At 52.5% G+C, this 122,492-nt stretch overlaps 3 protein-coding genes across 5 annotated transcripts; 1 reads left to right on the plus strand and 2 right to left on the minus strand.

Annotated features, from left to right (window-relative positions):
- Positions 1 to 4,509: 4,509 nt before the first annotated feature.
- Positions 4,510 to 10,915, minus strand: LOC144722065 (palmitoyltransferase ZDHHC4-like). The gene is made up of 6 exons (XM_078600165.1): positions 10,260 to 10,915; positions 8,712 to 8,782; positions 7,612 to 7,790; positions 6,564 to 6,689; positions 5,645 to 5,892; positions 4,510 to 5,207 (listed from the first exon to the last, which is right to left on the minus strand). The coding sequence occupies exons 1-6, from the start codon at positions 10,353 to 10,355 to the stop codon at positions 4,725 to 4,727; spliced, it is 1,203 nt and encodes a 400-aa protein (XP_078456291.1). The 5' UTR covers positions 10,356 to 10,915; the 3' UTR covers positions 4,510 to 4,724.
- Positions 10,916 to 10,974: 59 nt separating this feature from the next.
- Positions 10,975 to 33,083, plus strand: SLC5A11 (solute carrier family 5 member 11). Its single transcript, XM_078600081.1, has 16 exons — positions 10,975 to 11,040; positions 16,952 to 17,361; positions 19,226 to 19,297; positions 20,675 to 20,779; positions 21,566 to 21,625; positions 22,250 to 22,354; positions 22,535 to 22,640; positions 22,782 to 22,862; positions 23,073 to 23,278; positions 24,604 to 24,739; positions 25,256 to 25,363; positions 25,507 to 25,657; positions 26,506 to 26,674; positions 28,147 to 28,362; positions 29,710 to 29,890; positions 30,343 to 33,083. The coding sequence occupies exons 2-16, from the start codon at positions 17,206 to 17,208 to the stop codon at positions 30,585 to 30,587; spliced, it is 2,097 nt and encodes a 698-aa protein (XP_078456207.1). The 5' UTR covers positions 10,975 to 11,040; positions 16,952 to 17,205; the 3' UTR covers positions 30,588 to 33,083.
- A 1,914-nt stretch (positions 33,084 to 34,997) lies between these two features.
- Positions 34,998 to 121,220, minus strand: LOC144722007 (rho GTPase-activating protein 44-like). 3 transcript variants are annotated; one of them, XM_078600058.1, is made up of 23 exons: positions 120,693 to 121,220; positions 74,582 to 74,621; positions 71,553 to 71,657; positions 70,189 to 70,265; positions 66,995 to 67,106; positions 59,722 to 59,798; positions 58,579 to 58,696; positions 56,772 to 56,840; positions 55,326 to 55,407; positions 53,463 to 53,590; positions 52,456 to 52,567; positions 51,845 to 51,926; positions 50,717 to 50,797; positions 49,239 to 49,352; positions 47,867 to 47,958; positions 47,208 to 47,490; positions 43,558 to 43,959; positions 42,148 to 42,777; positions 41,250 to 41,389; positions 39,967 to 40,130; positions 38,764 to 38,986; positions 36,995 to 37,036; positions 36,004 to 36,113 (listed from the first exon to the last, which is right to left on the minus strand). In XM_078600058.1, exons 1-22 carry the CDS (start codon positions 120,743 to 120,745, stop codon positions 37,029 to 37,031), a joined length of 3,192 nt encoding a protein of 1,063 aa, XP_078456184.1. In that variant the 5' UTR covers positions 120,746 to 121,220; the 3' UTR covers positions 36,004 to 36,113; positions 36,995 to 37,028. The 3 variants fall into 3 exon arrangements, with proteins under 3 accessions (XP_078456175.1, XP_078456193.1, XP_078456184.1); XM_078600049.1 differs by lacking the exon at positions 36,995 to 37,036 and having other exon boundaries at positions 34,998 to 36,113; XM_078600067.1 differs by lacking the exons at positions 36,995 to 37,036; positions 42,148 to 42,777 and having other exon boundaries at positions 34,998 to 36,113; positions 120,693 to 121,217.
- Between the last annotated feature and the right edge of the window lie 1,272 nt (positions 121,221 to 122,492).

Below are 122,492 nucleotides of genomic sequence, written 5' to 3' on the forward strand. Positions count from 1 at the left end.
CAATTAGGAAATAACACTTACTACCCAGGAACATTTTTTTTGTTACACAGTGTTATCAGCGATAATTTGTCATCACCATCATCATCATCAGCAGCGGCAGCACCCATCATCATCATCAGCAGCACCCATCATCACCATTATCAGTGACAATTTGTCATCATCATTAGCAGCGGTAGCAGTGGCATCATCAGTGACGATCAGTCTCGTTCATCATCTTCACCATCACCAGCGGCAACATGATTTAACTCATCATCGTCATGCTCAAGAGGAGCACCAGCAGCGGAATGATCAGCAATAACAATCACTGTCAATGTTCATCGTTACTATCAAATACATCACGTGCAGCACTGTAAGTACGTGTGTTGAACTTCTTTCGCACCGTACGTAGCCAACCGGGATAATCGGAGATGCGGGGGAAGGACAACAGACTAAACACAAAAAGCAGTTCTTAAAAAATGAGTTTTAAATCTAGATGATTTAAAAGTGCATAGCTCCAGTGGCTTCCTAATATCGCAAGGAAGAGCGTTCCAGACGGCCGCAGAAGCGCATCTGAAAGTTCGCGATGCGGTGACCACCGCCTTTGTTCGATGGTCAGCCAAAAGCCGCTGCGGCTGCGATGATGACCCGAGTTACGTGATGGTTCATCCTCCTTGACGAGATCAGCAAGGTAATGTGGCGACATCATGAGCATGATCACTGTCACGTTGTCATCAGTCACTGTTATCAACAGCAGCAGCTTACACTATGGGAACCTCATTTGCCAGTAAAAATATGATAATTGGTTCTTTACCCTTCTATCTGGCAACAAAACTGACACCTTTTTACAACGAGTCATGTTTGCATAGACCGCAATACCTGCAGTCATAATACAAACAAAAGAACATAACTCTGATAATCAACTTTAAAGACAGTGCACATTATCAGAGTTATGTTCTTTTGTTTGTATTATGACTGCAGGTATTGCGGTCTATGCAAACATGACTCCTTGTAAAAAGGTGTCAGTTTTGTTGCCAGATAGAAGGGTAAAGAACCAATTAGCAGCAGCTTAATCTATATTATCGTGAGAATCATCATCATCATCATCAAAGTCAACTGCGGATGCAGTTACATCCTCCCTCTAGCCCCGCGACAATTCGCGCACGTGAATCGGCGCTCTGTGTGAGTAGTAGTTTGGTGAACACGGAGAGCGCGCGACACGAGAACAAATAACAACAGCTGAACGCATTTTCCAAGAAGACCGCCTTTAGGGTAAACTAATATATAACAGGCGACGTTTCGGGCAATTGCCCTTCTTAATTTTCGGATCATAATCTACGAAAAACGGACCATGTGCATTTGCACATGTGCGCCATTGCCACCGCAGTATCGCAGAACAAATGTTTAACATTTTTCAGGACCTAGAAGATTTGCAAGCGTCGACAATTTGCAGCACGACAAGAAGTTTGGTAAAGACGACGAGGATCTCTCACGGGCGCCGCGGGGTCTCTCCGCATCTCTGGCCGCGCGTCCAACATCGCTCCTGGGATGAATCCTGGCCGCTCAGCGCTCTTCATCCTCCCATGCCCCGCGGGGGGGCGGGAGGGGGGGGGCTGGGTGGGGGACAATCGCTGCCCTCCGCTGCTGCTGCTGCCCTCCTGCTGCCCACGGAGCGTCCCGCAGTCTCGGATCGGCACGGAATGAGCTCGGGTCGTGAGCGCAGCGACCCCTGCGTCACGTGGTGTCACCGCGTCTCGTGCGCAGTCCCAGCTCTGGGCACGGGACTGCGGGAATCATTGCGCACACGTGGACACGACCCCCCCCCCCCCCCCCAGCAGCAGCAGCAGCGCCTTCTACCGTCCGAGGGGCGATCGCTGTTCCATCTCCCCGTGGGAGGTCCCCCCCCCCCTCTAACCCCCCACCATGTCCGTGCCCCCCCCCACCACGCCATCGCCTCCGCACTCCTGCTGACTGCCTAGAGCCAGGCACATTGAGAGGTGTAGCTGGCGCTGAGCCCAGGGTGATCACACACAAGGGGGAGTAGGGGAGGGGGGGCAGACGTGGCTATTGTCTCCAACAACAAATTGCAAATCGGGGTGCGGTGGGGGGCTTACTATACTCTCTCTCGCCCCTCTCCCTCTGCCCACCAGGAATTTCATCTCGACAAGTCGGAGCCACTTTCCTTCACTTGAACTAAACAAAAAAGCTGTGGACTGTAGTCATCATGATCACCCACGATCGAGCCACTGCTGAACGAGGTCTCCTCGGCCCAGTGCCATCTCTTCTCGTGATCGCAAGATGAAACCATCCATCTAGCACCTGAAGACGAGATGATTGCTCGGTCTCACAGACGATATCATTGCTCGGTCTCACTCGCGTGTTCTCCTCCTTTGCCCGCTATTCTGTCACAACCAGCGACCATCATCGCATCCAGCCGCCGTGTCCTGCCCCGACTTAGTTCTCTGATCAATGTGTGCGCCACTGTCTCTCGCTGCTGTTCCAAGCATGCAACTCGGCACGGATGAGGGCCATCCCGTGCCAATCAGGTAGTCAGGGTTATTTTAACCATATTTCACCACGCTGCCTGGTGCGGGTTGAAGACAGGGAGCATAGAGACCTCGAAGCATCGCGCATCGCAACGGGTGCTGCTGCTGCTGCTGCTGCATTGCCCTCTGCTGGGAACACAGCCTGCACCAGCCTACAACACCTTCTGTGCACGGTGGCCAGACCATGCTAAGCACCAAACCAGGCTCAACATGCCGCTTTTAACTTCTCAGCTCTGACAAAAAAATCGGACGCGTTCCATGGCGATTCGTCCGAAGGGAACGACGCAGCGCCGTGGCGGCCGCAGCGGCTGCGCGTGCCGTTTACGGCTTAGGTGACATCCATTTCAACAACGGGTGTTGTCCACGGCTCATCCCAGGAACCATTACCCCCCCCCACCCCTCTCTCGGCAGCACCGGCAGTCTGCAATTACCGTCTGTCAGCGCCGTGGCCCCTGCGTACCCGCTCACGACACAGGGCCCCCCATTGTGCGAGACGGGCGCAGGGCGACCGGCGGAGTCCTCTCCGCCCGTCACAATGACACTCATTTGTGCATTATTTTTTTTTGTTGGCGAGCCATGTGATTTCATGCCTCTCCCCGCCCCCCCCCCCGCTTGCCGCTAAAAGGGCGCTCCCCGGGTTTGAATTCCACCGCGGCAATGGGAGGCCGTTCACCCGAGTCCGGTTTCCGACCGAGAAGAAATGCGGGCACTGTAGCCGCTCCGCTTGCAGCGTGCAGGTTCGCTCGCTCGCGTGACCCAAGTGCTCGTTCCAGCGGTCCATGGATCGAGTAAACCCAACACGCAATCCTTGTCGTTCAAGAACTCCATTGCACACATTGTACGTGGAACTCGCCCGACGCTCAGTCTGGGACTCGTCACATCACCATCAGACAGTTCTGCAGTACTCGAGGCGTTCTGTAAAGATCACAAAGGCACAAGCACAGCGGCCATACAATAGCCTATGCGTTGCAAGAAGTACGCGAACATCAACTTATTATGATGAAGAGGCCTCAGTTATTATGATGACTAACGTGTGCCCTTCTTGCGTAACCGGGTGGCAACCGCTAAATCAGCGGTGTAGAGAGAGAGGGGAGGGGCCCCCCCGAGACCATCGGCGAGTCGGCTCGGGGCTTGTCGCTGGACACATCCACCGAGAGGGCTGTGGCCACGTTGGCTCCAGGTGCGGTGGTTGGCTGCACACGGACCCTGGACGGAAGGGAACCTGCTGGGCAGGGACCGTGACCTACATGGCAGGTCAAATCCAGGAAGACAAACGGTGGGGTTGGTGATGAGTGATGGTTCGTATGATGCAAAGATTTATCGACGAAGCTATCGATTCTTAAGCTCACAGTAACCGTTCCGATCTTCACGGCTGCTCATCTTCACCACGTAATTTTTGTTGTAATATAAAAATCGTGACGTCTGCGACATTTAGTCGCAATGGTGAGGGCGCCAGGATTTTAAGAGAAATCTTACGATAAGCAGCACATCGTCAAGACGGCAACGCAGACCGCGTTTAGGGCATGGGGTGGCCAACCTGTCACAGACCAAAGGTCAAAAAGTACCCACGAGTTGTGAAAAGAGCCAAGCGCATATGTAAGTGTGTGTATATTGATAGTTTTCAGCACAGCATGGAAGAAATTCATTAATCTTTGCTACTGTGAAAGTACGTTCTTACGTTATGCCCCTTTGATAGAGCAGCATGTGGTGGATTAAAGAGCCGCATGCAGCTTGGGAAACGCCGGTTGGCCACCGCTGGTTCAGGGTGTAACGATGAATCAATTGATTCTCAAGCTCACGATACATGAATCGAATTGTGCAAGAATTAACGTTTCAAATAATATACGTGATGTGCAATGGGGTCACATGAATCCTGTAGGCGCTAGAGGCGCTACCGCGTACCACACTAAATAGTAGCAGCAGCACAACTATCCCAGACACCAAGCAGCATGGTACTATGTTCGTGCAAAAGCCACGTGACAAATGACACTGTAAAATTCGTTTTTATTTTCGAGGTTCATTTTTTGCAAAGCGGTAATGTTTTCATATGCGATGTTTTTAAATGACCTTGTGCTCATCAACATTGCCGTTCTGCCGGATGACGCACAACTGTTCGTGAGCTAAATAGGAACCACTGTTGGACGTAACAACTGTTCAAAACACTCGCTGTGCAACAGGGGGAGGCATCACGCTATTAGCAGCTCATACATGGGACCACAGCGCCTCTGAAATATTGCGCATCCACCCCTTGGAGTAGAAGTTCGTTCGATCGTCCAGGAGCAGATCCTCATAACCTCCTGCGGGAACTCCTGCAGGACCTGCCAGCTGAGCCCTGCGCTGCCGTCGAACGATCCGTCGTTTAGCTTTGGAGTCACGCCCTGGTTCAGAGTCCGACCGTGAACGTTCCGCCCGTGAACGATCCGCCAGCTCGTCCGCATTTCGAGTCGGTGCTCCGCCAGGCTGGGATTTTGTGCTCGCAGCTCCGCCACCGCGGACGTCTCCAGCAGCGGCGGAGGGGGGCGGCCGTGCTGCAGAGGGGCAGCCTCGCGCCAGGTGCCACTCGTTGGCGGTGCGGTTGATGAGCAGCAGGTAAAGGTGAAACGCCGTGAAGCCCCCAAGCAGCACGGAGATGATGATCAGGAAGCCGAGGGTGAAGACCAGCCTTGGAAAGCTGAGGAACAGCAACTGTACAGAAACAGGGTTCCCAAATAATACATCTGGATTGCCATGTGACAAGAGTTCTTTGCAGAGCATATAAACCACGTGTCCATAGTGTGAGTAAAGAGGCCCACTGAATATTGGCTCAGGGTGCTGAGCTGGTACCATTAAAATGCTGGGTTCGAGTCCAAAGAGCCTCACAGCTGCCCAAGCATACTATCAGTAGCAGGGCAGGTGGGAAAGTGCTGCCCTCAACTGTGTGGTCCACAAAGGTTATCAAAGGTAGTTCTCTAGAATACGCATATGTGGTGCCATTTTTTTTAGAACAGAGGTGGCACTGCTTCTCAACAGATTCTAATGGATTCTTCATCCCATGACATGACACCGATGGCACAATGGGGATTACATTGGGCACAAGGACAAACAACGTAAAATGAGGAACTATGGGGATGCTGCGAGCGCACCTGAACGATGTCGGTGATCGGCAGCGACGGCATCTCGCCGTGTAGGCCCCCGACGGAGCCTTCCTGGACGAGGCCAGAGAGCACGGCGGCCCGGTGCAGCGCGGCCACCATCACCGCCGCCATGCAGGAGGCCGCCGCCGTCAGCGACAGGAGGTAGCCGAGGAAGAGGGGCAGGTTCCCCGCGCCCACGCAGCCATTCACCCACACGCAGTGGTGGTCAAAGCGGTGCACGCAGCGGTCACAGACACCTGCGGGTGGGAGGGGAAGGACAGCGGAGATATCTGGGAGGGCAGCGGAGGGTCTTGCGTTGGTGTGGCTTTGTGTCCCAAAGATGCGATTAAAGTTCAGCGTTTACACATGCACCAGCCCTTTGGTCGATCTTACCGCTGGATGAGTGCCTCTACATGCCGCACGGGTTGTGGGGGTTATCTGACCACACTTCGCTAATGTGGTCAGTGAGTGTTGGTGAAGGGGAGAGAGCGAATGACACGGTTTAGATGTTACTTACCACTGATGTTAAAAGTGGACGAGAATTGAACTCAAGGAGTTGATTGCAGAGTGTGCCATCCACTACAGAGCAGTACAAAAATGAGGAACATTTTCAAATTTTAAATAGTTACAAAAAAGAAATGGTCTAAGTTGCAAAAACTAATTTACGTGTTCACTAATTAGCACTGCAGTGGAAGTGGTGGTGCAGTGGTGAGATCACTGGCCTATAAACCTACAAATCTGACATCAATTCCCAGTCACCACTAACATCTGTGGTGAGTGATAACTGAGCCGGTCAAGAGCCCCCGCTTCTTCACTGACCCACGCTGAACCGCCTGGCGATGTTATGGTCTCACAACCCCCGCGGGAAGGTCTTCACCCAGCAGCAGTAGATTGACAGGAGGCTGGTGAGATGCGGTCGCCTACTCACGGCAGTGCTTGGATCGCGCCGGCTTTTCAAAATGACAAGTGCGGCAGACGCGGCCGTGAAGAAAGAGCCTTCCATCGTACGGGTAAACGGCTCTCAGCTTGGCGTGGTTGTGTTGAGTGATTGTGCCTGGAGAAGCAATGACGCCAATTACACACACAAAGCAACAAACTGTGAACCGGCATGCACATCTAATCGTTACATGCCACACTGGAGTACACAGTGACTGATGCATCAGGGCAGGGTTCCTCAACCACATTTTCCAAGTAGGCTGCATAATAAAACCGGTGTGCGCTGGCGGATCATTTTATATCATATGCCACTGGTACAGACGCTATGACGTCACACGGTGTCGTGACGTCATGACATCCGTACACGTGAACACTAATGTGTACCTTGTCTCCAGGTTTCTCACCTCCCGTTTAAGCTCACCTTCATCTCACTAATCTGTATTTCTTGTCCACAGCTCTCTCTCATCTCAAACCTCACAGGAGGGCATTGCAGCAAAAGCGTGGCGAATTACAGTCAAAATACCCTCATCACCTGCATGGCCTGGGGAGGCCCTCATCCAGCAGTGGACAAAAGGGGTGAACATGTGCATATATTAGGAAGCCGCTAGAGCTATGCACTTTTAAATTTAGATTTACATTGTTTTCTTTAAAACTGTTTTTTGTGTTTAGTTTGTCATTCCCCCACACCTCCGATAAGCATGGTTGGCTACGTTTGGTGCGAAATAAGTTTAACATACACACATACACCACCACTTGTTTATGTTTCTTCCCACTAATCTGTATCCCTCAGTGGGCCACTCCAAGAGCCTTTCATTGGCCAGATGTGGCCTGTGGGACACCCAGATGAACAGCCTTGCTCTGTGTATAACTGTCCAGTTTCCCATGAGATTGTCAATAACCGAGTGATACGATCAATGCTACCGTGCTTGATACGAGAGGGCCAGGACCGTCGAAGCTCAGTATTGTTAAAGGTTATCGCAAGCAATTAAAGAACCCCCGCGTTGGCGAAACGGACGTGGCACACGGATGCGTACACGGACCCGGGTCGCGAGTGCAGCACAGGTAGAAGAAGCAGGCGTGGAGGCCGAGAAGTGCGTAGGGGGCAGCGATGGCACCGGAGGGCAGCGCCAGCTGGTGGCACAGCCCTGCCACCTCCAGCCAGTACTCGAGACCCACGGCCGCCTCCAAGGCCGCGTGCAACCACACGAAGAACCGCGACCTGCGCTCGCCTCCATCCACATGGGCAGCAGATCAAGCACACGGCCAGTTCCACCACGGCTTCACAAGCATGCAGCGTTTCACGTACCTCGTACAGCCCTTATGTCAATTCACTGCTGGATAAGGGCCTCCCCACGCTACCGTACGGCTCGTAGGGGCTGCATGGTAACAGTCCAACACGCTGGCCCGTGTCGGTTTGTGAAGCTTTGCGAAAAATTCCATGTACCGTACAGAACATTGGCTTTTGCTGCACTGCCCTCTCCTGCCCAACACGTGTACCCACTGTCCAGTGACACCACTTGCACTTGATGGTCACCCGTCCAAGCACTCACCAGCCAGGCACAACTCTGCTAGCTTCTGAGATATACGAGATCGGCAGCATCCCGGGTTATTTGATCACGGGGACTGTCTAAATAAAGGCCGTACACTTTTATTCTTGTCAATGCCTCATATTGCCAAATGACACGGGAGGAAAAGTCAAATGGTTACCTGCGTAAGGACTGCGCCAGTGTTGGTGGTAACGATAACGGTGGATGATTTGTGGGGAGCGGCAGCGTTTAGCGCTACGACACTTGTGACACGGGTTTGATTCCCGCTTACAGTCAACACCAGTGACGATTATCTGAACCGGTCCTGGACCTCCCCTAGGTCGATCCAGCCTCAAATGAGTACCTGGTGCGGTGTGTAAACATTATCGCCAGGGAAATAAAGGCGGCCGGGCGTGGTGTTGGCCACCCCCCCCCCCCCCTCGTGCGCCTTCCCGGCCTTTATAGGTGCTCGCTAACAGCAGCACTTGCCCCAAAAATCTGCTAAGGCTCCACGGAGGGATCTGTGTCTTAGGTGGGTGATTGACTCTCCACATCTCCACACACCACAACTGCCTTCTCCTTTCACCGACCCCTGCGATGGCCATCGCGGTTACCTGCGGTTGAAGAGGTGGTCGATGACCTTTGTCACCGCGGAGTGCAGAGGCGCGGGGACGCATCGAGACGCCTGCAAAACAGAACGCGGGAAGATCTCACCCAGACATGCCATTTTATGTTAATTTTTTCATGTCATTTATTTGGTTTAGCCCTGTGAGCCATTTGGCTCTTGAATCGGGTGCAACCGCAACAAACAAAAAACAAAAACATAAACGAGAAAACATCTTAAAGTGACTGTGTGCAAACAGAAAATCCAGGAAAAGACAGCAAAATATTCTAGATAAAGCACCGTACACCAACGCTGTGTGCAAAAATCCCAGTGGGATGCAAGTCAAACAACAACAGCAACCACAAGACAACTTAGATTAAGGCCATCAGTCTAACTCCGTACCGTACCAAACAAACATGGCCAAACCAAAAAACTTTTCGAAATTACCAAAATAAAGCCATAAAAGCAATGTAACAGTGATTATAGGAACTTACTCTTAGGTTTTTTCGGAAAAGTCACTGATTTCACTCACTCACCTTTTAATTCACCCGGCACACTTGTTCATTCCCCTAGTCGTTTATAATCTCAGTCTAAATCATTCACCAACTCACCTGAGTCATTAATTCACTCGCCACTCATTCGCCCATCCAACAATGATCTCGATTGGCCTACGTGACTTTACCGAAAAAAAACCTAAGAGTATGAATCCTTGCAGTCACGAAAGCTTCAAATCTAGAATCATAGGAACTGTGACCGAAATTTCACAATAAACGTCATAATCCGATAGAGCACATTGCCAGGCGCGAGAATGGAACTGTAAATCGGCAAGGTGGCTCAGCACGGCTTCTCATCACTCGCTGCCCACCACCCCGCGCGCTTCTGTGGCCGTCTGGAACGCTCTTCCTTCCGATACGAGAAAAAGCCACCGGAGCTGTTATGCACTTTTAAGTCGTCTAGATTGAAACCTCGGCTTCGTTCGAACTGCTCTTTGTGCTCAGGTTGATGTCCTTCCCCCGCGCCTCCGATTAGCGTGGCAAGGCTACGTACGGCGCGAAAGAAGTTATACATGCGGCACGCACAGACGATGGACATTTAACGCGTGGGCGGTCGGATCGTGAGGTGGTGTGGGGATGTCAAGTAGAGATTGTTGGAGACTCAACACGGGGGCCAATGTCAAGCAACTGCGAGTAACCCGCAGGCTTTGAAACTACTGAATTAGTATCGGAGGTCGCGGTTGGGGTGGTGTGATAGTGGTGTCTAGCGGTGGTGGGTTGTATCGATCTGGTCGCGGTTGTTATTGTTGACAGCCATTGACGTGATCAATGGCTTTTCGTCGCTGTGCTGCGATTGAATGGGAACGACTTTGAAATCCGAGGGGGTGCATCGTGGCGGTCACCCCACATATCGCGTTTGGTGGACAGCCACAGAGCTCGTCGACCTTTCCAAATAGCTGCTTGTAGAGTCGAGGCAGCTATGGCCAACCCCAAAGCATCTGCCGGGACATTGAAGAGGGGGTGGGGGGACGTGGGTGGCGATGCCTCCTGTGGTCCCCACTCACCGCGTCCAGCCAGCCCCGGCCTCGTCCGCTCAGCACGAGCAGAACGAGCAGGAAGCAGCCCCCCGAGTAGACCCCCAGCAGGGTCAGCGCGTCCATGGACTTGACCCCGGGTCGAGCCGAGGGGGTCGAACCGAGGGGGTCAACTCCGGCCGGCAGGGAGAGGTCCCGCCTCGCTGCCTCCCTCTCTCACCGCCAGGCCGGTCTGTCTGGGGTCCGTGTGGGGTCCGTGTACCTCCTGGAATCTCGCTCTTTTCCTCACCTCCTCCTCACCTCGTTGACCATCCCCTTAAGTGATCCTGTGATGCCCCCCCCCCCTTCTTCGTCTAACCCCTCTCGTCTCTCTTCTTGGAAGCCGTCCACCCACCCCACCCCGCTCGCGTTTCCCGATCAGCCGTTCCCCTCCTCTCAATTCAGAATATTTCTCGTGGAGGAATCCGATGAGCTATGAAGCTCTTCTCCCCCCCCCCCCCACAAATGTTCAGTCAACGTCCAATTCCTCCCCTCTCCTCCTTCTCCTCGTCACCGCAGCCGTCTTGTTAATATTAATAACTAGCGGTAAGTACCTAATACATAACGCTGTGGATGTTGTTGTTTGTTGTTGTTGTTGTGTAACCTCGCCTCCGTGTTGTGATTCCGCCGTCACGTGTTGCGCGTATCCCCCCCACGCCCCCCCCCCCTCTGAACGGAAGTGCTGACCCCTGACCCCTCCCCCCCCCCCGCGGGCGCGCGCAAGAAACCGGATGCCCCCTGCAAGGCAAAGCCACGTGTCGCGACGCGGACCGTGCGTGCCCCCCCCTTTCCTCACTCACTCACCCACTCACCCATTCATTTAGTCACCCACTCATTCACTCAACCATTCATTCTGTCTTCTGTCATCCATTCATTCACTCACCCAGTCATTCACTCACCCATTTATTATGTCATCCATTCAATCAGTCACCCAGTCATTCAGTCACCCAGTCATTCAGTCACCCACTCATTCACTCACCCATTCATTCACTCACCCAGTTATTCACTCACCCATTCATTCAGTCACCCACTCATTCACTCACCCAGTCATTCAGTCACCCAGTCATCACTCACCCATTCATTCAGTCACCCACTCATTCACTCACCCACTCATTCACTCACCCAGTCATTCACTCACCCATTCATTTAGTCACTCATTCAGTGACCCATTAATTCACTCACCCAGTCATTCACTCACCGATGTATTCTCTAATTCAGTAATTCACTCACCAACTCATTCAGTCACCCAGTCATTCACTCACCCAATTTATTCAGTCACCCACTCATTAACTCACCCATGTATGCATTCACCAACTCATTCAGTCACCCACTCATTCACTCACCCATTCATTCACTCACCCAATCATTCAGCCACGCATTAATTCACCCACGCATTCTCCCACCCATTAATTCATTCACCCACTCATTTACTCACCCATTCGCTCACCCACTCATTCCGCCGTGCATTCGTTCACCTTACCTACACGCTCATTCACGCACAGTCATTTGGGTCACGGAATGTATGTCCTTCCCATTGACTTCACCCACTCACTGCATGCAACTCTCTCTCGTTCTGCGCGGTGGTAACGCGGTCCAGCCGTAGCGCGTTTGCCGCTTGTTACAGAGTTTCACGTTTCGAATGCGACAGGCCGCCCTGATTAATACTGCGGGTGTATTGACCATACATGATACCTGTCAATCTATACGGTTTACCCGTATTCTTGAACAGGGAAATTGAGTTTTCAGGTTCATACGGTGTACCATAGGTGGGACAAAGTCATTGTTATGCAAGTCCAAGTCGAGTCGCAAGTCATCAAATTCATGACTCGAGTCTGACTCGAGTCCAAGTCACATGACTCGAGTCCACATCTCATAGGTGGGACAAAGTCATTGTTATGCAAGTCCAAGTCGAGTCGCAAGTCATCAAATTCATGACTCGAGTCTGACTCGAGTCCAAGTCACATGACTCGAGTCCACACCTCTGCGGTGTACTGCCGTTGAAATAGGGGCAAAATGTTTTTGTCTATTTGTGTTTCTCCCTTGTGATGGGACTGTGTATGATGAACGTTGAGATTTATAAGGTATGATATACATCTGCTTAACAGTGGACGTTCGAAATGGAGACGGCTGTCATCGTCTTCAATGAGACTTCCCTGGCTAAACAAGTGTCTAAACAAGTGTAATAGAATCACAAGTCACCCGAAGGCTCACTCGCCCACTCAATTCCACGCATCGCCCATAGTGACAATTTCACTTATTCACACACTAAGTCACTCGTTCATGTATCCACTCGCCAAGCAATTAATTAATACATCTATTCGATCAGCCCCACCCTGGCCGATTTCATTCACTCACCTTTGAATTCACCCGGCACATGTGTTCATTCCCCCAGTCGTTTTTAATCTCAGTCTAAATCATTCACCAACTCACCTTAAGTCATTAATTCACTCGCCACTCATTCGCCCATCCAACAATGATCTCGATTGGCCTACTCATTATCCCACACGTGTTGTCACTGATTGCCCCCATCCACCATTCATTGACAAATTCAATAACTCATTAAGTCCGATCCACGCAGCAATTGCTGTGGAGGCGTTTCACTGCCCTGCCACTGGATAATTCTAAAAGCATCGGGCACACTCATCAGCTTTGTTTAGTTTTCTTTTGTCGGTGTGTTACGTTTCTGAATCCTATGCCATAGCAGGTTTTATACACGGATTACAGAATTCGTTTTTGTTTAGGTGCATATGTTCCTCATTAAATTCAGTTTGGGAGGGCTGTCATCTGAGAATGATGAAGGGCACTCACTGTCCATGACGGGTGGGTATCATCACCAACTCTTATTGACCAGCGTGGTGAAGTATGGTTACATTCTCCCCCCCGCCCCCAAAATTATATTGTAGCCTCAAACACGGTCTTTAGAGTATCTTGCAATTCGCGACTTTATCAAACATGTACGGCCTTCTTCTAAATCCACGCCACTGGGATCATGCACTTTTAAATCTAGATTTAAAACTTTTTCTTACATTTTTGTGTTAAGTTTGTTGTCCTTATCCCGCACGCTTGGCCACGTACGGTGCAAAAGAAGTTCAACGTACATGTGCGAAGTGGAGATTAATTGACCATACCTCACCCCGCTGGTCAGTGCAGGTTGGTGGAAGATAGGTGGAGCATAGGCAATGCAGTGCAGTATAGTAATGGATTTAGCTGCAAAATCGTCTGCTGAAAACGACGTGGTTACGTGCGATCCGGCAGTTAATGACATTATTCGAATCGGCAAAGGCCTCTTGCGAACATTCGTGTGATTACGGGCAGCATCAAAGTGTTCACGTCAAAAGGCAGTGGCCAGAAACACATTTTCAGTCATGGAATGGGGGGCCATCATCATCCAGCAGTGAATTCACAAAGCGGTGTCATTTATTTTAATAGTGGATCATAAAGCTTTCAGATTTTGCCACTCAAGCAACTTTTGCCTGTCTTCGCCAGGCAAAAGTTTTCAATAAATATAATAATTGACCTGATATGATTCTTTATTATTTTTATCTACGATAAAAAAACACGCATTGTTGACGACTTGATTCAACTTATATTTAAAGAATTCCTAATCGGAAACCGCTATTTTTAAAGGTTTCGTTTTTATTTATTAGGAAGAACAAAAATTTATGAACTAAATACCATATGAAGGGAAGCTCCTATCTTTTACCGTTTTCGAATTATTCTAATTTGAACGTAAAATGCGACTTTATTTTAAAACCGCTAGAATCCGACATATCTCTAACACAATAAAAGATAGAACCAATGGTTCTCGCTTTTATTTTATTTGCTGTTTAACGCTCTATCAAACGAAAACAAACGCAATCTTATATTTTGTTGGATTTCTGAATGACATACCCAAACATGTTCATGGGGCACTTAAAATCGGGATTTGGGGGCCTTAAAATGAAAAATATCGGATTTCCAGATGTTTCCTGTTGTTTGCGTCCTAAAAGCGATCTGTGTACCAAATTGCAGATTTCCAACTTGTCGGGAAGTACCCTAGAGATTTTTGAGACGTACAGATTAAGCTCTTTATTTATATAGATTATTCAATCGCACGCCAAGCCTGTTTAAAACTATTAGGCAGTGGTAGAAATTCCACATTTCTATGGCGGGAGCCAGTGGCTGCATAGGGGAACGTCTGGTGACAGCATACAAGCTGCACGTCACTACACGGGCCCACAACCGCCCTGTGTTGTTTCAAATGGTGTTTCATTGTATTGATTTGTGTTGAAGGAGTGGTGGCGCCATGGCTAGCGTGCTGCACTATGAACCCCTGACGACTTTAGCTCGATTGCCTGCCACGGCTAACATCAGTGATGACATCTCAACCGGTCCTGACCCCCCCCCACCCAACCCACCTCCCCGCTTCATAAATCTGTACCGACCAGCGTGGTGAAGTATGGTCAAACAACCCGACCCATGACTGATAGGGCATGGGGAGGAGGACTTCATCCGGAGTGGATATGACAAAGTAATGTACACGGTGGTCCAGATGTCTTCTGACTCTCATTCAATTCTCTAAAACTTAATATTTTTGTATACCAATGGGTGTGATAGCAGAAACGAATACGCAAAGGGAAAAACAATTTTAGGGGTCAATTATTTGAGGGGTCACAAGACATCTGGACCACCTTGTACAGTCGGTGCTAATAACAGTCATTTATACTGCTTAGGTCGTGTTCTTAACCTGGTGGCCCTCGATAACACTGGTCAACAAAAACAAACAAATTTCTGGCCTGGAATTTTGCAGCTGTTTTAGACTAATTTCAGGGTGCTGATTCCAAATCTGATCTCAGATTTGCTCTATCACATCTCATTTGTATGCTATCGGCATACCCCATTTTCATTGATTTTACCCGAAATTAACTCTGTCACTTATGATTGCAAGTTGTTGCGAGTCAGTGACTGCTTTAGTGTTAAAATATGGTGCTGTATTTTTAGGATAGTGTGTTTATAATATCATTTTATGTAGATATCCACATTTATTTAATATTTTTCTTCTGCAGTTTTTATTGAAAATGCAATATTTGATATCTCAATAACCTGATGTGATAGACAAAAAACTGATGCCAGATTTGGAATCAGCACCCCAAAATTACCTTCATACCGTTGGAATACCTTATGCCAGAATAAGTGTGTTGATCAGTGTAATGAGACTGTCAATGGACCAGGTCTCTTGAAAAGTTCAATGAGCTCTCACCTGCCTTTAACTGAAGGTCCGTGTACTGCTTTGCTACTTCTTCAGTACCAGAGGCCGTCTGGCTCAGATTTATCATCCGATACTGGTCATGGTAATTAGACCTCCAGGCATGAATGAGCTGAACTGGGTTTGGGGTCTGCGTCAAGGGTTGCAAACTCTTACATGTTCAGTAAAAACATTCCATAACGTTCTTTTTCTAAAAATACACACTAATCATTGGCGATGTTTTTTTTTAGTTTTCACTCCTTTTATTTAATCGTCGCATTTATTTGTTAATTTCTTCGTTTTATTGTTCATTGTAAGCCCCCCCCCCCCCCCAGAGAACATTGTGATCAAGAGAGATGATGTCTGCGACCACTGGGGCCAGAGCCATCTTGGGTCGTCGGGCTGTGTGGCTGCCTGGGTCGGACTTTGTGCTTCGGTGAAGACCGAGAGATAACATGCAGATGAGATTAGAGGAGCAGATAAGGGGACGGAGATGTACGTTGAACTTCCTTCGCGCCGTACGTAGCCAACCGCGCTCGTCAGAGGTGCGGGGAAAGGATAACAAACTTAACACAAAAATCCGTTTTAAATGAAAACTTTTAAATGACCCCAGTAGCGTGGATTTACAAGAAGGCCATACATGTTTGATAAAGTCGCGAATTGCAAGAGGCTCAAAGGACCGTGTTTGAGGCTACAATATCATTTTTGGGGGGGGGGCAGGATGTGACCATACTTCACCACGCTGGTCAATACGAGTTGGTGATGATACCCACCCGTCATGGACAGTGAGTGCCGTTCATCATACTCAGATGACAGCCCTCCCAAACTGAATCTAATAATGAATGAGGAACATATGCGCCTTAACAAGCAAAAATTATCTGTAATCCGTGTATACAACCTGCTATGGCATAGGATTCAAAAAGCAGCTAAATTATTATTTTTCAATTTAAAAGTGCATAGCTCCGACATTTGGAAGCTAGTGGCTTCCTAATGTCGGAAGGAAGAGCGTTCCAGATGGCTGCAGAAGTGCATCTGTGAAAGCGGGATGCGGTGACCGTGATGAGAGATGAAAGAACATAATATATGATAGACATATAGAGACGAGAGAAGATGAGCGGAGAAGATGAGAGTTGAGCCGATTGACCTTTGACACCTCGCACCCCCCCCCCCCTCCCCACAGTCAGGACCATTGCCCTGGGGTCGAGGTTTATTCTCTTGCCTCCCTTATTCCGTGACCAGCTTCATCAAAACCCAAATCACAAACATTCCAGTGCGACCAAAGGTTGCCGCCGTTTTGAATGTCGTACACGAGTGCGTGCTGCAGGCATAAACTAGGATCCAATAAAGAATGCTGTGGTATAATTTCACATCATACATATGCATGAGAGAGGTGGGGGTGGGGGGATGGAGGCCAGGATAAATGATTTATTTACACTTTACTCTTTAACCCTGGTTCCAGCGCGAGCGGGTGGCCGGGCACTGCACCACCGCCTCTCGATGTCGTGCGACCAGAGTGGTGACCGCACTCTCTGCTGGCTCCCAGCAACTGCAGCTGCTCCAGCTCCTTCAGTAGCTCCGGCGCAGCACAAGCGAACTCCGATGTGAACGAGGCGACGAGGCACCTTGAGCCCCCAGGAGCTCAATCCCACTCCCTCCACCGCTGCCTCCGCTGCGGCCACCGCCGCCGCCGAGATTCAAGGGGTGCAGGTCGCCATGGAGGTGCCGGGCCGAGCGGCCACGTCTCCCCGGCCGGGCCCCACCGTCGGCGTGCTGGCCACCGTGGGGGTCCTCGGGTCCCGGGGCCTCACGGGCGTGGACATAGCGGTGCTGGTGCTGTACTTCGTGTTCGTGCTGGCCGTGGGGCTGTGGGTGAGTGACGGCCACCGCGTCGAGCACGGCACCCTTGCGTCGTTTTCATCACATTTCATTTTCTCGTAAAACGGAGTTGAGTCGCGTGTTCTTGTGTTGAGGGTTAGGAGGCATTCGTAGCGGGTGCAGTTTCCATAAATGGATTGTTCCCCATGTCCACCAGCACGTCAGATTAGCATGGTTGGCTACGTACGGTGCGAAAGAAGTTAAAAATATGTACATACCAGCGCTCACGGGGCCTTGATTTATGTTGAGTGTTTACTGGTCACGCAATTCTTGATAAAGTTGTGCCGTAAAAAAATGTAATTGTTCACACGCGGCTTATCAGCACAAGTTAGGAAAAAGCGTGGACGCGCATTTATTATTAAGTAACCTTTTTCAACACGTGGTAGTTCTCAGATGTATTTAATTGGCGGATGCGGAAGCTGATGGGTAAACAATATTTTAACAAAATATATTTTACAATTAGTTCTCGTTACTCTTGTGTGCGTTTCCAAGTTTCGGCACGGTGAGTTTTAAATCCCTGCTGTGGTCACCTCACTTGAATGTACGGGGGATTATAGATAGGGCCTGTGAATCTCCAGACGGTAAGTTAAAGTTCTCCAAAGTTAAACGCCGCCGGGTGACTAATTATTCACATCCCTGTCGTGAGCTCAGCACTTTGTCGGCGGGGTTTAATTTCCGCCGGATAACATTCACTCAGCCACGGAAACTTACCGAATGAGCAATTATTACTTAATGAGTGAGCGGAGCAAAACTGAGTGATTGTTAACTTCTTTTATTTAATCGCCAAACTCTCCGTCCACTCTGTATGCACGCGGCATGGCAAGATGAGAGGACCATTTTGACTTAAAACTTTTGTGACTGCAGGAATTCATATTCTTGGTTCTTTCGGTAAAGTCACGTAGAAAAACATATAAGAATAAAATAAAATCAATTTTTATACAATTTTTTTTGAAAATAATAAAAGCAAAAAAAAAAACTATGAAAAAAGTAAAAGAAAGTAAAAAATAAATTTTGTGTTTTTTTGCTTTTATTATTTACAATGTAGAATGTTTTGTTTATCGAGTGACATAGAGATTCAGTGAGTTGCATAGAGGTACATAGAGATCCATAGAGTTGCATAGAGACTCATAGGCATACACTTTATTGTTCTTATCATTTCAGCTGCGACGGCCCCATTGATCTCAGCAGCTCTGTTACAAGGACGAACCGCAGCCTAAGATGGTCGGCAGTGGTGGCACTTACAGCGCATCGGAGGGTGGGAAAGTGCAAAATGTCAAGAGCAACAACAACAACAAATTACTAGAAACCCGCAAACAGTATAAACAGCAGTAAATAATGCTCGCATACGAATAAAACACAGCGCCCAAAACTCTTTAGCGGATGCTTGTAAATAGACCGCATATACAGCCTCGGACAGAACGGAGCGTGGTTATAGCATTCGTAGCAAGAGCGGCAGAGGTGATGGGGCAGCATGGCCCTAAAGCTCAAGAAGGCGGCGATACAAATGTTCGCGAGCGATGCAGTGGAATGTAAGCGCTCGCTGTTCTCCTGTGATGTATGCCGTTTGTCCGTGCGCGTGTGTTCATGTGCGTGCGTGTTTATGTGCGTGTGTTCGTGTGTGTTCGTGTGTGCACGTGCGCAAATTTACATGGGCATGTGTGTACTCTATGTTCGTTAGTGTTCATGTGCGTGTGTGTTTATGTGCGCATGTGTTCGTGTGTGCGCGTGTGCATGTGCGCAAGCGTACGCGTGTGTGTGTACTATATGTGCGTGTCTGTTCACGTGCGTGTGTTTTCATGTGCGTGCGTGTGTGTGTTCATGTGCGTGTGTGCGGCCGATTCCTCATCTCCACGCACAGTCCATGTGGAGGACCAAGCGGGGAACGGTGACCGGATACTTCTTGGCCGGGAAGAAGATGGTTTGGTGGACGGTGAGTTCCTACCGAACAAGTGACGTGGGTTGCCTCCTGCCCTGGGTTTGTCTGGGGTCATCCTCTTCTTTGAGGAGGTCGCTACCGTTCTGGGAAATCTCTCAGTCTTTCTCAGGATATTAAAAGTGCTTGTCATTTGCATTATACTACTACGGATTATTATAATAGACCACTTAAAACGATGCCTTTACATCCAGTTCTGCCCTCCTCTGATATTGTGAGATGTTCTCTTTCCCGTGACATGTACTGGTTGTTTGTTGTTGTTACACCTCATAGGTGGCAACCATAGACACGTTAGGGCATGCGAACGAACGTGCGACATCTGTTGTCGGGCTCAGAGCTTAATTCCAGTCGGGTTGTATCCGTGTCGGTGACCCAGAAAAATATCTCCTTCACTGCATCGAGTATCCCCTCGCCACGCGGCTGCAGCTACTGCCGGTCACTTGCGGCGCACACTCCGGTTTTACCAGCGACACGGAAAATGTCGAGGGGGAAACTAATCGACCGGGTCGTGCCAGATTTTCGACGGTTGAGCGAGTGACGCCGTGCCGGACGATTCTAGGCCACGCGCTGCCTCGTTCATCGCAGTCGAGTCGTCGATGATCGTTAACTTGACCCGCGACTGCGATCATGACGGTGGAGACGGCATGGAAGAAGTAGGGAGGGTGGCCGGTGTGCAATTAGAAGCCTGGCGAGATTAGCAATGTTATGGTATAAATGTAAATAATTCACAGCCCGAGTCAATCCCCTGCTGGGTGAAGGCCTCCCCCGCTGTGCCAGACAACCGAGTTGTTTACAGACAGCCAAGTTGTTTACGCTTCTTCACCACGGCTTGCATCGGTGCGAGTGATACCTGACACAGCCTTGAGTGCCCCCTTCACCGATCTGCGTCGAGCAGCACGGTGAAGTACGGTCAATCAGCTCCGACGACGACCGACGCTGCGTTGGGGAGGCCTTCAGCTAGCAGTGGATTCATGGGATAATGGCCGATGGATGAGGCTGGTGACAGAATGGCAGTCAAGGGACGGAACAGCTCCAGGAGGACGGCCGCCGTGGAGACGGAGCGACGAGACGGACGCCCGCGCAGCAGTGAGATGGACGGTAGCAGCACGGGGACCTTGAGTGATGGCGACAGCGTGGGGGTGGGGGGGGGGTGCGGCCTTCATCCAGCAGTGGATAGACAATGGCTGATGATAGCTTATCTTACATCCAGTTCGCCAAACGTGCATGTGACGAGAGCGGTGGGATTTTCTCTGTGGCTGGAGATGAGCGTTGGAAACGGCGGCGGGCGGGGGGGGGGGGAGATGCGACCGATGCCGCGTGAGAGTCCCCCGAGCTGCCGGTGGGTGGTGGTGTTCCCGTGCGTGCCGCGTGCAGGTCGGGGCCTCTCTCTTCGCCAGCAACGTGGGCAGCGGCCACTTCATGGGGCTCGCGGGCAGCGCCGCCGCCTCCGGCATCGCCGTGGCCGCCTACGAATTCAACGTCCGTTCCTCTCGGCGCGTCGCCCCCACGCACGCGGCACCCCCCCCGCGCTGATCCCGTTTCGCCAGCAGCGCCCGACGCGGTAGTGCAGCGTTGTTGGGGTGAAGTGACGCTGCCCCGACAGTTTTTGCCACCGGCGCTCTGAACAGATGTTTACGTTTGCCCGTTCCTAAAGCCGGCACCGCCAGGGCCCCCAGCCAACCACCAGCATTGGCCTCCGCCTACCCCCCCCCCCTCCCTCTTCGTAGCCCAACGCCTGGTGCCCTCTGGCCCACGGTCTCCGGTGCAGTTGCACTCCCTGTACACTCGAATGCTACACCATTGAGATTGGCCTGATGCAACACGGGCTGTTCGTGTGCACCTAATGTGTACTGTATTACAAAGACAAATACATCCCCCCCCCCCATATATAGCCCATAACAGACTGTTGGGGCGAGTGCCATGTACACACAAAGTACACATACACCCAAACGCAATTAGCACACATCATTATTAGTGTTGTGAACGCAACACACGCCCGCACGCATTGCGTCCACATTTGTCTCACGTGACTATTGTGAGTGGTACTTGACTGGTACGTATGATGCGGAAAACTCACAGCTGGGGTGGTGGCTCATGCAAGGTGCTGGGCAGAGCGCCGTGCATGACACTGCAGGGTGTCATGCAGGGAGCCGTGCAGGGTTCTGTGCAGGGTGTTGTGCAAGGTGTTGTGTGCAGGGTGTTGTGTGCAGGGTGTTGTGTGCAGGGTGCCGTCCAGGGCCTCACTCTCCACGTGTCTCCCTACAGGGCATGTTCGTGGTGCTTCTGCTCGCCTGGGTCTTCCTGCCTATTTACATCGCATCCGGGGTGAGGCTCGTCACACTTGTAACCGACGGTTTTTGTTTGTGTTATTATTATTGTTGCACACTCATCTTGCTGGGCCAGGGGACAGCCGCTTCATCAGCAGCGGCGTAGTGGGAAGGAGGGCCCCGAGTCCACCGACGAGTGCCGGTCAGACGCCACTCGTCGACAATGCGCGATGGCACGGCGCGCCGCTGAGCACCTCCACCGAGTGGGCTGTGGTCGCGTTGGCTCCAGGTGTGGACGGGGGGGGGAGGGCCGTCACGGAGCCTCTTGAGCGGCAGGCCTCCGTGACGGCCGTCGTGGCAGCCCGAAGCCGGGAAGACGAAACGGTGGTGGGATGGCGGTGAGGAAGTGGTTCTCTGTGTCTTGGGTCGTCCTGTTCCTCACGCCATCACCGGGCGAGTCCCAGTGTGGGACGTTGGTCCACACGGTGTGTCTCGACGACGAGCGGGCCTGTGGGATTAATAGACGCGCAGAGCTGTGCAAGGAATCCGTAGCTTCACGCCGTGCATTATATCGATTTGCAGACCGCAGCCTGAGCGGTGACGGCATCTGCGGTGGGCATAGCCGAGCGGAGACAGAGTCACTGCTGCCATCTTTCTAATCGTGTCATCCCCCGCTGGGCAGGTGACCACGATGCCCGAATACCTGCAGAGGAGGTTTGGGAGCAAACGCATCCGCATTTACATCGCCGTCCTCTACCTCTTCATCTACATCTTCACCAAGATATCGGTAACAGCTCGTGGGCTCAACTGTGCACGCCATCCCTCCCGGCGCGCACCGACCTCCGGTCTCCTCGTCCCCATGGCGACACGGATGAGCGGCGAGCCGCCATCGAGAAGCGCTTCATAGCTCATCGGATTCTTTCGGCATGAATAAATATTCTGATTCTGCTTTCCCCCACTTCGCCAGGTGGACATGTACGCCGGCGCCGTATTCATCCAGCAGGCGCTAAACTGGAACCTCTACGTAGCGGTGGCGCTGCTCCTGGCCATCACGGCGCTCTACACCATCGGAGGTTCGTCGCGCGTTTCCACGACCCCCCCCCCCACCCTCCTCCCCCAGCCCCAGCATAGACGTTGGCACTGTGTTGTGCTGGGGGGGCCCTGCGTTGTTCTGTCGGTTCACCGACCGTGACCTCCGTGCGATCCCCTCCCAGGTGGCCTGGCCGCCGTCATCTACACCGACACGCTGCAGACGCTGATCATGTTCATCGGAGCGCTCATTCTCATGGGATACAGTGAGTGGCAGTTTGTTTCCAAAGTCAAAGATAACCTGAACTCCTGACGCGGTGAACAACGTAGCGCATCCCCGCAGATGCCCCCCGTCAAGCCAGCTTGCATAGACGTCAGCCTGTCAAACACTCTCCAGGCTCAGCCTTTAACTAGGCCTCCGAGACATGTTGCCAGCGAGCCGGCCGTGACGGGCGTTGCCCAATCCTTCCCGTCAGGTTTCTGGAACATCGGCGGCTATGAGAACCTGTACGAGCGCTACTTCCTGGCGATCCCCACGCGGCGGGACCCCAACTCGACGTGCGGGATCCCGCGCGAGGATGCCTTCCACATGTTCCGCGACCCCGTGACCTCCGACCTGCCGTGGCCCGCCGTCATCGTCGGCATGAGCATCCCGTCCATCTGGTACTGGTGCACCGACCAGGTACGGTGGCGGCGGCCTCCAGATGGGCGGTGGCGTCGGGTGACTTCAGAACGTAGTTTCGTTCAGCTCGGGCGCTGGTGACGCACGTGAGCTGCCTGTGGTCCGACACTGCGGAGGTGGCAGCGGTGGGTCGGTGGATCACCGCACGAATGTTGTGAAACTCCCTTCCCGTGGGAGTTGAGGAGGAAGCCGTACCCTGGCTCGCCAGAAGAAGGCGGTACGGCAAATGTGGAGTCCACTTGTTTCATCTGCATGGGATACAGAGTGCTTCGCCCACGGGCGTGTGGGTTTTCTCCGGATGCTCCAGTTTCCTCCAACATCAATTGGCTGATATACATCTTAATATATAGAGGACCGCAGAGCTTGGGAAATTGTTGGTGCCGGCTCACCGTGTGGCTGCCTTCTCGCTCGTCTGTGGTTCCCCCCCTCACGGCTCTGAGTCGTTCTCTCTTCGATGACCGTGCGCGTGAAAAATGTAAATGATTACCAAATCGGTAGTTCATGAGGTAACGGTTTGTAAAATATTTATGTTTATAAACAGGCTGAATAATACGTTTGTTAAAGGGCAGTTCACACAACGTTGCAATCATCACTCATGAGTCGGCAAATTTATTTCACATCCAAATTTATTTGAAAATAACCTTTCCCGTTCGCCACCTGACAGTGTCGTTTGAATTCCTCTGACACTCTCCCATAGTCGGAAAGCTTGACGTAGAGTAGCGGAATAGTGTTTTCAACTGTTTCCAGGAACTAAAAAAAAGTAGCTTTTAAAAGCTTCTGGTGGCCGTGAGCTTGAGAGAGTGATTATACTCTCCTTCATTATTTTGATGTTGCCGTGCATCAGTGACTTAAAAGAAATGCCATCCATTTGAAAATGCGTCTCGAGCATTGCCCTGAGACATGGACGGCACGGAAGGAGATTGCGGCGCTCACGAACTGGTGGCGCGAGGTGTAAAGCAAACCGAGAAAAAGCTCAGGACTCCAAGTGGCTCAAAGGGCCACGGATTCATGAAATGCATAGGGGTGTACCAAATACTCAAATCAGCTCAAACTCATATCCTTAATAAACATCTCGTACATCTAATTACATGAATTGTAATTTGTTTATTAACTGAAAAACGTTGCAGGTAACTGCGACTTCTGGTACACAGTATAACGTTGGTCGGCACGTGATGCCCCCATCCCCCCACCGATTGGCTCGCGCCGCCACCGGTGGTGCTGCTCGGCGCGGAACAATTTCCGTTGTCACGTGGTGAGCCTCCACGTGCGGCGAGTGTCCACGTGCGGCACGGACACAGCGAGCCTTGCCCTCCACTCTCCGGCAGGTCATAGTTCAAAGGTCGCTGTCCGCCAAGAACCTCTCGCACGCCAAGGGCGCCTCCCTCTTTGCCTCCTCAATGAAGGTGCTGCCCCTCTTCATGATGGTCTTCCCGGGAATGATCAGCCGTGTGCTCTTCACCGGTGAGTTGCGCCACGGGCAGTGACTGTGAGCGATGTGGGGGGCTGCTTTACAGTCTGTGCTGGAAATAAAACTAAAAAACTATTTTTATTTTTCCAGGTAAGGCCTACTGAGCTATGTAGCTCTTTTCTCAGAAGCGACTTGGCCACAAATTATAGCTCAACGAAGTGGCATATGGCGTGGAAATTTATAGCAGCCAAATACTCTTAAACGTATGTTTCTAAATGTGGAGAGAGTGGTCAGCGCACTGCCCTATGAACCTGGAGTCCTTATTTCGATCCCTGCTTACGGCCAACATGAGTGACGATTATCTGAATAAGTTCTGGGCCTCCTCTAGGTCGAATGAGTCCCTGGTACGGTGTGTAATAAACAAGACGACTCGGGAGACAAAGGCGGCCAGGCGTGGTGCTGGCCACCCACACCCTCGCACGCCGTGCGGGCCTTCATTGGTGCTCGCTAACAGCACTTGCCCCAACAGTCTGTTAAGGCTACACGGGGGATCTTTGTCTCTTGTCCAGAGGAGGTGGCGTGCGTGGACCCCGAGGTGTGCGAGGCCGTGTGCCAGAACCGCGTGAGCTGCACCGACATTGCCTACCCCAAGCTCGTCATGGAGCTGCTGCCGGAGGGTGAGCGCTGCCCAGCGATTCAAGCGCTTTAATTTACGGTCATACACTACGTGTATTGCAGTACATTGTACAACTTCGTGAGTTCCTGTGGTACACGACCTCGCAGCGTCCCCGTGTCCCCCTCACCGTGTGCCCCACTTCAGGGCTCCGCGGGCTGATGATGTCGGTGATGATCGCCGCGCTCATGTCCTCGCTCACCTCCATCTTCAACTCCTCCAGCACCATCTTCACCATGGACCTGTGGCGTTACATCCGCCCGCGCGCCTCCGAGCGCGAGCTCATGATCGTCGGCAGGTCTCCACGCTTGGCGCGCACCCACACCTCGCGCCGTCGTGTGCCTCTCTTCCTGGGTTTTCTGGACGAGCGCCACCCTGGCCCCCGCCCCACCGATCATTTACTTGTCCGTTAATTTTTTTTTAAACAACGGGGCCCTTGCCAGCTTGTTTCCTGCAAGGTCACGCGAGTGGAAAGTACTTTTCGTTGCCCAGAAGAAACAAAACATCTCCGTAAGTGCTGCCGATATCGTCGGATATCGAAAGCTAAGCAGATTTGAGGTCGGTTAATGTTTGGATTGGTGACCAAAAGGGCTTGCCCAGGTGTTGTCGTCACGTGGCTTTGAAAGTCTTGCCAAAAGATGACAATGTTAAGTGCCCCCCCCCCAAAACACTCTAATCGCTGCATCGTGCGCTTCCAGATGTGCTTCTGCAGCCATCTGGAACACTCTTCCTTCCGATATTAGGAAGCCACTGGACCTATGCACTTAAATCTATTCGAAAACTAATTTTTTTCGAAATGCTTTTTGTGTTTAGTTTGTTGTCCTTCCCCCGCACCTCCGATTAGCACGATTGGCTACGTACGGTGCGTAAGAAGTTCAACGTACATACAGCACAACAATCTCAGGCTCTCCTGAATTAGCCTCTACTGGGTAAATAATTAGCATTTCATTACGCATTCGCATTTCATTACACATTCGTTTAAACTAATTTACATTTAAATCAGCGGCTTTTTCCGCGTGTGAGTCTGCTAAGCTTCCAAACATCCCGGTTTGGTCTGGACAGTCCCAGTTTCAGAAAGACTGTCCCGGTGTCCAAAGCACAGCGTGCCTATGCATTTGCCGCAGGGTGTTTGTGCGTGTGCTGCAGGGTGTTTGTGCTGGTGCTCGTCGTGGTGTCCATCGTCTGGATCCCCGTGGTCCAGGCCAGCCAGGGCGGGCAGCTCTTCTTCTACATCCAGGCCATCAGCTCCTACCTGCAGCCGCCCGTCGCCATCGCGTTCATGCTGGCCTGCGCCTGGAGGCGGGCCAACGAGACCGTACGCACAACGCACGTACACACACACAAAGACAAAGATCCCCCCCAAACCCCGTATAGCCTTAACAGACTGTTGGGGCAAGTGCTATTTGCGAGCACCTATGAAGGCCGGCGCGGCACACGAGGGGGTTGGTGGCCAGGATCACGCCTGACCGCCTTTCTCTTCCGAATGACAATATTTTACACACTGCATCAGGTACTCATTTGAGGCTGAGTCAACCTAAAAGAGGCCCGCGACCGGTTTGAATATTTGTCACTGAGGTTTGCTTTGAGCAGGAATCGAACTCAGATTGCCGGGTTTATCGCACGGTGTGGTAACCACTGCACCACCGCTCTCAACGGTAGACAGACCCACACTCGGACACACACCCACCAAGATCCGCCGTATAGCCTCTAACATACACAACAACAACAACCGCCATTCGCTAAGTGCCAGTGACGTCACCCCGGCGCCTGTGCCAGGCGAAGTGTCGAAGTGGATTTTTGCTGTTTCTGGAGGAACCCTGAGGGGTTCATATTTTTTGGTTCTTTCGGTAAAGTCACGTAGATAGAAAATAAATAAAAAATTAAAGTTACATTTCATCCTTTTCTCTCCGCCCGATGAAGACTGCTTGTGTTGCGATCGAAACGTCGAGGGTTTTTTTTGCTTTTATTTTTTATTTTTATTTTATTGAATTTCATTTTCTATCTACGTGAATTTACCAAAAGAACCCGAGGGGTTCCTCCAGAAACAGTTCTGCCAGACAGACGTACACATGCACACACAAATATATCGACACACATTGACCCAGACACATGCAAACATGCTCACATACGCACACACATGCAAAACGCACAAAATACAAAGACGTAAATACACACAAGTGCAAGCAACATCTGCGATGGCTCACTGCTTACGAATCCACGACTCGACAAACGTATCATGGGACCTCTTTGCCAGTACCAAAATACAAGAATAGGTTTTTCCCCTTTTTTCTGGCAACAAAACTGAAACGCATTCGAGCCTAGAGTTGGTGACTGCGAGTACCGCAGAACATACGCGCGCACGCACGTACGTATCTTTAACTTCTGTCGCACCGTACGAAAGCCCGGACTAGGCCATAGGAAAGCAGTCCGTAGGGCAATTGCCCAATGGGGTGGTCCATTCCGAGGGCCAGTGAGCCGGTCAGCGTAGAGAAATTGCAAAAATGTGTCCGCTTCATTGCTCATTTGCGCCCTCAGTTGGCATTAAGTTCCCAAAGATTCCGCCTCACCGACCCATTTGTTTTTTGGGTCCAGTCCAAATGGGCCAATGAGATCGCACGGCAAAATCACGCTAATACGTCACATTGCAAATCTAGCTACTGGTACTACAACAGCTTATTGCACAACAACGATAAAACAAATATAATAATTGTCCAAAGCCCGAATTTGGCCTTGCGTGCTAATCGGAGAACGGCCGCAAACCGCGGTTCCGACACGTGCCGAGCGCAGGGCACGTTCTGGGGCCTCATGGTGGGCCTTGCGGTCGGCCTCACGCGCATGGTCCTCGACTTCGTGTACCCCGAGCCGGGCTGCGGCGAAGAGGACACGCGCCCGTCCGTCACGCGCTACGTGCACTACCTCTACTTCTCCATGCTCCTCTCCTTCATCACCCTCGTGGTCATCGTGGCCGTCAGCCTCGCCACCGACGCGCCCACGCCCGAGCAGGTGACAGGACCGTTGCAGGGGGCGGCGTGCGCGAGTGCGGTTGGCCCGTACGTTCCTGAGATTTCCATGAGGCTCCCGCATTGTTTAAAGGCCCCCCCCCCCCCCCAGTAATGTACGTTGTACATTGGTTGGTACAGGTGGCCATAGTAAACTAAAACGAAACTATTTTTACTTTGGTAATAGGTTTTTACCCTTTCAACTGGTACAAAAACTGACACCTTTATACAAGGCATCGTGTTTGCAATAACCACAACACGAGCAGTCAAAAGGCAAACAAAAATAAACAACTCTGATGATGATAACGATATGCACTGTCCTTGAAGTTGATTGGTCCACACCCGAGACAGCTTTTCTTAGAGCCTAGTCTCCATTGGTGTTGGACCAGATGACGCCAAAAGCGTACAACTCAAAGACAGCGCACTATCAGAGTATTGAGAGCTCGGGGTAAGCATTTACACTATGAGACCTCCTTTACCAGTGGCAAAATATAGTAATAGGTTTTTACCAGTTAAAAGGGTAAAAACCTATTACTATATTTTGCCACTGGTAAAGGAGGTCTCATAGTGTAAATATGTTTACTTAACCAGGTAAGGGCCATTGAGCTGAATAGCTCTTTTTCAGAAGCGACCTGCCACAAATGATAGCTCAACGAAGTGGCTTATCATCTGGAAATGTATAGCAGCCAAACTCTCTAAACGCGTGATGTTGATTCGAAATGTGGAGAGAAAAACCGCAGGACCTGGAGAAAAATCCACGCGACCACGGTGATAACATGCAAACTCTAAATATACAGGCATCAGGGTTGGGAACGAACCCATGACCACCTGTATACCAGGCGAGGTAGTTAACATTTTGCCACCGTGGGGCCATGTACAGCACAATAACAATGGATTTTTCTGCACGACCCTCTTCCAGTCACATTGCCGCAAACCAGAATCCTTTGAAATAATTATCGAATGCCCGTATAAAGCGTTTCTCTGTTACGAAAGAGAGCATCAAAACAGTTCATGTCTTAATGCGCTGGCCAGTGATAAGCACGCATAGCACAGCATAAATTTACTTTTTTAAAAGTAAGGTTTATTTAAAAAACAGAAATGAATATGGCAAAGGAACTAAAATGTTCTGGGCCAATTAGTTAAAGGGGGGGGGGGAGTCACAAGACATCTGGCCCACCCTGCCATTTGCTGCACTGCCTCCCATCCAAGGGCCCCCTCCAGGCTCAAACGCCTGCTTAGCTTCCCGGGATGTGGCGAGAGCGGTCGCACCGTTGTGGGGCGGTCGGTTCGTAGGCCGCCAGTAACGCCGGGGGGGGGGGGGTGTCGCTGCATCCGCGCCGTGTGCCGACAGCTGGTGCGGCTCACGTGGTTCACGCGGAACGACAAGCCCCTCGCGCCGGCGGAGGACCGGAATGGCAACGACGCCCGCGTCATCGCCGCCGACGCAGACGCCGCCGGGGGGACCGAGAAAGTGTCGTTTCGCGACGACGCGTCCATCGCGCAGGGCGACTCGGAGCCCACGCGAGACGGAGGTGAGTCACGGTGCAGTCGCCACGGTGGAGTCGCTGGAGTAGCATGGGGGAGAGGTTTGAAAAATGTGCGGTTTCACTGTGAATCCCGTAAGAAACTCAGAACACACTATAACGCTTTTAATCCTAAAGAAAAATCCTACAAAGCGCTATAACCCTTTAATCGCAAGTAATACTCCTGTTAGACGATATAAAGCTTTTTATCCAAAATACAAATTCTATAACGCACTCCAACACTTTTAATCCCAAATAAAAATCCTATAAAGCGCTACAACACTTTTTTGACGGCAAAACCAAAGCATTTAGCCACACCATTTGCAAATGTGTTGCGAGAGTTAATCCGACGACCACTGGTTTGGGGAACTTTGCATTAACGCCCCGTCGTCAGTCGAGGTGACTCACTCAGCCACCACCACCGTGCCCCCCCCCCGCTCCCCCCCCCACCGTGCGCGCAGCTTCCGACGGCAGCTTGCCCCGGCGCCGGCCACTGTGGAAGCGGGCGCTGCTGTGGTTCTGCGGCTTGGACGGGCCGTCGAGCTCGGGCGTCGGCACGGAGCAGCGGGGCTACGAGGCGCCGCTGCCACCCGTGGGGGACGTCGAGGCCGCCCTGTACGAGGGTCCCAGGGCGAGGCGCCTCATGAACTCGTGCCTCCTCGTCTGGATGTCCGCCGGCATCTTCCTCTGGGCCTACTTCGGCTGACGGCACCTCCCCGTCGTCCCGGCGCAGAGGGGGGGGGAGTTACACTAACGAGGATGGATTAGCGGCGTCGGCGCCGTGGCCCTCTGCTGACGTTGAGTGAAAAAAAAACAATTTTTTTTTATTTACCAGGTAAGGCCCTCTGAGCTATTGAGCCCTTTTTCAAAAGCAACCTGGCCACACAAATGTTAGCTCACCGAAGTGGCTTATCATCATGTGGAATGTCATAGCAGCCAAATACTCTAAACGCGTGATGTTGATTCAAAATGTGGAGGGAAAAAACCAGAAGGCACGGAGAAAAATCCACACGACCATGAGGAGAGAAAACACGCAAACTCCAAATGTACAGCAGCAGGCGTCAGGGTCGGGATCGAACCCACGACCTCTTGTACACCCGGCGAGGTAGTTAACATCTCGCCACCCTGGCGACCATCCTTTGGGACAGCGTTGCCGGCTCGGCGATTTTGTCGCTAGTTCGTGCGACTTTTTGGGGGTTTCCCTAGAGATGACATTTTGTCGAAGTGATTAGCGACAAAATCCAGCGACTTTCTGGGGCGAGGGACATGATGCGGACTTGGGAGCGATTCCAGGCGAGTGTGAAGGATCATGTATCGATTCACAGTTTGTAACGCTCGGGAGATTGTTTTGTGACACTTCATGAGGCCTCTCCAGCGACATTAATGACTCCTTTTGTAAATTATATTTGTGATATTTTTACGATGCAAAACGTGCCTTCGTTTGTGTTCTAAAAGTCGGCGGCCGTTTTAGCAGCTGTGCGATCGTACCGTTGTGAAGTGTACAACAATGACGTACAAGTCGTCTGTGTGCGTGAGCGTGCGGTGCTCTGTTGTGGGTAGTGTAGCGGTTTGCACGCTACGCTTCGAACCCAGCCACCCGAGTTCGATTCCCGCTCGCAGCCAACATCAGTCACGATTATCTGAACCGGTCCTGGGCCTCCCCGAGGTCGTCCCAGCCTCAAATGATTACCTGGTGTGGTGTGTAAACATCGCCATTCGGGAAACAAAGGTGGCCGGGCGTTGTGCTGGCCACCCACCCCCACACGCGCTGTACCGGCCTTCATAGGTGCTCACTAACAGCACTTGCCCGAGTCGTCTGTTTCTATATGGCGGATATTTGTTTTTGTTTGTGGTGCTGTATACCCATGTCACACCTGGGTAAGTTGTAACTAATTGCTGCGTTGTGGTTCGGAATCGAGCACAGCTGGGTTGCAGGAGCGATGAGACCCAGCGTGAGTCCAGGAAAGGGCTCCAACTTGTGCGTTTTATTGTTTGTGACCTTTTGAGCCAGTTGGCCAGATGCGGGCTAGGCCTTAGCCCACTTTCACCCGGGTAACCAGAGAGCATCGACCTACATATTCCCTGACTTATCACTAAAATAGCTACAAATACATTTAAAGATGCAATAAAAAAAAATAAGAATGAATCACCATGTTTTAAAAACCTTAAATAACTTCTCATACTTTCTGGGACACTATTCCGATATCAAACAACCAGGCTATGTAAAAGACCAATGCTGCGCACATAACGCAGCATTCGCTCGACCTGCATTTGCGTGCCCTCTGTTGCAGCTCGGAAGCACTGAGACACGCTTCAGCCTGCGGACAGTGGCACGCATTCGGAGCAGATCCACTGGACGACTTGGCAGTGGCTATTATGTACTTCACGTTTGTCAGGTGGTGTATTTTTTGCCAGCTCTTCAAATCTGGTCGTGGACTTCATTTGTCTAAATTACATCTGAGAATTAATACGGTTTGTCTTATCATGAATTGAAAAATAAATTACTGTCTACGAGAAGTGGCGGTGGCAGAGTTGGCACCGCTGAGATCCTGGGTTCGAATCCAGGCAGCCAACTGTGGGTTAAACCGGGTTCCCAAGTACGGTATTATGGCGAGTTGATGGCCACCAACGACTACACTTTGGATACATTCCAGCTGTCATTTAAATTATTGGTTTGACTGCCGTGCGACACAAATATTACTACTGTCTGCGGTGCTGTCCCCTACGTACGGTGTGGACCCCAGAGGTCACTGGAAGAGATCTCTCTCTCTCTCACTTCTGTGATGTCCACTTCCGCGAGGCCTTCTCTCACACGAAAGGTCGCACGGCTCTGCGAGAGATCCGAACGGATGCTCCATCTCTTGGCAACACGTAGATTTAAAATCTGCTTAACATTAAAAAGGCAGTCTCAACAACGGTTTGAGTCCTTTTTCGTTCAGCCTCATGTGGTAACTGTGTACAGAGAGAGAGAGCCAGGTTCTTATGCTGATGAAATGGCTTAGAAGCATTGCCACGGTGATTTGCCGCACCCTTCGTGATGGAGACATGGGTTTCATTGGGATGAAAACGAACACTCTCGAACGGTGCATTAAGCCGTCGCGTGGCGCGGGGCCGAGTCCTGTGCCCAGGGAGGAGGGAACATCTCTGATATTTTAACGAATGCACCTATCCACGCTACAAATAAACATTAATGAGTCAATAACGTGTCGATTCCAACATAAACACACGTACAGTATACAAGCGCACAAAGACACTGACATCACTGCGCCCTGGCATCAGCAAAGCGCACGATCACAACACCCGGAGTCGCCACGATAGCCCAGGGGCCGCGCATTGGAGAACCAGAGACTCAAGCTCAGGAGCCAACAACGGAGGTCTCCCAGACTCTGAGAATCTCCCAGACTCTGAGAATCTCCCAGACTCTGGAAATTTCCCAGACTCTGAGAATCTCCCAGACTCTGAGAATCTCCCAGACTCTGAGAATCTCCCAGACTCTGAGAATCTCCCAGACTCTGAGAATCTCCCAGACTCTGAGAATCTCTGACACGGCTCGGAAACTCCTGGACCCTGGCGCCCCGAACAATCGAGACCTCCAAGACGTGGAACCCTACGGCCTTGACTTCGGTATCCTCAGACCACGAGATCAAAGCCCTCCCCAACTCGCGAGACCAAGGACCAGGGGACTCTACCAGCTGACCGCAGAACTCCTGGATGCTGGACCCCCCCGCCTCCTGCGGGATTCCGCCAGAGGCAGGGCCCCCCACTACTCAGCGGGGCCCCCCTGGCGGTCTCCCTGGGCCCCGTCGGGTTGGGCCCCTGCCCCTCAGCGGACCGGGAGGAGGAGGAGGGTGTGGGGTCCTGGGATGCGGCTCCAGGCCCCGCCTGATGATGGGGGGTCCCCGCGATCCCTGAGGAGGAGACCCCCTGACCGGGATTCGAACTTCGCCGCGTCGCTCTGGGGTCGCCTCCGCGTGGGCGCCGCTGTCCATGGTTCGCGAGCAGCGAATGCACGGCCTCGCTTCCTCCACTCTGACGAGGTCAACAACATCGACCTCGGAGACTTTAACACATTCCTGCGGAGGGAGCTGGTAGGAACGTTGGGTTGCTCGGTCAATGACCAGGGTCAACGGCGGCGTGGTGTATTCCGCAAATATGCCCGACTGTGAGGGTGGGCACAAGCCGGCGTGAGTAGGTTAAACGTTGAGTTTTATAAGAGCACCACGGAGTGACCAGCCCCTCCCCACCCAGCCCCACCTCTCCCACCCCCCACCCAGCCCCACCCTCCCCACCCAGCCCCTCCCCACCCTCCCCACCCAGCCCCACCCCTCCCATTTTTGGATGCACGACGGACAGACGGACATAATAATCCCCTGTGGGCTGGTGTAACTAGGAGGTTCCTACCAGTAACAGAGAGGCTTCTCCCGCTACCTATCTCGCCGTGTCTCACTCGCCCTGTCTCACTCAACATTGTCTCCATTACCCTGTCACTCATCCTCTGTCACTCGCCGTCTCTGGCTACCTGTCCTCATCATATCTTCCGCACCTTGTCTCGATTACCCGCCTCTCCCTCACCGTGTCTCACTCGCCACGTCTTCGCATCACCCCGTAAAATGCTAATGCCGAATCGCAGCATTGACCTCATCTCCCCGACTGCGCGTTCCGCCTATCTTCTGCTTTTCTCACGTCGCACGTGAACGATCGGAGGTGTCCCCACGGCTCCTGCTCTCTTCCACGTCATTGTCTGTGTCCAGGCAACTCCGGTCAGCCCAGGGTCACGGGGGAGCGGGAAACCTGGGTGTCAGGCAGTGGCACAGGCATAACGTGGTTGGCACGGGCCCAGGGTCTTACAGGGTGTCAGCCAGTGGCTCTGGCGTAGCGTGGTTGGCACAGACCCTAGTGCAAGGATTTCATTATTGGGGGCCCCTCGTACATTGCCCCCCTGTTGGTAGCCGAGTTCCTGGCTCCGTTTTCCCGTGGGCACCGGTGCCGTTGCACCGCACGCTCGATCGCCACGCGCCGCTGGTTCTCGGCACACACCGCGCGCGCTCTGCACACGGCACGTAAACTAAGCAGGTATGTAAAATATGCAACCATGCAAAGCACACGGCCCACTGCCTGCGGTACACAACAACAGACCGTTTATTTTACATAGTTTACTTTTTGGAGTGCTCTTTTTTTGTTTGTTTCCAACCGCAAACCACGGACGCACACGGATGCAACACAAGTACCTTCATGGATATCCTCGTGACTGACGAACGCTATAGGCTTGAAGAATACTGCACACGGGTTTATTTACATCGCCAAGATTTACAATACAGCACACGGCACAGCGAGCTAACTGGCACTCATCTTCTCTGGAGTAACGTTCAATTCTGCCGCTCGAAAATACTTGTGTTTTTAATATATACTGCATCTACAATACATGGACATCAAAGATGACTAAATACTCACTGCTATTCGCAGTACAATCAATGGATATTATTATAATTTTTCTCATTTGTTATTTTTTTCCTTCTCTTTCCTGCGCGAAAAAAAAACACAATCAAGTTCTATATTTGGCAAATCAAAGATGCTTTTGTCCAAAAAAACAAAAACAGAGATAGAGGCAAAGACATGCATTGGATATGGCAGTTGTTGGACCCGGTCACACCGCACGGCAACCGCGAGATAAACACCCCCACACCCCCTCATCCTCGGCAAGCACACATCTCGCAACAGCAGCAGCGTCAGCGTCGTTCGCGAAAGGCGAGCGGCGCTCGTTCTTGTTGCCGGCAAAAAAACACACACAAGGCAAAACGGGGCGGTGTAAACAAGGGGGAAGGAAGTGGTCCTCGATTGAGCCGGCTGAGGTCATTATCCCACCACGACGACGACGACAAAAGACGACGACAGAAACACGCACACCGCACGGGCATAATCCATGGAAAGTTTGATAATACTTCGTAAGATTGCGATGCAAACGGAGCGTTCCTTATTTACAACAAAAAAAACCTGGAGACGGACAGAGGAGTGGAGAGTGGGGCGGAGGTTTTGGGGGGGTGGGTTGTTTGGCGAGTGGTCGGGCCCGGCGCCGCTTGGTGAAGGCCGGGCAGCCCTCAGAATGCGGTGCTCTCCGCGTCAAAGTGCTTGGCGTGCCCGTTGCTGGGCTGGGTGCATGGCGTCGCCTCCAGGCACCTCTGCCCGTCCTGCCCGTCCGCCGCCACCGCACCGTGCGCCGTCGGCTGGCGCGCGCCTTCAGAGTTCGCGGGCGAAGGGAATGGATACAATTACAGTCGTGTTATCGCTTTTGTATTTCGTTGGTGGCGAGGTGAAATAAACCCGACGCAAAAACGTTGGCGGTGCGTTTGTTTTTAGTGTAGGTATTTTTTACTTATTTCGCACCGTACGTAGCCAACCGTGCTAATCGGAGGTGTGGGGAAAGGACAACAACCTGAACACAAAAAGCAGTTCTAAAGAAATCAGTTTTTCAATCTAGATGTAAAAGTGCATAGCTCCTGTGGCTTCCTCATAAAATGCAGATGAATTCGGTGTTTTATTCCCCCACCGGGAGCTCCTTCAGGAATTCAGCTCCAGAAGAAACTCCCAGCGATGCGGATCGAAACGTGTGTGATGTCGCGCCGCACGGAAACGCAGCGCAACACAAAAACACGCCGGAGCACGACGCAGCAGCAGCAGCAGCAGCACAACCGCGACGAACCCTACGGAGCAGCGCGCGTGCGTTTACTCAGGGCAGCGATGATTCGGATGCGGTTAGGTTGTTGTGAGGGAAGCTTCACGCGCGAGCTACGCTCACGTGAGGCTCAGCAGTGGGAGGCAGATGAGCTCAACAACTCTGAAACTGTGGCTTACAATCGCCAGTGTTACATGCACAGCACCGGCGCACATCACTCAGCTGCGCATTAAACTCAACCTGGATTTCAAAAGTTGACAAGGGCTTATATTTTGACGGAATGTATATATATTTTTAAGTATTTCAAACATGCAAATAAAAAGCGATAAGCTCCCGATTTTAACCCCCCCCCGCAAATTGACAAACTGGGCCGAGGTTGAAGTTCAAGGCAACGTCAGCGCTATTCTGAATTCGGAAAAGTGTTCAAAGAAAGTCCATCTTACCCACGGCATCCTCGTACAACCAGAGCTCCCCCAATCAGACAGCTGCCAGACAGCAAGCGGGGGGGGGGGGGGTATTGCAACGGTGAGAAAAGACAGCCGTCACCAAACCCAGCAAGCACAGAAGGGAGGCCCAGCTCATGGAGGCCCCCCCCCCCCCCCCCTTGGCGGGTGTGCCCTCGGCCCTCGGCCCTCGGAGCCAACGAAGCAAGAGGTTATTGTGACGACAGCACAGCGGCGGTTTTACTTTGGCAGACATGAAAGGAGGAGAGGCGACACCGGCGAGGCGGCCTTTGTTAGGTTTTGCGCGATTCTGGGAAATTGGCAAATTAGCCTTTCGTTAATAATATTCCCTCTGTTTTCCCCACCTTTATCCCGATTGTACCATTGGAGTCACGGTCATGAGGTATATATGCTGAACCTCTTTCGCACTGTATGTAGCCAACCGTGCTAATTGGAAGTTAAGTATCTGTTTGAATGTCTAACAGAACAGGAGTGTGACCCTCTATGTTAGAGAGTGGCCCACGGAAGGGGATATGGCAGAGCTACGTCCGAGATACTCTCTCGAGCAACCCTCTGGTCTGCAACGTAGAGGGCAGCTTTGTGCCACCCACTCTCCCACTGGGAGCAACGTTTGTCGCGTGATAATTAAAAGGATAGTTTAACTCTCAGAGCTGGAATTGAGCCAGTTATTGGTGGCAGAGGCCGAGTCCATGGACTCACTAAACTTATTGTCCTTCCCCCGCACCTCCGATTAGCACGGTTGGCTCCGTACGGTGCGAAAGAAGTTCAACGTGCTTTCATACCCCCAGTGTTAACCCAGCTGCTTGCCAGGATTCAAACCCAGGAGTCGCAGCGTTGGCAGCTCAACGTTCACACGCTTTTGTGCAGCCGATCGCAAGCTCCGCGATGAATTGCCATGCGCACAAACCGCGACGGAAGGGAAATTTCAAGGCATCCACCGTCGAGATGAGAGCTGACGGTCGACGACGAGAGGGGGGGTGGGGCATGTTGGAAAGTTGCACGGGGAAAAATGAGCTCGTGCATGGCCAAAGGTTGGAGATGAAACGAGCCTTCGCAAGATCCAGCAGGCGGCCATGGGGAATCAGCGCAGTAGTTTGTAAGCCCGCACGGCGCCCGCATGTACACGGCGCAACCTTGTGGCGAGACGCGTCATCACCACCGGCACATGCGGGCCCCGCAGTGCTCAGAGCACGGCCTGCACACGGTCAGCTCTGGTGGTAGTGCAGATGGCTGTGTTTATGGGTGGTAGTGCAGGTGGCTGTGTGTATGTGTGGGAGGGAGTGCAAATGGCAACGTTTGCTTGTGGTAGGAAAAATGGTAACTGTGCATGGGTAGCTGTTGGGGTTGCCACCTCCAAAAATACAAACAACTGAGACATATGATGGGAAGAAGAACAATATCTCACAATACTGGAAGAGGAGAGTGCTACATGTGTCTTGAGCCGTGCAGTGTTAAGCAACTGACAAAACCCGGGACCTTTAATGTCCTGGGAAGATTTACAAATCTTCCAGCACAAATATTAAAAAAACCCAGAGGATCCTGAGAAAAGCAGCATCGGTGGCAACCCCAGAAGTAAGTGCTGAGAAGGCTACGAACACTCGGTAGTGCAGACACTTCTCTGTGGTCTGCTGGTAGCGAACATCTGGCGGTAGTGCTGAGACAGCTGACGTGTACGGCAGGTAGTGCCCTCGTGGCAAAGCGGAGACTACGGCGTACACAGGCGGTCGTGCGGAGGTGCCGCCACTCACTGGTGGACATGCTGGGCCTGTGGTTGAGGATGGGCTGCTCGGAGCCCGGCGTCGTCGGGCTCTTAAAGTCCTGCGGCGCCGTGGCCGAGCCGGGGTGCAGGCCCGGGGGCTGCGGGGGCGGTGGCACGGAGGGCCGCTGGCGGGGTCGCGGGGTCGGGCGGCTCAGGGTCATCCGCCCGGAGCTCTCCCCGTCGGGGTCGGCAGGGGACAGCGGCGGCGGTTTCTGCCGACGCGAAGGGAACGCACGAGAGAACGAGTTGGCGCATCAAAATATAAGAATTGGTTTTACCCCTTTCTGGCAATAAAACAGGAGGTGTTAAGATGTTAAAACACCAAATTGAAACCTTTTGTAAGGAATCCTGTCTGCATTAACAACACGTACTTTTGCAGTAATTTTTTTATTACTTTAGTATAAATACATGTTAATTTTCATTCATATGTCGTTTGTTTCAGACTTTATGTGAACGAAAAGACACAAATTTGCCCGTTTTCTCATTGAAAATAGGTAAATTTCAAAACATCACTGTCCTGGTCACAAAAGCAAAGTTTGTGGGGAATAATAGCCATCTTCTGTACTTTTTAGGCATAAGCAATTACGAAATAACACTTAATACCCAGGAACAAAAATTGTGTTACATACAATTTGTTTTGCATGTTCACCACAAGTACGTGTGGTTACTGCAGATAGGATTCCTTCCAAAAAGTGTTTTTTTGGAGTTTTAACATCTTAACACAACTGTTTTAGTGCCAGAACGGATAAAACCTATTCTTATATTATTAACAAAACAATTTTCATTTTACCAGGTAAGGCTCTTTTTCAGAAGCGACCTGGGCACAAATGATAGCTCAACGAAGTGGCTCATCACGTGGACATTTATGGCAGCCAAATACTCTGAACGAGTGATGGTGATTCTAAACGGAAAAATCCACACGACCACGGGGAGAGAGACATGCAAACTCCCAATATACAGCAGGCGTCAGGGTTGGGATCAAAGCCACGACCATCTCTGCATAGCAGGCGATGCAGTTAACATCTCCTAGCCACCGTCGCCACGGGGCTCGCACTGCGCCACACGTCAAGACCGTTCCGTCCACTCTCAAATCCCTCGCAGGGTCATCCCGGGTTCAGCCTCCACGTCGCGTGAAGCCCCAATCCCCCGCACCCCGCACCACCCCCTACCCCCCCACGCGGGCGCGACGTACGGGGGTCGTGGGGTGCGCCGCCTTGGTGGGGGGCGTGCTGGGCGGCGTGGATGAGCGGCTCGTCGACCCGGACGAGGAGGGCGGCTCGCTGCCCGGCTCCGCCGCCGGCAGACAGGGCGGCTTGACGGGCGGCTTCGGTGGCGGCGGCGCCGGCTTCTTGCTGGCTGCGGCGGCAGGGCACAGCACGGCACGGTCGGCACACGCGGGGGATACAAACGCGCGCGCGGCCACACGTGGCGCGCGCGGCGACACGTGGCGCAGGCGTGTGCAGCGTGTGGCCATTTATGAAACTGCCATTTAAAAAAAAAAAAATTTTTCATTAAACAAGAGCCCGGGACAAAGCGCGAGCGACTCAGAGAGAGGGGGGGCGGGGAGCTACAGATGTTCCGCGGACGACAAGCAGCGGAAATGGAAGGTGAATGGTCTCACTGCCCTATTACTCCTTTAGGGGGCAACGTTCGGGAACGTGGAATTTTTAGGCGATTGGAAGATGAGAGAAGGGGGGCATTAAAACTATTTTTTAAACGATTAAAGTATTTTTATTTTATCAGGCAAGGTCCACTGAGCTATGTAGCTCTTTTTCAGAAGCGACCTGGCCACCAAATGATAGCCCAATGAAGTGAGTTATCATCAAGTGGAAATGTATAGAATCTAAATACTCTAAACGCATGGTGATGTTGATTCTAAACGTGGAGGGAAAAACTGGAGGACCCGGAGAAAAATCCACACAAACACAGACAGGAACATGCAAACTCCAAATATACAACATGTGTTAAGGGTCGAGATCGAACCCACGACCTCCTGTATACCAGGGGAGTTAGTTAACATCTCGCCACCGTGGCGCCCCAAGTCTTCCCCATCCCCTTTCAATCGGTCTTTGGCGTTTATTCGTTTCACCACCCATGACCACCGCGCATCGCTTCCGCACCTGGGGGCTGGTGGTGCTGTCCCTTCACCATCTCATGGCCCTGAGTGGGGGGCCTACCTATGGGCTGAATGCGACCGCCACCACGAGAGAGGCCTATCGCGTCTAAATGCGCCACAAACGACATTTGTCCGTGACCGCAAGCAAGCATCTTAGCTGTACTAATCGGCTACCAGAGGGGTATACGTTAGCCCTGACAACCCCGTACTTTAATCGACACGTGCTCATTCACAGCTGCCATGCCAAAGGCCTCGCAGTGAAAGAGGCGATCGACCTTCGGTGGGCTCAAGGTTTTCGATCGCTGCGTGAAACCCGTCGTCCGTCGCGCGAGTCCGCCCATGGGGGGCGGAGACCGTACCTCTGCGGCCGAGGCCGGGACTGGGGCCCGACAGCGTCTGGTTGGCGCCGATGCTGAGCTGGGCGAGGCCGGAGCCCGCGTGCGCTGGCAGCGTGCAGCTCTTCTGCATGGCGCTGTCCTTGCCCGAGCTCCTCAGTGTGCTGAAGGGAACAGCGGCCTCCGCTTAGAGAGGGCGGACAAACTACGAGCGGCAAGCACACCTACAGGTGTAGTACAGGTGTAGTATAGGTGTAGTACAGGGGTTCAGCCGCAGGCGCCGCTGCAATGGTAGCGACGGCCATCGTGAGGCCGTGAGCTCAGAAGGTGAAGGTCAGAGATGGGAGATGGCGAAGTTAGTACACAGAGATGAACGCACGCACACGCACACACGCGCGTGCGTGTGCGCATATGGGTCCGGAGGACACAAAGGCAGGATGGGATCGAAAAAGCAGGCGAGTTAATCCGCTGGGCCGGGACGCCGTCAAACTCCGCTCATCCATTGGGGAGCGGCTGCCGCATGCGGGAATGGACCAGCAATGTCCCCGGAGCACGGTGGCCACGCACCGACGGCCCGGCGAGCCGCACCCCGGATGCGTTCTGTCCGCGATGCTTGGGCCGCGAGCGAGCGCTGGCGAGAGAGATGGCTCCAGGGGCATGCGGAGGAGGAGGCAGCGATGACGGTGATGCTATCCCGGCGCGACGCTACGCTCCGGCATGCACGGAGGGGGTTAGCGCCATGCAGGGTCGCACACGCATGGACAGGGTTCGGGCTCAGGACGACGGAGGACAGAATTTGGGTCGTCGCGCCGGGAGGATCCTCGCTCGCAACGGGAGGCACGGGGGAGACGCGACGCGGCACCGGGAAGGCGCCGCGGCGGTTTTACCAGGGCGATGGGGCTCTCGGGCGTGCCGTCGTTACCTATACAGACCAGGCCTGGCCTCTCGGGCGCAACCACAGCCGACGGTGCGGCCGGAGGAGGAGCCGCCCCCCGTGGGCCCCAGCGTCCCCGTCGTCTGCCCGCCCAGGGTGGCGCGCTTGGTGAGCAGCAGCGGCGTCTTCATGTAAACGGGCGGCGCCGTGCCGGGCTCCGGCACGTGAGTGTCCGACGGGGACGGCTGCTTGGGAATCGCGATGTAGGTAGGCCGAGGGTTGTAGTTTATGTCATAGTGCTGCTGCTGCTGCTGTTGATGCAGCTGCTGCTGCTGTTGTTGCTGCTGCTGCAGCTGGAGAGGGTGATGTTGTAGATGATGCTGAAGGGGGTGATGGTGCTGCTGATGCGGCTGCTGCTGATGCGGCTGCTGCGGATGCTGGTGGTGGTGGATCTGGAGCGTCGGTGGGGCACAGTGGCCCAGCGCCGCCCGTTTCTGCGGCGAAGTGGGCAGCGTGCTGGAGCCCCCGAACAGCCCGTCGGCCACGGGGGGCTTCGTTGGGTGGAATGAGCTCGTGGTGGGCGGGGGCCGCTCCTCCAGGGAGGAAGAGGAGAAGGAGGAAGAGGAGGAGGAAGGGGGACAGTGGAAAGCCAGCCGCCTGGACTGGAGCCAGTGCTCGCTGTTAAGACACAACAAGGGAGGAGACAGGGCAGTGAGTCATTGCTCACTCTTAGACACAACAAGGGAGGAGACAAGGCAGTGAGTCAGTGCTCACTGTGAGACACAACAAGGGAAGAGACAGGGCAGTAAGCCATTGCTCACTCTTAGACACAACAAGGGAGGAGACAAGGCAGTGAGTCAGTGCTCACTGTCAGACACAACAAGGGAGGAGACAGGGCAGTGAGCACCTGCGAAACGAGTGGGCTGACAGGCGGGCATGGCCAGACACGGGCCGGAACCGTGAACACCTTGGACGCAACGGCCCGCGATTGACTGCGTGAGCACGGCAAACGCAAAAGCGGTGCGAGCGATTTCACCGTGCCGATCGGTGAAGATTCCCCCCCCCCCCCGTCAACATTAACGCCCTCGGTTCAAGATGACGTCACGTGAAAATGCGGTCCACCATCGTCGCCCAACGTTTTTGCCGCCCCTCCCATTCAGTACATCTGGAGGCACCCTGCAGCAGGGCAACCCCGGTGGCAGCTGCCCCTGCGTGTCACAAGGTGAACAGAGCAACGCCCTGCAAGCGGGCATCAGTCTACCAGTAGGGGGACATTTTGCTACGCGGCTTCCAGATTTAGTCAATTTGTAAGTAGATTCTCAGATTCGGCAAAAAGTGGATTGCGAAGACTTAGAACGGCTGGACTGGACGCTGCGGGTGCCGCCCGGGTGCCCCCCCCCCCATCCCACCACCCCCCACACGTTCCCCTCCCCGGCACGACGTCATGCACTCACTCACCCGGCCTCCTCCACGTGGTGCCGCGGGACGACCGGCGGCGTCGGGGCCGAGGGCGCGGCGGGGGCGACCGTGGCGGCGGAGGGGGTCGCCACCACGGGTGCGACCGGAGGAGTGCTGGGGGGCACGGGAGGGACGGGCGGCAGTGGGGGCGCGGGGGGCGCGGGGGGCGCGGCGCCGGCGGTGGCGGCGGCAGGGGGGAGCGGCGGCCCGGGGCTGAGCGGCGATTCCAGCGGGGTGGCGTCGGCGCCGGGCGACTGCTCCCCGCCGGACGTGGACGCCGCACGGCGCACGCTGCCCGAGAAGCCGGGGGGCCCCGCGCCCCCCCCGCACAGCGAGCTCCCCGAGCCCATGGGGCCCCCACGGCGCGCCATCCAGTCCGTGTCCATGACGCGCACGCCCATGCTGCGGGGGTGGGGGTGAGGAGGAGGCAGATCAACACGGAAGTGCCCCGCCACAGCCACCGCGGTCGCTTGAGAGCGAGCGAGCACGCCGGCCACAGAGTCAACTCGCTCGCAGGCGCCCCATTTAGAGACCGGCCCACACCGCGGAAATTAAGCGCATCCGAGGTGACGAGATGTTAACTACCTCGCCTGGTATACAGGAGGTTGTGGGTTCAATCCCGACCCTGACGCCTGCTGCTGTATATTTGGAGTTTGTTCTCTCTCTCCCCGCGGTCGTATGCATGTTTCTCCGGGTTCTCCGGTTTTTCACACCATATTTAGAATATACAAGCGTTTAGAGTATTCGGCTGCTATACATTTGCACATAAGCCGCTTAGTTGAGCTAACATTTGCGCCCAGGTCACTTCTGAAAAAGAGCTATAAAGCTCAGTGGGCCTTGCCTGGTAAAATAAAAAAAAGTTTCAAATGTGGCATTTCCATCCCTGGCTGTGCGCCACCAATGCAGGGGAGCACTTCCGTATTGCTCACTGAAAAGAGGACGGAACCCAAACGCTGCAGAGAGTTCTTATTTAGTCGGTGTGCACAACAGTGACATCACGGCCGCTGGTGTTGCAATCATAACAAGAGTAATAAAAGGGGATAATTGTAACCGAGCACGTTTGGTGTTTGTGCCGTTCTTACATTGCACGGCTCTCATTAATAAAGTCTGCAGTCAGCTCACAGTAAGGAGCAATTGTTGCTCCGCGTGTCATCCCAACCGATGAAGTTGTTGGGGATACATTTTTCGAATTTGCCAAATTTGGAGCCCAATTCCAACGAACAGTGCCCCACCGATCTTGAACGGCGCCAGGGGATCCTTTCAACGTCCCCTGTGATGCTGACAGCTCCTAGTAACTCACAGCCCCATTACAACCGCGGACCGACTGCAACGAGCGGTGAACGTGGCTACGGCTGGGCCCTAACCGCAACGTCGCGCCCCAATGCAACGGGGCCATCGCGCGGGACGCTTTTACAACAAAAAGTGACGCCGCATTCAAACTCGAAGGCGTGCGGAGAGAGGCCGATCAGGCGGCGCGAAGCAATCGGCCAAGGAAGGAATCTACGAAGATGTCTACGATCGTGCGCTGCATCCTCCCCACCCCACCACCCCCCCATTAGCAGGGAGAAGCGCGACTCTCTGTCTTCATAGCGGCCACACCGTGTGATTAGTGCTCGTCTGAATGGCACTACCCTGCAATGGATTTCTTTCGCGACCGTACGTAGCCAACCACGATAATCAGACGTACAGGGGGAGGGGGGGGGGGGGAAGGACAATACGTTTAGCGAGTCGATAGACTCAGCCTCTAACTCTCAGAGCTGGAATTTATCCAGTTATCGATGGCAAACTATCCTTTTAATTATCACGCGACAAACGTTGCTCCCGGTGGGAGAGTGGGTGGCACAAAGCTGCCCTCTACGTTGCAGACCAGAGGGTTGCTCGAGAGAGTGCCTCGGAGGTAGCTCTGCCATATCCCCTTCCGTGGGCCACTCTCTAACACGGAGGGTCACACGACTGTTCTGCGAGACATCCCAACAGATGCTTCACTTCCGATCAGCACGGTTGGCTATGTACAGCAAAAAAATATCCCAACACATACGCCAATGTACGGTATACATGTTGAACTTCTTTCGCAACCGTACTTAGCCAACCGCGCTAATCAGACGTGCGGGGGGGGGACAACAACAAGAGAAGCAGTTCCAAAGAAATTAGTTTCCAATCGAGACTTAAAAGCGCACAGCGCTCCAGTGGCTTACGAATAACATTTGCAACAGCGATTCGAAAGTAGGTCGTGCCAGACACCTCGTGGTCGCGGGAACGCTCGGGACGTCCACCCGTGGGCTTGGCCTCCGTTCACTCGGACTCACGGCGCGCTAAATCTGTCCGCCCAGCGCACCAGCTGGATGCGGTCACTCCTTATTTTTATTTTGTTTTCTGCTAAACATTTCACGTTTCATTTCCCCCGGCGGGGGAGGGGGGTGGGTGTGGTGGTGGGGGGGGAAATTATCAACAGCCCTCCTGCCGCCGCGTTACCGAGTGTCAGGCAGCGGAGGGTTAAGGTGTCTTGTAGTACCTTTGGATTTTCCGAAGGCTGAGGCAGCATTGAAGGGGTTAAAGAGACACCGTAAGGTTGTTAGTACGGACACACGCGCAGCAGCGACTGCGACGACCACGGCAACAACAGCCGCCAGTCGCCACAATGCAACGGTGAGGACACCACCGTGCCGGTGCCAGGTTAGGTGCACTCCGAGGCGCCGTGATATGTTAAAGCTCACCGGCATACGAGGTCATGGGATAGACCCAGGTGTTACGGGTTAACGGACAGAGATGACCGACAGACGCCGCCACCTGCGCTCCCACGGTGCCACTGTTCCACACACATGCACAGCAGGACGCGCGTAGACTATGTAGGCTACAACGACGTCCTGGGGGAAGTGGTGTTAGCGAGCGCCTATTAAGAGCGGCACGGTGCATGAGCCAGTTGGTGCGGCCAGACGCACGCTCGACCACTTTTATCTCCCCAGTGCTGATGTTTGCACTGCACCGGGTGCTCATTTTAGGCTGGGTCTACCTAGGAGAGTCTCAGAACAGGTGATATGAATTGCATCCAGAAGTCCATCCATGTGAAATCCATTTAGGGTTTGATTTTTATTTCTAACCCTGAGCAGTGAGCTCCACTGAGAACCCTGTGTGGTTGCTGAGTAAGGCTGACTATTTAAGTCTGCAGCTCTGTGCGAGCCTATGGGTCTCACTGCAAGTCTAAGGCTGTCTGTGCGAGTCTAAGGCTTTCTGTGTACGAGTCTGTGGCTCTCTGTGCGAGTGAGTCAATGGCTCTCTGTACGAGTGAGTCTGTGGCTCTCTGCGCGAGTGAGTCCATGGCTCTCTTTGTGAGTGAGTCTATGGCTCTCTGTGCGAGTGAGTCTATGGCTCTCTGTGCGAGTGAGTCTGTGGCTCTCTGTGCGAGTGAGTCCATGGCTCTCTGTGCGAGTAAGTCTATGGCTCTCTGTGCGAGTGAGTCTCTAGCTCTGTGCGAGTGAGTCTATGGCTCTCTGTGCGAGTGAGTCTATAGCTCTCTGTGCGAGTAAGTCTATGGCTCTCTGTGTAAGTCTATGGGTGTCTGTGTGATTCTATGGCTCTCTGTGCGAGTGAGTCCATGGCTCTCTGTGTGAGTCTATGAGTGTCTGTGTGAGTCTACGGCTCTCTGTGCTCACCCGTCCTTGCGGAACTCCATGGACACGTTGTCGGTGGCGATGCTGTGAGGCCTCGGCTCCTTGAGCTCGGTCTCGGGGGACCCCCCCCCGGGGCCCCCTCCTCCCTCTGGAGGTCCCCCGGACCCCACGGACCCCACGGAGCCCATGGAGCCCACGGAGCCCACGGAGCCCACGACTGGGGTGGTAGCCCCAGCGATGGTGGCCGGAATCTCGTGGTTGGCATTGTGGTTCGTCTGGGTGGGGCTGGACGCACCGCTATTGGCCGTCACCCCAAAATCCAGTTCTGGAATCAATAACAACAACAACCAAACAATCATATACGATACTAAACATTTTTATTAAATTTTGCCTGGCAAGGCCCATATAGCTCTTTTTCCAGAAGCGACCTGGCTATCACAACTGATAGGTCAACAAAGTGGCTTACCGTGTGGAAATGTATAGCAGCCAAATACTCGAAACGCGTGATGTTGATTATAAATGTGGAGGGAATAAACCAGATGACCCGGAGAAGAATCCACGCGACCGCGGGGAGAGAGACACACGCACACAACTCCAAATATACAGCAGCAGGCGTCAGGGCTGGGATCGAACCCACGACCTCCTCCATAGCAGGCGAGGCAGATAACATCTCCTAGCCACCATTCAGGAAGGCCACTGACCTCCAGGGAAGAACCAGTTGGCGTTCTGGATGATGGGCTCGATGATGCCGCCCGTGTGCAGCGACACCGTCGTCATCATGTCCGTCATGCTCCTGCACACGGGGGAGGGGGGGGGGTCACATGACCACAAGCTCACGTCGTACGGCTACAGAGGGTGGAGGGTTCGCGCGGCCGGTAAGGGGAGGGTCACATGGCCACGTGGAGGAGGTCACGTGACCGCATATCACAGGATGTTGTTCCAGGGTGGCGGCTCTCGCCGCTGTTGCGCACGCTCCGTGTTTGGCTTCTCCCATTCCACGTCATGACCGGGGTTTCTTTGTTAATTTCGCACGCTCTCTCGATCGGTTTCTCTCTAACATTTGAATGCCCGGCTCTCCGATGTGTTGTCAGGTTGTGCCGCGTGTTGCTCGCCACAACGATTAGCGTTTGGCTCCATGTGCTGGGAGCGCCTTGAAAGCATCGGAGAGCTGTACAGCACTTCCGTAAAAACCCACGCAGTCAGTTTGACGATTCGAATGCGTCGTTCATCACGCGCAACTACAAGTTATTTTAGCGTGTTTCTTTTATCACGCTAAAATAATTGTTTTTCCTTCACAATTCCTGAGCTTTTACCTGACCCTCGAATTCCAAACATCATAGATAACCACCGCTCACCTGCTACTGCCAACATAATCATATACGGTGGCAATAACATTGGAAAATCACAGGAAGCACCTGACTAGCGTCGCACAACTAAGGTGTCCATTGCTGCCAGGTGACGACCGCTGCTAGGCGATGACCGCCGAACGAATACATTAAAAGGTCACACTAATTACACACAAAGTGCTTGAGACAGATGAACCACAATACCTTGCTGATCTCGTCCAGGAGCGTAAACCATCACCACGCGAACTCCGGTCATCCTCGCAGGAGCGGCTTTTGGCTAGCTATCGAACAAAGACGGTGACCGCATTACACGGCGCTTTCCGATCCGCTTCTGCGGCCGTCTGGAACGCTCTTCCCTGCGATATTAGAAAGCCACTTCAGCTGTGCACTTGTAAATCATCTAGATCAACAAACAAATTTTTTTCGAGCTGCTTTTTGTGTTTAGTTTGTTGTTGTCCCTCCCCCGCACCTCCAATGAGCACGATTGGCTATGTACGGTGCGAAAGAAGTTCAACATAAATCTTGGGTCTTTCGGTAAAGTCACGTACTTATCCACGTGACTTTACCGAAAGACACAAGAAAATGAAGTTCAACACGGATACATACATCACCGACATCACCGTCTCCCCTCCTACCGCTGCCCACGTGGAACTGGGTAAGTGGCAGCCCTCACCCCGGGGCCCGTGAGTTCGCGCCGGACGCTGCCGTTTCCGCGTCTGCCACTCACGCTTCGTTGGGCGACCACAGCATGTTGGGCCCCAGCACGATGGCCATGTTGCTCGCCGTCATCTTGTTCTCGTCCTGGTGCTCCGAGAGTTTGGAGAAGAACTTCACCAGGTACCTTGCGCACCGCCCGCACGACAGGGGGGGGGGGGGGGGGGGGGCGGCCGCGTTAACGAGCGCTCGGGGTGCTGCTTGCAGACGCCGAGACGAAGAGACGCTCGACGCGGGTCGGTCACGTGCTCCACGGCGGAGGTTTGCACGACCGCGCGAGCGCTCGGCGCCTACGCGTGACTCCCCGTGTGACCCCCCCCCCCCCCTAGGATGCGGTGGCATTAGCGGGAGGCAATTTCCGCTGAAATATATAGATTTTTGTTTTGTTTTTAAAAATGTAACAAAGAATTAGAGAGCCTCCTCCGTCACGACGACCTAATTTTTTGCATTTTGCATGTCCCTCAGCAGTTACTTAGCAAATTAAAGTGCATTACCGCGTCCATTCCATCTACCGCAAGAAGTTGTTGTCGGGGCAGTTCAGGTCACCACGGGAGGAGGAGGAGGGGCGCAGTGACCCCTCATGCCGGCCGGTACGTTCCTCCACCACATCCCGGGCAACGGAGGCGCAGCGGACAGCCATGTCAGCGTTTACATTATTTAGATTAATTTGGCTGCTAGAAATTTCCACGTGATCAGCCACTTCGTTGAGCTATCATTTGCGGTCAGGTTGCCTCTGAAAAATAAGCTACATAGCTCAGTGGGCTTTGCCTGGTAACATAAAAATGGTTTAGCTGTATTTGTATAATTTGCGCTCCTATCGTGTTTTTTGTATTGTTAAGTTGTTGGAATGTTCTGACCCGCCCCTACTGGACATCTGTAGAAAAAGAGCTTCATAGCTCATCGGATTCCTCCAGCATAAATAAAAGAATCTGATGCCGAGAGGCATTTAGGCTGCATAAACACACACCGTCTTGCGTCGACTTACGCGGAGACCTACACACTCTCACAGATGTGCATTAACTCGCACGAGCCTACAATTGATGGCCTCTCTCTGGAAAAAAATGTATTATCGCCGTGCGGGTGTTGTTTTTTTGTAAACATTTTTTTTTTATCGTCAGTCAAGAAACTGGAATTGAACAGGCCGGGCGTAATGCACCCTCAAGATTAGGGATCGATCGAGGGATCATCGGGCCTCCGTGCCCTACCGTGGTCGGGGTAACGATCGGAATCGGTGTATATAAGATATAAGGTGTTGCTCGTGTCCGCACGATGTAAATCCACGCATTGATTGTGTCCCCACGACGTGAATCCACTAAGTGATTTTGTACCGTTTGCAACAAAGTTACGAATAAAATACATTTTACAAAAGAACCGTGGCCATGAATCGTGTTGATTCGTGGGCTCGCCGGTTACTTGGGCCGTCGTGGCGATCGTGGTGGTGGTGGTTGTTGGTGGTACGGACGAACTGGGCCACTGCTGGATGCCTCTCACCTCAAGTTGTCGTAGTTGGGCTTGGGCAACTGATTGCAGACGTTCTTCAGGGCCTGCAGACGTTTGTCCGGGTCCTGGAAGCTGTCGAGATGGAGAGACGGCGGCTCTTGTTCAGGAAGCGAACACAAACTAGTTATGAGTTGCCATGGAGCATTGTGGGTAAACGTAGATACACAAAAATACTCTGTTCTGTGTGAACTGCCTCGCCTGGTAAACAGGAGGAGTGGATTCAATCCCGACCCTTGATCCCTGTATGTTTGTAGTTTGCATGTCTCCACGTGGTCGTGTGGATTCTTCGCCAGGTCCTCTGGTTTTTCCCTCCAGATTTATAATCGTGTGTTGAGAGTATTTGGCTGCTATAAATTTCCACACGATAAGCCACTTTGGTGAACTATCATTTGTGGCCAGGTCACTCCTGAAAAAAGCAATATAGTTCAGTGTGCCTTACCTGGTAAAATAAAAAATAGTTTAGTTTTAGTTTAGTTTTAGATTAGTTTGTGATGAGATAAACGGTGACGATTAACGATGCGTTAATGCGTGCAGAGTGCATGTATTGTTGTTTGAGTGTGTGTGCGGGCGTGGTGTTGACAACCCACCCACTCATGTGCCGTGCCGGCCGTCATAGGTGCTCGCTAACACCACTTGCCCCAACAGTCTGTTAAGGTTATACGAAGGATCTTTGTGTGCACGCATGCAGGAAATTTGGCGACATTTCCACGCTCAACGAGCGAGCGCGTGCCCGTGTGTTTTAACCAAAGCACTCGTCGTTGCCGTTGTTGTCGTTGTTGTTTCAACTGCTCGTGCCGCATGGCACCGCTCGCTTGTGTAACCCGTAGAGAGCGAGTGAACTCTGAAGTGATAATTGTTTTTTTACCCTTTTATTTGCCAACAAAACGAGCACCTTTCTTTACAAGGAGTCATGTTTGCATAGACGACAATACCTGCAGTCATAATGCAAACAAAAAACATAACATTATGACTGCAGGTATTGTGGTCTATGCAAACATGACTCCTTGTAAAAAAAGGTGTCAGTTTTGTTGCCAGATAAAAGGGTAAAAAAAACAATTATCATATTTTTTCTTCTGGCAAATGAGGTTCCAATGGTGTAAATGAACTCTGAAGTCTTACTTAGATGCCTGAATCCACTCTTCGTAAAGGCTGAAGGTCATCAAGGGCTCCGGCAGCTCCCTCAGATAAGACTTCAGGGCCCCTGCACAGGACACAGCAATACACAGGGTGACCGTTGGCCCAACGTTGTATGTGTGCAGAGAAGACATCAACTAAAAACTATTTTTTGTTATTTTACCAAGTAAGGCCCACTGAGCTATGTAGCTCTTTTTCAGAATCGATCTGGCCACAAATGACAGCTCAAGCAAGCGGCCAATCACGTGGAAATTTATCTCAGACAAATTCTCTAAATACACGTCGATTCTAAAATGCGGAGAGAAAAACCAGAGGGCCCGGACAAAAATCCACGCGACCACGGGGAGAACACGCAAACTCCAAATACACAGCAGGCGTCAGGGTCACGATCGAACCCACAATCTCCCGCATACCAGGCGAGGCAGTTAACATCTCAAATATAGCTCAGTGGGCCTTACCTGTTTGCATTATGACTGCAGGTATTGTGGTCTATGCAAACATGACTCCTTGTAAAAAAAGGTGTCAGTTTTGTTGCCAGATAGAAGGGTAAAAAAAACAATCATCAAGATACAAATCGTTTAGCTCAGCAAGGTTACCGGCGGTAGCGTGCGGGTCCGACGCGTACTCCTGCGTTTCCACGGCGCCGCAGTCCAGCGCCGCCTTCAGTTTCTTGAGCCTCGATGCGGCCGGCGCAATCCGGAAGAGGCCCTGGCGGGAAGAGGGCGACGCGTGGCAGATCGAGGGCAATGCTCGCCGTGCAAGCGCCGGCCTCGGTTTTTTTTGTTCGCGTTGAAATGTCGCCACACCCCCCCCCCCCCGCCCGCCCCAAAATTGCATCCCGATTGTGGCATCGGTACCCAAGCCACGGGATGGATTGAGGGGTTGCTCAGGAATATTGTGATCCGATTTTTTTTTATATATGTGTTTTTTATTTCTTCCGGATCCTCTGGATTCCTTCACGTGTATAAATAGCTCGTTATTTGAGTAAAACCAGCTCAACATATATAGGACCGCAGAAATTGGTCAAGTGTTGGTGGCACCAGCTCACTGCCTGGCCCGCCGCATTTCCAGCTTTGTCTGTGGTTTCTCAGCGATTGTGAGATGCTGTTATCATGAAACGACGCAAACATTTAAGACAAAACATTAAAACAACATTAACATTATGCCTCGATTACCATCAATGGGGCAAATCACCGAGGCAATGGCTCTTGGCCATTTCATGAACACGAGAACGTGGCTCTCTCTGTGCACAATTACCATGTGAAGGACAAGTATAAAAAGACTCAATATCAGTTGTTGACGCTGCCTTTTTAATTGTGTTGCCACACAGAATCCTCTCGGGGACTCTTGGCCCAAAAGAATGGAAATCACAGAGCTACCTCCGAGGGGATTGGGGTTGGGGGGTCTCGTGCAGTCCTGGCGACACTGTGGGCCCGAGGGTCTCAGACAGAGGGAGCGGTTCAATCGGGTTACTCAGCAACGGATCCCACGTCCTTTTGAAGGTCTGCCTCCTTTTGAGTGTCGTCGTTACGAAGAGCCGCCGACGACGACAAAGACGACGACAAAGACGACGACAAAGACGACGACAACCACTGTGACCCACCTCCTCCTGCATGCCGCTCTCCAGCAGCATGGTGACGCAGCACTCGATGGGGAAGGCGATCTCGCGGCACGACACCTGCAGGTGCTCCTCCAGCGCCACCCCGAACGACGGCTTCTCCGTCCACTTGTCTGCAAGCGCACGACGAGACAGCGCGGCGAGCGCTTCCGTATCAACCCCCGGTGCTTCAACCCCTTTCTCGTTGCGATGACGTACGTGTACGTCATCAGTTTTTATCGTTTTAGTGTTTTGCTGTACATGTATGTTGAACTTCTTTCACGCCGTATGTAGCCAACCGTGACAATCAGAGGTGCGGGGGAAGGACAACAAACTAAACATAAAAAGCAGTTCGAAAGAAATTAGTTTTGAATCTAGATTTAAAAGTGGAAATCTCCAGTGGGCTTCCTAATATCGGAAGGAAGAGCATTCCAGACGGCCGCAGAAGTGCATTTGAAAGCGCGATATAGTACTTCCGATGTTTGGAATGACATCGGAAGTACTATATCGGTACCGAGGCTCCCACAAGGCCATGCGGGAGGGCGTGTGGCAGAGTTTGGCGCCAGCTATCAGAGTGCGGTTGTGTTGCTACGGTTCTCTGCGGTGAGTACAATGTCTTTAAAAACAACGGTGCTGCTACGCCTCTCTCAATAAAATGAACACTGAGCCGCATCCACGTTCTGACATTTAGCGGTGAGAATGGGACAGCCACCCTGCAACTTGCAGACGTCTCAGAATGGGAAAAGCAACGACGTGACCATATTTTGCCCTGTGGCCAATATTATGGTCGTGAACCTAATATTGTACGATGTGCCGTGGTATCATCGCCACATCGCAGCAAACACCCAAGTTCCAATTCACCCCGGCAGCAGCCCATGTTAGGCCGAGGCAGGCTCCAGAAGAAACCTACCCACGTTCCCCCTGCCATCTTGCTGTGGTAATTAACGATCGCCGGCCCCCGCGGTGAAGCTAATTGCCTTTTGTAATCGCGCGGTGCAGTCCTGGGTTCACTCCCCGTCACATCCATCATCGTGCGGCTTCAGAGTCTCGCGAGCAGCGGCTGCCCTCATAACTCAGGGGACTCGAGATGCGACGCTTCCCTCCCCCCCCGACCCCGCCACTGCAATGTCGACTTTCGTGAGCGTCAACTACGGGCAGCTAGCCGGGCGGCACGGACGTCACAGCGCCGAGAACCTGGGTTGCAATCCGGATTTCAGACGCCAGTGAAGAACCAGATGCTCATGTGTGGCGAGTCGATGGGTCTCAGCCCGGGTCACCAATGAGTGCACAAAAAAAACCCACTACATTCAATTGAGTTGCCCACTTAATTTGACAATTGAAACTATTGGTTTGACGGTCACGTGACGGACATTAGCCTCTCTGTGAGAGGCGACAGAGAACCGAGAGGTCAGAGTGCTGAGCGAACACCGCTTCCCGGGTTGGGATCCGGGGTTCCAGCCGCCAGTGATCAAACAGGATTTTCAAGTGTCGGGAGTCGATGGGTCTCAGCCCCGTTATTATTTTATTATTTCATTCTATTATTTTATTTCTATTATTATTTCGATAAATTTTAATTTTATTTTTTACCTACGTGACTTGACCGAAAAAACCTAAGAGTAGGTCTCAGCCCCTGACTGCACCGAAATCAAACTCGATCCCTCACCGTACCGACTGTGTGATCCACGACCCGACGCAAAAGGGGGCGCGCGCGTGTGCGTCGCGAGCGTCGTGCGGGTAGCGATCGTTCACCCCCGGCGAAAACAAACATCGCAAGGGGAACACAAAGCCCCTCGAGCGGGAACGTGTGCCGCGGGTAGCGGAGCGCGCCGTGCGAGCTGGCGCGGCGCTGGCTGGCGCGGCGCTGCTCACCTTGCTGGATCTTGAGCGCCGGCAGGATCTTCTCGAGGGCGCTCAACGACTTGCGGTGATACTCGGCCTGCGCCTCGATCAACTGCACGGGGGATGACAGATTGACGCGTGTTTCTCTCGTGTCGTCGTATTTGACCCCCGGAGGGTACAATGCAACCCGCCTACCTAATTCTGACTCCGGAATGAGAGGGTGGAGGGTGTTGGGTGCAGAGAAGAGCCAGACTGCTATTGTATCTTGGGGTCTAAATAATATTCAGTATTTAGATCCCGGGTGTCACTTTTCCATGGGGGTTGTCATATTACTGCGACAGATGCTGTACCCCGGCGGTTGAATTAATATCTAGTACAGGGGTCGGCAATCTGCGGCTCTGGAGCTGCATGCGGCTCTTCAAGGACAGCTTCGTGACCGCTATTCATCAAGGACCCACCGTCTCGTATTCACCACGTGGCATTGGGGCTCTTGAAATATGAAAAATATTGACAGAATTTGTTCTTTTGGTTGCCGACACCTGGTCAAGGACCTCACTTCACGCAGCTTCGGTTTGTGCGATTTCGCGTACATGCGGCTAACCTATTTCTACCCAAAATTCGCAGTATCATGCTTTGTGTACTGTGTGTGTGTATGTGCTGTGTGTGTACTGTGTGGGTGCACTGTTTGCACTGTTTGTGCACACTGTGTGTTCTGTGTATGTGCACTGTGTGTACTGTGTGTGAACTGTACGCGCTACTCGGCAGGCAGCCGTCTGCTCGTGCGGTTACGCTTCGCGCGCCCCTCTTCTTGGAAAGCATCTACTACTATTACTACCTCTAATACCACCATTACTACTATTACTACCACTACTATTACTACTACTACTACCACCACTACTATTACTACCACTACTACCACCACCACTACTATTACGACCACTACAACCACCACTACTACTACCACCACTACCACTACTACCACCACTACTATTACTGCCTCTACTACCACCACTACTACTACCACCACTACTACTACCACCACTACTACCACCACTACTACCACCACTACTATTACTACCACTACTACCACCACTACTACTACCACCACTACTATTACTACTACTACTACCACCACTACTATTACTACCACTACTACCACCACTACTATTACCACCACTATTATTACTACCACTACTACTATTACTACCACTACTACCACCACTACTACTACCACAACTACTACCACCACTACGACCGCGCAGAGCGAGGAACAACCTGCGTTGAGAGTCCGGAGTCGAAATTCAACGGGGGGTGAAAAACAACGCACGACACAGCACGACGCTGGCACGACGCAGCACGACGCAGCACGACGCTGGCACGACGCAGCACGACGCAGCACGACACAGCAGCTCCAACTAGCGGGCGACTTCCAGGATCGTCGCGTGAGAGCAAACTTTCCCCCGAGCGACAACCCACCGCAGCAAAGAACTTTGCGTATTCCCCTTCCTTGGCCATGAAGTTGTAGAGGTCGGTCGCCAGCTGGTCCTGCATGTGCACGCACACACACAACGAGGTGCCACGATGCAAACTGCCGCCGCCACCGCCGCCGCCGCCACCGTCCCGGCGTTCGGCAGCGGTGCACAACCACAATTCACAGCAACAAAGACTCACCACACTCAGCAACGACGCTGCCTCAAGGGAAAATACATGAAATCGTCGACGTTTCGGGGAACGGTCCTTCTTCATAGAACATAAACAGGGAGGTCAGAGAGAGAGAGAGTTAATAGGGGTTTGGGCCGAATGGGATTAAATTAAATAAAATTGTGATGACTGGAATAGTTTCTTAAAGTAGCTCTTGACAAACCCTTCAAAGATAACAAAAAAAGTACCGTATTACTGTAATAAATAAACTTATTTATTTTTGCAAGTAAAATTATCAAATGTCGCTGGCACAATGCATTGTGGGAAGGTTTGTTCTTGTGAAGACAATCAAGTTGCACCCCCGCCCCCCCCCATAGATATTTTGATATTTCTAGTGATCTGTTTACCTTTCCTATACTTTGCGCTCCTATCGTGTTTTCGTATCGTTTGCTGTTGTAACGTTTTGACCCCGTGCCCCTACGGGGCATCTGTCAAAAAGAGCTTCATAGCTCATCGGATTCCTCCTGCAGTCTAAATAAAATATCCCGATTCTGACCACGACGCCGCACGTGCCGGAATTCCAACCGCGTCGTGGGTCGGCCATAGCGGAGCCCAATGCCCTCGCCACCGTCGAGAACTGCTCACGTGACCTCTGGTCATCCGCACAGGAGAGGGCAGCACTTCACCACCGCACTCTGCATGTGAGAGTCATTGTTCTCACAGCGGTAACGTGAAGCTAAATCGAGTGCACAACTTAAACTGATCAACAAAATAGTACATTCGGGTTAGCTGCGTGGGAATTTGTTCAATAAGCCCAGCCGCCACCTGGTGCAAACGTTTACCGCTTGCGTGACTGAAAGCCAATTTATCCAGCTGGAACGGACAGAGTTCATTGCGTTCCACTGCGCACACTGGCCAGTGGAACGCAATCCAATTGCATCTCCCGGGGAGTCATTCTTCTGAATTCCTCACCACCACCACCACCACCTCCATCGTTGTCAAATCATCATCAAAAGGTAATAAAAAAAAAACAACATCCTTCTTTAAAATATATGTATTTAATTACTGTGGTTATTGTTTAAGGTAAGTAAAAAAAGATCGTTTGTTATAATTTATTTATTATTCATTGCTATAATTGTTATCAAACATTTACCACCCCCCCTCCCCCCCCCCCCGTTCACTCGCACCAGGAACTCAACCCTTTCCCCCCCCCCCCCCCGTTGGGACAAAGTTTCTGCATTCGCGAATTCTGCGTTCGTTAGGTGTTCTCAAGAACGTAACGCCCCGCGGACAGACAAAGGGTTGACTCTGACCTCATGGTCACGCCGGCCCCCGCCGGTCCGGGTTTAACTTCCAGAAGCGACCTGGTCACAAATGATAGCTCAACGAAGTTGGGCTCATCACGTGGAAAATGTACAGCAGCCAAATACTCTAAATGCGTGACTTGATTCTAAATGTGGAGGGAAAAACCGGAGGACCCGGATAAAAATCCACGCGACCACGGGGAGAGAGAGAGACACGCAAACTCCAAATATACAGCAGCAGGCGTCAGGGTCGGGATCGAACCCACGACCTTCTGCAAACCAGGCGAGGGAGTTAACATCTCGCCACCGTGACCGGGGGGGGGGGGGGGGGAACTCACCTTGCACATCTCGACCTTGTTGATGGCTTCCTCCATCTCCTCGCGCAGGGAGTCGGCTTTGGCGGCGAGGGTCTGGAGGTTCGTGCCGGGGGCTCCAGATTTGGTGGCCTGCTGCCACCTGCGGGAGGCACACATCCACAGATGTCCAGTAGGGGCACGGGGTCAGAACGTCACAGCAACTAAGAATGCAAAACACGATTGGAGTGCGAAGTGTAGGAGAGGTAAGCAAATCCTTTTTTAAAATTAACAAAACTATCTTCTTGTCTCCCCGACAGACCTGGTCTTCACCTGAGGACGGCTGCTTGTGTTGTGGCCGAAACGTCGCGAGAATTATTTTATTATGTTTTATTTTTATTATTTTATTATTTCCCTTCTACGTGACTTTACCGAAAGAACCAAGAAGATAAATCCCTGCAGTCACGAAAGCTTTAAATCGAAATTTAACAAAACTAAACAATTTTTATTTTACCAGGTATAGCCCACTGAGCTATTAGCTTCTTTTTCTGAAGCGACCTGGGGCACAAATGAAGGCTCAACAAAGTGGCTCATCGCATGGACATTTATAGCAGCCAAATAATCTAAATAATCATCATGATCATCACCAGGGCGGGCCATGCGGCCCGGTGATAGAGCGTTGACCGCTTGTTGCAGGGGTTCGCGGTACAATACACGAGCTGCAGGCTTCACAGTGAACCATAAAGACCCTGTGAAGTCATTTGAAAGACCATGCCATTGTGTGCCAGTGTCATGGTTAAAAAAATAAAATACACCTCAAATTATGCAATTGGAGTCTACATTGCAATCATCATCGCCAACTGTGGAAACTAGGACAGGACCCTCCTGAAAAAAGAATCGTGACATTTGGTGATGCTTTCCTGGGTAAACGAGAACAATCATAATCACTGTCATCATCATCGTAAACATAACCCGTCATCTTTATCATCATTGTGAACATTATCACTGTGGTCATTATCATCATTGTCAACATTATAATTGGAGACATCATCGCTTGCCACCGCCACCATCATCATTGTGAACATCATCACTATCATCATTATCAACATTATAATTGGAGACATCACCACTTGCCACCGCCACCATCACCATTGTGAACATCACCACTGCGGTCATCATCTGCATCACCTTGCTCGAGCCGAGTCCATGTCCAGCACGAGCTTGGCCAGGTGCTTCCTCTGCTTCTGGATGTTTGGGATCTCCACCTGCGCAGATGCAGACACACACACAAAGACAATGATCCCCCGTCCCATACAACCTTTACCAGACGGTTGGGGCAAGCGCTGTTAGCGAGTAGCACCGAGATAAAAGCCGACACGCCGCACGAGGGGGTGGGTGGCATAGCACCATGCCCAGCCGCCTTTGTCTCCCTCGTGGCGAATTTTACACATCGCACCATTTCAGGCTGAGTTGACCTACGGAAAGCCCAGGACCGTTTCATATATTCGCCACTGTTATTGGTCATGAGCGGTGGCGGGGGGGGGAATCGAACTCGGGTCGCCGGTTTTGCCGCGCAGTGTGTTAACCACTGAGCCACTGATTCCGGCGCACAAAGGCAGACGCGCATACACAGCGCTTGCCCACGTAGCCTGTTGTAGGAATGCTGTTGACATCACTCCGATCGCGCTCGCAACTCACGTCGCTCTCGCAAACGGGAATCTATCCTCGTCTTATTGTCCACGGAGTTCTCACAACTAAATATACTTGAAACTGAACCAACATAGCCTTGGGATGAGCGCCATTGGCAAACGACTATTATAAGGCTGGCACTGCTCGGTGGTGTTCGAGAGGGGCGTTGTAGCAAGCGCCGTGCCCGGCCGCCTTTGTCTCCCCAGTGGTGTGTATGTGTGTGTGTGTGTATGGGGAGCGGTAGTGTAGCGGTGAGCGCATTGCGCTACGAAACCGGTGACCCAAGTTCGATTCCCGGCTCACGGCCAACACCAGTGACGATTATCTGAACCGTTCCTGGGCCTCCCCTAGGTCGACTCAGCCTCAAATGAGTACCTGGTGTGGTGTGTAAACATCGCCACTGGGGAGACAAAGGTGGCCGGGCGTGGCGTTGGCCAGCCACCCCCTCGTGCGCCGTGCCGGCCTTCATAGGTGCTCACAAAAAGCACTTGCCTCAACAGTCTGTTGAGGCTGTAGGGGGGGGGATCTTTATCTTTGTTATTTTTTTATGTGTGCGCTGTGTTTATGAATTGTGTATAACACGTCAACAGTAGGCACCAGGGGCGGAGGAAAGGGGGATGAATTTACAAAACAAACCAATATTTAAACACAAGCTCTCGTTACTTCAGCCTCCATGAACCGTGGTCCAACCAAGCTGAAGCGGCATTGTCCAGCAGCAGCAGCCGCATCATCATCATCTAAATCAATCGTCGTTATCCTGCGAGACACCTACTCAACACCACGTGACTTCCCTGTAAAATGCGAGAACTTAAACTAGGGAGCGTGAATTCGCACAAACACGACTGCGGATGAAAGCCGCGAGAAGCAGATGCCGCACCTTCCCCCCCGCGATTCCAAACGGCCTCCGTTCTCTCTCCGCGTTTGTCGTAATAATAATCCAATTTGCACGACAAGGAAATGTGGTGGCCGGTGTCATACCGGTCACCACACCTCTGATTTCCCACGCCTCCGATTAGCACGGGTGGCCAAGTACGGCGCGAAAAAAGTTCAACGTACGCACATCCAACTATCATACGGATAATAATACATCAAATAGCAGTGTCGTTTATTTATGAAACACGAATTAATTGGCTGAAAATATATAGAGGACCGCAGAGCTTGGGGAATTGCTCGCTCACCGCCTCGGCTGCCGCCATCCAGCTCGCGTGTGGTTCCCCGGGGATTGTCAGATGCAATGTGCATGAATGGCGACGCTAAATAGAACGCCAAACATTATTATTTATGCAGCAAAAACCTCAAAGAGTCTCAGTGTTCCTGTTTTTTTTTGTTCAGCAAGGATCTCCACCGGGGTTATTTGCCAGTTCCATTTTAAGGAGCACCGTGCGGCGACAGGGAACCAGATGCACCCAGGCAACACACCGGCGCGTACGAGGGAACATCTGTCCGACGGCTTCACGCCTCGTCGTGCCCAACATTACTGCGGTCGCGGGTTCACGAACCCACTCGCTGTCCTGCAATATCCGGGCCTCCATGCAGCCCAGCAGTTTTGGGCGCTTTCATCAAATACAAATACGCATGCACACACGTGAGGCCGTGCCTCTGCAACTTTGTTCGACCTCTCGTCGGCAATGCTGCTGGCGCGTGTGTTGGCGGCGAACCGGGCAGCGGCTTCATCGTTCGCAGACCGAGGCGTCGTACTGGGACCGTGCGCGCGAAAGCTCAGTTGGCGGACACGGTCTTCGATGATGCGCGTCGTCTTGCCTTGCACCAACAGCTACATGCCGCTGGTCAACTCGGATCTTTCGAATCGAATTTAAAACACAACGACAAACATCTCCCCCCGTACAGCCTCAACAGACTGTCGGGGGCGAGTGTTGTTAGTGAGCACCTACGAAGGTCGGCACGGCGCACCTTTGTCTCCCCAGCGGCGATGTTTACACACCGCACCAGGTATTCATTTGAGGCTGAGTCAACCTAGGGGAGGTCCAGGACCGGTTTAGATAACCGTCACTGGGGTTGGCCGCGAGCGGGAATCGAACTCGGGTCACCGGATTCGTAGCGCAATGCGCTCACCGTTACACTACCGCTCCCCATATATATATTTTTTAAACACACACGTGCACTCACACACACACGTTTGTTTCAGCTTCCACAGGACCCATTGCCCCAAGGAGGGGACAATGCCCGACGGACGAGACTGGCGACAGAGTGGCAGAGATCCGCGTCACTGTGGAGACGGAGCGATGAGACCGGCTCACTTGGCGTGGAGCGATGAGACCGGCGGCAGCAGCACGGGGAACCGTGAGAGATGGCGACGGCTCGGGGGGAGGCTTCCGTCAAGCGGTGGATTGGACATGGCGTGACTCAAATGTGAACCGGCCCTTCCGGAGGGGAGGGAAAGCACTATGCACATCCCATCGAAAAATAATACCTTCATTTTATATGGCGTCATTCATGCTAATAGCATGTATGTATGTATGTTGCACTTCTAATCGGAGGTGCATCCCACAACGCTGTGCATTAATCATCTATAAGGACCATAGCGACTACAAAGCAAAATAAAAAAAATTGAATTAACTACTGAAGAAATGGCACCAAAAACAGAAAGCATCTCAAAACATCTGAAGGGCCACTCCCAGGTGGCAGCTGTCTCTGTGCGGCACAAGGTGACCGAGCACCGGTCCCGCAGGCGGGCATTTTGTCTGCCAGTAGCGGTCAACGATAACGAGTCGTAATCAATCGCGCGGCCACGTTGACGAGCGAGATCCGTCAACCCTCCTCGCCCTCCCAAAGCGCTGGCTCGCAGGCGAGCCTCGCCGCAAGGCCTGGAGGTCATCAACGTTCCCCGCCAGCAGACGTCGAGCGCAACAGAGACCATTCCTTTCCAAAAGCAGCAGCCGCAGCAGAGCCCAGGCGCCCCTGCGAGCGCTCGTTCGCTTCGCAGTAGCGGCGGCGGCCACGTCTATTCTTACACGCGGTTCCCACGTGGATCGACCCCATTATTGTGGAGCTGGCGCCCGCGTCGGGAGCGCGAGCGTCCGCCGCGGTGCTTTATAAGGCTCCGCGCGCTCGGGGCGTCGCGAGTCCAAGGAGAGGTGAATGGCGTCTGCGTTTGAGCGGGCGCCGTCAGCGCGCCCGCCGCGGTGCGCCGTGTTTAGAAGCTGCGGCGCTCTTTAAGGGTGGGTCCCTCGGTGGCCTCCCTCCTCTGCCGTCCGCGCTCTCGCACTCGACTCTCACGAATTGTGGGCTCCGTAGTTGGGAGACGTCACGCTGACCGTTCAGAGAAGTGACCGCCCGGCTGGCTGAGCGGTAGAGAGAGCGGCTCGCGGTCGGAAGATTGCCAGTTTAAATCCTGGTTTGGGGGTTGACTCAAGCCCATCATACCTCCGGGGTGATAATACGAGCACTGTTTTGCGATGAAGTCAACAGTGGTTGCTGTGTGAAAAGATTCGCCCGTGCCAAAGGGAAGAAGATTTTCCACCACTGGTTCAGCGCTGTAAACAAGGATATGTGCGCCGTCTCAAAGCTCATTGGAGCAGGAAATAACAACAAAATACTCCAACACGCTCGCCAATAACACCGCAGGCCTTTGAAGAAAAAAATGATATAAATCGATATATATGCTATAAAGAAGGGCCATCACCTGAAACGTTGCCCATAATAGATTTTTCCTTTGAAGGCCGTGGTTTTACTGTTGTGTAGATGCCATCTCGACCGTAGTTTGTATGTGGATCGCACCGTACGTGCACTCATCGCGCACCGCCCAGCACGACGCGCATCGCGCAGAACGACTTCACGGTGGCGAAAGTCAGAAAGCTCGTTAAGGCAAGTGAGGTTTATTTTGTTTAACCAGGAGGGAGTTCAAAAAGACCAGGATAGTTCAATAAGCACTCAGACCTGAATGATTAATGATTACTATTATCCCGCTTGTTTACACACGAAAAAGCCTCGCTCAGTCTCAAGACGTTCTGAGTAAAGTACAGTGAACACTTTCAGCATTGGGATGTTTGGTCGACGCCAGTTGCATCGCAAGTTCTTTAGCCTATGGAAGGAAAGCAGAGAGAACTCGGAGGAAACTCGTGCAGAACACGGGGGGAGGGGCATGCAAACCGCACACAGAGAGGCACCAGGGTTGGGGATTCAAACGCAGGCCCTTCGTGCAGCGAGGGGCGCACATGTTATCATTTGCGCCACCCCTGCCTCCCTAAATTCCCGCGACAAAGAGTGAAGTACGACCTTCGCCAGGGACGTCCTCCCACCGGTTTAGAGTCACGCAGACTGCACGGAGGGTTGCCGCTTCAAGGGCGTCCCACCAGCCCACCCTGCTTGTTAACAGCCGCGTCCCAGCTGTGTCTCTGCCCACGGTCTCTCTCTCCGCGCCCCTTTAACCCGTCGCGTGACAGCATCATTAGCAGCAGTAGCAGCAGCAGCAGCAGCTCTGCGTGTGCTCTTGCAGACCGAACATTTCTCGGTCAAGAAATCTGAAAAAGTCTCGATTTGCTATGAAGGGGCCGTTGCGCGAAACATCGGCTGTTATCCAGGAAGCATCGAAGGTTGTTGGGCCACCGTTGTATGTGTGCATAAAATATATCAATTAAAAACTATTATTTGTAATTTTACCAGGTAAGGCCCACTGAGCTATATAGCTCTTTTTCAGAAGCAACCTAGCTCCAACTGATAGCTCAACGAAGTGGCTTTTCACATGGAAATTTATAGCAGCCAAATACTCCAAAACGCATGTTCCTAAAAGTGCAAGGAAAAACTGAAGGACCCGGTAAAAAATCCACACAACCACGGGGAGAGAGACACCGTAAACTCCATAAATACAGCAGCCCATTACCTCCTGTATACCAGGCGAGGTAGTAAACATCTCACCACCGCGGCGCCCAGCAGCAGCAGAGGGGCAGCAACAGCAGGGCAAGGTAACTGATGATTGCGTTGAGGCTCTGGAATCGCAGGTCACTTGCCCGGATTTGAAGCCCAGGATAGTCAGCGGCGCTGGCACGGGGCTCTCAGGCAGGTTCTAGTGACGCAACGAATTAAAACCATTTGTTTTCATATTTCGTGTCGCGTTGTTGCGCGACGGGACCAAACTTTCCAGAAATAGCGCCGACGCGTCAAGCGGGCTTTGCGATGGCAACGATAAAGGAGAAAGAAAAATAATAAATGAACGAAAAACCCACCACACGGAGCAGCAATTGTCCTGCCCCGCTTGCAATTTTAAACCGTCGGCATCTCACAAGGCCGAGTGTGCAAGGGCAATCTGATGAAACCCTCCGAACAGGACTCGGCCAGATTTCGCCAGATCACGGCAGACGTTGCCGCGTCAGACGCCAGAGCCGTTGAGGTGGAAGCGATGCCCCCCGCGACGAGGCCGCCCCCCCCCCTCCTCCATGCCCCCGCCCACCCCACTCCCTTGTTGCGTGACGTTGTGAGAGAGGGCGCGGCGGGAATGCAGGCAGCAATATGAGATTGAGCAGGAAGGCAACTCGAAGAAGAATAATAACAACAGACATGCAGTTTCATCTTCTTGGTTCTTTCGGTAAAGTCACATAGAAGGGAAATAATAAAATAATAAAAATACAACATCATAATATAATAACATAAAATAATATAATAAAATAATATAGTAATATAATATTATATTTCGATGTAAAGCTTTCGTGACTGCAGGGATTCATCTTCTTGGTTCTTTCGGTAAAGTCACGTAGAAGGGAAATAATAAAAAAAGAAAAATTAAACATGATAAAATACAATTCTCACGACGTTTTGGCCACAACGCAAGCAGCCGTTCAGACGCTGTCTTTCCGACAGACCTGTTCTTCACCTGAGGATGGCTGCTTGCGTTGTGGCCAAAACGTCGTGAGAATTGTATTTCATTATGTTTTATTTTTATTATTTGTATTATTTCCCTTCTACGTGACTTTACCGAAAGAACCAAGAAGATGATTCCCTGCAGTCACGAAAGCTTTAAATCAAAAATTAAACATGCAGTTCATTCATCCAGGAGAATCTCACCGAGTCTTAAGCCTCTTTTTTCAGGAGGATCCTGCATTGGGATGTTTGGCCACTTGCATCAAGGAACATTTAACATGTGGGGCAGGGGGGGGATTGAAGGAATACAAAAACCCATTTGATACAGCAAGCGTGCTGTGACGGTTCCACCTGAAGACGGAAGCTTGTGTTGCCTCCGAAACGACGTGATTTTTATTAAATTTTTTATTTTACTTTTATTAATTGTATTTTTTATTTTTTACCTACGTGACTTTACCGGAAAAACCCAAGAATATGAATCCTTGCAGTCACGAAAGCTTCAAATCTAGAAATAAAAACCCAAGCATACGAGGGGAGAACACTCAAACATTCCGCGGAGAGGTTCACCAACCGCACCGAGCAATGTAGATCTTTTTTTCAGAAGTGACCCGGCCACAAATGATAGCTCAACGAAGATGCTTATCGCGTGGAAATTTATTGCAGCCAAATACTCGAAACGCACGTTGTTGATTCTGAATGTGGAGGGAACAAACGGAGAACCCGGAGAAAAAGCCACGCGACCACAGGGAGAGAGAGACGCAAACTCCAAATATACAAGCTTCGGTATCAGGATCGAACCCACGACCTCCTGCATACCAGGCAAAGGAGTAAATATCTCGCCACTGTGGTGCCCCATCAACCGAATAAGGAAAATCGACCAAATCGCCGCCTATTGCGCGAGTCGTGCGATTGCCAGACGCGTCGAGTGCTGGGGTCAATTGGCCGGGAGGCCCCTCACCTCGGCCAGGTTGAAGAGCGGCTCCAGCACCTCGCGCTCCACCTGCATCTCGTGCACCGTGAGCTCCACGGCGAGGCGGTTCTCGGCGTCGCCGCACAGTTCCAGCATCTTCCTGCAGCCACAGGAAAAACAACGGCATCAGCATCATCAGCAGCAGCGGTGGCATCAGCATCATCAGCAGCAGCGGTGGCATCAGCATCATCAGCAGCAACAAAAGTTGTGGCAGCAACAGCAGCACCATCAGCAGCAGCGGAGGCATCAGCATCATCAGCAGCAACAAAAGCAGCGAAAGCAGCGGTAGCAGCATCAGCTGCGGCAGCGACAGGAAAAACAACGGCATCAGCATCATCAGCAGCAACAAAAGCAGCGGCAGCAACAGCAGCATCAGCTGCGGCAGCCACAGGAAAAACAACGGCATCAGCATCATCAGCAGCAACAAAAGCAGCGGCAGCAACAGCAGCACCATCAGCAGCAGCGGTGGCATCAGCAGCAGCAGCAACAACAAAAGTAGCGAAAGCGGCGGCAGCATCAGCTGCGGCAGCAACAGCATGAGCAACAGCATCAACATAGCAGCGGCGACATCAGCGGCTGCGGTGGCAACAACGGCAGCAGCAGCGGCATCAGCAGGATCAGCAGCAGCAGTAGTGGCGGCAGTGGCTGCAGCAACGCCATCGGGAGCAGCAGGGGCTCAGGGTCAGAGTCAAGAGGCGGAGGTGAGGGAGGGACTGGGATCCGGCGTGACGAGGGCAGCGCGAGGGTAAAGAGGTGGAGAAGAGGTCTCAGCGCCACGTGGGCGAAGCAGTTTCGTCGGTGTGGACATGTACGCCGCTCGTAAAATTGTCGGAAATTTTGCGCAGTGAAGTAGGGGGCAGTGGGAAGTAACGTGGCAGAGGCGGGCACATGTTGCCCGCCCCCAAAAGCGGCCTCTGCGTCACGTCCCGTGACCCTACTACCGGGAATTGCTAATCGTCAAGATGAACTCAGTGACCGGTGGATGGCGGCACGGACGTAGAGAAAACAAGGGAGAGGTGCGTGCTCGGAATTACACCGAGAGGCAGGCAGGGGAATTCTCGGATTAGAGAACGTACGCAAGTCAGAGAGAGACGTCGCATCGACCGCGAACGAAAGTGAGTGGGCATGGGGGGGCAGGACGAGTCGTCGCTGGAAGGAACGGCGATGGCCGGCGGCCGAGACTAACGACAGAACGGCAGCCAAAGGAGGGAAACGCGTCTGCGAGGATGCCCACCGCAGAGGTGAGGCGGTAAAACCAGCCCAAGTGCAGGAGGCAGACGAATTATCGCATCGTAGGACTGTGGGAGATGCCGATGGCTTGGGGGGCCTTCATCCAGCAGTGAACTGATCACGGCCGACAGTTGATTGTCTTGAGTGCAGTAAACCCTCGCTATACGCGAGTTCTGGATTCGTGAGTTTCGATTAGAGAGTTACTAAATGCACATTAATTTCATCCTCCATCATCGTCAAATGATCATCATCTTGTAGTCATTGTTTTTAAAACATTTCTAATTTACCCCCCAATGTTCACCCGTACCAGGAGCGCGACCCCATTGCCCCCCCCCCCCCCCCCCCCCCCCGTTGAACAACGTTTCTGCATTCGCGAGCTCTGCACTCGCGAGGTGTTGCCAAGAACGTAACCCTCGCGAATAGACAAAGGGTTCACCGTGCTGCGTAGGAGCTGAGACTAGAGGGGCTCGTGAACATGCCCGGTGGTGGTGGAGAGGCACAGTCCCTGGCCCAGTGACCCAGGAACTCGGCCCCGTGCCGTGGCACCGTCGCCACCCCCCCCCGCCCGGCGCTGGACTGACAATCGTCTGCAAAAGGCTTTTTCGAAAAAAGGTCGCCCGTTTAAACGCAGCAGAAACCGACGAGTAATTACAGCGTCGCTTTGCCGTCGCCGTTTCAAACTCCGCACTTAATAGTACCGAACTGATCACGATCGACCGCCGTGTAAACGACGGCGCTAATATAATGAGCCCAGAGGAGCCGGGCTTCAGATTACATCGCGCGCGCGCACCGGCGATGTAGACGTCAGGGAGCTTTCCCTTCCACCGAATATCCGCGACATCGCTCCCTCAACCCACTCATTCGCCGCGGTGTGACCCGGCTATTCTGGCAGTGATGTGGGTTCAAATACCGCAGTGAGGTGATGTGATGGGGTGGCTCAACGCACCGAACCGGGCACCGCTGGCTCCGATGTAGATTTCGGACACCCGAGATTGAACCGGGAGCTCACGGTGTGGGGGAGTTGACAAGTGGTCGGTTTGGGGCTCAGAGATCCCTGTGCTGAGCTGAGCGCATAGATTCGAATCCAGGTGGCGACATCTGATGAAACCGCACGAAATGTTAGCAGAGTGGGTGCTGTCACCTGGTGTGTGGATCAGAGGTCATATGAACGGTTCTCAGATGTAGCTCTGTGGTATCCGCTTCCATGGGCCATTCTCTAAACCGAAGGGTTGCAGTGCTCTGCATGTGTCGATATGGATACTTTCATTTTATGATGTGACACCGATGGGAAAATTGGGATAGAATTGGGAAAGCCTCGACAGTGAAGTTTGATCTGGCTAAACTGGGAATGCAGATGGAAATGCCACAGTCAGTTAGGCTTTATCCGGATGCACTGAGAAACTGTGACCCCTCCAGCATCTAGAGGTCAAAACATTCGTGACAATTTTAAACAAAGAAACGATTCTTGAATTGAAGCGTGACCTCGAAAGGGTGAGGTGGGTGGATGCGTTAATCGTTAGGAGGCCCAGCCGATACACAAAGAGAGATTGGTGGGAGGGAGAGAGGGAGGGGAGGGAGGAAGGGCAGGGAGAGCAGGAGGGAGGGCAGGGAGGGAGGGAGGGGAGGGAGGGAGGGAGGGAGGGAGGGAGGGGAGGGAGGGAGGGAGGGAGGGAGGGGAGGGGAGGGAGGGAGGGGAGGGAGGTAAGGCAGGGAGGGAGAGAGGGAGAGAGGGGAGGGAGGGGAGGAGGGAGGGGAGGGATGGGAGGGAGGGGAGGGGCAGGAGGGAGGGGAGGGACGGGAGGGCGAGAGGTAGGAAGGGCAGGGAGAGCAGGAGGGAGGGCAGGGAGGGAGGGGAGGAGGGAGGGGAGGGAGGGAGGGCAGGGAGGGGAGGGAGGGAGGGAGGAAGGGCAGGGAGGGAGGAAGGGCAGGGCGGGAGGGAGGGGAGGGAGTACCCGAGCAGGGAGTCATCTCCAAGCGTGGCGGCTCCCTCGATGAGACACTGACTCAGAGCGGACTGCGGAAGCTTCCTCTGAAACACAGCCGAGAGAGAAAGAGAGCGAGTGAGAGAGAGAGTGAGCATAGCGGCTCGAAGCCCATGGGCTCCGCACGCCACAGCCAACACCCGGCGAATACTAATGCGAGCGCCGAGTGCGGAGCGACACTGACGGGCGCGCAACACGACGCGCTACATCTCGCACGGGCAGCCTGGTTCCCGACCGGATATTGCCAAGAGCGCCTGGCTACAGGATGCATGGGTGATGATGACGACGACGCTGATAACCGTGGTTAATTCTGCAATTCTATAACGCGTATGGATAAGGATGGTGGTGATGATGATGATCACGATGTTAAACATTACGGACAACTTGCTGAAATCTGTTGTGTTAATCCTGTAATTATATATTTATTGATGACGACGATGATAATAATGATGATGACGACCAATATACGATGATGACCAATGCTATTTAACAACTTGATGGCATCTGTTTGCATCACATCTGCGATTCTGCACCACATTTACAACCAATACAGAGGAGAGGGGATATCGGAATAGAATGCACACAGCATGGAGACTACAGCCCTGCAAATCCGCACAACACGACAAGTGTAAATTGTATTCGTCCATCCGACAACACCCACCTCTCCATAAAACATTACCGACGCAGCGCACATTGACTGCAGATATAACACAGACATTACGCTTGGTGTAATTAAATACCGTGAAAACGTTACCAGAATGAAGTTCTCCATTAATTCGTCCACACTATCCATCACGGCGGCCGGAGCGGTACGCGTGCGCCTCGGAGACACTTACATATAAATTGCACACACGTGCGCACGTGTGTGTGTGCACGTGTGTGTGTGTGCACGTGTGTGTAATACTCCGTGCTAACACCTCTCAGTGTCCCCAGTCTGCACCACGCACTCTCTATCGCACGCTGCGTCGCGGGCGACGCTGCCTGGAGCCGGCGATTGCCCACGCGGCGCTATCGAAGCGACGGCACGGTGCGGAATGTTTGGAATCGATCGAAATTCCGCCAATGCCGTTCGGATGTACGACGTCGCGCAACTCACGAAGGAGGCTGTCGCCGCCGGGCAGGAAAGTCGGTGTTACGGCATGCGGTTTATCGACGACCAATCTCCACCGCGACAATCTCGAAACACTCTCACTGCAAATGCGCAGCGGCGGCCTGCCGGGCGCGACGACGGCGTCATGCTGCGCAGGCAACTCAGCGAGATGAATCATTGCGAGCGTTTACACGGACGCCGAACGCGCGAGCGAGCGAGCGAGGAGGGGAGAGGCCGCACTCACAATGCGCTTCTCGTAGTCGCCCTGCACCTGGCCCTGCAGGCATGCCAGCAGCTTCTTGTGGGTGCTGTGGGACACGGCCTTCACCTGGTCCAGGCGCTTCTCCACCTGCGGTAATGGCAACGGGGTCAACGCCAGGCACACCGCCGCACCGACCGTACCGCGGCACACCGCATCGCGGGCGCCGCGCGGTCCGCGCGTCGTCATACGCTGGCCACCACGTACCCCACGCGCGGTATGCCGCTCCGAGCCCACGCACCTCCTCAGGTTGAGCCGCCGCCCCGTGCGGACTTAACCCAGAAGCCCCTGCGAATTTACTCTGCCCTCTCGTCTTCGCCGGACGAGAGACTCCATTACGCCAACGACGCGCGCCCACACACCGCGCCGCCTCGTGCTGCGCGGGATGCGAGCGCGGTGTCTCTTCTCGTTTTGCTGAGCGATTCAGCGAACAAGCCGCTCGCAATTTGGACATCGCTCTGTGCTGCGCCGGCCTAATAGTGTTCCCCCTTGCGGCACGGGGAGGTCCATTAACGCGCCGTTTATTCGTAACCCGAGTGGCCCGTTCCCGGCTTTTATCCACTGCAAAACATGTCGCGCGCATCGCTTTCCCGCTAATTAAAAGCGAGTTTTCATTTCTAACAGCGCCGTCCGCGAATAGAACAACAGCACAGGCGCGCACGAGCTTGACCTGCGAAATCAAAGGGTGACCTGGGAAAGCATCAACATCCGACGGGCATTAATTCTAGATTTGAAGCTTTCGTGACTGCAATGATTCATATTCTCAGGTTTTTTCGGTAAAGTCACGTAGGTAAAAACATTAAAATTAATGAAAGTAAAATAAAACAAAACAAAATAAAATTCACGACGTTTCGGAGGCAACACAAGTCTCCGTCATCAGGTGGGACCGTCACAGCCGAATTAGCTGCATCAAGTGAAGCAATGATTCAAGATGTAATCCCTTATAAGCAAGTTGAAGGGAGGTGGAGAAGGGGGGAGAGCTTATTAAACTCACTTTTTGGACCATCTTATCTGACAGGCACTATTTTAATTTACTTCACCGAGTGTTAACATCCACAGTGTTTAACAGTAATCTCTTCATCGTTTTTTGATCACCGCTCGCCACGTTTCCATTCATTGTGTTGAGCACTACGTGATGTCTTTGATCACCGCTCGCCCTCCGTCCCGGCGCGTCTCCATTCATTGTGTTGAGCACTGCGTGCAGTCTTTGATCGCCGCTCGCCCTCCGTCCCGACACGTCTCCATTCATTGTGTTGAGCACTGCGTGCAGTCTTTGATCACCGCTCCTCCTCCCTCCCGATACGTTTCCATTCATTGGCTACCACAGCCTGATAAGCTCTCCCCCCCTCTCCACCTCCCTTCAACTTGCTTATAAGGGATTACATCTTGAATCATTGCTTCACTTGATGCAGCTAATTCGGCTGTGACGGTCCCACCTGATGACGGAGACTTGTGTTGCCTCCGAAACGTCGTGAATTTTATTTTGTTTTGTTTTATTTTACTTTCATTAATTTTAATGTTTTTACCTACGTGACTTTACCGAAAAAACCTGAGAATATCCGACGGGCAACTGCAGAGCGTCGGTGACCACGAGCGGTGCAAGCGGTGGGGTGGAGGTCACCGCACCGCGCCACCGCTGCACCCGAGGATTATTCCACCGCTCTCTTCGGTGCCACTCGGTGAACGCATTCCGTGCACTGCCTTAAGGAACCAGCCACCCGGGTTCGATTGCCAGCCACGTAGATCAGGGGACAAGTGACATTTAAAGGACTCCTCGGTGCTCCCTTCACCATCGTGTACTGCTCGGCATGGTGAGGCACGGTAACCTCCCCCTCCCCCCCCATGATGACAAGGGGTAAGGAGGCCTTCGTCTGTTCAGTGTTTTGGCAAAGGGCTGCAAGCGCTGTTCAATTGTATCGGCTGTGAACCCCGACTTGAGTAATGGAAGGGGTTGAATGTCTCGGGGTGCTTTGCTCAGGTGCACCACGAGGGATGGCATTGGTCCGAGACCGGCACACACAAAAGGGGCCTTCAAAAGGCTCCTCCCCAGTCTTTGCACCACCGACTGCTTGGGCAAATTATCGGAAAGAACCTCACTGCTCACAAGCTAGGACAGACGATCCAGCCACCACCCCCCTTCTCCCGCAATCCCCTCTGCGTTGGTCACGGCGCAGTAGGGCAGCAGGCAGCTGTCAGTCCCCACCCCCGGCCCTCCCAACTCACTCGGTCAAGCTTGCACAGTTGGGCAACCACGCACGAAGACACATGCAGAGACACGGAGACACATGCAGAGACACGGAGACACATGCAGAGACATGGCGGCACGTGCAGAGACACACACAAACAGACAGAAATATAAAGACACACACAGACACGGAAACACATGCAGAGACACGGAGACACATGCAGAGACATGGCGGCACATGCAGAGACACACACAAACAGACAGAAATATAAAGACACACACAGACACGGAAACACATGCAGAGACACGGAGACACATGCAGAGACATGGCGGCACATGCAGAGACACACACACAGACAGAAATATAAAGACACATTCAGACACGGAAACACATGCGGAGACACGCAGACATATGCACAGAGAGACACACACTCACAAATACAGAGGCACACAGAAATACACAGACACGTAGACACTCGCACAGAGAGAGAGACATGGACACACACAGACAGAAACATTGAGACACACGCAGAACACATAGAGGATACACAGAGACACTCGCACGGACCCGGAGACACAAACACAAATACAAATTCTCGTCGCGAATTTTGGCACCACTCCATGTCCTTGTTCTCGATAATATAAGTCTAGGCATAGGATTGTGAATTTTCTGTCAGCTGCAACGCATTCCCACCCACCCACTCAAACCCATCCACCCACAGTGGCTTTCTGGTTGGGTGTGGCCAAGAAGATGGAGCCATCTCGAAAGCGAGTGCCGTGGGATGAAAGAGGTTTGGAGCAGCACTGACTGTGGAGGGTGGAGAGTCACCTGTAAGAGATCCTCGCTGAGGACTTCAGTTTTCTCAGCTCTGCAAAGAAACGCACAGAATCCCAACCGATTACAGGGCGGAATGCGATCATTAGGCGCGCGCCGGCAGCGACGGCGCGAGCAACGAAACAACACTCCCCCCCCCCCCCGACACGTACGTAATGCCCCCCACCACCGCGTGCGATTTGCATCCCTCGCTCTCCCCGAACGCGAGGCGCTTGCGGCGGCAGTGGAGGCGCGCAAGTGGGCGCCCGGCCGCGTGCGGGGCGAGCTCTCCGCGTGCATTTCCATCGGCCGCCGATTCGCAACACAAGCGAGGCAGAAAATCACTTCGCAGAGGAGAGGGGTGCAGGTGTGTGTGTGTATGTGTGTGCTCACACATACTACATACACAGTGCCGTGCGGTAGTTTAGCGGTGAGCGTGCTGCCCTATTAATCCGGCGACCCGAGTTTGATTCCCGCTTGCGGCCAACACCAGTGACGATTATCTGAACCGGTCATGGGTCTCCACTAGGTCGACTGAGCCTCAAATGCGTACCTCGTGTGGTGTGTAAACATCACCATTGGTGTTGGCCACCCCACCCTCTTCTGTGCCGTGCCGGCCTTCATACGTGCTCGCTAACAGCACTTGTCCCAACAGTCTGTTACAGGCTATACGGGGGATCTTTGTATTTGTCACAACTTCACGTGGCTACAACATTTGTCTCTCTGTGTCTCTCGGTGTCTCTGTTTGTTGAGCGGAGGTGGAGTGGTTAGCGCACTGTGCTACTCAACCGGCGACCCAAGTTCGATTCCAGCTCACGATCAATAACTGCAGCAAATATGTGAACTGGTCCTGTACCCGGTTCAGTGTGCAAAGGCAGAGAGACAAAGGCAGCCAGGTGTAGTATTGGCCACCCACCCCCTCGTGTGCTGTGCCAGCCTTCAGAGGTTACGCCGGCACTTGCCCGAACAGTCTGTTCGAGGCCATGCAGGGAATCGTTGTCTTTGTGTGTTCACAACCAGCGGACAACATTTGCGCGACACGTGACATAAGTTCTCAGCTCGTGCAGACCTAGACACTGCAACCAGCTGTCGCACAGACCCATGCAGAGCCAACACACCGTCGTCGCTAGCCGACCCGCACACAACGACCACCAAGTGTGAGTGGTGTCCCCCGAGGTGCTCGTGCCAGGCCAGGTAAACATTGTGGCCCAAGGCTCTCCGACGACGCTCTGATGAAAAGTGCGCACGAATATAAATCCGCTGTCAGCACGCAGCTGACGTAGCCCTGCATGCCTATACCTAACGTACAGAACCACACTGTCAGCACGTAGCAATTGTACGTACCCGCACAGCCGAACACGCATACAGGCAGAGACACACACACAGTCAGCAACCCAGCTTGCATACAGACCCTCACGCAGCCAGCGGCCAGCATACAGCTCACATTCAATACACGGTCAGCAAATAGCAGTCATACAGAACCAACCTATCTGGTAAACAGACCCTCAACACAGCCAGCAAACCAGCTCACAAACCCACAAACAGTCAGCACATAGCAATCATACGTATCCACACAACCCTCACGTACAGACTTTGCACGCAGCTCGTACAAATGCAGAAATAACAAACGGGCAACGATTCCTCGGCAGCAACTTTAGTTTGTTTTCTCTATATCGGCGTTCGGGGAGGAACTGCATGAAACATCCCCAGGCCTGGAGTGACTGGTCAACGAGCACAGCTGCAAGGAGGCGTTGGAACGCGGAAGGACGATGGGTGCTTGAACCTCGACTGTCTTCCTCTTCTGCCGTTTCCCGGTTGCCTTCCCCTTATGTAACGCTCTGACCCGCCCCGACTGGGCATTTCTGAAAAATCGCTTGATAGCTCATCAGATTCCTCCAGCACAAATAAATATTCCAACTCCGATACTCACATCCCGTCCCAACCACCTGGTCGTTACGCACGACGGCCGTGCGAGACAAGAGACGCGCGTCACAACGGGCGCAAGGCGACGCGTGCGATCGCGTGCCAATTCGCGAAACGGCACCGGGTCGCGAGCGCTCAACGTGCGGGGGGACGCGCCGTTGAGCGCGCCTGCCGTTGTTCGCCACGCGGGCCAGTCGACGGCGGCTTCCGCAACGACCGAGGGGCGACCCCGACGCTCGGCCCCAGCAGCAAAGCGTTTGTGATGAGGGCCGTCGGCTTCGTGGCCGCGCGGGTCGAATGGAACGACGCGAAGCGACCGTGTGACGGGGCTCCTCCGTGGATGGCGGAGGAGCCCGTTTGTAAATAGGTTGCGTCACTTGCGGTTTAGGCCGCAGACAGATTCCTTCGCAGCCCCTGATGCTTTGTGCCACCGCCTGAAGGTGTCCCCGGGGCTGCCATGCACGCACAGCCCTCTGTCAATGCCACTGCCTCTCCACGCCGCGCAAATAATTTGGGTTGTTTAAACCATACTTCGCCACGCTGGCCGGTGTGGGTTATCGAAGCGCGGGCGAGCGCAGATGTGGAAGCATCGAAGTGCAACGCAGCAGCCGGTTGTGCTGCGCCGCCCTCTGCCGCCTCAGAAGCGTGTGAGGTTGGCTACTTGGTAAACGACCTTAAGATTAAAGCCGGGGCCTGTTCGTCACGACTTGCCCCGCGGTACACACGATGCGCCTGCCTTTTAGCAGGAAGTGTGAGCTGGCTTATTTGACGGCGCGTTTCCAAGCGTTTCAAAGCTTTCACGCGTCACGAAGGCACGCACTGCTCTATGGCCGCGCTTCAAGGCCTGCGGCTACAGAAAGACTAAATCGCTAATTCGAAACAAAATTGATTTCACGGTCAACCGACTTGGCTGCATTATTTATGGAAGACGCTACGGTCTTGTATTCAGCAGTGCCAAAACAATTACAAGCCTTCACGTCTATTTGGATGTTCTAACAGTGCAAAAAAAAACCCAGATATATTTATATATATCTTTGCAGGATCGTGGGAAAGCCAGTCCTGATGTGCCAGTCCGTGAGCTGCGGGGCTAGGCGCTGCCACCAGCACGTGGTGCCAGCGCACAGCGAAGCGCGCTGCTGGGTATCACGGTGAGCGCTACCCGAGGCAACCGGTGCGGAAAGCATGGCCCCGGCCTCTCACGGGGGAGGTCGCGGCTGCCAGTCGGGCAGTCGGGGTCGGGAGCCATTGCAGTGGCGTCTATGCAAGGCGAATCGCAGCACCCGACAGAATCGCGTCAAAGCGAGTCCCACGCAGCGACTGGCCGTACGTATCGCGCGTTGCTTCGGGCACGATGTCCGACGTTTCGCTCCACGTGCCAGGGGGGGGGGGGGGGGGAGACGTTCAGGCACGATTGCTCGGCGTTGTCCTGCACGTGCCGGGAGCAACTTCTTCTTCACGAACCCAATTAGGAACTGAACGGTTCCCAAAGCAGCTGCCAGCACGTGCAACGAAACGTTGGACGTCGTGCCGAACGGCACGCAGCAGGAGCGCGACAACACATCGGGGGGTTGTGATGTGCGTCCCTTCATGCATGCTACGACAATTATTCGACGGGTAATATTTATCTACGCAGCATTACTAATACACACACAAAGTGCTCGCCACAAATCAACCACAAAACCTCGCACATCTCGTCAAGGAGCATGAACCATCATGCGAACTCCGGTTATTCTCACAGCGGCTTTTGGCAAACCGTCGAACAAAGACGGTCACCACAACGCGCTTTCAGAAGCACTTCTGCGGCCAATTTGAACGCTCTTCCTTTCGATATTAAGAAGCCATTGGAGCGATGCACTTTTAAACCTAAATTGAAAACTAATTTCCTTAGAACTGCTTTTGGGTGTTAGTTTGTTGTCCTTCATCCGCACCTCCGATTAGCACAGTTGGCTACGTACGGTGCGAAAGAAGTTCAACACACATACGTATTATGTACTTGGAACAGAACACAGTGCAATACGTGCCAAGATGAAATGAACTCGAGCTGCAAGCCACCATGGGAGAGGCCCAAGATGATTTGCATGATTTCTGCTGGCACGTGTGCGCACAGCAGCCAGTTGTGTTGCACCACATTGTACTCTCGTCATAGAGGACACCGTATTGATCGCCACATACACTGCACTGTGCAGATACTGATGACCAATCAACGGTCTAATGCGTGACCCCGAGACCATGGAGGGGTGCTGGTGCTGCCGTTGACGTATTGTGCTACGAGCCCGCAGTGCCGGATTATACGAGCAGCAAAAGTAGCTACATATGTAGTAGCTACGGGCCCCGCAGTTTCAAGGGCCCCGCGCTAAATGCTTTCAAGCTATCAATTCCGGTTTAGTGATTCTGCACTTGCTCTATTGTTATAGTACTATACTGCCTTCAACTTTTATGAACGACTGGGTGTTTAAGGTGAGTGATTTGTCGTATTATCTGGCTGTACAGCAAATTAAAAGATGCAATTACCTTACTATGAAAGTAAACAAATTTGCGTTTTAATATTTGTGCATTTTTATTTTATTTAGGGCCCCTTTATAACATATGCTACAGGCCCCACACTAGCTTAATCCGGCACTGGGGCCAGGTGACCTGATTTGATTCCCTGCGATGGCTTGGCTAATGAGTGATATCTGCACTGAGGTTCTGGAGACTTACCCACCCTGCCCCCACTTCACCAACCAGCACTGACCAGCGTGGTGAAGTATGGTCGGAATAACCTCCAACACACAAATGGCATTGGAAAGCCGTCATCCAGGAGTGGATTTGAAAACGGCTGTACCATTACACACCGCTCTGTAGTTTCGTCAAACAACAATGATGGTACTGCACTGGTGGCGGGGTACAGGCACAAATCACACCTCACACATTCGCCAACAGGGCATAGCACACGCACTGCAACGGGCGACGTTTTGGACCATGGGCCCTCTTCAGAGCGGATGCTGCCCCCTTTCGAGAGCGCATCCTGGCCCACGCTCTCGGCTCTTCTCGCCCGTCATGTGACAACGACGCCAAGCAAACAACAGCCTCGTCCCCAGCGACGTGCACCCCCCTCCCCTACCCCTACAAGGGGCTAGTAATGAAACGTAAACACTTCATGCTTTGCCAACATTTCTCATTGTTTTCGTCCGAGCGGCGGCGGGGGAGGAGACGGCTTTCCCACAGCGCGGGCCGCTTGGGTTACAGAGCGGGGCCCGCGTCCCTCTAGCCCAGTGTCCTTCGTTCATTTTCAGGGGGTCACTTCCGCCGATAAGACATCGGTGCGTGACGGCCGCCACACATTCGACGATTGGGGGTGTTTTCACATTTGCGTATTGTCTGTCAGGGGTGGCGCTAAAGGCCGCCAGGGGCTCGTCAGTGGCCCGCGGGCCTTGCAATAAAGAAGTCCGGCGCGGCGAATTTACGCTCCGAATCCCCACCGAACGTGACAGTGCCGTGTGTTGCTGGCCCGCTTGCCATTTTGGGCCCCCCCCCCCCTCCAGGCAGAGCTGCCCATGCCTGTCGACTGTGACGACAGAGACAGAGAGGGATGACGTGTTTCTTGTGGCGAGAGCCGTAGGGGGCATTCGGCGCAAAGGTCCGCACCGTGCCGAACGCGCGCGCGGGGCCTGCTGCATTTCGCCAACGCGGTGCGGCGCAGGTGCAGGATGAACGTTGCGTTGTCATGCAACGTTAATCCAGCACCTGCACGCGAGTCGATCTCATCCGGACGTCACCTGGGGCGTGGTCACCTCCGTTGGCTGCAGCCCGGCTCGTCTCTTATTTCGAGAGACGTCTGTTAACAATCCACGTTTAACCGGATCATTTGGTGAAGCATACCAAGGATGCATTTCATATATTTACATAATTTGAAAAAATTGCGTATCTGGTGCCCCAACTGTGTAAAAGTCACGTGTAAAAGCATTCGCTGAAGACGATTTGGTGAAACTGCTGCTGCTGCTGCTGCGTTGGCAGTGGTGCACAGTTACCAAGAAATTAAATAAACTCAAACGCGTCCATCAATAAAACTGTTGTCTCAAAAGACAATTTTTTTTTCAAGGCAAAATTTCGGTCAATGGCCCTTTCTTCATAGCACATGGTACACATCGAATGCTCTTCCTAGATCCATCATTTATGTGCTATGGGGCCGTCCATAAATGACATCACGCGATTTTGGACGATTTTTGACACCCCCCCCATCGTCACACGGCGCCACAAAACGTCAGACCCCCCCTCCTCAAATGTGACGTCACAAAGCTTTGCCCCCCATCAAAAAAATAAAACATGCTTCAAATCGCTTTAAACTATTGTCATTGTAGTGCGTACTTAATGTGCCGCTGCACTCTGATGTTGTAGGAGAAAATATTTATTAAAAAGTCGATTTAATTATGTAGAACGTGTTGCCTATATTTATTTAAAGTTGCGCATTTTGACGTGACGTCACATTTGTCAACCCCCCCCCCATCGTCACACATCGTCACAAATGTATGACCCCCCCCCATAGGTGCGTGACGTAATTTATGGACGGCCCCTATGAGGAAGGGCTTGAGCCAAAAACACAGCCCATTACATATACTGCATACATTTTTTGTCTTTTAAGGCCAGGATGTTGTTGACGAATGCGTGGGGCTTTTGGTTTTCACATCGAACCGGGTTAAGACTCCACAGAGACGGCGAGTAACGCGAAGCACCGAGGAGCGAAACCACACGACCTCACTTCCCACCTCCACTCGTGCCACGCATAGGGAGGCTCCCTCCTCCTGGATCCAACGAGTGACCCATACTTCTTCCCCTGTGCCGTGGGGGCCTCCTGTCCTCACAAGAACACCGCCCACTCACCCCTCCTCACCCTTCCCAACCATTCCCCACCTCGCTTGCCCAGGCCGAGTGCGTGAGCGCAGGCGAGACCGCGTCCAAATATTTAGGTCCAAAGAACTCCTCCTGTGAAGCTGCTCGGCTGATTTAATTTTGTTTTGAGTCTCGCTCCACTCCACTGTACACAGAATGTGGAAGGCGCACAAGACTACGAGAGAGCCTTGGGACAGTCACCATCACCGCCACCGCGGAACAGGGAACGGCTCTTCGCCGGTGGAAATATTCCAAATGTTTTACGAACAACGACTTCGACTGCGACGCACATTTGTGACGGCCGCTTTGCCAAGGCCCCGTGCACGCGGGACACTCGCTCTGGTGGGGCCCGACGAACGCAGCGGCCCTCAGTGGAAATCTCGGCCACGACCTCGCGTGCTCACACACACAAACACAAAGACAAAGATCCCCCGTATAACCTTAACAGACTGTAGGGGCAAGTGCTGTTAGCGAGCACCTATGAAGGCCAAAACGACACACGAGGGGGTGGGTGGCCAGCACCACGCCCGGCCGCCTTTGCCTCCCCGGTGGCGATGTTTACGCACCGCACAAGGTACTCATTTTGAGGCCGAGTCGACCTAGTGGAGGCCCGGGAACAGTTCAGATAATCGTCAATGGTGTTGGCCGTGAGCGTGAATTGAACCCGGGTCGCCGGGTTTATAGCGCAGCGCGATAACCACTACACTACCGCTACACTACCGCTACACAAACACAAACGTGCTTTTTGTTGTCCCCACTTGCACAACGCAGCTTCCCTGGGGCGGGGGGGGGGCCGTGCCGAACCAGCTCAGCGCCGCTCGGGAGGCACCAGTTTGTTTTTTTTTCGCCGCAAGAACCCAAAGCACAACGAGCGGCTCTCGACTGACGCCATGATAATGAAGATTGACCTCCATCCCGGGAGCCCCGCTTGGCCACCGCCCCCCCCCCACCGCCGAGTTGAATTTCCATGTCTTGCGAGGTCAGCGCGTCACAGTTTGGTTCTGGCTTCGCTCGACAAATAGTCAGTGGCAGGGGTCATCGAGGAGAGGAGCAGCGGGGACAGACCAGAGGTCGGGTCCCCCCCCCACCTCCCCCCCGTCGTGCCCCCGGCTTGAGATGGCACGCTGGACCCCGCTGGCCACATTGAGGTACCCGTGGCCTTGACCCCTGCCGCTGATAACGTCCACTGCCCCGGCGGCTCGCAAAGTCCAAGGGCCTCCCGAAGGCTCCTTGTGGTAGCGAGGCTCAGCAAGCCGGTGGCGGCGATGGCGGCGGCGTGTTTAATGTCCCTTTCGAATGACCACAGAGTCACTAGACCAGCACCCAGGGGGGGGGGGCGAGCATCACGAGGCGGGGTTCTTGTCAATTGCGCGTCGTTCTAGCCCCCGTCTCCACACTCATCTCCGCAGTCGTGCGGGAAAGACTCGCGGAGTTTTTTTTCTTCCAGACTTTTTTTAGGAGAGCCCCCGCAGAAGGGACTTTTTTTTTTGCCAATGCCATTAATGAGCGTTCGAGTGTTTGGCTTCGCGTGGTGGGAGGAAACCCGAGAGCTCGGAGAAATCCAAAGCACGGGGGGGGAAGGTGGTGGCGGTGGTGACTCGACACGAACATTCTCCACCCGGGTTTGAGGCTTTCGTGACTGCAAGGATTCATACTCTTAGGTTTTTTTCGGTAAAGTCACGTAGGTAAAAAATAAAATTAATGAAAGTAATAATAGAAATAAAATAAAATAATAAATCACGACGTTTCGGAGGCAACACAAGTATCCGTCATCAGGTGGGACCGTCACAGCTGGATTTACTGTATCAAGATTTTATTTTAATTCAATTTTTCATAAATTTTAATTTTATTTCTTACCTACGTGACTTTACCGAAAAAACCTAAGAGTATTCTCCACCCGGCAAAACTCACAGCCGCGCAAACAAAGCTCGCCCCGATCCATCCCAGGTGCATTGTGCACTTGCGCGATGAGTTTGTAGATTAGAAACAGGGATTAAACGGAGCGCTCCGCGCAGAGGGATTTCAAAATCCACTGCAGAACCGCCATGTCCTCGTCACCTCGCAGCCCAAGCACGAAGTTTTCCAAGGCAATCAAAACATCAAAGTGCTAACCAGGCTCAAAATCTATTTTTATTCATCTTCTTGGTTCTTTCGGTAAAGTCACGTAACTTTACCGAAAGAACCAAGAAGATGAATCCCTGCAGTCACGAAAGCTTTAAATCGAAACCTATTTTTATTCATTTCGTAATGTATTACCAGGTACGGCCCACTGAGCTATATCGTTCGTTTTTCAGAAGGGACCTAGCCACAAATGACGGCTCAACCAAGCGCCTTATCACGTGGAAATGTAGAGCAGCCAAACACTCTAAACGCACGTTTCTAAAACGGGGATGGAAAACCCGGAAACAAATCCACGCGACCACGGGAAGAACGTGCAAACTCCAAATATACAGCAGCAGGCGTCGGGATTGAATCCACGCCCTCCTGTATACCCCAGGCGAGGTAGTTAACATCTCGCCACCGTGGCAAACCTGCTGCGCTTCCTAGGATGTAATCAGACGGGTCACAACCAAGGTAAGACTTGTACTTTTGACCTCTTACAACAGCTCCTCAGGTATGCCGATGTGTCACGCTCTACCGGGGGGAGGGGAGCTTATGCCCGCCGTTTTTTTTAAAAACACGACATGTCTCTTGGATTACAGGCGCTGCAGACACACACGTGTCACCTGCCAATAAACAATACCGTCACTCTTTGCCTCTTTGCGCTCGCGCGTGTACAGCCCCCATGTCAATCCGACACTGGATGAGAACCTTCCCGTGACGTGCGGGTCGTTGGGGCTTATTTGACCATACTTCACCACGCTGGTCAGCATGGGTTGCTAAAGGCGTAGAGCAGAGAGGTAGGGGCATACAGATGCGGATGAAGATGGATCTTGCTTCACTGCCCTCTGCTGCCCACCACAGCAGCCTGTAATACCCTGCTGTCTCCAGACTCATGGCTGCTTAGCTTCCGCAATGGGCGGAGGCCGGCCATATTCTTGTCGATTTGGTCATGAGGCCGAAGTGATTAGCGTCGTCATATTTTCTTAAAATATACCAATCCGATGGGGGAAGGGAAGGGGATGGAGGCAGGGCCCACAAATGAAACACGACTACCAGCAGGGGTTTCAAAGGGACCTGAAGCGGCCGATGGAAGTCCGTGGCACTGGCTGGGCCAAGACGTAATGGCCCCACGGCTCTACTCTCCTCTCGCTCCCATTGTCGAGATTTGTTTTCCCACGAAGACGAAGACAGCTGGCGTGGCTCCGAAGACAGCGGGACGAGGAACGAAGGCGCGCCCGTGTAATCACGCTATTCGCGCGGTCTATTCGTGGCCGAGCTGCGTGCACCGCGAGAGCGAGTATTTTTACTTGCCGTGCCGCCCGGCAAAAAAAACCCTTGGGAGGAGGAGGGGGGGGGGCCGGGTCGGATCACAGAGTTCGAGCCGCAAGCCTCTCGCAAGGGCATTGCCACTTCACGCACGTGTGCCAGTCTCCGCCGGCCGCTGGCCCTGCCGTGTGCCAGCGTGCCACGCCACTGAAGTCACCAAGTCACTAATTGCTAGGCAGGGTGAAGCGGTGGTGTAGTGGTTTTGCGCGTCCGTGCGACAAACTCGGCGCGTTTCGGTTTGCGGCAATTGTCTGGACCGGTCCCGAGCGTCACCCTTTCGCCAACTGGCCTGCCCACCGCGGGGAAGTACGGTCAAACCGCCACCACGACTCACGCGGCGTGTGGGGGAGACCTTCATCCAGCAGTAGATTAACAAAAGTGCTCCGAATTGGTCACCGATAAACTGCCACCCACAGCGGCGGTTTGACGAACTATCCCGGTTCAGGGGGGAGGGGGGGGGGGCGCAATTCGATTGGAAAATCAACTCTCGTCTAGTTGGATTGTTCCTCGCATGTTCCATCTCATTTGCAGAGTTTTTTTTTACATTAGCCTGAATGTAACCAAAATGCATGGACGCACTGTGCGCTATCGATTCTCTCGAGAATAATCGATTACGTTCGATTAGTCCGTGCGCACTTACCGGCCTAACGATTGCAGGCAGGGGTCATCCGGGCGTGGCGATGGCACACGAACGTGCCAACGCTGGCAGTCGCCAGATAACGCCACCTGCACCTGGACGCTGCTCTTTCGGACTCCGCTTTCATTTCGTAAAAAACGTTCCAATCATTCAATGGGGTTTTTTTTACTTTTCGTTTACCACACGAGTCAACCGACACAAAATGTTGCCGGGGCACACCTCGACAAGGGCGACGCCGCACGCCGCACAGGGTCTGCGGGCTTGCTGCGAGGCATTGCCATGGCTACTTCCTGACCCCACGTGACTTTACCGAAAGAACCAAGAAGATGAATCCCTGCAGTCACGAAAGAAGCTTTACATCGAAAAATACTTCCTGACCGTTTCGCTACGGATTGGAGCGGCCGAGGTGGCGGCCGCGGTGGTGGTGGTGTTGACGGCGGGGGCAGATGGGTGTGGGGGGGTTAAGGGAGGAGGCCGTTTCTACAATTGTGCACCCAACAATGCAAAGGGAAAAAAAATCCTCTGCAACTTATGCCAGATTCAATAATGCATCCTGTTTACCAGGAAGGGCCACTGGCAGTTTTCCCTTTGTACACCCGGAACAAAAAAAAGCAGCATTAATCATCAACACTGACGTATTACGATGCGAAGTATGCGAAGTAGTAAACCGTCGTTTCAGGCAATGGTCCTTATCCAGGGCTGAGAGAGGAGCTCCTCCCTCAGGGCCCATCCCCAAGGCCAGAAAAAATCCCGTTCGCAGATCAAGGCTCTCTTTGCTCTGAAAATAGGAGGAATCAATTGTCCAGAAACGTCAGCGTGCCACTCCATTTTCTGGCCGCGAGGCAGAGTTGACGACGAATGTTGCCGGTGTCGTTCAGAGGCATGGCTGCTCATCATCGCTGCCACCGACACACTCTTTGATCCATCTCGCCCAGCGTCCCGGGTAGCCGGGCGAAGAGGTTACCCATCCCGCGTGAACTCTGCGTCGCAAACTGCGGTTGTCGTAGACGCACAGCGACCGCCCCGACACGTGGGAAGAGGACTTCTGCCTGCCCTGGGAGCAGGCAGCATCCACGTGGGCGGGTGAGTAAATGTAAATGTGCCGTGAACCCACCACCGCCCAACACAGACCATTAGTAGGGTTTGTCACGTAAACAGAACGTGCCAAGTAGCTACCACTTCAGCACTCCGGTGTGTTGGAAAGTAAACCCACAGCATTGACAATTCGAGTCCGACGTTTCGCTGGCAATTGCAACCGGCTCCATCAGGCGATTTTTGCCAGAAAACCTTCATTTACGAACAATACCGGTCGCGAAAGCCCACGCGTTACATACGCGTGGGCGGGTGTCCGCCCTCCACCACCGCTTCCGCCACCGCCGACACGCCGGGCCCGTGCCCAAAACACAGCCAACGTGAAGAGGCGCCACTGCGTCTGCAGTCACGTGGTGCAGCATCGATGTGCGCTGCAGCATCGATGTGAGCTCAAGACCTTTTCCCTCCATCCTCTGCCCACGGGCGACTGCCACGGGTCTCTGTTCAAGCATCCCGAGACGCCGTCTACACGTGGAGGGCCTTATTGTGAATCGACCACTTAATGAGGATCTCTCCATGCCTTGAGGGCTGGCGGGGGTTAATTGACCATACTTCACCGTGTGGGCTGGTGATGGTGAGTGGGGGGGGGGTGAGCAGGACGATGGATTGTTGCTTCACTGCTCTCTCCTGTGCAGCGCTCTCCAGGATCAAACCTGCTTAGCTTCCTAGGTCCTAGGTCGGGAATATTCCGGATGATTTGGGTCATAGGCCTAGACACTGTAGAGGGTGGCCCAAAGTCAGGACACACAAAGTGATTTGAATAGTTTATTCTGATAGTTAACTTTGTATCTATTATAATTTTTTTCATTTTTTCTCCTTCCTTGTCAGATGACGATTTAAAAAAAACTCTCCCCAAGAACCCTGAATGAATCGAGACAAAAAAATATTGATGAGTGTTCAAAGATTACACCTATAATCTTTCAAAAAAAGTCAGCCAATTCATGAACATTCTCCACCCGGCATTTGTTCACATAAATGAAATAACCCTATGTGATATGTTAAAATCACATAGAAGTTCGGTGCGAAAAGAAGTTCAACATACCTATGTACATACATGAAATAAATATAATCATCTTCTGTCTTCTTAGTTCTTTCGGTAAAGTCACGTAGAATGGAAATAATAAAATAATAAAATAAAATATTATAAAATAATTCTCACGACGTTTCGGCCACAACGCAAGCAGCTGTCCTCAGACCTGGTCTTCACCTGAGGACGGCTGCTTGCGTTGTGGCCGAAATGTCGTGAGAATAATTTTATTATGTTTTATTTTATTATTTTATTATTTCCATTCTACGTGACTTTACCGAAAGAACCAAGAAGATGAATCCCTGCATTCACGAAAGCTTTAAATCGAAATCATCTTCTGTGTTCTGACTTTTGTGCCACCCTAACCGTACTGTGCTGTGATTGGTCACTTCCAGGCTGAGCTGGTCCAGGAATGGCCCAGAAACACGGGGATTTCCATGGGCCTCTTTTCCATGACCACTCGCAGAACCGGGCTGTGTTGGTCCAGGTATAGCCCAGTTATGGTCCCATCACGGTCCGGGCGCCCAGGGACTGTGCTCCCACAGTCGAGCAACGAGGCCCCCTCAGCTCCATTGTCGTCTTCCCTTCAAGACTCTTCGTGACCAGCGCCGAGGTTTGAAAAACGATGAAATAAGAAGTAAAAAGTTGGCGAGTGTTTTTATTTTATTTTCCCTGTTCGTGCCAACGCAGGGCTTAATTAGTTTAATGTTATCTTTCAAACGTTGTTTTTCAACAAACTTTCATGAAGGCATGGGTAAGATTAGATTAATTCGGATTAAGCAAGTTTAATGTAGGCATGGGAGAGATTAGAGGAGTCGAGCTCCGTTTTAATCTCTCGAATCAGTTCAAATCAATTGTTTTTGTAATTTTCCACCATGTGCTTCAAACAAAAACACAGCCAGGAAGTTGAACCCAGCGAGTGACATCACGGAGCGTGTATCACGCGTCTCCATTGACCCCTCTCATCTCACTTTACTCCCCTTCACGCACTCTCCTACCTCTCCCCTCTCATCTCACTCTTTCCCCCTCTTCACGCACTCTCCTCTCTCTCCCCTCTCTACCCCCCTCCTCCCCCATGCATTCTCTGCTCCAGAAGCCAAGGCTTTATGTCAAAGACCCCAGTCAAACCTTCACTCAGGGGAAGGTCACTCATTCTCCTCTGCTGCCCACAGTCTGGAACTCCCTGCCTCTGGCCATCCGTGCTGTCAACTAAAGTCCAGTCTCAACACCTCCCCTTTTGCCTCTATCTCTCTCTATTAAGTAGTCCGTCCATTGTTTCCATACAGCATCTTCAGATGTGGTCCCATTTAGACGCTAGATACATTCACATTGTACTCGTCTTGGCGTCGGCCTGGCTCTAAGCTTGGAGCGCGGGTCAACACGTGAACCTGGAAGCCAGCTCTGGGACTCCACCGTGGGTTTGGTCAAGTCGGGCTGTGGTGAGTGAGAACACAGACTCTTGTACGTGCGTGTGCATGTATGTTGATCTTGTTTCGCATCGTACGTAGCCAAGCGTGCTAATCGGAGGTGCGGGGGAAGGACGACAAACTAAACAGAAAAAATACTTTGGCCAGACTCTGCATCCCACTTTTAAGTCTGATCATTTACAAAAAACATGATCATTTGTTTACAGATTCTTCGGTGGCAGCACGGAGCCGGCACTGTTCCCATGGCCGTGGAAACAACACCGGTGGCAACCAGCCTCGAGCGGACTCGCCCTTCGCTACCGGGGAAAAAAAAAAACAGATGGCCTCTCGGCTCATTGTTTCATACCGATCGGCGGCGTTGTCTAAAGTTGGGCTGGCCATCGTGAGATGCGGCGGGCAAGCTCGAAAGCATTCCAGTGCGCTGGTGCCAAGGTTTAATTTTTGTCTCTCTGCGTCACCGCTTCCCGTGCAGAGGCAGGCGGCGGTGGCAGCGGCAGCAAAATACCGGGCCACAACGACAACCGGACCCCGCGGGAAGTCATGGAGTGGCGCGACCGCACAGGCCGCTACCGAAGGCCGGCGACAAACCCTCCCGACGGGCTCGCGAGAGACGCCGCGGCTCACTCGCCAGGAGGGCCTCCGATAGTTTAGCGCCGTGGAGAATGACAACGTTCATGAGAGAACGAGAGGAGGTGGGTGGGGGGGGGGCATCGGCGTGCAGGGCGTCGTTCCTGAGAGCCAGGCGGTGGATCGGCTGCCCCAGGGGGAGGGGGCCGGCCCCCGTGCCGCACCCGGCACCGCCACAATGCCGCCCTTGTGTCGCTGCGCCGGCCGTGGCGCTCCACACGTCCGGGCCAACGCCGCGCAGCGGTCCCCTCGGCATTGGCCCGGCAGTGCCGGGCGGCTCTTAATTTGGCATCTCTAATTAGTTTGTGGGCACGCGGGCGTGTGTGTGTGTGCTTGCGTGTGTCCCGTGTCTGCTTTCAGAAACACTTCACGGACAACCGCATTTTCTCCTCTTCCTCCATCCCCATCTCCCTCGCTCACCGGAAACGCAACTGCCTCACCCCAACACCGCACACCCCACAAGCCCCACTCGCACATCCTGACAACCCTAACAACCCACACCCCCAACCAGCCCCCATAGCAACACCATCCCCCCCCAGCCAGGCATCCCACACCTACCCCCCCAAGCTGTGCCGCAACACCCCACATTTCAACAATAACCCCACAGCTTAAACATCCCCCCCATCACATCAATCCCCGTTATTCCCAAACCACACACACGTTCCCCCCCTACACCGCACACACCTATTCCCCAACTCGGCCCATGCACTCACATTCTAATGACAAAGATCACCCGTGTAGCCTTAATAATGTTGGAGAAAGTGCTGTTCGCGAGCACCTACGAAGGCCGAGGGGAGTGGGTGGCCAGCACCACGCCCGGCCGCCTTTGTCTCCCAAGTGACGATGTTAACACACCGCACCAGGTACTCATTCGAGGCCGAGTCGACCTAGGGGAGGACTGGTTCAGATAATCGTCACTGTTGTTGGCCCCGAGTGGGAATCGAGCTCGGGTCGCTGGGTTTGTAGCGCAGCGTAGCGCTAACCGCTCCCCACCACACGAGCACACTGGACTACGCACATCCAAAGTTGACCCCTATAGGTCAGCCCCCACCCCAGGATCTGCTCCCCCTACAGCCTTCTCTCTCATAACTCACCCCCGCACGAGCTGGCTACACAAATTGCCAAATCGCCTCCCCCCCCCCACTGCCACCACCTAAACAACAGAACACAACACAGAGCTAAGGAGCGGAGCAGGCTTCTTCACTCCAGATCCATGCCAAAGAATCCGGTTTCACACTCTGGATCCACACTCAACGGTTTGGTTCTATTCTTGGGGTGCACACTCCTAGAGCCACACTCCAGGATCAATACGACGCACTCCGCATCCACACGGCATCGTCTTATTCCACGCTCCGGATCCAAACTCCACGCTCTGATCCCATACCCCATGCTTCACGATCCAAATTCTTGAGACGCATTCCAGGATCCACACTCCAATTTCTGGTTGCACACTCCACGCTTCGGTTCCATATTCCAGTTCCGCAATACACATTCCACACCACAGATCCATACTTTGGATCCATAATCCGGTGACGCCGTCCTGTTTCACACTCCAGATTCTGGTTTTACACCTCTGGATGGATCCACACTCCGGTTCCACACTCCAGATCCGCTCTGTTTCCGCACACTCCACACACAGCCAGGGCCGCGATGAGGCCGGAGTCAAAGTGGTTGCACTTCCTCTGCCTCCAGCTGGTCCCCATTACCGCTCGCTCCCAGCCACCCCCTTCCAGCCACCCCACCTTCCCCCGCCTCCACACCCACCACGTGGCTGCAGCGAGCCCCCCCCACCTCACACTCAGTCTCACTTGGACCCCCCCCCCTCACAAGGCATCGCCTGAAAAATGCAGTGTTGCCAATTTAGAGACTTTGTCACTAGCTCGAGGAACTTTTTGGGTTTCCCTTAGCAACGGCATTTTGCCAAAGTGGTAAATTCCGCAGATACATAGACAGTATGCCAGATTCCAGGTGTGTGTGTGTGTGTTTTTTAAGGAGTCCTCTATCATATTCTTGGTTCTTTCGGTAAAGTCACGTAGAAGGAAAATAAAAAAGTAATATTAATATAAAACAGTACATTTTATTTATTGTTTTATATTAATATTATTTTATTATTTCCCTTCTACGTGACTTTACCGAAAGAACCAAGAATATGAATCCCTGCAGTCACGAAAGCTTTAAATCAAAATTTAAATTCCTGTATCAGTTTATTCCGCTTAACATTTGGTGGATTGTCTCGTCACGACATCTTTCCAGGTACGAAGCGTATAAAGGTTTATTCCGTGCAATACCTGCTAAATTGTCTGCAGGGGGATGGGGGAGGGGTGCATCTTCGATAACGCTCATCGGGCCTATCGAACGACACCGAGTGACTTTTCTAGGTTCGTCTGACGACCTTATCTGCTTTAAGAAGTTGGCAACGCTGCACCGCAACTGGGGCGCCTGGAAACGCGAGATGCACAGCCTGTAAGGATGACCTTGTTTAAAACTGTGGGCGGCGGGGGGGGACAACCCAGTCAAAATGTTGCACAAACATCTTTCGGCTCGACTGAGAAGATAGAAGGGAGGATTGCTGAGCGTTTTACTCCAGCTGTGCCGGCAACCATGGGAGCTGGCAGTGGTGACAACGAGAGCTGGGAGACAACACCGCCTGGCACCAAGAAGGGTTGATCCTCGTCCTCACATTTGTTATGGTGGCGTGAATTACATTGTTTTTTTTACTAAATAATTCCCCCCCCGACTTCCCCCTCCTTGACGAGCCATCCGCCCCGTGGCGGAATAACCCTCGCGGTGCCCGGTTAACCTCGCCCGGTTAACCCTGGCTTAACCAAACCTCGCTCGCCGCTCAAACCGCACGGCCACAGGAAATGCCGGCCACACAAACGTCCCCCGTCGTCCCCCGTCTGCCCCCGGCGCCCACACGGCAATGTGGGGGGTGCGAGCGTGGGGAACCTCGCTCCAGGGGAGACGGCGTTGACGCTCCTGCGCGACTCCACAGTCTGACCACGTTAGACGCGTTGCTCTGATTAGAGCGGTTGGCTTACGTGTGGTGCGAAAGAAGTTCAATGCACGTACAAGAGTCTGTGTTCTCACTCACCGCGGCCTGGCGTGACCAAACCCGCAGTGGAGTCCGAGACTTGACCTCCAGGCTCACGTCTTGAACTGTACTGCAAAGCTTAGTCGAGCCAGGCCGACGCCAGAACGAGTCACACAATTGGAGAACACGACCACAAGCTGGAGGGGCATGCGGAGGGGTATGTGCAGAGGTATCTGAAAAGGCAAGCGAGTTGGGCTGCTAGTATGTACGTGCGTATGCAGATCTTCTTTCGCTACCGTACGTAGCCAACCGTGCATATCAGACGAGCCAAGTGGGGGGCAGGTAAAAGGGCAGGTGGGGGGCTTAGGTGAAAGGAAATGAAAGAGGGCAGCTGGGGCCACAGCACATTGGACTACAGCAGGGTCAACAGGCACAGAGAGAACGCACAGGTCCTGTAGAACACAGGCCCGTTATAGTCGCACTGCAGCCCGTTCCAGTACAAAGACAAAGATGCCCCCGTGTAGCCTACACAGGGTGCTGGGGCAAGTTCCGTTAGCGAGCGCCTATGAAGGCCGACGCGGCGCACGTAGGAGTCGGTGTGGCCAGAACCACGCCCGGCCGCCTTTGTCTCCCCCAGTGCTGATACGTTTACATACCACAACATGTACTCGTTTAAGGCTGAGTTATTTCTATAGTGGAGGCCGAGAGGGGGGTCGTGAGTGTGAAACGAATTCGGGTCGCCGGGTTCGCAGCGCAGTGAGCTAACCGCCAGGCCCCTGTTTCCAGCACACTCACACGCACACACATGCTCCATACACCGAGTGAATAAAACACGCTGCACTCCCACAGCAGTGACAATGCAAATGCATACTTGAGTAACACAACACCACAGAAAAATAGGGCATTGATACAATGCGAATATCCCTGCTATAGCCTACGCAGGCTATTGGGCAGAGTTCTGTGAGCCAGCACCTATGAAGGCAAAAGCGGCACACAAAGGGGTGGTATGGCTTAACACCATGCATAGCCACCTTTGCCTTCCCAGCTCTAATGTTTTGCACACAGCACCAGGTACTCCCTTTAGGCCGAGCTGACCTGTGGGGGGGAGGCCCAGGACCGGTTCAGATATTCACCACTGTTGTTCACCGTGAGTGGGAATCGAACTCGGGGTCACCGTGTGCGTGGCCCGTTCACACACACGCACTTCGGTATTCACCCTGAACCGCTCGTGTCAGACAGAGGGGTTTGCCCCGTGTCTTAACAGCACATCGCTCACGAGACGAACATTCCAAAGCAAGGGAGCACTCGGCATCCCACACGCACGGCCGACCTTCCACTTCCGCTCCTAACTCGCCGCCATCGGCACGGGCAGCAAAGCGAGCGGCCGTGCACGCGAGGGAGGGCGGCGGGAGGCTGGGGTCCCGAGGTGGACGTCCCCTCTCGCCGTCAGCCGCGCTTAGAGTCCACGTCCGCCGGCGTCACGCGCGTCGCCGAGTTCCCAAACTCCCAAAGGACTCATATTCTTAGCTGATTTTTATTTTATTTTTATTTAACTTTTATAAATTTTAAGTGATTTTTATTTTATTTTTATTTAACTTTTATAAATTTTAAGTGATTTTTATTTTACTTTCATTAATTTTAAGTGATTTTTATTTTACTTTTATTAATTTTAAGTTATTTTTATTTCATTTTTATTTTACTTTTATTAATTTTAAGTGATTTTTATTTTATTTTCATTTTACTTTTTTTTATTTTTATTTTTTACCTACGTGACTTTACCGAAAAAAACCGAAGAATATGAATCCTTGCAGTCACGAAAGCTTCAAATCCCAAAGGACTGCTGCGCCCCTCGCGCAACGACGGCTCATCCCGTGGTTCCTTGGCCACACGACGAGGGCTGCCCCGAGACTCCCCTTGACCTTTTGCACAAGCACATTTAAGCCGAGCCAGCCGTGGTAGCCTCATGATATGGGTGGCTCTGAACTGGCTCCTTGCCATGCCAAGCGTAACTATAACAGACTAAAATGTATTTTACCAGGTAAAGCCCACTGAGCTATATGGCTCTTTTTCAGAAGCGACCTTGCGATCACAAATGAGAGCCCAATGAAGTGGCTTATCGTGTGGAAATTGATAGCAGCCAAATATTGTGAACGCACGTTTCTAAATGTGGAGGGAAAACCGGAGGACCTGGATAAAAATCCACGCCATCACGGGGAGAACATGCAAACTCCAAATATACAGCAGGCGTCAGGGTCGGGATCGAACCCACGACCTCCTGTATACCAGGCGAGGTGGTTAATATCTCACTACCGGGGCACCCCAAAAACTAAACCATGACACGCGGTTCTCGCAAGACATCCGAATCTGGCTTGGGGTCAAGCAGGGCCAGGGGTGGGGGGCTAACGGCGCGTTCATTTGACATGTCATCGCCGCATCACCGCCTAGAATCTCGACCGATTTGTTGCGCCGCGTGACGTCGGCGGCCGGCACGGTTTGGCTCCTGCAGTGGAAAAGGAGGAGACCTTGCGCTTCCTGTGCCCAGATCGGCAAGGCAACCGGCGCAGCTTGGTACGTACAGCGGAGAACAGTGATCAAGAAATCCCCGGACCAGAGAATGACCAAAACGGGCAACCGAAGACTGGCAGGCTCTCCCTGAGAAAGAGTGCGTTAATATTACCGACGCAGCGCGATTGGAGACCAGACGGCTTTTGTTTTCCAAGACAATTCCGGCAATTTCAGGGCTGGTTGTGGAAAGCGATGCAACGATTTTACAAGGCAATGATGGAAGCTTGGGTCATGCCCCCCCACGACATTGCAATGCCCGAGCCCCAGTGTTGGGGCAAAGGGTGGGGAGGGGGCTGGAGCTGTCTCGTCACTCACCGGTGCCAATTAGCGATACATGCTGGTTAAAAAATATATATATATATCGCTGCTGCCGTGGCAACTGCATTACGTGCTTGATAATAACACCGACGAGGAGAGTCAATGTCTTGCTCCGATCGGGGAAAAAATAACTAGGGGTTGTTTTGGCTGACCGCCGCTCAACTCTCCCGGGCGTGAAGGAGGTCTCGAGCCGAGCCTGCCAAGTCAGATGTCACTGCCGTCATTCACTCAACGGAGATTTGTGTCGAGGGCATAGCGCTGCCTATCTCCGATAACAACAAAAATCGCCAGAGTTGAGCTCTTCACAAAGATGCCCCGTATAGCCTAAACAGACCGTTGGGGCAAGTGCTGTTAGCGAGTAGCACCTATGAAGGCCGGCACGACACAAGAGGGGGTGGGTGGCCAGCACCACGCCCGGCCGCCTTTGTCTCCCCAGTGGAGATGTTTGCACACCACACCAGGTACTCATTTGAGGCTGAGTCGACCTAGGGGAGGCCCAGGACCGGTTCAGATCATCGTCACTGGTGTTGGCCGCGAACAGGAATCGAACCTGGGTACCCAGGTCTGTAGCGCAGTGCGCTACCCACAACATTACCGCTCCCCACTGAGCTCTTCACATACACACAGACACACACTTACAACAAGACCGCCAAAGATGCAAGCACAACACATGCATTTGGTAACAATACGACGAGAATGATGACGACGGGAGAAAATGTCTATCCTGTACGATGGGGAACATGCCGTGATGTAACGATTTGGTGGAGGTCACCGGTTCGATCTGCCGGCGCGGCAGTTGAAACAATGTTGCAAGTTTCTTAAACACCTCCAGCTATGCCCACCAGGCCAGGTGGAATGCGGTGGGGTGAAATGTGTGGGTACTCCCACTTCTTCCAAGACATCTTTTTGAGCGTTTAGTTTGCTGTCCTTCCCCCGCACCTCCAATTGGCACGGTTGGCTACGTACGGTGCGAAAGAAGTTCAACATACATACAAAGGGTTAGGGTGGAAGAGTAGGCCAAAATAACCTCTACAGCAGCTGTCCAGAGGTATCTCTAGTAGAGGCCCTTCCGCCGGCAATGGCGTGAGCGAGTAATTTCAGGGATGAACCTTGGTCTGGTTCAACGGCACAGAGAGTGACCATTGTCCAAAATGGTCACTCCAGCACAAACAACAACAATAACAAAAATCCGATTCAAAATCCAATTATATTACCCTCATTTCCTTTCATTTTTTTACATCCGAGCAGTTGGTAAATCAGCAATAACATATTTAAAAAAATCGAATTGAAAGCTGTAAAAAAGTGAGCCCTACAACCCCGCTGACAGTTCGTCTGCGCTGTCCCCTGCAGTTAATTCGGCAGAGGCGGTGCGGGAATGTCACGGTGAGGGTACGCGCGCCGCGATAACGGCCCGGCCGCCGGCATCCCCAGCCCCACACGCCCCACCAATTCCCCGCATCACAACGCCGCTCGGGTTTAGCGGTCAGCAGAGGTGGGGAGGTGGGGGAGGCTGCGTGGAGGAACGGGCTGCGAGTCCCGATACTGATCTCCGGACGGTTATTTCCTTGCGGCGACGTCGACATTGCAGGGAGACGACGGTCGGCCAAGTCGAGCCGAGCTCCACCAAAGTCGTCATTGCATTGCCGTGGAGCATTGTGGGTAAAAGCAGACATGAGCAGAACTCCGTTCTGTGTCTGCACAGAACATGCTCATCTCTCACATTAACATAGCAACCTTGGCGCACTCGCCGTGGAGGATGCTCGGCAATCTTACATTGACATGCTAATTTTTACCTGGCAGCCCTGTGATTGGTGGAAAACCCACTATCGCCGCAATCGCTGCCCACCACTTACATTAACATTGGCTGCTGACATTTGGGCTATGCCCATTTCAAACCTTTATAAACAGTTTGTCTGTAGAAGCTAACCCCCCTTTTCCTGATGACGACCGCTTGTGTTGCGATCAAAACGTCGTAGTTTTTGTTACTTTGTTATTTTCTTTGAACCTATCTACGTGACTTTACCGAAAGACCCAAAAGAAGAAATATTCTTGCCTCTGACATTTTCATAATTAACAGGATCAGATGCGCATTTTTGTTCGACTGCAAAGCGCCTTGGGCGAGACTTGTTGTTTAAAGTGCTGCCCGAGTTTATTATCCTCGTAAAGCACACGGAGTGCAGACTGTGTCGAGAGGCCGTTCTGCGTTCGTGTTCTTCGCGCGCTGTGGTGCCAGCGTTGCCGACAAATCCTCCCGGCGAAAAAATCACAAAAGGGACCTCAAAATCTCGCTCGATATTCACGTTTCAGTGTTAGACTAGAAGACGCCAAAAGGCGAACAGCACAAAGACAATGCCACGATCAGGACATTGAGAGCTCGGGGTGGGGGGGGCAGCTACATCATGGGACCCTCCCCTTGCGTCCTCTGGTCTAATACTGAAACTAGGCTCTAAAGAAAGCTGTCTGGTGTGGACCAATCGGATTCAAAGACAATGCATTTACTACCAGAGCATGTGTATTTTTAATTGCATGTTCACCAGAAGTGCATGTGGTTAATGCGGACATGATTCCTTGCAAAAGGTTTCAGTTTGGTGCTTTAACATCTTGAAACATGTTTTATTGCCAGAAAGGCTGAAACCTATTCTTATATTTTGACACTGGCAAGGCAGGTCCCATGAAACGTCGGCCATTTTCACGAGAAATCTTACCAGGTTAAAAAAAAAACACACAGCACACCAGGTTACAGCATTCTCAATGCACACCTGGACCAACTTGTTGAATGCACGTCATTCCGTCATTGCATAAAGTCGACATTGTGTCACTTTCACAAAACACCCTTGCTCGGAGCAACCCAAACGGTTGCTGCCACCCGTGACAGAATCGGCCGAGTTCATTAAAAAACCTGAACAGTCGCGGCGGCAGCGGCGGCGGCGGTGGTTGGGGACCCAATCGTGCCGCGAAAGCGGGGAACGTGGCAGCCGCAACCTCTCCCGCGTGTCTCCCCTCCCCGCCACACCGCACTGTACCGACCCTGGCAGTCGTGCATTTGGGCGGCGGCGATTTCTGCCGCCGCCGCCACCACCGCCGCGGTAAATCAACAACACCACGTGAGGCTGCGCCGTGCCCCCCCCCTCGCCGCTCGCTGCAGCCAAGGAAATGTGAAAATGCGCAGGGGCATTTGAGGTGCGGAGGTTTTGCCGGGGCCCCATTATCCCCCGGCGGCTCACGGGGTTGAGAGCTGCATTGCGGGTCGTCGTGCTCACTGCCGAGGCAGATCGGCAACGACCTCCTCTTTTAAAGCCCCCAACGCCCAAGGGCTTTACAACTTTGGAGGCTGCAAAACGCTACGCGTTTACTGCGTCAAGGCGCCTCGTATTGGTGGATATATTTTATTTTTTACATTTTTTTTTTTACACTTTTGCTGACATATACGTGTGAGATGGTAACTGATAAACCGTGGTAAAATATACTGGGTTTGCAGTTCAGTCTTTGGCTTGAATACACATAGTTTGTTCGAGCACAAACAGGTTTGGAAATTGAATTTATTAAAACATATATATAACCCGCTTAATACCATAACGTTTACACTTCCTTGATATTCATCTTCACTTCCCCATTTCTGTTATCTCTGTTATTCATTTGGGAAACGTTGAACGAGAAAAAAATAGAGAAGTAAATATATTTCATATCACGCGAGTAAAACTGGAGTAATTTCTCCAGTTTTTTCCCAAACACGTTTGAAATAGAAGACACAAATAACCAAGAACGGGCATGAGGAGCCACACGATCGCAGTGGAGCATTGCTCAGCCTCACGGTGGAGTTCCTGGGACACCTGTAGGCATGCACGTTGAACTTCTTTCCCACCGTACGTAGCCAACCGGAGGTGCGGGACAACGATCTCCAGCCTCCTTCCCTGCCACTCCTCACGTAAGATCGGCCAGGGCTTCGCAACATACTTTCGTAACCCGGCACACAACATCCGGTAAACCTCTCGCTATGACTGCGGGTTAGTGGTCGCGCACCGCCAACTCCAACCCACCAGTGACCTGGAAAATATTCGGCGAGGTTTTGAGCCCTGACAACGACAAAGCGACACACGAGAGGCGGGTGTGAACCCACGGAGAGAGAATATAGCAGCATCATGAAGGGGCCACGCGAATCCACAATGGGGACAAGTTGGCCCACAAAGGGGACACGCGGATAACTCAAAGAGGGCACGTGTCGTCGTGCCCCCCCCCAACCCCCCACCCTCCACTTGTGCGTTGAACAATAGCGGTGCGAACTGCACTGCGCGGGACAATGGCCAATTCTCTGCGTGCCAGCCAGCCGGGCGCGTGCATACATTATTCATCAGACGGCTGCTGCGGGCAGGGGAGGGCAGTCGCAGCCGGTCGTAGGGTTAAAAAATGTAAACAGGGGGCTGCCGACGAACGCGTCCCGGTTCACGATTCTTCTTCGCTCCGAACGAAAGGTGGCGAGATGTCACGGCCGTCGTCCGCGAACCGAGGGCCCTGGGAGTGGGCCCCGCGCAAGTGAGGCCCACCGTCGATCAGCGCCGCGCGGACAAAGGGAGGCGCAAACGCCAAAAACATCTGCAAAATTACAGAACCGTTCGGGTTTCCGTTTTGCAAACAAAAAAAAACACGCCTAAATACCCCCCCCCCCGGCACGTGACTAGCTCCCACACAGCGGCTTTTCAGTATTACAGGGAACTTCAGGGAAAACGTGAAAAACGGCCGTGTCGGTGTTTAGATGCCCCTAACCACAACACAACATCTTCCAGCTTTAAGCCCGGTCTCTTCTCCTTAACTCCTAACTAATAACGTCACTCATGACCACTGTTAGAAATAATAGCCCACGGCCAATGAACCCACAGTATTCGGATGGCTGCAATGCACAAGCCACGTGCTGTATAAGGCTGCAGCTGCGGGGGTTTCATGCAGCAAAATCCATTGTGCTGTGCCATTCTCGTAGGTCTACGCTCCCCGCCCCCCCGCCTTAACCGACACGCACTGACCAGCAATGGTGAAGTATGGTCAAACAGCTCCCACGACCCGCACGGCGATCGAGGCCCTCATCCAGCAGCGGATTGACAACAAAAGGGCTGAACAACCACCGTCCCAACATCTTGAAATAGAACTCTCTGCCATCTGAACTTAACCACACTGCCCAAAACTGCGTCAATTCTCAATCGTCACCAACTCCAAGCCCATACATCATCCTCTTGTCCAACATCTAACTCGACACCCGACCACTGCATCACTCAGCAAGCACAAATTCAGGTGACAAAACTTGGCCACCGCTGGTTGCAGCAGGGCAGACGTAACAAACACAAAGCCTTAACAAACTGTTGGGGGAGAGTTCCGTTAGCGAGCACCTAGACGTAACAGCACAGGCATCAAAGAGCCAAAGAACGAAAGCACGTGGAGGGGGGGGCACGATGGGGAGCAGCAACGAGCATCACCATCCACCCACGAGCCACTCAATGATTTTCTCAACAAATTTCCGATTCGTGGAAGAAAAAAACCCACCACGGACGAGGATCTGGAAGGCGTAATTGCGCCCGGCATCCACCAAAGCTCCTGAACCGAGCACTCGAAATAGCCGCGCGGGTGAAGGAACAACTCGGCGCGTTTCCAACGCGGCGTTGAAAGGAGCCGTCAAGAGCAACAACGCGGTTCAACAGCTGCCGCCACCGCCGCTGCAGACAACACGATTAGGACAGGAGGATTATGCAGCCGCCATGGGGGGGAGGGCTGACACCCTGAGCTCTGGCTGCCCGGACCTACACAGAAGCAACCCATAATTCCCACAGAGACGAGGCCTCCGAGTAGGCGTCCGTCTGGGACGGGTAGCAGAGAGAGAAGACTTCGCTTGCAAACAAGGCACGATGCCGAGGAAGGGCCAGGAGAGGCGTTTCCGAGGGAAACTTCGGGAGGGGATGGGAGGTCAATTAAGTGCGGCAAAAAAAATCTGAAAATTTTCAACTGTGTCGGCTAAAAACAAAGGGGGAAACGCAATAAATAAAAACGCCGTCATGAGAATACGCGCAGCTAATTTAGATTGCAAGACGCACACGGCATGCCCTTTCGTCAACCTGCTGCTGGATGATAGACTGCCTGCGCACAGTCAAATCCAGGCTCAACGTCTTACTTTTTTCCCCCCCTCTAGCTCTAACCGGATACCTCTTCTCTCTCTCTCTATAAATAAGCGCCGTCACCGTTTCTTTAGAGAGCCTTGAGATGCGGTTGCATTCAGGAGCTATGTAAAGCCAGACTGTATTGTGACAGGGGTGGTAGGGTTTTTCGTGTGTACTTTCTATACCCATTTGCATCATTGTAAATTTCATCGAGTTGATTGACTGCATACTCAGTGGCCCTTTTCACAGGCACGAAAATAAGCTGGGATAGTTTAGCCAATTTTACGAAGCATGTTTACGTAAAAACCAGGTTACAATGATTTCTTTCTCACGCCGTTATGCACGATAACTCATCTCAAGCAGGTTGTTGTTATTATTTCTAATGTTATTGTCAAAAAGGTTGCATTACATTTATTTAACTAGGAAGAGTAAAAGGTGCGGCCCTGCAATTGCTTCCTTACACCAGTGCTGGCGGAAGGGCCTCCGCGAGGGCAGACTCTAGACAGTACTTGGTCTACTCTTCCACATTTAACGTATGCGATGGAAGAGGTGGGCGCGTACCCACAGTTTACCCCACCACACCTATTTATTATGCTGGCTGGTGAGGATTTAAGAAACCTAAAGAAACCTAAACACATTTTCCCCGTTGTTTGGAGAGATGGATTCGAACCGCGTGCTAATCATTAAAGGGCAGTTACAACTCTACTAGCCTCTCAAAAAATATAAACGACAGTACTAAAATAACAACAAACGTATCGCATAGAGCATAAAAGCTGCATGCGATACTGCTGCGAATAATGCAGCAGTGGCGAGATGTTAACTACCTCGCCTGGTATACAGGAGGTCGTGGGTTCGATCCTGACCCCGACGCCTGCATATTTGGAGTGTTCATGTTCTCCCCGTGGTCACGTGGATTTTTCTCCGGGTCCTCTGGTTTTTTCTTCCACATTTATAATCAACGTGCCTTTAAAGTATTTTACTGCTATACATTTACACGCGGTAAGCCACTTCGTTGAGCTATCATTTGTGATAGCCATGGCGCTTCTGAAAAATAGCTTACACAGCTCAGTGGAGGCCTTACCTGGTCAAGTAAAAAAAACAGCTTAACAGTTTCAGTTGAGACTTTTGCTCTTGAGCGCGAGTTTTGTTTGGGTATCGACCTCGGCGGTGGAGACAGGGCCCATCGGACTCCAGAGTACACGAAGACACGGACCGCGTGCACTTTGACGCGTATGCTCACCACGGCCGCCCGTGCTTGTTCACTCAGCGTTCTGAGAAGAGATGAGCTTGCGAAGCCCTCGGTGCGTTTTCTTTCCTGGGGGGGGGGGGGCTTCGTTTCTCACTCAATGTTTTCCAGGTTCACCGGTAGGGCTGGCTGACCAGCGTGGGTGGCACGTGACCAGTAGCTACAGCCGGTGCGAGAGCTATACTGGATGTGGTGTGGTCGGGTGAGGAAATACATATTTATATGATTAAACCACACTTTGTGGCATTTACTGCTGAACAAATAGGCAACAGGTCAAGCCTCAAGGAAGCAAGTTCCATCTTCGGCACCGATCCAAGCTCCGATTTCGCGAGACTAGGGGATAATGAGCGGACCAATTCTAGTGGTCAGCTCGCAGCTCGCTCGATCACCAGGCTTGTCAGCTCTGAGTCACAAAAACGGGACATGTAAATGGGAATAAGAATGTCTTACAATTCCAGGAGAAGGGAGAACTGCATGCACATGCATCATCTTGAGAAGTGCATTTTTATTATTCGACTGACAAATTTCCCAGGACGGCAGCGACCCCAACACGGGGACAATTTTCTGTGGAAAGCAGGAGAGTTGGCAACCCAATCGACGGGCGATGAAAGAGTTTACATGGCACGGCAAACCGAGCCGATGTGGCCGCACCAAATTCCGCTTGGAGTGCACAGCGCCTTGATAACCACGCGGCCAGGACGTTGCGGTTGCGTCGTTGCGGCTGGTGCAAGCGGTTGTGCCGCTGCCAAGTTGCAAGTGAAACCACCTTGCGACGAGTTTCCTCGTCGTGACGGACAACACCAACGCTTACTCCCCCCCCCCACTCTCCAAACAACCCCCCCACCCACCCTCCCCACCACCCCGTGTCACGGTCTTGCATCTGTGTGATACAAAGTAAAAAGTATTTTATCGAAGAAAAAATAAACCCCATCGTATAAGTGACCCTAACATTTCATGGTTTAGCATTTGCAAGAGATAACCCGGATACTTCAATCACAGTAAAAAAAACACTTTATTTTTTGCTCGTATTGTTGGTATTTTTTTTGCGCAAAAGATCCTTGCCAATGACCAAGTCACCCGGAATGCGCCCAATCTCGTCAGATATCAGAAGCTGAGCAGGTTTGAGCCTGGATAGCGCTTGCATGGGTGACCTCTGTGCAAAAAACAGGTGCTATAGGCTGTGGTTGCGGAGCTACGTTTCGAGCGGCAGAGGGAAAAGTGCGTAAAAAAGATTCATCGTTGTATTGTCCCCACGTCTATACTTCTCTCCTCCACCGACCCGGACTGACCAGCGTCGTGAAGTATGATCAAATAACCCACATGACCCGAATGGGCGTGGGGAGGATCTCATCCAGCGGCGGATTGACAAAACGACTGTACACGTACATAACGATCCTTGGCCGTGAGGATCGTTGTGTGCGCTCCACACCCAGGAAGCCTGCAACCTTGGGCCACCCGTTGGCGCGTGGTTGAAACCGTCGGACACAACGATGGCCAAACGTCGACCTCGAACGTTCACACTTTTACTGGGAAGCCGTGCGCCTTCCGTCTGCCCGAGTCGGCGCCAAGTCGCAGGCCGTTGGCGACGGCCGTGGGGCGGGTGGCGAGTTTGCCTCCCGTACAGGAGGGCGGCCGCAACAGTGGAAGCGGCTGCTGACTGCGCCGCAGGGATGCACTGCGCAAGAGAGTCAATCAATTCGCAGCGTCCGCCCCAGCTCGAGCGAACTATTAAAGCAATTAACTCTTTTCTATTTTACCAGATAAAGCCCCACTGAGCTATAGAGCTCTTTCTCAGAAGCAACCTGGCCGTCACAAATAATAGCTCAACCAAGTGGCTTTTCGCGTGGACATTTATAGCGGCCGCATACTCGAGGCGCACGTTGATTTAAAATGTGGAGGGAAAAACCGGAGGCCCCCGGAGAAAATTCCACGCGACCACGGGGGAGAACATGCAAACTCCAAATATTAAGGCGTCAGGTTCGGGATCGAACCCACGACCTCCCGCATACCAGGTAAAGTATGTAACATCTGGCCACCGTGAGCAGCAATGCACACCTGTCTTTGTGACCCTGAGAGCCAGCAGTGGAAAATTCTACATCGTTATGATGGCGGTGGCCAAAAATCTATCATCGTAAGAGATGGCAACCGCTTTGAGAAGCCTTCATCCAGCAGTGGATTGTTTATGGCTGATGATGATGATGATGGTGTGTGGTGGCTAGTCTATTCTCTCGTTAACCTAGTCTATAAAGTTTCCCTGAGCAGAACTCTGTTCTGTGTCTCCACATATAAATACAATTATTTTGTTGTCCATCGGCCTATTGGATTTACAGACCAACATCATCCAGTAGCATTTCCATAAAGTGCTGCGAATTCTATTGACCCTGGAGGGAGGGGATCATCTGCAGTGACTGTAAAACGGGATTCGAACTTGCAACCGATTCAGTCCAGTGGTTCGGACCATGACCTTACACAGTCGGACACTGTATCAGCTTCACCCAGTTGGAGCAAATAAATGGTTCCTAGAGGCAAAATGTTCATGATGACAACGACGTTAAACTGCACAAGTCAAAGCCGTGGGTCACAGAAACTGCTCTCGGTTAAAACATTCCTTCCATTGCAATGATTAGCCAAGCCGGTGAGTGCCAGAACACAGCTGTAATGTCACGACAAGGTCAAGATTACACAAAAACAAAGCGACGACACATGCAGCCCTGAGCGCAGTTTTTTGGTATGAAATAAACTAAAGCAATTCACACCCGCTGAGTGCAACATTTGCCATTACAAAAAGCTGACATTTGGCACGCGCGCCCGCGCGCACACACACTTGTATCTGGGGATACAAATGCGGGTCGGGAAGCCGTCATTTTTGTCGAGTAGCGGTCGCTGCACCTGGCAGGAAGAGGCACAGAGGGTGAGAAGGTTGCCGGGGGGGGGGGGGTGCTTGCAAAAGGGGAAGAAGGTGACGGGGGGGGAGAGAATGGTGCAAGTTTCAGGCAGGGCACGCCGGGGATGGACCATGAGGTTCGAGTGACTGGTGATGCAATGAGGAGGAGGCGGAAAGGATGCGGTGAAATGCAGAAGCGCGCATCGTAAAGTAGCGAAGGCTGCCCAGTCAACGTGGGAAAAAAAACATCGTGAAATTACAAGGCAACGGGAAACATTTAAAGCATGCCATTTCAGCCACCGGAGCTATCACAACAGTAACACGGAGTCTAATTCGCCATTATCATTAACTTGTCTCGTGACAAAAGGCGTGGTGACAGGATGCTGGGCGAGTGGGCCAATGCTCGCCGGGAGGGGGTCTTGGAAGAGATGAATGCACTCGTGAAGTGCGTTCAGACTCTGAACGCACTTCGGGAGTTGCCAGCGCACAGGCTACAGCGAGCACATCCCCACTGCTCACACTCGGTAGATGACAATGCACGTGTGCATGTAGAACCTCTTTCACACCGTACGTAGCCAACCGTGCTAATTGGATGTGCGGGGGGGGGGGGAAGGACAACAAACGCAACATAAATTAGTTTCAATCTAGATGATGATTTAAAAGTGCATTGCTCCGATGGCTTCTTAATATCGAGAGGAAGAGCGTTGCAGACGGCCGCAGAAGCGCGACTGAAACCGCGCGATGCGGTTAAATCGCAACGGCACCCATGAAACGCACCGCAGTGACGATTTAATTTCCGAACAATTTTGACAGAAACACCTCAGCCCCGTTTCATAGAGCCTTTTCGGAAATTTTAATACGAACATTTATCGTTCTAAACGTCTCTCGTGTCGTGCTTTGGTAGCGTCGTGAGAATGCACAAATTGGCCAATTAGGATGGAGCCTCGGAACCAGAACTCGCTCCGTGTCATCATTCTGTAGTGGCAGAATGATGACACGTTTTTAAAACTTAAAACATATATATTTGTGGAGGTGGCTGGGTGGCGCCGCTGTGATCCTGGGTTCGAATAGAAGTTTGAAGCCGCTTGTGATTAAAATCGAGTACTCACATGGCGTGAGTTGATGGGTCTCAGCCCGGTCACCAATGATCACACACACAAAAAACACCAAACACGTTAAATTGCGAATTTCAACTTCATTTGGATAAAGTATAGTTCTGAGAACTGAAAATATCGGTTTAACTGTCATGCGAAAACCCATTAATGTCATGTGGAGGTCAGGTGGGAGATTGCTTCCCCTTTTAACGTGTGTACCAGAGGTCACTTGGAAGGGGATCTCAGATATAGCTGTGTGATATGAGCTTATGTGGGCCATTATCGAACGTGAAGGATCTCTCACTGCTCTGCGCACGGGTTTTCTGCATGCTTATTTAGTCTCGTGACGTACCACCGGTAGTGTAATCGACATATAACGAGGGAGGTGGGGTAGTTAAAACATTTTTGCAGCTTGCAGGTAGAACGCTCAGCTGACCCAGCTGCTTGCCGGGTGACGGACACCCGGGTGTTGTAAAGAAACCATTTTGTTTTATGCATCAATGCGTGCGGCCCATCACCCCCCTCGGCACGGAATTGCACGAAAAAACGCCACCCAGCTCGGCAACAATGATCACACTCTTTTTCAGCCGAGAGCACAAACAGCTGGCCGCAGCCGGCACAGTGCCCCGCTACTCCGGCACAGGTGGGATGCAGCCGTGGACGAGGGGTGGTGTTTGGGGGGCGGCAGCGGGCCGACGGAAAGGCTGACGGCACAGCAATTAAAACAAACGCCACTGATGGGAGACCGGTCGGAGAGCCAGACGGTCACCGGGGCGTGGTGGAGTGACGCCCCGTGGCAGCGCCGCACGCGAACCACATCCGATTTTCAGAGATGATGGCTCGAGTGTAAAACTGCTGACACGTACAGGTCGCGTCTGCATAATAAAGGATTTTGTTTGGGTTAGATCGCGTAAATATCAATGTGTCACTAAACCCGCCACCACCCGACACAGCAAATTAGTAAAGTTTGTCACCGAAACAAAACGTCCCAATTAGTTACTGCTTCAGCACACCGGTGTGTTGGAGAGTAAACCCACGACATTTACTATTTGAGTATCGTGACGTTTCTTGTTGCTTCTGCGCCAAAGATACAGTCAGCTCCACAGCTGATGGTCACATCGACAACTGCCTCGTCATTATCGCCACCGGGCATGATCTATCCACTGCTGTATCAAGGCCTCCGTACGCCAATATGACTGTCCATCTCGCTCCTGCACGTGGCATGATCTCGTCGCTCCATCTCCAAGATGGTTATTCCTTTGGTGGTCACTGTGTCACGGGTCTTGTTTACCGGGCCCGTCATTCCTTCTGGCTCCGTAATGCGTCCGGCCAAATCCCGCTTACTTTTCTTCGATCCATGCCATGTCTTTAAAAATATTTTTGTACTCCGCTTCAATGGCGTACTCAATCAATCAATGAAATCGGTGATCCCTTAGCTAACCGAAAGAAACAAAAATCCCGCGAGCATCTGGGTCAATGTAATAAGGGTTACGAGCACTTTCCACCGTGTCACACTCGCACCACAATTGTGGATTCTATTTGCCCGCCGCACATCAATGCAGACAAGGGCACGTGACCGTCGGAGGCACAAGCGCCGCTGCCGCTCGCCGAAGTGGGCCTCTCTCTCTTCCGAGGGTTAGCGGTGACATCACCCGCCCGCAGGCAGCGTCTCGCTACACCTTTACCGATCACTGTCAGGTGTCGGGTTTATTTGTGTCTGGAGCAGGGAGTATTAGCGGTTGCCCGGAGGTACATTCATCAAAACACAAGTGGCACTTACCCAGGGTCTAATTTCTCATTAAATATGTTCCAGGCCGCTGGTAGGCTGGAGTCGGTGACGTGTGACGAGCAGTCACAGCCAAAACAAGACGTGTACGAGATATGGAAGTGTGCCTGGTGGCAAAACATTTTCTGGATCGCAGACCCAGACAGACCCAGCTGAAATGAACCCCCTGGATGAGGGGCCTTCCCCGCACTCCGTGGGTCACGGGGGTTATTTCACCGTATTTCACCATGCCGGTGGGTGCCGGTTGGTGGCGGGAACGCGGTGGGGGCCTACGTTCATCAAATTACAGGTGACCCCCCCACCCAGCCCGTGTTCTTACCTCATTTGAATAACGGAACAGACTCGGAAGGATGAGGGCAAAAAGAAAACTGTCCTCTGTGAACTCTTGATGAGCGAGACAAGATAGCAAAAGGTAATCTCTCGACGGACAGCCATGCACGGCGCTGCTGTTGGCACCTCGTTCGGAGCGTGGTTCTCCGCACTGGAGGAGCGCGGTGTGGGCGCGCCGTTGCCCGCTCCGGGACCACGCGGTGCGGTGCATGCCGACAGCCGTCAGCATTCACCACCGTCAGCCACGCTCTATCTATGCTGACCAAAGGCCTCCCCCCCCCCCCCACCAAAGCCGTCGCCATCTCACACGGCCGTGTCTACCACACAATCCGTCTACCTCCTGCGCGCGAGCCGAGGCCACCGCTCCCTACTGGTGAATGCCCATTTACGCTTATTGTAACAATGATTATTTCTGGGAATTTCAGTCGTCAGGGTCTGTCGCCGCCACCGACGGTCGTATTGTGACCTTCACGTATTCTTCCACCGAGTATTGCGATACCTGCTGTCGTGATCCATATCCCCATCAGAAGAGGGTTTGGGTCTACATGGGCTCTCACTCCGCGTTATACAGAATGAATTACTGCAGTACAGCACTTACTCATCGGTGTATCTGACCTGCTTCGACACATGGATCAGGAGCATTGACATCAACGAAGAGAATGAAGAAAGATCTGCTGATAAAGTGTGGGAAACAAACAGGGAGGAGAGGTGCGTGTCTTGAATTTCAACCGACAGACGGCTGGAGGAACACAGACGAGAGAACACGTGTAATTCAGAGGAACTTTAGTGACTGCAGAAAAAAAGTAAGCTGGCGTGGGCAGGACACGTCCCGGCTAGATGGTGATTTAAGCCCAACGACAGAGTATCGAGTGGCCAGACGAGGCAGCGAACGCGTCCGAGCGGATGTCCAGCGCGCAGATAGACGGATCGCTGGATCGCGTGACCGCGAGAGACGGTGACAACTTTGCGAAGGTGGCTTTCGTCGGGCTGGGAAGAGCGATCGCGGCTAAACGACAAATAACGCCGAGGTAAAGAAACGAAGCTAAAAATAGCTGCCTGAGAGCGGCGCGAATTAAAAATGGGGCAGAAGGTAACGTTGACACTGTCCAAACATGAAAGCGAGACGTATTCTGTGTGTGCGCGTGTGTGCTGCTGTTTACACGCGCGTGGGTTTAGGTGTCCGGTGAACACAACATGTTCGATTGGTCGCACCCGTACGAGGGAGGCTCCTGTTATGGTGGTGGCCGTGGTTGTGGTGATGATGATGATAATTCAGCCAGTTCTCCACTTGACTCCATCATTTATTTTCGTGGCTTCAGCCTGACAACGATTCGAGTGACTGGATCCGTACAGTTCGTGTGAATTTATACTCAGTGGAACCCTCGATTTAAAGCTTTCGTGACTGCAGGGATTCATCTTCTTGGTTCTTTCGGTAAAGTCACGTAGAATGGAAATAATAAAAATAAAACGTCGTGAGATTTATTTAATTATGTTTTATTTTTATTATTTTATTATTTCCATTCTACGTGACTTTACCGAAAGAACCAAGAAGATCAGTGAAAACCTGTCAAAAATAACTTTGGAGGGGTCACGAACGGTGATGTATCATTCTGAACATAGGGGGGGGGGGGGGCTGTCTCAATATATTAAAATTAAAATTTGTATTCATTCACAATTAATTTTTTTGGGTAGTATCGCGTGAGTAAAATGCCAACGGACATTGTACACCACCCTCCACCCGGCACGGCTAATTCAATAAAGTTGTCGCGTGACAACTTCATTTTATTTGGTCAAAAACATCAATTATGAATCATAATATTGGTTTCGAAATCCTAAGCGTTAAGTTTCCGAGAAAAAAATTTTGTTCAAACGAGGCCACGGTTTGAAACCTCTGGTGAAATAACGGGGACGTATATCTACGGGACCAAGGAGTAGACACACACATTTATGTTTTACAGGGAATGCAGTGACAGGGAAGGCTACCATGGGCCGCGAAGGGCCACAGTGTTATAGCAAGTTGTGACCGAAGACATCGGAGAAGAAAGACTCAGTCAGTCAGAGGCAGAGTAGAAGAGAAATCGAGATGGATTCCAGGAGGAGTGACTTCCCACCTTGACGGAATGGATAATGAGGAGTCCATGCCAAGCTCACGCATGCACCCGGCACCTACCTAGCAGGGTGTGAGACCTATGGAGGGCGGGCAGTACCACAGGCAGCACCGACCACAATGAAGATTTCTATTTATACAGCGGGGTCAAAATGCATCTCAAGACGTTTTAAACACGTGAAACACAACCCTACGGTAGGAGGCAAGTTGGGGAGTGATTCACAACATAAGAGAGAGAGAGAAAGCAGTGCCACACACCTCTACATCAACGACAAAGGTAAAATTCCCCCATATAGCCATAACAGACTGTTTGGGGAAAGTGCTGCTAGCGAGCACCTATGAAGGCCGGCACGGTACACAAGGGGGTGGGTGGCCAACACCACGCCCGACCGCCTTCGTCTCCTTAGTGGCGATATTTACACGCCGCACCAGGTACTCAGGAGGCCGAGTCGACCTAGGAGAGGCCCAGTACCGGTAAAAAAATCATCACCGGTGTTGGCCACGAGCGTAAATAGAACTCGGGTCACCGCATTCGTAGCGCAGCGCGCTAACCACACGACACTACCACTCACCCCCTTTCTACACCGCACAAATTCACACACCCTGCCTCGTCACAGACCCGGGTGCCGAATCGCGCACTCCTTTATCAAACCAGTTCGTTAGAACGTTCGGAAATCGTGCCCTTCTGCATAGCGCAAGCCGATGATCACGCCGACGCTGCGCACCGCAGACGGCGCACGGTAGATGCCCCAGCAGCAGGGGAGGGCAACCGCAAGCGAGAGAGAGAGAGAGCTGCAAAGTCCCAAACATTTTTATGGCGAAACATTAACGAGGCGAGCTCCGTGCGAGAGTATGCGCGCGAGGGGGGGGGGGCAATGCTGCGTAACACGCGGGGTGGGCCTTGCCGCGGTAATTGCCGCCATCTCCCAGACTCCGAGTTGTTTGCCAAGCTCAAGAGCCACATTTCTCCTTGAACTCACACCTGCGTATCACGAGGGTTAGTGCTCCAGCACGCACCGCATGGGCGCTCGATCCATTACAGACGGCCGCGTCGCAGGAAAGCAGACGGCACGGGGACTCCCTCCCGCCCTCAACATTTTGAGTTCACAACTGCGAGGCGTCAATCACTCTTGCACGCTCCCTTTCCAAGAATCTATCTCCGTCGCGACGGACAAATATTTTTTCCACCTCCCCCCCCCCCTCGCGTATTGTTCAGCCGAACGAATAACGCGACCCCGCTCCGCTGGCGCGTCCAAAGCACGGCGGGCGCGATCCTTCCAGACCGCTTGCCGCGTGTGTCCGACAAAGCGCCCTGGGGAGCGGTGGGGGGGAAGACCGCGGAACGATTAGCAGCACGAGGGGGGAATGGAACGTTTGTCTACACGGGTGATGTCACCCATGGCGTGCGGGTTACAAAGAAAAACCGGCCGGTGCCAGGTGTGAACCGCAGAGACAGGGGCGAGGAGTGCGACGCGGGAGGGACACGGGGCTGCGGCGGGAGTCGGGGCGACGCAACGACGGTGCTTGATCCTCCGGCTGCCATCCAACACGGCCCTCCTCCCCCTGCCACACGCGTCGGTATGAAAGCGGCGAGTAGGTCTGCGATAAGCTGTGACACAAATCCCGATGACATTAGCAGGCTAAGGCCGGGAAGGGCACGAATCCCCCGCAGAAACTCCCTCCCCCCCTCATCGACCGCAACCCCCAGCGCACAGCTGTCTCGGCTGGCAGAGCCACGGTGCACCCAGCATCGTGGTGGCACCGCAGGGGCTTGGACACAATCTGCGCTGCTGGTTGAGGCGTCGAACACAGCCACATGGAAAAATGTTGTTCCTGCTGTCGACTTTATACTTTTTTTTCTTTCTTCCTGTAACGCACAGTTTTATGAAAAAAATGTGGCGGCAGACCTTATTTACAAGCAAAAGTCGGAGCGTCTCCCCCGCTTCCCAACAAGTGCGGCGCTAGGCGGGGCTCTGTGCTGGAAATTACACATTCCTGAGGGCCTAGAGCAGTCGCTACATGGGACAACCACCGGTGACTCCCCACAAACTGGAATGCATTTGAATTGACCTCAATTCAAATGCATGGGCTGGGTGGACTCCTGACCAGGACCGTGACATATTTAGTCATATTCAGAATCAGAATCTTTATTTAGACTATGAAGAAAGTTAAGCAAGTGTCTACATATGAACAAATTTTACTTCTTCTACGTCTCTGAAGCTGCCATAAGTGTACACAGTTCATGTAATGTCAGGTACGTAAATGTGGGGTGTGTGGGGGGGGTATTCCCATCTCTTCCAAAACGTCTGGCCAGTGTGGACGAGCAGGACAAATACCATCAAGAGGGGGGCTCTCTCAGGAGCTTCCTCTGGCTAAGGCCCCTTCTGCCAGCAGTGGCCTGAACAAGCAATTGCAGGGCTGCACCTTTAGCCCTCCACACAGCATGAGCGGAAGGGCAGTCCAGGATGCTGCCAGCTCTTCCTTTACAATGCCGGGGCTGGAACCACGGAATGTCCACGCCAAAAAGAGAGACCTTGCACGGATACAATGTCCAATCATCTTCACACTTGGGGAATCTTCTTCCGTTGTAATTTTTTCACAGAACAGAAACTGGTACCGTTTCCCGATTTCTGTAACCGTTTGGCCAGTGGCCAACACTTCCCCGCACATACTACCCACCAGCATGTGTAATTTCCCAACGAGGAGCATCCACCACCACCACCACGCAAACTCTGGTCATCCTTGCAACGGCGGCTTTTGGCGAGCCATCGAACAAAGACGGTCACCGTATAAGAATATGTTTGACCCTTTCTGGCAATAAAAGGAAGGAATAATTTCTGCATTAACCACTTCTACTTGTGGTGAACATGCAAACAAAAATGCTCTGGTAGTATATGATGCACTGTCTTTGAAACTGATTGGTCCACACCAGAGACAGCTTTCTTTAGAGCCTAGTCTTAAAGTGTTAGACCACAGGACGCAAAAAGGCGAACAGCACAAAGACAATGCCACTATCGGGAGATTGAAAGCTCAGGGCGAGCAGCTACACCGTGGGACCTCCCTTGCCAGTATCAAAATATAATAATAGGTTTTACCCTATCTGGCAATAAAACACTTTTGCTTGTAAATACGGTGGTTGTCCCGTGGAACGACTGCTCTAGGCCCCCAGGAATGTGTAATTTCCAGCACAAAGCCCCGCCTAGCGCCGCACTTATTGGGAAGTGGGGGAGGCGCTCCGACTTTTGCTTGTAAATACGTTCTGCCACACTTGAAAATCAAACTGTGCGTTATAGGAAAAGAGAAAAAAGTCCACAGCAGGAACAACATTTTTCCATGTCGCTGTGGTCGACGCCTCAACCAGCAGCACAGATTGTGTCCAAGCCCCTGCGGTGCCACCACGATGCTGGATGCACCGTGGCTCTGCCAGCCGGGACAGCTGTGTGCTGGGGGTGGGAGTGGATGGGGGGGGTGGAGTTTCTGCGGGGCATTCGTGCCCTTCCCGGCCTTAGCCTGCTAATTTCATCGGGATTTGTGTCACAGCTTATCGCAGACCTACTCGCCACTTTGATACCGACGCGTGTGGTAGGGGACGGGGGAGGAGGGCCGTGTTGGATGGCAGTCGGAGGATCAAGCACGGTCGTTGCGTCGCCCTGACTCTCGCCACGGCCCCGCACTCCTCCTCTCCCCTGTCTCTGCGGTCCACACCTGGCACCGGCCACAAATATTCACTCAAAAGATGACAATAGTCGACTCGGGAGAAGACTAGTACAGCAGGATGCACGGTCCAATCCCCCAGTTCGTTGCGTGGATTCCTAGAATTTCATTTCTCTTTAGGGGGACCCGACCAGGCTGCCCACTGTTTGTACTGTTGCAACTTGGTTGGGAAATGCAATGAAATGCTTCTGGAAAAAAAAGTTAGTTACATTCAGTGTCATAGAGGTGCATCGTAGATGTATAAAAGTTTAAAACGTTGAGAGCATTCGATCAGTGCTTCCCACTCGCACAGCTACATTACCCTATCATCCATGAGCTATTACACGATTAAATAGTCCGAACTGCCAAGTGCAATGTAACACATGGTATGTCGTTTTACCACCCGTGCAAGGTCCGTGAACGACTCGGAAATATTAACGTGCTAATACAACACGGGAAAAATGCAGAAAGGGGCTCGGTATTCATCTCATTACGGAAGCGATCGCTATTTCATTTGCCTCCGATGTTGCCCACATGCAGGAGGTGAACTCTCCTGTCAGCCTGTGCCGTTGCAGGCAGCGGCATTTCCTCCTGCTTTGCATAGCTCTCGAGTCTCTTCTTATTTCGAACGGGTATCCACCGGTTTGGCCAGGCTGTGCGGGGGGGAGAAAAAAAAACCCAAACCTTGCGCGAGCAGGAAAATGACTCCGGCTACCATTCAAGCCGCAGCGCTCGTAATCCGCCTCGGTGTAAAAAAATCCTCCCCGCTCTCAACCAGGGGGGGACGGGACAGACACAAACCTCACTTTGTGGTGCACAAATCCACAAGCTCACGACACCGCGTCCTGCGACGGCAGGCACACCTTCGGTGGATTTCTTTTTTGAAGGCGCGCGCGCGAGGCACTACGTCACTCAGCGGGACACGTCAACGGCCAGTGCGTGGGTGAGACCAGACAGCCCCCTGGCCGTCCACTCGTTATGCACAAGAGGGCTTCAAGTTTGAGACCGAGTTTATTGTTGTGATTTTGTCGCACGGACGATGGTCCCGTTCGGCCAGCTGCCCGGCCATTTTGCAAGGGGGGTCCGTGGTGCGTGACCACAGCGACAACAAATTCAAGACAAGAAAACAAAAGCCGGCAGTGTTTACCCAATTAAGGCGCTGTCATATTTAACAATGACATTTTACGGGAAAAGGAGGCTGATAAAATAATAATATTATGATAATCATCATCATCATCGCTTATCTAGCCAGGAAAGCCACTCGGCATTCAGGAGGGTCCTGCATCGGGACGTTAGACCAACACCGATCGGCATGCATGTGGTGTTTATCTACGAGAGGAAACTGGAGAACACGGCGAAAACCCATGTCCAACAGGCGGAGAGACACACGTGTTACCACTGCCGCCACAATAACCACAACAGATGTGTGGATGTAATAAACAAAAAAAGTCGTAACGCAGAGAGAACATCAGCAACTCCCTTCGCGATGAACAATTACAGCACCCACAATGGACTGTATCTTCACCGCCTCCAGCACTTGTCCACCGCACCTGTGTGTGTGTGTGCGCGCGCCCCCGTGTACAAACAACGCTGCTCTAAGTCTCACGAGTGGGAACGCTGCTGCTGCTGCTGGGCAAACAACCCCTCGTCTGGCTGAAGCCAGCGAGGGGAAGAGTGAAATGAAACGAGTCGGGAGGGGAAGAGGAAGCGTTGTAGCCAGCTCGGCAATCCCGAGCGTCGGCATAGCTGCGTCGCTCGAAAACAATAACTGCTGCCTCGCAGGAAACACCCAGTGTGCAGTATTTCAATTAAAAGACGCTACACTAACATACCGCAGAGGAGAGGCATGAGAGAGAGAGATCGGCTATCGAGTGGCACCCAGAGGTCGGCGAACAAGACATCTCTCGCCTGGTATACATGAGGTCGTGGGTTCCATCCTGACCCTGATGCCTGCTGTATCAAGATTGTATATTTAGAGTTTGCGTTTTCTCTCCGAGTCCTCCGATTTTCCCTCCACATTTCGAAATGCGCGTTTACAGCAGAGTTCTTCACTAATTTCCAGAATGGGGGCCACTTTCGCCGATAAGACATCAGTGTGAGGGCCGCCACACATTTGAAACCATTGGCTTTGACAGCATGGTGGGGGTGTTTTCACATTTAACCATTTCCATACTTCTGGGGCCGCACTCAAGGCCACCAGGGGCCTCCAATGGCCCACGGGCGTTGCAATGAAGAGCACTGTTTACATTATCTTGGCGCTATGGCAGGGAATCGGAGACATCCGTGCAGGATTGACCAACCTGGTTGGTTTGTGAAGGGAAACTCTATTCTGGGAGACTCGGTCAGGGTGGATCAATGGAACACGTGGGCGTCACCTCCAGAATATCCCTTCCTCTGCAATTGTTCATCCAATTCAATAATTCTAATTCAGTACATTTTTCAGCAATTGGATATTTGGTCAATATTAGGTACATTGTATGGTGTTTTTGTTTGCTATGGGAGGAAATTGGAGAGCTCGGAGAATACCCATGCAGAACCGAGGGGAGAATTCCCACGGGATAAGCCAGTTTACCGAGCTGTTATTTATGGCCAGGTCGCTTCTGAAAACGAGCTGATGGCGTGACACCGGAGGAAGATTTGAGGACCGGTGTCAACGGTGCAACAGCAGCTGACGGACCGCACACAAGGAAGCAGGGGGTGACGGTGTGGTCGCATTGATGGCCATGATGACACCTTGGTTCTCCCACAAGCGCTAATTATTGTTGTTTAGTACGGGGGATTATTACACCGATACCGCTCTGTTAATGCATTTGCGTACTGCGCTATGAACCCAGCCACCCGAGTTAGATTCACAGCCACGGCTAACGAAAGTGGTGAGTAATATCTTAACCGGTCCGGGGCTTCCCCTTAACCAGGCCGCACTGACCAGCATGGTGAAGTATGGTCAAGCAGCCTCCGCTACTTGCACGGTGTGCCAACTCATCCAGCAGCGGATTGGCAAAGGCTGAATCTTGTACTCTGCATCGGTGATATTATACCGAACGCCCGTGTTGAGTGTACAAAGGACATGGGCGCACCATCACAGGTGTTACGCAAGGCGCATGCATTCACCGCAGCAGCGATCTCAATGCAAAAATCGACCCCAAGGCCGTGTGGCCCCACTCAGCCAACAGCATCACACGTGCACTCCACGCTCAGCCATTACAGACGAGAGAGATAGAGGTGGGGGGGGGTCATCTCCTCTCCAAGGATCATGCAATGTCCTCTTCCTGGGGAGACCCCCATCATGAACGCCACAACAAATGTCACCGTGGTCTGGCCTGAAAGACCCAGGGAACGAAAAAAAAACATTAAACCCCCACAAGCTCAATGGTGTCGGGAATAGAGTGCCCCTGAAACGGTGTGGCATCATTACCTCGTCGTGAATCACCATGGACGTAAAAATCTAATGACTGTGGTGGTGCAGTGTGTGAGCGCGTGTGTGTGTGCGGTGCGCGCGCGCGCGCGTGTGTGTGTGTTGTGGTGCGCAGAGCGCGTCATTGACAGCGGGGATGGGGGACGTGGTGGGGATGGAGGATGTGGTGGGGATGGAAGCCGCCTGTGCCCATCAGCAGGCAGGCGCGTTAATTCACATCGCTGTTCGGAAATGACCGCGCGGGCGCACACGCACCTCGCCGCCACCGCCGCCGCGGGAAGCGGTTAAACCCCCCAATGGTTACCGTACTAATGCCCTGAGCCACCGATACAAAGAGGGAGCCTCATGCTTACGATGCATTTACAATGTATTAATCACGCGACACCCGGCATGAACCCAGCCACCGCGCAACGCGCGCCGTGCCATTATGGAGCGGAGCGCGCAGCCGCAGATAAAACAGCCCGTCCGCTGCTCTCTGAAGAGCAGGGTGCTGCCAAACTGCTACATCAAATGACACCGACAAATCTGCACATGCATCACATTTCCATGCTCATCCCATCACGTCCCTACTTTGTTGCATATTTTCGATTGCATTAACAACCCCGATACAACCATCTTATTATCACCATATGCTTGTACGTTCATTACATCCCATGAACATCCCTGCACACTCCCCATTCCATTACATATACAGCTCTCTATAATCCAGCTCATCCCATGCACATCCATGTACATCCTTCTCATGACACACACATTTCTATACATCTATTCCATCATCACATTCCTGTACAAAGACAAGACAAAGACCCCCCCCCCCGTGTAGCCTTGAAAGAATATTGGGGCAAGTGCTGTTAGCGAGCGCCTATGAAGGCCGGCACGTCACACGAGGGAGTGGGTGACCAGCACCACGCCCGACCGCTTTTGTCTCCCCAGTAGCGATGTTTTACACACCGCATCAGGTATTCAATTGAGGCTGAGTCGACCTAGGGGAGACCGAGGAGCGGTTCAGATAATCTTCACCGGTGTTAGCCGTGAGCGGGAATCGAACTCGGGTCACTGGGTTCGTAGCAGAGCGCGCTAACCACTACACTCCTGCTCCCTGTACGTCCCACACCATCACAATGCACTCACGTAACTATAAATCAACCCAATCGCAATGAAATCCATAAACAATCCTCACATCCTACACACATCCCAACGCTCGTCCCATCGGACCCACGTCTGTGTTACACCAATCCCATGACATTAAACATTCCTATACAACCAGAACATCATCCCCATGCCCTCCGTGCATCAACTCCATACACATCCCTACTCTCCCATCCCATCATCACGTCCCACCCCGACCGCGAATCGAGCTGTCTGGGGCCCTGTCCAGCCACCACCGTGCACCACGCATTAATACACAACTCATCAATCCCAACCTTCCCAGTGGCACCCACCACACCCCCGCAGTACAATGCCAGAGGGATCACTGGGGGAGAGGGTGGGGTGGGATATGACCAGGTTTTACTCATCACAAGGATGTAATCAACAGCTGTGGGGAGGGGGGGTGTAATCACACACAGCCGGTCAACACAGGCCACACCACGGGCCAAGACGGGGCCTCGAGCAGAGCCAGGACCTGAACCTGAACCATACCCCAAACGCTCGGGACTTCCTCTGTGCCATACAAATCCGATTCGTCTCGATCGGATCCATCTCCATATCCTCAAAAATCCACCCGACTCCATCCTGACCCGAAATCTGATCCGACCTATCCAGGTTCTAAAAAACACAAGATCCCACTTGTTCCATACGGACCCGGACCCAGCAATTCCACACAGACCAGATGAGACCTCACTCCAACTCGATCGCACCCAATCTCATGGAATCCGTATAGACCAGATCGGAGCTCACTCCATCTCTACTGGATCCGGTATTACACATTCCATACAGATCAGAATTCACTCCATCTCCACTGGATCCGATATTACACATTTCATTCAGACCAGATCTGAGCTCAATCGATCTCTCCTGGACCCGATATCACAACATTCCATTCAGACCAGATCAGAGCTCACTCCATCTCCACTCGTCCCAATAACACAACATTCCATTCGGACCAGATCAGAGCTCAATCGATCTCTCCTGGACCCGATATCACAACATTCCATTCAGACCAGATCAGAGCTCACTCCATCTCCACTCGTCCCAATAACACAACATTCCATTCAGACCAGATCAGAGCTCAATCGATCTCTCCTGGACCAAATATCACAACATTCCATTAAGACCAGATCAGAGCTCACTCCATCTCCACTTGCCCCAATATCACAACATTCCATTCAGACTAGAGCTCACTCCATCTACACTTGCCCCAATATCACAACATTCCATTCAGACCAGATCACAGCTCCACTGATCCACCCCGACCGCACCGAACGCCGGCTGTGTTCACCAAAACCCGGCCACGACCGCACCGCCCAAGCCACCGAGTCACTCGCCTTCCGACAGTCTGGCTCGCCAGTTGTCGCATGCGGTTGAATTGCTTCTTCATGTTTCCCCGCCGCCCGTGGCCGATGCCCTGAGAAGCGATGATTCCTCCGGGGATGGAGCCGGGCTCAGAGCCCAGCCACCGCTCCGTCAAACTGCCCGTGCACGGCCCCGGACTCGAACCGGCATAATCCCCCGTTCCACGTCGTGGACGGGATCGCTTGGCTGCTTCCACGGCCGTCCACGCGGCTGAAATCCTTTTCCCCTCTCTCCTCTTCACTGCTTCAACTCCTCCTCCTCTTCGCAGCCCCCACTCCTCCTCTTCCTCTTCCCACCCAGCCTCTCAACACTCTACCTCCTCTTCACAATAACCTTCTCATCCTCGGTACAGCCTCCACTCCTCCTCCACCTCCTTCTTCGCGGTCCTTGCACCGCGCACGCACAACCACGACTACTACCCCTCTGCCCGTGCTGCAGAGTGAGCGAGGAGGAGGAGGATGGGGGTGGGGTAGGAGGGAGGCTTAGCCTCGCTTCCCTATGGCGGAGTGAGAGAGAGGGGGCATCACGCAGCCACCTCTACTGCTGATGCTGTGTTTTGTGCGGTTACCACCCTCCGTTGCTTCTCGATTTGCTGTAATCGCCGGTTTTTTTATTTTGTGTAAATTGTTTCGCTGCTGCTGTAGGTTAGCTCTGGCAGCCCTGTTTGTGTGTTTTTATTGTGATGATTTTTGTATGTTAATGTCGCTGCCGGCTTTCATGAAGGGCAACCACGTTCAGAATGTATCTTCACCATTGTTTGTGGGGATTCAGTGATACACCTTCATCTGAAGATTGTGAAATATGGCGACCTGGTTCGGGGGAAGCCCTTTATTCAGCAGTGGATTGACCGTGGCTGATACTGCTCATGGTGGTAGCTGCAACGTAGGAGGAGGAGCGAATCGTGGGTGATGGATTGTGGCTCTCTGGCTCATACCCTGGGCTGGGTAGGGAAGTGCCCTTTTGTTTTCATTGCTCACATGGTGCCGTATTTATTTACGTCCTCGGCCACATCATATAACCTGACTCACGAAGCACAATTTTTTTAATCACAAAAAAAGAGAAATATCAGCTTTATCTGGAAAATACCGACCATCAACATCTGCGCTCATCCAAAAGTGGTGAGTCACTAGCAGATGTGAGCTCTCTCTCTCTCTCTTGTGTAATGTAGTGGTCAGTAGAATCACTACAACAAGAAACCTGCGGCTCTTAGCGGATATAGAGACGTGTACAGTGTATAAAGAACTGGCGTGTCAAGGGCTTTTTTTTTTACGTTCACGTATTTGTTATGGTTTTGTTTGATGTCACATACCGCCCCAACTCAACCCCTTGAGAGACATGCATTTTACGAGCGTGACATGTTTGCATGCTCTGACCTTAGCTTATTGTTTGCATATCGTAATGTGATGCTTTTGTAAAGTTACCAGTCTAAATTTAAGGTTTATGAATGCCACGTGCACGGCCGTTGTGAGAAGCCCAGACAAGAATAACTTGATTTGTGAATTTCCCGCACAAAGGCATTTGTTTAATCCTGCAGTGAACATTTATCTTCATCTGTCACTTGATGGAGACATGTACTTTCTACAAGTCGGTCCAGCACTGGCCTTGATAGACCCCCCCATCCTCACACACGACTTTAACCTTGGTAACTAGCAGTTATATTTAGGGCTACTTGTTGCTTTGACGCTGACCCCCAAACCCGACAAAGGCAAACTCGGGCCAACATTAGGGCCGTTTGCCCTCACCTTGTGTTTGACTCCAGCCTAACCGAATTT

This window comes from Lampetra planeri, chromosome 1 (assembly GCF_965212315.1).
Source record: "Lampetra planeri chromosome 1, kcLamPlan1.2.h2, whole genome shotgun sequence".
NCBI classification, from domain to species: domain Eukaryota; kingdom Metazoa; phylum Chordata; class Hyperoartia; order Petromyzontiformes; family Petromyzontidae; genus Lampetra; species Lampetra planeri.

What these genes read in the sequence shown, in the direction of transcription:
- LOC144722007 (XM_078600049.1), bottom strand. Translation starts at nt 120,745, where the DNA reads ATGAAGAAGCAATTCAACCGCATGCGACAACTGGCGAGCCAGACTGTC. An exon ending in GGCGCTCAAGATCCAGCAAG is followed by an intron (nt 53,591 to 55,325) that starts GTGAGCAGCGCC and finishes GTGCGCTTGCAG; the next exon opens with ACAAGTGGACGGAGAAGCCG. An exon ending in CAACTGGTTCTTCCCTGGAG is followed by an intron (nt 47,491 to 47,866) that starts GTCAGTGGCCTT and finishes TATTGATTCCAG; the next exon opens with AACTGGATTTTGGGGTGACG.
- LOC144722065 (XM_078600165.1), bottom strand. Translation starts at nt 10,355, where the DNA reads ATGGACGCGCTGACCCTGCTGGGGGTCTACTCGGGGGGCTGCTTCCTG. An exon ending in GGCGCGATCCAAGCACTGCC is followed by an intron (nt 5,893 to 6,563) that starts GTGAGTAGGCGA and finishes TCCCACCCGCAG; the next exon opens with GTGTCTGTGACCGCTGCGTG. An exon ending in CGATCACCGACATCGTTCAG is followed by an intron (nt 5,208 to 5,644) that starts GTGCGCTCGCAG and finishes GTTTCTGTACAG; the next exon opens with TTGCTGTTCCTCAGCTTTCC.
- SLC5A11 (XM_078600081.1), top strand. Translation starts at nt 17,206, where the DNA reads ATGGAGGTGCCGGGCCGAGCGGCCACGTCTCCCCGGCCGGGCCCCACC. An exon ending in ACATCTTCACCAAGATATCG is followed by an intron (nt 22,355 to 22,534) that starts GTAACAGCTCGT and finishes CCACTTCGCCAG; the next exon opens with GTGGACATGTACGCCGGCGC. An exon ending in ACGCGCCCACGCCCGAGCAG is followed by an intron (nt 28,363 to 29,709) that starts GTGACAGGACCG and finishes GTGTGCCGACAG; the next exon opens with CTGGTGCGGCTCACGTGGTT.